The sequence below is a fragment of the Panthera leo genome, chromosome C2, assembly GCF_018350215.1.
Source record: "Panthera leo isolate Ple1 chromosome C2, P.leo_Ple1_pat1.1, whole genome shotgun sequence".
Taxonomy (NCBI): domain Eukaryota; kingdom Metazoa; phylum Chordata; class Mammalia; order Carnivora; family Felidae; genus Panthera; species Panthera leo.
The window spans coordinates 151,520,835-151,642,354 of NC_056687.1; the positions used below are offsets into that span (position 1 = coordinate 151,520,835).

Consider the following 121,520-nt stretch of genomic DNA (forward strand, 5'->3'; position numbering starts at 1 on the left):
ATCTAAATGTGAGATTTGAGAGAGAGGAAGTGAAGTGATACATAATTCCAAAGTATCAAGACTCGGGGTTTGAGCCACTGGTAGGATGAAGTTTCAATTTACTGAAATAAACTTGACAAAGAGAAGAGCACATTTGGAGTAAGGTTATCAATAATTAGGCTTTATACATCTATCAAAAATCCTTGTGAGGGGCTACGAGTGGATAACTAAATATAACAATTTAGAATGTAGGTGAAAAGCTGGAGATATAAATTTAGGTTTATGTTTCAAATGTGACTCCAGACTTCCCATGATGTCATTGTAACTTCAGTCTTTTCCGTAAAGTCTCTCTCTAGGAAGCTGGCCTAAGTTGGCTGAGACCCAGAGCTATATTTAAGCCCCCAAAGGTCTATAGTTTTTTCATTGCTGTATCCCTGGAGTTGAAAACAATGTCTGGCATAAGGGAGGAAGACTTGCAGGAGAAAAACATGTAAAGAAGAAACCCTAAGCTTCCATTTTGGAAAAATGGTTACACAATTTATTGAGATAGGGCACACAGGAAGAGGAAAAGTGGGGGTGGAGAGAAGATTGAGAGATCATGGGGGAAAATGACTTTGAGGTGTCTCTGGAGCATTCAAAGGGATATGTCAAAGGCATTGAATTAGTAGGTCCAGAGTTCAGAAGGTCCAGATTTAGGACTCACATACATGAAAATGATAATTTTGGTTGTATATAGATAAATGAGAGGAACCATAAGCAGTGTGAGATGCAATCAGAAGATGCAATCCTACATTGATACTTTCACCTGGAAAAAGTATAATTATCTGTATGCTATACATCATATCTGCCATACAGAGGCAAAAGCTACATTAATGGGGAAAATCCTCCATTGTATTTTAAGAGCATCAGTGAGCTATATAACACAAAGGGGCTGCTCTAAGGCCCCTTGAAAACTTCATCAAATCTGAATGCATTCAGATCAACCTATACCTCTATTAAGTCCAGAGCCCTCCAATGATTCCCCAATCAGTAGGATTCCAGAACTGCTCCAGCCAGTGGGACCCATCCCAGAAACAGAAGAGCACTGGGTATGGAATCAAAAGACTCAGAGACAAGCTTGTTTAGTCCAATAATATCTTTATAACCTATAGTATTCACTGGTTATTAATTGTCTTGTATGTAAGAAAATGCTTTCTACTTACTCTTTAGGACTTCTGTGGGGATTACAAGAGATAATTGTGCCCACTTTTGGTGTTGCTGTAGGCTGATAACTCAAGTAGTTCTTCTCATGAGGTTCAGCTATCTTTGTGGGCAACTCAGACTTGCTGCATGACTATAGAAACATCTGTTCTACTAATAACAACAGAAACTGGAAGAAAGAACCCTCTGTCCTGTTAAGATGTTCTAATACCCAATCCCAATGTGTGTGTGTGTGTGTGTGTGTGCACGCACGTGTGTGTGTGTGTGTTTTAGGAGGTCCCCCACTCCACCAAGGTGCAATTCTCCAGACATCAGATGTGTGTTCTATAGTTCAACTCAATTCTGACACTATCTACCTGAAGATAACGCCAGATCTCACAGGTTAAGAGCTCAGTTTTATAAGACTGCCCCTTGCTCACATACACAAAACTTCAGATGCGAATTGCAAGCCCAGGTTGTTTACTATGCTTCTGAACAACTGGCTATAAATCAGAGGTTTCCATGACCTCCTCCTTGAATTTGGTTAATTTGCTAGAACATCTCACAGAACTCAGAGAAACATTATACTTACAGATTACAGGTTTATTATAAATATAAATAAATAAATATAAATAAATAAATATATATATATATATATATATATATATATATATATATATATATATATATATATATATAAAACTCAGGGACAGCCAGACGGAGGAGATGCATAGGGCAGTGTATAGGAAAATAATGCAGAGTTTTCATGTCCTCTCTGAGGTCATCTCTTTCCCCAAATCTCCATGTGTTCACAAACCCAGAAGCTCTCCAAATTCTGTTTTGTTCTTTCATGTTCTTATAAAGGCTTTATTATATAGGCATGATTGATTAAACCATTGGCCATTGGTTATTGAACTCAACCTCCCTGGGAGTCAGAGGTGAGGTGGGGAGCTGAAAGCTTCAATCCTTTAATGGTTGGTCCCACTGGCAATCAGCCCCCATCCTTAGGTGAGTTTCAAAAGGCACCTCATTAACATACACAAGACATCAACTAGGAAATTCTAAAGGTTTTAAGAGCTCTGTGCCAGAAATGGGACAACGACCAAATACATATTTCTTATTATAAACCACATCACACCTGCCCTATCCACTATCATCTCAAGGAGACCCTCATTTGTACCCTTATTTATATCCACCTCCATTTAGCAGCCCTGAGTCTGCTCGCCCGCCTAGACCATAGGTCTTGGCTAAAGACCAACCAGGTATTTCGATCACCAGTGAAATGACAAATGTGAAACACCCATTATCTATTCAATCACCTTTGGTTGACTTTGTTTCTTCTTAGAAACTGCTTACTCACCACAGCTCAGAAATCTGAGTTAAGATGCCTTTATGGCCCATCCAGAAGAGATCCGGTGGGTCCTTTTGTAGCCTAGAAATCCCAGATACAAGGCAAATACCTACAGAAGCTTAACCCTCGGAAACAACCAAATTCCACTCTTGTTCCTGTCCCTTGAGTATGAGCTCCCTGAAATTTCTGGCCAGTGGTTGCCCTAATTCTGATAACAGAAGGGTGGAGGTCCCAAGGACTCAACAAAACCTGTGAGGAGTCAGTTTCTTAGGATGGTTACTCAACAATAACACCCAGCCACTTGATGCCAGGTCACTTCTTGCCTAATACACTCAACACTGGCTTCTGACTTGCCTCCAGAATCCAGGAAGACTTTCCTCTAGACTGTAGAGCTGTTGGAGCAGGTCATCAAATCCTACCCTGATCTTGTAGCCCTGACCTTCGCTCCATCTCATGTCCACAGTTGCACTGGCTTCCATTGCCTCTCAAAGATAGAACACCTTCAACAGCTTCAGCTATGAGCTTATCAAATGCAGCTCCTAGATCTCACCTTAGACCTATTGAATGAGAATCTTTGCATGTAGGGTCCAACAATCTGTATCTTAACTCACGCTCCCTATGACAATGATGCAGCTGGTACAGCACCATACTGTGCCCTGGCATTTGAAGATCACTGCACTAGAGCAGGTGGCAAAGCGAGATTATCCACAGAGCCGATGGTGACTGCAGAGGACTAAGAGGGTGGATGACTCTTGCAGGACTTTCAGATCTAACTTCCCTAGAGTAAGTAGAAAGAATGCCACATACACTGCTCTACCCATCTGTGATGGCAAACATTTTGTTTGCTTCCAGACTAGTGCTAGTGGTGGCAAGCTTCCTGAGAACATCGCAGCCCATAGAAAACCTAGTCATTGGAGTACCTTTCAGGCTTTGTATGGACCGTGGTGGACCAGAGTCCCAAAGATCCTGTCTGGCAGCATTAGAGATCGTGTATTAGATCAGGATTTTACCAACTTATGGGGCCATAGGACAGTTTTAAAATCATCATGACCTATTAAGTCATCGATAGGCTATCAGGAGATGTGGGTGCACTTAGATTAAAACAAACGGCAAAAAATGGGCCCATGAATCAATCATTTGAAGAAATAAGCAAACTCTTATTCATATGATTTTTTCAAAGAAGAAAAAAGTGTTTAGGAAAATTAAATCTTGTGATTTATTAAGAACAGAAAAAAATACAAATATGCTGCCAAGCTTAGAGCATTCAGCTGAGAACACACTCTCAGCTGGCAAATGCAGCCATGTGCCAAGGAGCTGGGCTTTCTTCTCTCCCTTGCTGTCACATCTAGGAATGGTTGTCCCTTCTTAAAAGCACCCAGTGCATAACAAAAGGACAATAAAACATGCTAATGCCTTCCATACTTTTAAACAAATGCTTCTCAAAGGGGGAACTTTTTACTAGCATTATTTTTGCCACAGATCACATGAGCCAGTCTTTAATGAATGCAGGAGAGTGCCTACTGCTCAGTGGTGATAGAAACAAGAAGAGAGGGCAGTATGGCTAAATCATGCAGTGGTGATGGTGGCAGTGGTGGTGGTGTTACAAAAGACGAAGGAGTAATGCTTTATAAGCTCATGGAGGGCATAGGATCCTGAGATGCCTGGAGGAGGATGGAATAAACAGTCTCCCAAGAGTTCCACAGGGCAGTAAGGCTCTGGGGAGAGCTCTGTGTGAGTTACTGAGGAAGGAACTGGGTCAGGAGGCTGTTCTAGCAACAACGTGTCAGTTAGGAAAGAACTGGAGGGAGAGGGCCAGTGAGCAGGCTGTTACCTCTCTGTGGTGATATCCACTCTCATAAGAGTATAAATTCTTCCTGAAAAAGAATGAGAAGATGGCATTCCCCTTTGGGTCCCTGGAAACTACCAACTTCCGTCGATTCACTCCAGAGTCCCTGGTGGAGATTGAAAAGCGAATTACTGCCAAGCAGGCAGCAAAGAAAGCCAAAGATAAGCACAGAGAGCAGAAGGACCAAGAAGAGAAGCCTCGGCCCCAGCTAGACTTGAAAGCTTGCAACCAGCTGCCCAAGTTCTATGGTGATCTCCCTGCAGAGCTGGTTGGGGAGCCCCTGGAGGATCTGGACCCCTTCTACAGCACACACCGGGTAAGGGTGATGGCTTGAAAGGCTGTTCTCAGTTCTGGGAGAGGAAGCCTCTGCCCCACTCAGCCTAGGGAGTTCTCCTGCACCTGGATGATGTGGCTATCAGCTAGACTCAGTTAATGACAAATATACCCAACTCATCTCTTTGACACTCTTTGCATCTTTATAATATTTATGGGAGAGGCTAATTAAACTCAAATCCTCAAAAGCAACAATTGCTGTAAATTTTTCAGAGGAAGCTGGCTATTCTCTTGGATGACCACTGGCCTAGGATCTCCTGTTGGGTCTCTTTGCAAGTGGGGAGCAGAGATCCTGAGGTTGCAGGTGGGGGTAGAGTATGGAAGGGTAACAGAAATTAGGATGGTTTAAACCAGTGGTCCTCAAAGTATTATCTCAGAACGTCTGGGTTTCCCAAAACTGTTTCAGTGGGTTCGGGGGTAACACACACACACACACACACACACACACACACACTCACACATGCAGTATAAGCAAAAGGGTATAAACAGTAACAAAAACTCCTTGGGGTCCTCAATAATTTTTGAGAGTGTTAAAGGGTCCTGAAATCAAAACATTTGAGAACCACTAGTTTAAGTAAGAGCTGGTTCATGACAATTTCCCTGTTTGTATTGTGTCTTAGATGTTCCACACAGCCAAAAAAAAAAAAAAAAAAAATGTGTGCATGTTTGGGAGTTGAGGGACACGAGTTAGCCATCTCAAATATGATCTACAGAGAAAATAAAAAGGCACTGGAATGTCTTTCTCCCTCTTCTCATGGGCCAAGAGCCCTTACCTTCCCAGATGCTCACAGGGAACCAGTGGAGGGTTTCAAAAGCAAGACCTAGTAAATGGAGAGTAGAGGGAGTACCCCAGCACCAGGGATGATCCACTGATCAGAAGAGGAATGTAATGCAGCCAGACCCACCTTCCTGCTGCCAGAATCCTGGCTGTGGGCCTGATGCATCCTACCAGGCCCAGGTCAGCTGCCTGCCCATTGGGCACTATTAATGGGCTCATCCTGATGCACAGTCACCCATGGGGACTGGGGTCTTGCTAGGAAGGTGAGGATATGGCTCTTTATCCCCGATCCCTTCTAACTCTACCCTTCCACTTGGCTCTCCACTGATGGATGCATGGTTCCCAGAACCCTTCTTGCTCACAAGCCCGAGATGACAACATGCATGCTTAAAAACCTGGTTGTGTGAAGACCATGCTTCTCACTGTAGGTCCTTCTGCTTTGTTTTGTTGTAGACGTTTATGGTGCTGAACAAAGGGAGGACCATTTCTCGGTTTAGTGCAACTCGGGCCCTGTGGTTATTCAGTCCTTTCAACCTGATCAGAAGAACAGCCATCAAAGTGTCTGTCCACTCATATCCTTTGCACTGTTGCTTCTTCCACATGATTCCTTTTAGAATCAGGCTTTGCCCAGTGTCCAGTACCTTCTTCAGAGGTTAGCAGTCGAGGTTTTCTCTAATTGAATCCTGAAACAATGAAATCATTAAATTGGAAGGAAAAAGTGTTTGTGGCTTTAATGTGTTCAATAGCAGTCCCAAGACAGAGGAGGTGCTCATGCAAGCCACAGGTGGGTTTGGGTTCACCTAAACTAGTTGGGACACACCTATGCACGCAGGACCCCAAAAATGTCCTGCTTATGAAGGAGCTTTGCTGATGCAAAGCCAGGCACATTTTTGCCATATGAGGCCTGCTCGTCTCACGACATAATAACCAGTCAGAAGGCCCTGAGGGTTCTTTGGGCAGATGAGATAAGCATGGGTTGTTACTCTGTGCCTTAGCCGTGCTGGGAAGTGGCTGTTTATTGGGCAAAAAAACAAGACCTGCCAGAGGACAAAGAGGACAGACCACAGTGGGTGGAGCATAGATTGTCTCAGGGGGACCACATTGGTCATGGGGCACGGCCAACATCCCAAGCTACCCCAAACTGCAAGCAGGTTAAAAAGGTCAGTAGACCAAAAAAATGTCAGTAGTCCAAGGTTCATGTCACTGGGGAATATGGTAATGGTTAGAGACAAATCAGTCAAATGTCTGTGTTTTATTAACTGCTTTTAGGGAGCTCCAGAATCTGCCTTCAGTTTTTGGTTTATTTTGTTTTGTTTCTCAAGGCAAGCCAAACTAGGTCAAAAAAGAGACTTTGGCTCGGTTTCCAAGGATCTTCCCTGGTGACTGTCCAAATTGGAAGTTCCTAATGACAAATTCAGCCCTGGCTTCCAGGAGGTTGATTTGCAAGAACAGCCTTGCCTCAGCTGCCTGACAGATGGTAACCAGCCTCTTCTTGGGAGACTCCAGTAAAAGGAGCTCTCTCCCTGCCATTCTGGGGCAGCTTGCTGGATTGCTGGACAGCGCTCAGCGAGCGGGTAACTGGCAAGGACTCCTCTCAGTGTGAAACTTTGCTGCTCCGTGTACTTGCATTATATTTTCTTTGCCTTTGTGGCCACGTGGTGGGAGTTATATTTTCTTAATTCAGTCTTGGATTTTCTGGTCCTATATAAGGATATGTAATGGTAACAGTAGGCTGCCATTTGCTAAATACCTCCTAAGCATCATCACGGTCACAGGTACAGAAACCTTTGAAGAAGGGACTAGCATCCCCATTTTACAGATGATGCAACTATTATTCAAAGGCATTAAATAAATTGTCCAAGGTCACACAGCCAGTTAAGAGGTCCAGCCTGCATCCTGCCTAGAACAGTATCAGCGATAAGTAAGTAGGCAGTTAATGGAAATGAACTGAGGCAATTTATTCGCTCAGTATGTCGTCTCTACTTGGGTGTTTTTTTTAAATACATATCCAATTACATAAAAACTACAAATAAAGAAAAACGGCAAATATACAAACTCCTCTCCACGCATCCTGGTTGAGTTACATCTTAATCAGCTGTAAGAAACAGCAGATTAGAAATAAAATCCCTTTAAAGAGCCGAGTGACCAGTGCATATTCTTTTCATCTTGAGGTTTGATGAATCAAAATTGCTGGATGGAGTCATAGCTGGACAGAAAAGCCATTGAGAGTCTCCTTCTCGCAAAAGCCTGCATTTATATATTTAAATCTTATGAACTTGGTAGCTGCACTCCCAAAAGATATTCTTCAAGCTATGGAATTCTCCATGTCTTATTATTAATATCTCACCAAAACTGTAATTCTAATCAAATTTTCTATGCATGTTTCCACAAGTAACGTTATACCTAATACATTACTTTTAAAGGTTTGTGGAGTTGGAGATACAATTTTAATTTAATCCTTGGGTTAACATTTTCCCCCCATGTGAACACATTTCTTAATTTAATTGCAAGTCAACAGGAAAATATGGTTTAATTAGCAGAATTTCCCTTTTCAGAATAGATGTGTTCCTAAGTAACTGTAAAACAGGGCACATTAAAGACATTTACAGAAAACTAAAATAGCTTTAAATACTTCTGCTCAAACTGAAATGATGAAAGATGAGTCGTTCACTCTCTCTGTAGGTCAAGCTTATCTTTGGGCTTTGTTTTTCTTTAGGAAGTAATTGTTAGGAACCCACGCTAGTCCTGAGAAAAATGTCCAACGGGAGAAATTGATCTCTGGGTTTTCTCTACCAACCTTTCTTTCCATCTATTTACCCCTTTCCACTCGCCTTCCTCACTATCTCCTTCCCTTTGTGGTAGTCCCTTGGTGCAACCTCGAAAATTCTTCTCTCTGTTTATAGAGAGTTGTCTACCACAGCTTGATTCCATCTGGAATTTTCTCCTGGAAATTTCCTCTCTGGAATTTTCTCCTGGATCCAGCATTTTCCTTCCTGTGCCTGCCCCCACCATTCCTAGCCAGAGGTCTGTTTCCTCAGTGTGACTGATCTCAGCTAAGTCAGGAAAACAATCTGACTGAATTAATTCCCATGAAAGCTGGTAACCCTCCCTTTACCTCTACCTTCTTAGGAGTATTTTCTTTATCTTTTGGGAAAAAAGAGGCATAGGCTGGATGTAATTCCAGAATATATTGTATAGTGAAATGAAGGTGTCTGGGCAGCAGGCCATTTTGGAGAAAGGATTCTTGTTTCCTTCCTTCTTGCTCAGGGTTCTGTTATCAAACAATCTGAGGTCACATCTCAGCACCATGGTTGACTGGCTGTATGACCTAGGAAAAATTATTTAAGCTTTTTCAGCCCATTTTCTTAGTTCCAACATGTAGATAGAATAGCTCCCTATAGGTTCAGTTGTATTAGAAATAATGTGGATGAAGTAGCCAGCCCAGGATAGGCACTCAGTAAATGCCAGCACTTGCTATGTGACAAGGCCATAAAGCTGATCCTAGCTAAAAGCTATGAATTTAGTAGTTCAGTGTCAAGGTGATCATGGATGATGTCAGAGAAACATGGTGACTCTCAGCTTTTCCTTAACGCAGCCCTCTCAGGTGGTTCAGTTTATTTATTACGGTCACTATTTTGGTCAATTGTGTGGGCATGACCCAAACCGAGCTTCCAGAGAGAATTGAGTAAGTAGATTTGCTGTCACTGTCCTTCCTGTGCCTCCTCTTTCTGTCCTCTTCATCTCTTCCTTCACTTGGTGGCTTTTTTTCTTGTCTTTTTCCTGCTGGTCTCGTTTGAATATTGCAGACTTTATGATGGTTAGATACTTCCTTCTTCTGTGGACTTTGGTTCATAAACACACATGTGATTGTCAGCTTTGAAGAACTGCAGATTAGTGGTTCTCAACCTTGGAATCCCCTGGGGGAGATTTTTAAAATATTAATGCCTGGGTCTCAGTCCCAGAGGGTCTGATTTCATTAGTCTAGGGTGGCCTGGGCAGATGAGCCTTGCCACCACCCACTCCCCACATTCACCTGCTAGGTACACACATCAACCAAGTTTAGGGAAGGCTTACTCTGAGAGGCAGGAGCAAAATTGAGATGGAATGAAGAAAAAATGGTTCTGGAACATATTCAGAAAATTACCCGTGAATGAAGCTATTTATGTTATCATGGCTCATACACTTCAAAGTGCCCTTAATATTCCTGAGAATATTCTATTTCCCTGGGTTAGCAGATGGAACCTCTGTAGTTTCAGAACATAGCGGGGCCTTTCCAGAAACATCCTGCACCAACAAATCCGAGAGAGGTGCCCCTAGCTCAGTGCAAGACTGACGTACCTTTGGTATAATAATAGGAACTCTGTAGAGCTTTGTCTTTTTCCACCTTTTAAATTTAAAAAAATTATTTTTTCTGATTATAACATTAATGCATGCCACAATAGAAAATACAGTTAACCCTTAAACAATATAGGTTTGGTGCGTGTTCACTTTTTACATGGATTTTTTCAATAAATATAGTATAGTACTGTAAATGTATTTTCTCTTCCTTTTCTTAATAACATTTTCTTTTTGCTAGCTTACTTTACTGTAAGAAGATGGTCTCTAATACATATCACATGCAAAATATGTGCTAATTGACTATTGATGTTCTCGGTAAGGCTTTCTGTCAACAGTAGGCTATTAGTAGTTAAGCTTCTGGGAGTCAAAACTTATATGTAGATTTTTACTGTGCAGGGGGTCAGTGCCTTTAACTCCTGTGTTGTTCAAGGGTCCAATATATGCTTTATTTCTTTCTTTTAATTTTCAAAAAATCTTTATTTCCGAGAGAGAGAGAGAGAGTGGGAGTGGGGGAGGAACAGAGAGAAAGGGAGACACAGAATCCTAAGCAGGCTTCAGGCTCTGAACTGTCAGCACAGAACGTGATGTGGAGCTCGAACTCGTCAACCGTGAGATCATGACCTGAGCCGAAGTCAGATGCTCAACCGACTGAGCCACCCAGGTGCCCCTGTGTTTTATTTTATGAATAGATTAGAGAGAATAATCATGTAGTCATCTTAATTGATGCTGAAAAATCATTTGATAAAGTTTGATATGTTTGTGATTAGAAATATCTAGAAAGGAAGGAATATAGGGAATGGCTGTGCTCTGGTGAGGGGTAATGACACTGAAGGAGGTAGAAAATATCATACTTAATTGTGAAACATGGCCAGCTCTCCATTTGAGATCAGAAACAAAAAGAAAAAAAAGAAAGATGTCTGTTTCATCAGTTCTATTTAACTTTGTAAAGGAGAGCCTAGCCAGCATAGGAAGGCAAGGAAAAGAAAGAATAAGAAAAGAAGTAGCAAAGATACCATGATTTGCAGATAATACAATTGTGTGCATAAAACAACCAACATAATCTAGAGATAAACTATTAAAGTTATCAAGACAGCATAGCAAGGTAACTGGGTACACATTAATATACGTAAATGAATTGCATGTCTATATCTAGCAAGAAACAATGGTTTTTTAAAATACCATTTACAAAAATAAATAAAAAATAAATTTAAAAAATACCATTTACAGTGGCATTTTACAATAAAAGTATCTAGAAACAAGATTATCAAAGTATGAGTAAGATCTCTACAAAGAAAATTATGAAAAATACTGAGTGATATGACAGAAAACCCAATACATGGAGAGATGTATTATATTCCCGGATTCAAAGTCACAATATTGTAAGACTCCTCAAAATGACTAATGAATTTAATGCGAGCCCAATCAAAATCCCAACAAGTTTTTTTTTTTATTACTCAATGAATTGACCTTAAGATTTATCTAAAAATGTAAAGAGCAAATGATAGCCAAGACGCTTTTGAGGAAGAAAATCAAGGTGGGAGAAGAAAACTGGCCCTACTGGGTGTACGAATGTACCCTAAAGCTCCAATAATTGAAACCAGGTGCAGTGGAGGGTAAGATTAGTCAGACTAGTGGGACGGAATAGTTGGCTCGCATACAGGCATCGAATTTGCGTTAAAGGCAGCACCGCGGAACAGTGGAGACAGGGCAGTCCTCAACATGAGATGCTGGAGAATTCAGTATCTCGATAGAAAAATTACTTTGAACATCCAACTTTATGCCGCATACAAGAATCAACTCTAGGTGGGTGAATAAAGTTTTTTGCGAAAGACAAAAACAGAAGGCTTTTAGGCAAAAACAAAAGGAGAATTTCTTCATGACCTCAGGTTAGGGGAAGATTTATTACATTCCCACAAGAAGCACTAACCACAGAGGGGAAAACTGATACAGCGTAGCTTACTAAAATTAAGAATGTCTGTTCATGAGAAGGCAACTTTGTAAGAGTGAAAAAGCAAGCCTACTGAGTAAGAGATATTTGCAACGCATAAACCTAAAAAGTGTTTATATCCAGAAGACTAATCCTGCAAGTCAATTAGAAATACATCAGAGCAACCAATTTTGAAGTGAGCAGAATATTTGTATAGATATTTCACAAAAGCAGAAACCCAAATGGTCAATACACATATGAAAATATCCTTAACCTTTTTCTTAACCAAGGAAATGCGAGTTAAAATTACACGGAGAGAGATTGGGACACCTGGGTGGCTCAGTTAAGTACCTGACTCTTGATTTCAGCTCATGGTTCATGGGTTTGAGCCCCGCATGAGATTTTCTCTTTCTCCCTCTCTCTCTGCCCTCCCACATTCTCTGTCTCTCAAAATAAATAAATAAACTTTAAAAAAAAAACACTTAAAAATTGCACTGAGAGATTATTATCTACTCATCAGATGAGGAAAATTTTAAATTGTGACAATACCAAGTATTAAGGGTATGGAACAACAAAAACTCATATACCGCTGGTGGAAATGTAAATTTGTACATCTTTGGAAATCAGTGGATATCCTCAAATAAAGGTGAAGACACACATATACTGTGATTCTTAATTATACTCTTAGGTACATAAACTCAACAGAAATATGTATGGGCACCAGGATATAGCTACGAGAAAGTTTATGAACACTGTCCATAAAAGCCCCAAACTGGAAACAACCCAAATGTCCAAAAATTTTTGGTGCATTAAATATCCTTCTTATATTCTTAAAATGGGATAATGTATAGCAATAAAAATGAGTAAATTACTGTTCCACAAAACAAGGAGGAAAAAAGCCAGACATAAAAGATTACATAAGTATGATTCCGTTTATACAAAATTTAAAAACAAGCAGAACTTAACTATTTTGTTTAGAGGTGCTTACTTGGAGGTAAAAATATAAATAAAATCTCTAGGGCAGGGGAGGGAGGACATAGTTGGGAAGGGGCTTATGGGGTGCTCATAATGTTCCATTTAGTGACATGAGTAGTTGTCACACAGCCACTATGGACTGGATTATGCTACCCCCCCCCCCCCAACCCATATGTTGAAGCCCTAACCCAAGTAACTGTATTGGAGAAGGGACCTTTAAGGAGGTGACAAGGTTAAATTAGGTCAGAAGGGCAGAGCCGTGATCCAATAGAACCAGTGTCCTTGTAAGAAGAGGAATGGATTCCAGGACTCTCTCTCTGTCATGTGAGGACATAGCAAGAAATCAGTCCTTAGCCAACCAAGAAGAGGGTTCTCACCAGAGCCTGGCCAGGAGAGACCCTCGTCTCCAATTTCCAGCCTCTGGAACTGTGAGAAGGCAACTTCTGTTTGACCACTCAGTTTATGGTGTGTTTTTGACCACTCAGTTTATGGTGTGTTTTATGGTAGCCCAAGTTAATGTGCAAGCTTCCATTTTACAGTTAATTTATGGTCCATGTGCATTTTTATCACGCACATTACATATCATACTAAAAAGCTTAAAAACAAAATGATTTTTTAAAAACGGCCATTGCGTAAAATACAGACTACTGAAAAATATAAATCAGAAGAGAGTAATTAGATCGAGAAATGTTGGTATTTTAGCTTATTCTCTTTCTCCTTCTCTCTCTCTCTCTCCTCTCTCTTTCTCTGTCTCTTCCTCTCTCTCTCTCCCTTTCTCTCTCTCTCTTCATATATATAAAGTTGGAGATCTAATTGGCTTTATCAAATGATTGGTGAACCAGGCAGCAGCCTATCTAGCAAGTAGAGAGGAGTTGTACAAAGTAGAAGGTTTTTATAGGTAGGGGAATGAGGGTAAGAAAGTTATTAGCAAAGGAAAAGGATTCTTCCGGAGGAGGCAGCTTGCTAGGGGAAAAAGCAGGTGTCTTCTCATGTAGATCACCTCACCTTTCTTTTGGGGATGGAGAGGACCCCAGTGACAGACTCTTCGGTGCTGATAGAAAGAACAATTTCCCGGCTGACCAGTCAAGGGGAGATGGAAACTCCGTAAAGATTGGGTTTTAAGCCCTGGTTTGGGAACTCTAAGTGGCACCATTTGGGGCCTGCAGTTTTCTTAACTATATATAGGCTGAGATCATATAGCATGTAAAAATCTCTATCCTTATTTTGAACTTTTAAGGCAAAGCATTTTCTTTCAAAAGTAAGAGTTATTTGGGGATTCTGGTTAAATATGGAAGATGGCATACATATGTTTTACCCCAACCCTCTCAGAACGCCAATAAAATGACAGCATGGGAATAAGAATGGTATAAATATACAAGAACAAAGAGAAGGAGAAAGAAAAGCACGGAGGACAAAGATGTCAAAACAATCTCGGAAGGCCAGAAGTGGGCGGAGGCCTGGCAGAATGACTCAGCTCATCAGGACTTGTTAAAGGAGATGCCCGCAGAGAGGGATAAAAATGACGATGGAGGCATTTTACCCCCTAAAACCACAGAGGCCCTGAAAATGTGGACACAATACAAGTAACAATAACTGGGAGTGGAAGGAGGAAAGAACGTGGGAGCGGGGTACGCTCACTTGCTGCTGCTTCTATAATAGCAAGAAGTGAAAGAGTATTCTTTAAAGTAGACAAATCAAGGAAGGGAAAATGATTCTATCTAACAGTATAAAGGTAAGCACCAAAAGCGTACGATTAAACACAATCAGGTGATGCATAAAGTGGGTGGGAAAAGAAAGAGAGTTAACAAATGGAAACAAGAGATATTATATAGATAGTGTACTAAGGAAAATGCACTACACGGTTTTAGTTATAATTATGAATTTGTACTTATAAAGGCAACCAATAGAACTAAAATAAACACTGTTCTAAATTTAGAATCGTCTGGGCACAAGAAGCAAATCAAACATGTCACACAATACCATATTTTTAAAGAACTATTAAATATATAACTTGAAGTTATATAAACAAAGATCAAGCAAATCTGTCGTGTCAATAAATATAAATGGATTTGACTCCTCTGTTCCAAAAACCAATCACACATATTCACAAATATGTGACATAACAAAGCAATATCCAGTATGTTGAATAACCAGTATACTGCTCCAGGCCATATGGAGAAGTCAAAATTCAAGAGTGCACAGGGGCACCTGGGTGGCTCAGTCGGTTAAGTGTCCAACTCTTGATCATGGTTCACGAGATTGAGTCCCGCGTGGGGCTCTGCTCTGTCAGCTTGGGGTCCTCTCTCTCCCTCTCTCTCTGCCCCTCCCCCACATTCTCTCTCTCTCTCTCTCTCTCTCAAAATAAATGAATAAACTTAAAAAAAAAAGATGGACAAAGATATAAGCAAAGGCATACAGGAAGGGAGGGACATGAGGTGTGAATATCAAAGAAGGTGAAATTTGAGCCAAAACTCATTAAACAGGATGAAAATGACACTTTGTAATGCAAAATAATCCAAAAGAGTAATGTGTGTCTTTGCAACAAATAATGTGGCGCCGGTGTTCATAAATCAAAAATCATAACAGTATAAAGGTAAATAGACAAAAACATTACAAGGACCAGAGAGTATAATTAATTTCTGCCTATGACAGACCAAGTGTTTAAAAAGTATGTAAAGATATAGATGACCTGAATATGTAATTCATAAACACATCTGATTAATATATATCAAACTCCATTTTCCCGGAAAAATGGAGAATATACTGCCGTACATATTGACCAAACGTTAAATCACAACAAAACTTCAACAATAATACAGGCAACATTCTCCCATCACACTGTGATAAAGTAATAATAAAATTAGAAGAAAAAAAAAAGAAAGGCCTTTCCATTTGGTAATGTTGAAAACCTTTAAACTCTTAGATTAAAAAACACTACAAACTCAAATTATAGAATTTCTAGGGAAGAAAAAATTTAAAACTGTACCCAGCACCTATAAGGTTAAAGATGTATTTAGGGGTTAATCCATAGTATTGAAGCAGAGAATATTTATATCAGTATAAAATGAAGAGAATTATTTAAGCACCTGATATAAAGCTAAAAAAAGAAAATAAAATAAATGAAAGGAAAATGAATTAATAATGTAAAAGAAAAAAGAGCAAGTTAAGAAATAGAAAAACAGTAGAAATAATAAATCCAAAAGCTGTTGTAAAATGTATGTGTAAGACATTTATACTGAAAGATGACAACACACTAAGAGAAATTTTAGAAGCATCAAATAACTTTAACAATATCTCAGGGCTCCTGGGTGGCTCAGTCCGGTAAGCATCCAACTCTTGATTTCGCCTCAGGTCATGATCTCATGGTCACCGGGACTAAGCCCCACATCATGCTCTGCACTGACAGCACAGAGCCTTCTTAGTATTCTCTCTCTGCCCCTTCCCTGCTCACACACGTATGCGCTCTCTCTCTCTCAAAATAAATAAATGAATATTTAAAAAATTAACAATATCTCATGTTAAGGAAGGGATTAGAAGACTCACCAGCTGTTAAAATGCCAGTGCTACCCAAATTAATCTACAGAGTCAATGAAATCCCAGCAAAAATCCTACCAGCCTATGTTCCATAGAAATTGAATAGATTTCACTTACATGGATGAGGCCAAGTTTATTTAACTATTATCCTATTAATAGGCATTTATGTTGGCCCTAATCAAGATAATCCTCATATTTTGCCATCACGATTCTTCAGTGAGTATCCTTCCTTACTCATATCTTTGCACAGTAACATGGGTACATGTGAGGGACAAATTCTCAGAAGTGGAATGACTGGGTCAAAGGGACATGCGGTTTTAATTTTTGAGATATCACCAAACTGTTTTTCCAAGGTTGTACCAATTTCCATGCCCACTACTATTAAATGCATTCTTTATCAGATTTTGCATGAACTGAATTGTTGACAAAGCTTCTTTTATAAACACACGTTGAAAAAATATATACATAAGAGATAAAAATCCACCTCTCTGGTTTTATTTCTAGAAACTTATGTGGCAGGTATTGGAGGATGTTCAGCATCCTGGCCTCATGAAAATTATCAGATTCCAGATTTTATTTTTGAAATGCAAACTGATAACAGCCATTGGTTGCTGGGAGCCCAAAGGAAAAGGATAAATGTCCCTGGGATAGACTGGGGCTACAAAGATCATGCTGTGTATTCTTGAGGAGATCATAGCCAGTGAGGAATCAGAAGCTGGTTCCTACCACCCTGTTCTTGACACAATGTTTTGGACACAAGCGTTTCCCATCTCTTATCTCCCTCCCCAGACATTATACATCCCTGAAACATTAGCTTTATACTGCTGCCTGCTGGTAAAGACTGCCTGCCTGCCTATCTATCTGCTTGTTTCATATATATATATATATATATATATATATATATATATATATATATATGTGTGTGTGTGTGTGTGTGTGTGTGTGTGTGTGTGTGTGTGTGCGCACACGCACGCACGCTCAGAAATAAACTGGAGGGACGCCCTGGTGGCTCAGTTGGTTAAGCATCTGACTTCAGCTCAGGTCATGATCTCGCAGTTCGTGAGTTCAAGACCCATGTCAGGCTCTATGCTGACAGCTCAGAGCCTGGAGCCTGCTTTCTAGTCTGTGTCTCCCTCTCTCTCTGCCCCTCCCCACCCCCCCCCCCCCTCTCTCTCTCAAAAATAAATAAACATTTAAAAAGTAAAAAGAAAAAAAAAGAAAGAAACTGGAGATACACTGCAGTCAGAGGGGAAGGATATATCAGATTGGACCCCAGTTGGAGATGAAAAATGCAGGGGGATATTCTATATTCTCTCTATATTCTCTCATAAAGAGTCACTCCAAAGGCCCTTTGAGGCCCTGGGATGCCCGTCACTAACCATACTGAGAATCTGGGGAAACGTTTGACAAAATACAGCAATTTGGTTGCAGGGAAAAGCACAGCGGAAAGATATATATTTTCTTACCTAGAAAGGAACACACGAAATGAAACTAAACCCATGGCAAACAGGGGAATGTTTCCCTGGCACCGCACACATAAAGTACTGTTTCGTGTCTTTTCAAATGAATATGAATGATGCCATGTTGTGTGCACTTCAGCTGATGCTTTTTTAATTTTTTTTTAATTTTTAATTTTTAATTTTTTTAATTTACATCCGAGTTAGTTAGAATATAGTGCTGTAATGATTTCAGGAGCAGATTCCAGTGATTCATCCCTATGTATAACACCCAGTGCTCATCCCAACAAGTGTCCTCCCTAATGCCCCTGGCCCATTTAGCCCATCTCCCCACCCCAAACCCCTCCAGCAACTCTCAGTTTGTTCTCTGTATTTGAGTCTCTTATGTTTTGTCCCCCTCCTTGTTTTTATATTATTTTTGCTTCCCTTCCCCTATGTTCATCTGTTTGTATCGTAAATTCCTCACATGAGCAAAGTCATGATATTTGTCTTTCTCTAATTGGCTAATTTCACTTAGCATAATACCCTCTAGTTCCATCCACGTAGTTGCAAATGGCAAGATTTCATTCTTTTTGACTGCCACGTAATACTCCATTGTATATATATACCACATCTTCTTTATCCATTCATCAATCAATCGACATTTGGGCTCTTTACATACTTTGGCTATTGTCAGTAATGCTGCTATAAACGTTGGGCATACCTTCGAAACAGCATACCTGTATCCCTTGGACAAATACATAGTAGTGCAATTGCTGGGTCGTAGGATAGTTCTATTTTTAATTTTTTGAGGAATCTTCATGTTTTCCAGAGTGGCCACACCAGTATGCATTCCCACCAGCAGTGCAAAAAATATCTTCTTTCTCTGCATGTTTCTCCGTAACATCTGTTGTTACCTAAGTTGTTTATTTTAGCCATTCTGACTGGTGTGAGGTGGTATCATTGTGGTTCTGATTTGTATTTCCCTGATGATGAGTGATGTTGAGCATTTTTTCATGTGTCAGTTGGCCATCTGAATGTCTTCTTTGGAGAAGTGTCCATTCATGTCTTTTGCCCATTTCTTCACTGGATTATTTGTTTTTTGGATGTTGAGCTTGATAAGTTCTTTATAGATTTTGGATACCAACCCTTTATAGAATATGTCATTTGCAAATATCTTCTCCCATTCCGTCGGTTGCCTTTTAGTTTTGCTGATTGTTTCCTTCGCTGTGCAGCAGCTTTTTATTTTGATGAGGTCCCAGTAGTTCATTTTTGCTTTTGTTTCCCTTGCCTCTGGAGATGTGTTGAGTAAGAAGTTGCTGTGGCCAAGGACAAAGAGGTTTTCTCCTGCTTTCTCCTCGGGGATTTTGATGACTTCCTGTCTTACGTTTAGGTCTTTCATCCATGTTGAGTTTATTTTTATGTATGGTGTAAGAAAATGGTCCAGGATTATTCTTCTGTATATCGCTGTCCAGTTTTCCCAGCACCATTTGCTGAAGAGACTGTCTTTCTTCCATTGGATATTCTTTCCTGCTTTGTCAAAGATTAGTTGGTCATACGTTTGTGGATCCATTTCTGGGTTCTCTATTCTGTTCCATTGACCTGAGCATCTGTTTTTCTGCCAGTACCATACTGTCTTGATGATTACAGTTTTGTAATACATTTTGAAGTCTGGGATTGTGATGCCTCCAACTTTGGTTTTCTTTTTCCAGATTGCTTTGGCTATTTGGTTCCATACAAATTTTAGGATTGTCTGTCCTAGCTCTGTGAAGAATGCTGGTGTCATTTTGATAGGGATTGCCTTGAATATATAGATTTTTGGGGGTGGTATTGACATCTTAACAATACTTGTTCTTCCAGTGCAGGAGCATGGAATATTTTTCCATTTTTTTGTCTTCTTCAATTTCTTTCATAAGCTTTCTATAGTTGTCAGTGTATAGATTTTTCACCTTTTTTGTTAGGTTTATTCCTAGGTGTTTTATGACTTTTGGTGTAGTTGTAAGTGAGATCAATTCCTTAATTTCTCTTTCTGTTGCTTCATTATTGGTGTATAGGAATGCAACTGATTTCTGAGCGTTGATTTTATATCCTGCAACTTTGCTGAACTCATGGATCAGTTCTAGCAGTTTTTTGGTAGAATCTTTTGGGTTTTCCATTTGGAGTAGTATCATGTCATCTGTGAAGAGTGAAAGTTTGCCTTCCTCCTTGCCAATTTGGATGCCTTTTATTCCTTGGTGTTGTCTGATTGTTGAGGCTAGAACTTCCAATGCCATGTTGAATAACAGTGTTTAGCTGATGCTTTTTAAAAATCAATACTGTGATTTTGAGACTGGCCTAAGTGGATACGTGTACTTATTTCATTTATTTTTTTTTACTGCTATATAGTATTCCATAAATGTATTCTGTATTTTCTGCTAAGCATCATAATATTTCTTTCTACATTTAGATATTTCACACCACCCCCTAGACTTGAATGCATACACACATGGCTTGAGATAAGCTTCTAATATTTTTCTGTGTGGATTATCCCAACACCATTTTTAATGGATCATTGTTTCAAAGTGATTCCTTCTACTGCCTCCATCTTGCACCAGATTCTCATGCATACTCAGGTCTGTTTCTCCCGATTATTTATTTGTTACTCCGTCAGTCAACACCACACTGATCTGAATGCCACTGATCCGAATGCTTGATAATCTGTTGATCTGGTTGATCTGGTTTGATCTGGTTGATCAAAACACCCATCCTTATTTACCTTCTTGAAAATCATTAGTGCTTGGGGCATCTGGGTGGCTCAGTCAGTTAAGCGTCTGACTCTTGGTTTCAGCTCAGGTCATGACCTCACAGTTCATGAGTTCGAGCCCTGTGTCAGGTTTGGCACTGACACAGCAGAGCCTGCTTGGGATTCTCTCTCTCCCTCTGTCTGTCCCACCCTCCCTCAAAATAAATAAATAAATAAATAAATAAATAAATAAACTTAAAAAAGAAAATCAGTTCTTCCTTCTCTTTACTTTTCTATATCAATTGAAGGGTCATGTTTTCAAGCTTTTTTCTTACCAATCTGTTGAAACTTCGATTGTAGATCCACTGAATTTATTTATTACCATTGGGAGAATCGCCACATTTATGATGTCAAGCCTTTCCTCACATCAGCATGGGATATCTCCCAATTTATACAGGCCTTCTTTTATATTCCTCTATAACATTATGTCTTATGTAAAGGACTTACATTTCTTATCCTTAGGTACATTATCATTGTGGTTGTCCTTTTGAGTGTTTATTTTTATTGCTAAAATATGTCAATGTTATTAATGTCTGCATATTGGTTTTGCACCCAAAAACCTTGCTGAGCTCCTGAACAAGTTCAACATTTTCCTGTAGATTCTCTTGGGTTTTCTATTTAAACAATTATATCATCTGCAAATAATGATGAACTTGTTTCTTTCTTTGTGAGTCTTATTATACCACTTGTTTGTTTTTCCTGCCTTACTGAACTGACCAGACCTTCAGCACAATGTGAATTGAATCTACAGTAATGAGTGTTATTTCCTTTGCTCTTGATTTTTAAAAGTATGCTTCTAATTTTCACTATTATCATGATGATGATGGGATTTTTATAATTAGCCTTTATCAAGTTATGGAAATTTCGTTCCACTTCTGGTTTGTTAAGAGTTTCATTATGGGGCACCTGGGTGGCTCAGTCAGTTAAGCGTCCAACTCTTGGTTTCAGCTCGGGTCATGATCTCATGGTTCTTGGGATTGAGCCCCATGTGGGATTGTGGTGTGAGAACAGAGTCTGCTTGGGATTCTCTCTCTCCCCCTCTCTCTGTCCCTCTTTTGCTCTTGCTCTCTCTCTCTCAAAATAAATAAATATATTTTTTAAAAAAGAGTTTCACAGTATGGAGGTTCCTCAAAAAATCAAAAATAGAACTACCCTACCACCCAGGAATTGCACTAGGTATTTATCCAAAGGGTACAAGAGTGCTGATTCAAAGGGACACATGCACCCCAATGTTTATAGCAGCACTATCAACAATAGCCAATGTATGGAAAGGCCTCAAATGTCCTTTGACTGATGAACAGATGAAGAAGATGGGGTATATACATACACAATGGAATATTAATCAGTCAGGGAAAGACAAATATCATATGATTTCACTCATTTGTGAAATTTAAGAAACAAAACAGATGAACAAAGGGGAAGGGAAGCAAAACTAGTATAAAAACAGAGAGGGAGACAAACCATAAGAGTCTCTTAAATACAGAGAACAAACTGAGGGTTGCTAGAGGGGTTGGGGTGGGGGGATGGGCTAAAGGGGTGAGGGCATTAAGGTGGGCAGTTGTTGGGATGAGCACTGGGTGTTACTTGTAAGAGGTGAATCACTAAATTTTATTCCTGAAATTATTATTATACTATATGTTAACTAACTTTGATTTAAATTTCAAAAAATTGAAAGTGTGTGAAGGATGTAAAAAAAGAGTTTCATTATGAGTGGGTGTTGGTTTTTATCAATATTTCTATTTTATTAAGATTATCATTAGCTCTTTCATCTGTTAATATAGAAGGTTACATTAATAAATTTGCCAATCTAGTTTTAATGGCTCCAGCTTGATCATTGCTGGATTCAACTTGCCAGCATTTCACTTGATCTATCTTGGTAAATGAGGCTGATTTATAATATTCTCTCATAAATTATCCCTTTGGGTTGCTTTTCCATGTCTCTGCCTCACTGTCTTCCTTCGGTATTGTTCCCTGGAACTCCAGATTCCTCTCACTCTGTTTTGCACAGTAATTCAGGTCTCTCCCTCCCCTACAACGTCTCTCAGTAAGTTATCCAGGGAGCTCTGTTGGTCACAAGTCTCTAAATCATTAGCCTCTAAACCGTTTGACAGATTGAGAAGGAAAAGCACAGATAATTTAAAAGCCTGGAATGTAAGACTGACCATAATTTTCATAGAATTTCTGTCTTCTCATGTTCTTAAAAACAGTGTGTGTGTTTCAAGGACTGAGAGTTCCTACTGGTTAACATGGACTTGATCATGGGTAGCTTATTCTACCTAATGTGTTTGATTGTCATCTGACAGTTACTGTTTACATTTGTTAGACTTGCATTGCCTGATATCACAGTTCAAAAAATGGAATCATTTCAAAAGTGGCTTGCAGAAATACAGCAATAGCGATGAAAATAGAAAAAGTAAACCTCACAATATGAAATAAGGTCACAAATGTAAATAATGAATGGACTCTGTCATAAATACAAAGCTGGAATCTGCAGGTCATGAGACAAGTGGACGATGGATGTGGATAATCTCACAAAAGCAGATAAAAAATAAATGAGAAAATAGCATGACAATGAAAGATGATCATTGAATGTTATTGGATCAGCGAACCTGTTGTCCTAGTACCCAGTTTATTATCTGCTAATAACATTTTCATCAAATAATAATAATCAGCTACCCAAACTGCCATAGTATTTTCCAACAAAGCTTATTGACCTCACTTCTAAACCAGTTGACTATTTTTAGTACAAAAACAAAATCAGGCTTTCCAGTACAAATTGCCAAATTTGATGTTAAAGGTTGAAAAGAATCAAAAACTATAGTGTGCCCATTCCTCCTATACCCTTGCTGGTAAGACATGAAACCCGCTTCTAAATCAATGACAAATATTGTAGTTGGAAAGAAAGCAGGAAGAAATTGGTAGAATTCCTTTAACAGAACCACTGGATTTCTTATAAGGTGACTGCCATTTAAACTCAATGACTGTTATAGGGGCGCCTGGGTGGCTCAGTCAGTTGAGCGTCCGACTTCAGCTCGGGTCATGATCTCGCGGTTTGTGGGTTCGAGCCCCGCATCGGGCTCTGTGCTGACAGCTCAGAGCCTGGAGCCTGCTTCAAATTCTGTGTCTCCCTCTCTCTCTGCCGCTCCCCTGCTCCTACTGCCCCCCCCCTTAAAAATAAATATTAAAAAAAATTTTTTTTAAGAAATTAAAAAAAAAATCAATGACTGTTATGTACATATAACTAAGCAGACATTTTACTTTACAGTTTAATAACACTACGGGCATATCAGTTTTCTGTAGACACGCACCATATATGTGAGAGAGAAGTGCTCAATGACTTTTTGTCTTATTCATCGTATGAAGCTCATTTTAAAAGAAGAGACTTCTGGCTTAATTAATTAAAGATCAGCTTGGAAACTTTAGAAAGGTATGTTAGCTTATACACCAATGTTCATAGCGGCATTCTTCACGAGAGCCAAAAGGTAGGAAACCGCCCAAATGTCCATCGACGGATGAATGCATAAACAAAATGTGATATACGCATTGTATGGACAATGGACTATTGTTCAGCATTAAAGATGAATGAGATTCATTCATGCAGCATTCACATGCTACAACATGGATGAACCTTAAAACATCACGCTGAGTAAAATCAGCCAGACACACAAGGACGAATCGTATGATTTGTATAATTCCTCTTAGATGAGGTACCTAGAGTAGGCAAATTTATGGAGACAAAAAGTAGAATTGAGGTTGCCAGGGAGCAGGGGAGGGAGGGATGGGGAGTGGTTGGAGTACAGACCTTCTGTTTGGGATAATAAGTTCTGGAGACGAGAGTGGTAGTGATCACGCAATGTTGTGAATGTACTTAATGCCGCTGAATTGCATACTTAAGATGGTGATGGCTTTTATTTTATGTATATTTCACCACCATTGGAAAAAAAAAATAGATACATTGAATTGGTACCGAAGAAGCTCCAGCCACACGGTCAGCAAGGAAAGGCATCACTGTACAAATGAAAGACGTTCCTTCCAAATGCAGTACACCCTTTACTGGTGGAAAACAGTGGGGGTCCACAAGCATGCCTTCAGACCCTGAACTGCCTTTGAGCAACACAGCGGAAATTGTGAATACAAACTGTGGCCTCACAGTGTGAGTTTCCTCAGCCTCCAGGGCTGAAATCAAAGTGAGGTTCTGTTTTCCCACACTGAATTGCTCTGGCTGGCAAACCAAAAAGGCTTATAGTGTTTTCAGACCATGGGGGAAGGGAAGGGGGAAAAAAAAAATAGTTACCAACAGAGAGGGAGGGAGGCAAACCACAAGAGACTCAATCACAGAGAACAAACCGAGGGTGGAGGGGGGGGCGGGGAGAGGGAATATGGGTGATGGGCATTGAGGAGGGCACTTGTTGGCGTGAGCACTGGGTGTTGTACGGGAGCCGATCTGACAGTAAATTATATTCATAAAAAAATAAAATAAGGGGTAAAACCTTTTTAAATGACCGTTTCTCCAAATACACGCGATGTGTCTTAGTAATACATTCAGGATTTTGAATAGTATGGATCTTCGCCTTTAGGACCTAACCTCGAGATTTTTTAATGAGTAGGCATCAGGATATCTTAAAACTGAGGAAGTGGGGCAAACAGCTCCAGGGCTTAGAGCTTGACTTTTTCTCAATACCCAGTGATTTTCTTCCTTCATCGGGAATATCTTTTGCATTTTAAAAAATCACATCAACATGCCGCAACAGAACACGAAGAAATACCTTCGGGGCCAAGTGCCGCCAGAAAGAGGACGTGACTCCATCGGCTCCTGTCCCCCGGGTTGCGACCTTTAACCCTCCAGCGCTGGGTGGTGTTCAGCCTAGGCTGGCGTTCTCTGGTGAAGCACTGAAAATAGTCTTCAGAATGCTCTCCATAATTTCTGGATCTGCATTTGATCTGAAAAGCCAGAAATATCCATCAAAGCTTCCCAACAACCTATAATTCTGAGTTAAGATTTTCCAATTTAGAAAACATAAAGAGTCGGGGGGGGGGGGAACCCACAAGATATGGAAGCTGACAGCTCAAGCAGCCAGCCAGCCCGATATAGATTTCTTCGTGAATAATTTCAAACACTCTTTCTCTCTCGCAGATACGAACAGGCATTACTGCTATTCTCTTTTTAATGTGATTGTTACTTTTATATAAGATACACAGGCTCGTGATTTAAAAGGTCACAGAGTTCTATAAAGATTCTAACAAAAAGTACAATTTCACGCTCTTCTCTTTGCCCCTAATCCCATATTTCCAGAGGCGAGTCCTCTCAGATTTTTTACCTCTTTATTCTGATACTTCCCTATCTCTAGTCATACACTCATACTGTATTTTTTATTCTTCCATTTTAGATGTTATCTGTTGGCTTTCTGTTACGGAAAAAAAAAGAATTAGGTCCACGTATCCACACTCCTTTCCTCTCACACTTGTCTCCCTGTTGTAGTTATATTATCATTTTGGGTTAGGTAATCAGACAAGATGTACATCGACTGACTACAGACACGGTTATGTAACAGAATTGCTGAGCAAATGACATGACAGCTGTATCGTGCAGTGTCCTTTGATGACATTTTCCTTTAGCACAACATTTTTGCTCTCTCTGGAGTCAATAAGGATTTCATTGCTTCATGTTCTATGTATTTATCACTACTTTGCTCCCAAGCTCTTCTCCGGGGGTTTAATCCTTGCCTCAATTTATTGGATCATGTCAGGTTACCCATCAGTTCCCATTTTTCTTGGGGAAATCACTCCTGGAGCCCTCCAGCTTCCGCCTCAGTCTGGCCTAGGTGTTCTCGAACATGATATGCAGCTCTTGTCTGGAGATTTTTCCTTCTCCATTTTCTTTTGGATTCCGTTTGTCTCTCCCTTGCGTCCCCAGATCTTCCTCTTTATTGGTTGCTTTCTTGTTTGGATGGAGCATCCTATGGTAACTTTCTTAGATGGAAAGCACATTTTCGGAGACTTTGCATATCCATAATTGTCTTTATTTTACCCTCATCCTAACAGTTGAGCTTGGGAAGAAATTCTATATGAGAAATTATTCTCCTCAAAATTTTGAAGGCATTTGTTCCATTGTCTTGTACCCTCTAAGGTTGCCATTGAGAAATCTGATGATATTTTGATTCTTAATCCTTTGGATATGACCTGCGATTTTTCACTCCCTCAAAAGCAGTAGGGGTCTTCTGTCTGTGCACAATGTTCTGAAATTTGTTGACATTCATTCATTTTCTTGACATTTGTGGGTATTTTTAACTGAATACTTAGATCCTTAAGTTTGCAGAGATTTTCTTGAATTATTACTTTGATAATTTTCTCTTGTCTCTTTCTTGGTCTATTTCATTCTAGATCTATTAGTCAGACATTGTACCTACTGGTCTGATCATCTCTAATTTTCATGCTTTTTAATCACCTCTCATCATTTCTTTTTATCCCACTTCCTATGAGATCTCTTTCACCTTTATTTCCAGCTCTCCTATTAATGTTTTACTTTCACCATCATATTTTTATTTCCCAAAGTTCTGTTTTGTTCTTTGAATAGTCTTTATAGCCTTCTGTTCTTATTCTGCATATCCTGGATCTTCTTAACTCTCTAAAAAATATTAATAAGAATTTTTCCCAGCTTTTCTTCTGCTCCCTGCGTTGTCTTTTTAGCTTTTCTTTCTTTCCTGTTTGGTTGCTTTAGTCTGTGGTGTGAAGCATCCTTCCAATTCCTGATGCTCATTGGCTAGCGGTTCACATTAAAAGTACAGCATCTTGGGGCGCCTGGGTGGCTTGGTCGGTTAAGCGCCCAACTTCGGCTCAGGTCATGATCTCACGGTCCATGAGTTCGAGCCCCGTGTCAGGCTCTGTGCTGACAGCTCAGAGCCTGGAGCCTGTTTCAGATTCTGTGTCTCCCTCTCTCTCTGCCCCTCCCCTGTTCATGCTCTGTCTCTCTCTGTCTCAAAAATAAATAAACATTAAAAAAAAAAAAGTACAGCATCTTCTTGGGCTATTAACCTGACTACAGGCTTCTAGAAACTAACTAAAAGCAGAAGTGAGTGGGTGGATGAGCAGGCTGAGTGCCTTTCAGTATATAAAGTTTCCTTTATACTCCTGTTTCAGCATGCAATCTCTCTGTCTCTCTCGTCCAACTCTTGAAAGAATGAACATCCAGTCTATTTCCACAGCAGAAGAGGAAGTTCCTCGTTGAATGGCCGCTTCTTGTAAAGCCTTTCAAACAGTATCCAGCCCCACCTGACACCCTTTCCCCAAATCCCACTTTCAGAGATATTTAGCATCTCTAAGTCCTGAGCAGTCCTGCAGTGTGGGCTGGCTTGCTTCTGGGAACTCCCCACTTCCCGGCTCAGGTTTCAGCTTTCTTGGGTCTGCTTTGTCAGTGACTACCCATCCACATGCTCCCTAGTTTCCAAAATGCTGTTGTTGTGTTCTCCATTATCTTTGTCCTCGTGGATTTATGCTTTAAAAAAAAAAATCCTTCCACCAACATTTAAGAAGGATTTCAAAAAGGATAGAGGTAAATACATATGTTCGATCTGTCATAATGGATCTTTCCATTTTTAACGCTGGTGTTTGTGTTTATGATTTTATAATTTATTTTTTTTTTAATTTTTTTTAACGTTTATTTATTTTTGAGACAGAGAGAGACAGAGCATGAACAGGGGAGGAGCAGAGAGAGAGGGAGACACAGAATCCGAAACAGGCTCCAGGCTCTGAGCTGTCAGCACAGAGCCCGACGCGGGGCTCGAACTCACGGACCGTGAGATCATGACCTGAGCCGAAGTCGGACGCTTAACCGACCGAGCCACCCAGGCGCCCCATATGATTTTATAATTTAAAAAACTTACTGTACCCAAAATTACATGTGCATCTGAATCCCTTTGGTCCTAGAGGGGTAATTCTCTCAGTCTAGCAGCACTAACATCAGCTGGAGATGTGTTAGAAATGCACATTCTTAGGCCCTACGCTTGACTGACTAAATATTCTTATATTTAGAATATTCTGAGGGTGGACCCCAGAATTCTGTTTGAACAAGCCGTCCAGGTGGTTCAGATACTTGCTAGAGATTGAAAACTACTTCCACAGGTAACTGAGAGATTCTAAACATTTGAGAAACACTACCTTACTCTCAACCTCAGCTCCAGATCTGTCTTACCTCCAAACCCACAAAGTGCCCAGCAGACTAAAAGGACTGTTGGATATGACTTCCTCTGGCAAGACCCGTCCTCCAGAGAAAATTTTCATGGATTTAGATGCTTTTCTCTTCCGTGACACCCAGCTGTTTCCTGCCTCATGTGGCTCTTGGACTGGGATTCCTGAGTCCCGAGACATTTGCAGGCCAAGTGCGGTGGGAGAAGAAAACACAGCTGGAAGCAGAGAAGTTTGGAGAGGAGGGATGTAGCAGGACCTTATCCCTGTTCCACATGTCAGTCAACAGCAGGTTGGGAAAGGGGCCTCCAGGTTCCCTCTGGGCATCTCAGAGAACAGGAGCATCCTTGTTCTAGACCTTCTGGTGGTTCTGCACCTGCCGTTGCCCTCTGCCCACCTTCCGAGCTGAAGATGCTGTCCACCGTCTCAGCCACCTCAATCTGTCCCCACCCCACCCATCTGTGTGACTGCTCTGAGTTCCCCAGTCTGTGTCTCCCCTCCTTATCTTATCTAGTTCCCTTTCCCAGCCTCCCTGATGATCTTTGCGTGTTTTCCTTTGGAGCCATTCCAGGAGCTCCCCTTTGAGCTCTCTCCATGGCATGGCTAACACTCCTTTCCACCTCCCCTCCCAGGTATGTCTTCACTGTCATTTATACCTTTGAAGCCTTGATAAAGATTCTGGCAAGAGGATTTTGTCTAAATGAGTTTGCTTACCTGCGAGATCCTTGGAACTGGTTGGATTTTAGCGTCATTACCCTGGCGTGAGTATTTTTCCGTGCTGATGTTTATGTTTGCATGGGGCTTCTGGGTGGCTTGCGCTCTGGGGATGTTTCTTCACCTCTGTCCAGCTTCGTCATTTGGAACTTCACGGCCTGGGGTTTCCTTGCCACTAAATGTTGCTTTGGGAGTCGCTTTCCAGGGTTAGTCCCATACCTTCCGGGAGAAGTCAGAGTCCTCAACTCTGAGCCGATAAATGGCCTATCAAAGTGAGTAGACACGGTTCAGCCTTGCACCTACCTGGCCTGAAGATGTTTGCCTGAGTGGGTGGAGAAGATGCGTGTCTGAGGAGACCGGCTGGCCAAGCCCACACGCTTCACTACTCATCCATGCATGTAGTACCCAGAATGTTCTAGATCATAATGCATCTTCTCACAGGGGCCATTCTAAATGATATTGCAATAATTAAATCTGTGTGTCAGTCTATAGGTGGACGTGCCATTAGATTTTGTGTCTATTCCGGGTCCCACTGAGGCTCTCATTACCCCCAAATTGTCCTTATTCATGCTGCATGCATTCCCAGGACCCTGTCCTTGAAGGTACTGACCGACTTCTGGTCCCACAGCTACATTGGCGAAGCGATAGATCTCCGAGGGATCTCAGGCCTGCGGACATTCAGAGTTCTTAGAGCCTTAAAGACAGTTTCTGTGATCCCGGGTGAGCAGCTTTGAGCACCACATGTATTCATAGAGCATATGCTGGTTTCCACAGCCTGACGTCCGTCTTTGATTTTTGCAAGAGCCCTACAAAGTGCCGGGGCATGAACTGTTGTCCCCCTGTAAAAGACAAAGGAACTGAGGCCCAGAGGGTAGAAAACACACTCCCAAGTCCTCATCACTATTTAGAGGCAAAGTGCGACCTGGAGACCTGATGTCCCGATTCCTGGGCCAATGCTCTGTGCACAGTACCTCACGGACTCACCATCGACAAATGACAAGGTCACGTCCTCATTTTGTGTTCCTGTCGGGGGCTTCAGACAAGCCTCCAGCTGGAGGTCCTCATTCACATCCTAGACCAAAGGTGTAAACTTGCAAATAGGGAGGAAGGGAGCAGGCAGTCCCAGGCTCTAGTGGGTGTGTTTGCCATTTCCATATACCTGAAAGCTTGAGCGACAGGCCCGTCTTTGGGCCCACAGAGAGAAAAGGATTGGGCAATTCTTGATCACAGAGAATTCAGAAACAAAAGTAGTTCACAACGCTCGTCTCATTTGGCCTCCAAACCTCTGTTGTCACCAGTATCTCAGGGATGTGCCTCATCGTCCGCTGAGTTGGTAGAAAGGATAGTGAGTCCAGAGACCAGGCAAAGCTTAAGACAGCTTCCACCTTGTGGCCTGTTGGATTATCTCCCTTCCCTCACCCCTGAGAATCCATGCTCTTATCTGGAAAACAGAAACGCTCAAACTATGGGTGAAGTCCTTTCTACCATTCTCTGTCCGACTCTGCAGGGAAGGATCGGAAAGTCTTTGCCAACTTCTGCTGGATAAGCTTCCTCACTTAGTGCTGCCACTTAGTGTCTCTCTCACCTAGTCTTAGCCAGGAAAACCCTGAGTGTTGTTTACAAGACCTTTCCTGTCCACACCCCGTCTCCTGTCTCACCTCTCTCCTGTATCCACCTTGCATCATGTTCTAGAATCCACCTGTGGTTCCATAAATGCTCCCTGCCTTTGCTCATCTCCCAGCTCTTGGCCATGCTGCTCCTCTACCAAGAGAGCCCTTCCCGTCTTCACTCAACTGATATTCCTTCCTCAGGGCTCTGCCAAGATTTGACTTTCTCAAGGAGACTCTCTAGTCTCCCTCAACTTCCCCACACTCCACACCATCCCATCCCATCCCCACCCCAGGCTTCAGTTAGGGGTTGCCTCTGTGTGTGCCCACCTGCTCGATAATGCTATGGCACTTCCCCTCCGTTGTCAGACAACCCCACCACATGCCAGTGCCTTAGCCCCTGCTCAGCTCCTACCCCAGGGGCCAACACAGGTAGTGCTCAATGGGTTATTTGTTAACCAAAATGACAAGACAAGGATCAGTCCCAGACTTCGTCCCTCCTCAGAGTTCTTTCTGCTACCTGTGAAGCTACTCTCTCAAAGAAGCTGATTTCATTTGCCATGGCCACAAATCCTCCCTCCTTAAACTTTACTGCCAGCTGTGCTTGTCCCTGAGGCAGCTCCTTCTGATTAGGTTTCTCCCTCTCTCTCTCTTTCTCTCTCTGTCTCTGCCATCTCTCTCTCTCAACACACACACAAAGGTCCGTGTGTCCCCAGCCTCAAGCTGCCTCCCAGAATTGAAGTGAGTATAGAAAAACAGATGTCAAATTATTAGAGTCAAATTAGAAGCCTCATGTCTAGTTTAGTGCATGAAACATAGCAGGTATTCAACAATTATTTTTAAAATTGAATTTCTACTGTCAGAAGTGTATTATATTAGCCTTATGATGATAAGAAATATATCACTTGGGTCTCAGTTGTCTCATCTTTACAATGGGACAATAATCTCTGCCTCTGTCTCAGGGCTATTGCGAGGCTTAGATGAGGAGCCGGGCTTGGAACTGCCCCAGGGTCTGTAAAGTACCTCACACTTATACATGGTGAAAGGACAGGATGGTTAAAACGCAGACATGCCAGTGTTCTGTGTGTGTGGTACGTCATCCACGTGGAAGTGTTGCTATCATCTTCCCACAGGGCTGAAGGTCATTGTGGGAGCCCTGATCCACTCGGTGAAGAAACTGGCGGATGTGACCATCCTCACCGTCTTCTGCTTGAGTGTCTTTGCCTTGGTGGGCCTGCAGCTCTTCAAGGGCAACCTCAAGAACAAATGTGTCAAGAATTGTACCGCTCTCAATGAGACAGGCAATTACTCCTCTTATGGAAAACACGAGTGGAACTTCTGCCAAGAGGATGAAGGTCTGGTTGGCAAGGGGGACTGAAGCCCCTGCATACCTACATAGAAATATATTTTTGACTCCTCTTTCCTGCTTAAATGGTTCTCTTGAGCTATATTTTACTTTGGGGTCCCCATTTTCTGTTGCCCCTGTCCTATTTACAAGGAAATGAGCTATGAACCTGGGCACAAGTCATTCTGCTGGGGGAGGCTCAGACTGAAGTCACTGCTCCGCTTTTCTCTTCCAAGATGGGACTTTTCTCCTTCCGAATGTCCCAGTGTGCCCACTGAAAGCACATAGCCAAGGGAATGCATCTTGCTCAGGCAGAAGATTTGAGAAGTGTTGCCTTTACCACACAAGGCTTGAGCTAGAGGGTTCAGAAGCATATGCAAGGCTTTCATTTCTTCCTTTCTTCTGCAGATTTCTACTACAATAAGCCAGGCACTTCAGATCCCTTACTGTGTGGCAATGGATCTGATGCAGGGTGAGTGCCCAACCCATGACAAAGCACCAATGCCCAGCAGTCCTTTCTCCTTATCATCATCATTTTCTAGATAGGGACTGGTCTTCAGATCCCAAGGAAGGTGTAGAAATGAATAAGTCATGGCTTTTGTCATCCCAGGCTCAGGGGGAGGGAGTGTATGAGTTAGCTTTTGCCATGTAACAAATAGCCCCAAGATTTCTGTGGCTTAAAACACCAGCTCAGGATTCTGCACATCAGCATGTTGAGCTGAGATCAGCCTGGTGTTTTGGCATTGACTGAGTTTTATCATACATCCGCAAACAATGGACAGATTAGCAGGGGGCCAGCAAATCTAGCTGGTCTCAGCTGGGGTGGCTTCTCTGTTCCATGTGGTCTTATACCCCAGCATGGTCTCATTCTCATGGCAGAGGCAGAGTGCCAAGAGAAAGAGGGGAAGTATGCAAGGTTTCTTGGGACCTAGGTTTAGAAGAGGCACAGTGTCACTTCTACTGCATTCTGTTGGCCAAAGCAAGTCACTGCCCAGTGCAAATCCAAGCGCTGGGGAGATAAACTGTACCTCTTGATCAGAGGAGCTGCAGCATCCTATTGCAAAGAGATACAGATACGGGCAGGGAAATCGTCGTGGCCATTTTGGTAATCTACCCCAGGAAGAAACTAATACTCATTAAATATGTTTTGTGTCAAATGTTTTACGTTTAATCATCACAACTCCATCACATGGGTTTCATTATCCACACATGACAGAGGAAGAAACCTGTGTATGACACTGAGCCATTTCAAATTCTTACAGAGGCCAGATACATGACAACAAATGAGAGGATCAGGCTGGGTAGGAACCGAGCGATGACAGTTTGTGCCCCATCCAAAAGGGCCAGCCACCACCCAGTCCGGCTTTGGGTTGCCACGTGGAAATGTTGGTCCATTGCTTCCAGCTCTTCTCACTTTTAAAAGAGAGATAAGGAATTTAGATTTTTATGTGAAATCTCCCAACTACAAACATTGGCTACCAATTCCAAAAAATGTCTACATATTGTGGGCCAAACAAAATATTTCTGCAAGCCAAATTCAGCCTGCAAGCTGCCAGTTTGTGAGCTCTGATGCATATACATAAGGATGCTACCCTGTGAAGAAGCAGTACTGTGCTAGAGACTCCATGGGCCGGGGAAACACAGTGAGGTGATGGCGGGAGGCAGGGCAGGAGGCCAGGGAAGATTTCCTAGAGGTGGTGGTCGAGGTGAGCATTGAAGGGCAGGCAGGGTGTCTCCAGTTTGGTTGAACAAGAGATGGTTTGGATGGAGGCCATTCCAGGTGGCAGAACAGAATGTGAGACAAAGCAAGGGGCTCGGGGTCCCCTCAAGCTTGCCTGATGCTTTGACCACTCAGGGGCGGGCATGAGCAGAAAGAGTTCAGGCCACAGATCAGCAAGGCTCATCTTTCCCATCTCCACAGCTGGGGATCCGAAGCCCTGAGCCCAAATGACCCCACTCCCTGAAGGGCTAACAACTCCATATTGCCCATGTGGAGCTGAGGGAGACCTATATAGAGCTTTGCCTTGATCTACTCACTAGAAAAACAATCTCAGAGCTGAAGGATGGAGGTGGAGAATTTGATCAACATCAGCTCCTTGGCCTCTTTCTTCACAAATGCACTTGGCATTTGGTTCTTTGGCTCAGGGATGGGGTTGTTCTGGTATCATTTGCCTTTGGCTTAAATCTAAACTGAAGGCCCCCTCAATTCCTTTTCTTGTCTGGATAATGGCATCTCTCATGGCGATGGCTCCAGAGTAGCCCAACCTACTGTGGTAAAGTTATGGGGTTCATCCGTAGCCCCCCAACACAGCTCCAAAAAAGGCCAGACATCCTGCTGGGCAGGTCATGGCCAGGAGATAAAGGGGTGGATAGGGTTGGAAAGGCAAGAGAGGCCGGTTCAGGATGATGGGTGGAGTGAGACTTGAACAGCATCCTGTGAAGACAGAACCTATGTCCTGTGCTGGGCCACAGAGAAGCCAGAGCCCCGAGCAAAGGCCCGCACTGACCAGTGGCACTGTTCTCAAAATGGAGACCAAGTACTAGGAAACACTTCATGATTTCCAGGATTCTTTCAAATATGTTCTTCCAGTCCATTCTTTTGGTCAGTGCAGGTTAAAAATACCAGGAATTTTCATCTTCATTTTACATACAATACTTACGATGCTGAAGGCACCATGAGAGAACCTTTGTACTGTGGGCTCACTTAATTCTCAGAGCAATTCGTTGTTGATGTGTAACAGCTGTAGTGGGGTTTAATGGAAGACGTAGACATACGGCTACCCTCGGAGTTAACAAGCAGACCTACAGGTAACAGGTTGATTAGCTCCTCAGAGGGCAAAACAAAAGACTATCTGTCTTTAAACGTGGGCCTATAGAGTGCAGGAACTCGCAAATCTCCAACCGAGATTGAAGATAGAGTTGGGATTAATCATAGTCAAGTTGCTGGGACCCTAATCAACTGTATGGGTCCCAGGATTATGTGTTTGCATGGATGTCTGGGATAAGGACAGCCCCTGAGACTGGTGTTGGTGGAGGCATGCTGGAGCCATAGAATCCCAAACTCCAAACAAGGAATTACTGTTTTCTCAGCAGAGTCATCCCACTGGGGCGGGTGAGAGCACGTCACATGCCTTGAGCTTAGACAGACTTCTTTACATCAACTTACTCCCTTATCGTGAGAGAGTAAAGAGTCAGTCCATCACTGCCCCCCTCAGTACTCACGTGGTTATCTTCAAGTTGGCCTTTCTTCATCAGTCAGTCTTCATAGGCTACTTGACAGATATACTCCTCCTCTTAAATAAATATACTGGCATCTGTATGGTTTCAGGCAGCTGACTTCCTTTTTCTGAACCTCAGCTTCCACATCTGTAAGAAAGGATTGTTAAGGTAATTAAATTATAGCATTTGTAATGCACTTAGGAGAGAGAGGGGCACATAGTAAGTGCTCAGTAAGTGGAAAGTATCGTTTTCATTATTACGTATAATTGGGGAGTGAGCTTGACTCCCCAGTGTGAGTCCTTTGACGGACAGGTTGGCAGGTGATGCCAGACGCTCAGGTCTTAAGTCTGCATTATTGTACTGACTCTCCCTCCCCTGGTATGAACTTGCAGGGAGTTAGCCACCTTATGGGATCATGTCGAGGCAGTCAGCTGGCCTTCCCTGGCCGTACCCCTCTGCATGAAACTCTGAAGTGAAAGTATTACCATCCCCATTTAAATATGCAAGAGAAACTGAGCCTTAAGGAGATCAAGGTCATCCGACTAATCAGAGGGAGGCCAGGTCTTGAGTTCCAATCTTTGACCTCAACGCCTATGGTCTTCCTACAGCCCAGGGCTGCCTTGCCCCCAGTAAACAGAGGGGCTGTGCAATTGATGACCTTCTCTATTCTTGCTGCAGCCATTGCCCTGAAGGTTATTTCTGTCTTAAAACATCTGACAACCCAGATTTTAACTACACCAGCTTCGACTCCTTTGCTTGGGCTTTCCTGTCACTCTTCCGCCTCATGACACAGGATTCCTGGGAACGCCTCTACCAGCAGGTATTGAGCTGCATGCCCCCCTACGGACTTGGTTGGAGGCCGGGGAGTCAGATGCATGCCTACATTTTTCTTGGAAGAGTCTGGCAATGTCAGGGGCCCACGTACTCTGGATACAGATCTCTCTTCTTTCTCTTGAATCTGCAGACGCTGAGGGCTTCTGGGAAAATGTATATGGTCTTTTTCGTGCTGGTCATCTTTCTGGGGTCTTTCTACCTGGTCAACTTGATCTTGGCTGTGGTCACCATGGCATATGAGGAGCAGAACCAGGCCACCATTGATGAAATTGAAGCCAAGGAGAAAAAGTTCCAGGAGGCCCTCGAGATGCTCCGGAAGGAGCAGGAGGTCTGTGAGGGGTGCACGCTTTGTGAAATCTGCTGCAGGCTGAACGTTCTTGGGGAGGGGTCTGGAGAAGCCACTTACATTAAGGCTGTCATGCTATGGAACTGTAAGAATGATTTATTGTACCTCAAGCACCAACTTAGGTCAGGTTTTCTCAAAAAGGGAACCTGAATCAAGATCTTGTGCCAGTGATTTATTGAGGGGTGCCGTCAGGAAAAGGAGAAAGAAGGAAGCAGGACAGGAGATGAATTAAACTAGAAAGTGGCCTCAGCTAGAGACTACCTTCAGCCTGATCCCATGCAGAGTTCTGGGGCATGACTAGTACCACAACGTTAGCCTTTCTTGAGACAAGGGGGTGGCATTTTACACCCTTATGCCCGCCCCCAGCCAAATGTACAATGAAAGGAAATATTCTGCAGGATGCTGTAGCTGTGATCCATTAACAGCTAACACTCAAGCTGCTGAAGATGAGTGGACTGACCTGGTAAAAGGGATTTGGGCAGGGAATCAGCAGGACACATTACTCGGTGCAAATGAAAGAGATGACCCAGAGGTGGCCCTTCCTGCCATGCCTCAATCCCACCACCACCCAGGTCCTAATCCTGACCCTCTCTGTTCTAGATGCCCTCACCTCTGTGACATCCCACGTCTGAGGGGCACATTTATGCAAAGCTCAAGCACATATTGTTGGCTGCAGCTGCTGTTCTCTCTCTTCAGGTGCTGGCAGCCCTGGGGATTGACACAGCTTCTCTCCATTCCCACAATGGATCACCTTTAGCCTCCAAAACTGCCAGTGAGAGAATGCCCAGGATGAAGCCGAGGGTGTCAGAGGGCTCCACAGATGACAGCAAATCACCCCAATCTGATCCTTACAACCAACGCAGGATGGTAAGGAGCTCAAGTTCGTGTTCTAAAGATTACCCGCCTTTGCAGCCGCCACGGACAATAGGTTGGATTGGGAAGAGGTTTGTGGCAGGCAGACAGCAGGAGGCTCAAGATTGGGAGGATGTTTTAGTAATCCAGACAGCACATCGACCCCCCCACCACATGGTGGCCTAAACTAAGAGAGGGGCATCGTGGATACGGAAAAGGGGTGGATTCTGACTTTTCCTGGGGGTAGGGGACAAGGAGACTGGGACTGTGGAATGTGGAAAAAGGAGAGAGGAGTCCAAAATGACTCCCAGTTTTCAGAATTGGGCAATCAGATGGGTGGTGATTCTAAGGGAGGAGCACCGGAGGAAGAAACCAGGTTTGTAGGGAAAGTGGTGAGCCCATATTGGACATGCTGACCTTGAGGTGTCCATGGACCTGTGGACAGGAAGCGTTAGCTTCCTTCTAACACTCTGATCTGCAATTCTGTTTGTGGTGCTGAAATCATTTACAAGCTTCTTTCTGACTTTTTGCCTCAGCCCCCACAACCCAGACTCTCACCTGTTGCTGGCAAAGAAGATTACAGCCCCCATCTCTGTGATACAGTCCAGCCTCGGAATAACTTCAGAACCTCACTAGACCCTGTAACAATTCTGTCCACCACCCAAATCTTCTGCATCCCACTCCAAGATTCCCTAGCCTCACCAAGTTTCCTCCCATCACCTCTCTCTCCCTTGGAAGGCCTGTGTATGGCAAACACGTCCTTTCCAGAGGCCTAAGAGATCATAATCCCTTTGTGAAAGAGCAGTTCCCACACTAATAGTATGGAAGAGGGGATCAACTGGCTATTTGTCAGGCCTCCTGTCCCTCAGTTCTCTCTCAGTCTCTTTTCATATGCTCATCTGAAGGACATTCTACTTTTTATAATACTGTCTCTATAATCTCCAGACTTATGTGTGCATATATGTACACAGATATACTCACATGCACACTGGCCTCAGTGATATCCACACTTCCTCATTCATCAGATTCTGTGCCCTTCCCTTCCTTGTTCTGCCTGTTTTAAGCAGCACCTGGCATGCACGAGGTACAATTCAGAAGACATTTCAAAGGGGATTTCACTAGGGCTCTGACAATCACAGGACAGACTGAACCATAGCCTCCATGGAAATGTCGATGATACTGCGAATCGGGCTTTAACTCCCCTCATACAGTCAGCCTCACATAAATTAGCACCCGGCTGTCCAATAATTGGACACAAACACACCAGATGGACATGTGTGCTCATCTCTCCAGCTATGTTTACCTTGAAATGGGCAAAAGAGGAACTGTGTCTTGTTAATTCAACAATACTAGGTGCATGATGTGCACCTAGAGATGACTGATGGTCCATTTCCCAAGGACTTCCATTTGGAGGAGGCAGATATGTAAACAACTGTGTGCTATATACTACATTAGGGAAACATACATGGTGTTTTGGGAATAGAAGAGGAAGCATCCACGCTTATGGGAGTGGAGGTGTATCAAGAAAGACTTCACGGAGGAGGAGATCATTGAGAGGAATAGTAAATAGTGAGTAGGGGTTCCTCTAATAACTGAGGACTGCAGGGGAGGGGGGGAGGAGTATTTTCCAGGCCTAAAATAGAACGTATATGTGCCAAAGCAGGGAAGCACCCTTTGGGTACCTCTTTAATGCTAACTAAAGGATTGAAATTCATTCAAGAGGGCATCCCCTTCCTCCTTTCCCAGGTGCGTTCCTGTGGTAAACAGACCATCAGCAGTGTTTATATAAAGTCATTTTCCAAACAGCAGCAGTGGGTGAGAGGTTAGGGGTAGCAAACAACAAGAGACACAGCAGAGGTTTCAGGGAACCCCCAGGACACAAGTTGGCCTGCTTGGATGATGCGTTTTAAGACAAGTCTAGTACTTAGATTCAGAAGTCATTGGCCACCATTGGTCAAACAGGTTAATTCTGGAATATTAATTGGTGGCCAGGGAAGCACCACCTGTCAAACATGGGACCAAAATTTTCTTCTTAGTTTGTTTCATTTGTTTGCTTACTGCCCACCTGCAAATAACTCAGCCATCCCATTTTTAATAAGAATTTGCTAATTCTACTCCTTTACTTCAAAAGTGGGAAGGATTCATGGGGTTTTATGAGTTTCGTGATCCTTGGACATATATTCTAGGCAAAGAATGCTCTGTTTATGATACCAGGATTGCAATGATAGTTGCTGAACAGTGTCGGGCTCCAAATAATCCAAAAAGGAAACTTCAGTTCTGTGGGATAGGGGGATAAGTAAGGAGGACTCTAATTGACAAAATGTCCCAACTTTAGTAGTTTAGTAAATACGAGGAATTAAGGAAGGGGGGACATTCAGCAGTATGACAAAGTTTGGTAGCAACTCAGCGTGTAGATGTCTAGAAATAGTTCATATGGCTTAGAATAGAACTGATAACTTGTTATGGTCAGGTTCCCACAGTGGTCGTGGGCACTGGCCAACCCAGCATACTCACCCTCCAGGGTCTCTAGGCCTGTGAATTAGCTCCTTTTCTCTGGCAACTGTAAGCCTCGCCATTCCCTCAGTGGAAGATTTTGATGGGAAATGTTTATTGATCTGGAGGCATGGCATTATTCTTCCAGGAAATTAGGCTGCAACTCTCCCTTCAATCTCCCCATTGTTGACTATTCAAAGTTTGCCTCAAGGGATCCTGGAAGCTCATTACATTACAAAGCTCTCATCTCCTCCTGCACCACACAAACTCTCACATTTGTATAGGCTGGATCTAATGAATTGCAGAACCTAATTTTCAGACAATAAAGTGCACTTGTTCATTCAACAAACCATTTACCGAGCTTGTTCCAATACTGGTGTGCATAATAGTCTCCTTAGGTCACAGCTTTACTTGTGGAGTGGGGAATTTAAGACAGTTTTGTCCAGTCCTATGGGCTAAGGCTGTAAATAGCTGACTCGTCTGGGTGACAAGATTGTCTTCTGACATCCTTGGCCATCGTGACCTACTTGCTGATCTTAAGCACTCTGTAATCACTCTTGGCCTTTTCCCAGGCCATGTCAAAAATATTCTTTTCCCCTGTTCTCTTCCCATGTTTACCTAGAATACCCCTTGGATCTATGTCTTAAATTTTTTTCTGGAATAAAGGCATGAGAATAAGGGCAGGGAAATAGGAATGGGTGGAGGAAGTGTTGAGCCCCAGATATGCCTGCAGGATGAGCTTCCAGTCTGCCTTTTTTCCTGGTCCTTTGGGGCAATGCCCAGTCTTTCCTAGGTCTCACCTCTGGGAGGCGCCGGGCTAGCCACGGCAGTGTGTTCCATTTCCGGGCCCCTTGCCTGGACGCCTCATTCCCCGATGGGGCCACAGATGATGGAGTCTTTCCTGGAGACCGTGACAGCCGTCGGGGCTCCCTGCTGCTGGGTGGGGGTGCCGGCCAGCAAGGCCCCCTCCCTAAGAGTCCGCTGCCTCAGCCCTCCAACCCTGGCTCAGGACTTGGAGAAGACAGACACTCCACATTGCCCACTGGTGAGCTTGCTCCTGGAGGCATGGAAGTCTCGGTAAGTTCGTCAATGCTCCAGATCTCTTGAGCCGCCCTCCAGGTGAGGGCCAACAAACACTGAGTGCCACCCATGGAAGGCTCCTTTAGACAACATTGTGTCCAACATTTCCCCTCTATCCCCATTTTACAGACAGGGCAGGTGAGAGTCAGAGATATTGGATTTACCTGAGGTCAAACCGGTTTTCTGGTTTCCTCTGCAGTACAATAATACAAATTATTTTCCAGCTGATCCTTTTATTTTTTTCTGTGTTCCTCTGTCTCCACTCACTATTACTGCTTTAGAGACAGGCCTGCCTGGTTCCTGGATGAGTATGGGAAAAAGGGAAGGTTCTTCTCTTTCTGCTTGTAGCTCTGTGCAAACTATGCTGGGTTTGGCCCATGGGACCCAGAGAAATCCTGGGAGGTGCCCTGGATAGATATTAGCAGAAGCAAAGTATCCCTTGCTTTACTCAGAGAAGCAATAACTTGCCAAAATGTACAAATTAGGCAACAGTGACTAACTGGTGAGCACTCTTCATAGAATAATCACAGAGTGTAATGGAAAACCAGGGACTCCTCATTGGATTGCGAGCTGTGATTTAATTTGAGCTCTCCCTTTAGTTTCAGTAATGATGCTTCCAGTGTTTTTCATTTGCCCTCTCTGGCTAGCCAGGGACCCAGAGCAGTTCTCAAACAGACTTGTAGACTAACCAGGATATGGCTCTCCTGACTTGGATAAGTCCTACAGGGTTACCTTAGCTCCATCTCTGATTGGATGCCATGTGATCCCAGCAAGAAACAGATACCACTCCAGCGGGCAACTGGGGGAGAGGTATGCACTGGGCTTTGAACTGAGAAGGGACAGTGAGGCACTTAGAGATGAGCAATGGTGGGAAGCTGTTATATGCGTAGGCTGAAGTGGTGAGGGGAAGGACCAGAACCAGAACCCAGCAAGAGCTGGGTGGTCCCACAGAACTTGTGATCCAGGGGGGGAGGTCAGTCACAGCGCTGCAGGGAAGAAGCCAGGTGATAGTCCCTCTCCTTCCAGACTCTGATCTTCTGTCTGTGCCTCCCATCGGCCAAGCCTGACCAGAACGAGAGAGTACAGACCACCTTCCCCAGGCACAGGGCGGGGTAGAGAAGGCGGAGAGTGGGTCTCCAAGAGCCAACAAAGAGTCATCAACAGAGTCCAAAAGTCAAAGCCAACCTGCAGACCTCTCTTGGAGTTGCTTTAACACTCCAGAAAATACCTCATTCAGGAATTTCTCCCTAGATTATCACCTCCCTAGATATTCTGACTTTGATTCATTTTAGTTAAGTTATTCAGCTAGTGTAAGATTAACTCTTTAAGCCCTCTGTGTCACACGGCCGTGGGTTTCAATCACAGGTTTGCCATTTACCAACTGAGTCACCTGTAACAAGCCCCTTAAATTCTTCAGGCCTCCAAGTCCCCCATTAAAAAGGTTTCTAAATGGCTGAAGGGTTAAATGGAACCATAAAGTGCCTGCACTGATACACATTTGCCTGAAAATAACAATAGCTATGCTAGCATCTCTTGTTGAGTCCTCATGGTTGAAAACTTTCGGAACATTCTTTATATGTATTAAAATACTTACTATCTACCTATGAACTTCACCTATGGCATGTGCTCATGCCAGCTGAATTTGGATTCTGAATGTTTGTGCAGTGCCAGAATCAGCTTCTCTGGGCCCCAGACTCCCCACATCTGGGGTAGTGTAGGACTAGAGTTAGAGCACAGAACCCAGGTGGAACTTCCCCGGGAGGGCCCAAAGAGGGAAGGTTCAAAAGGGCTGTGTCAAACAACTAACACTGGAGAATCAAGACACATGAATATTCCCTCAGAAAGAAAAGGACCGGAGCTGGGACTGAGTTATATGCTGGGGAGAGAAAGGGGCCTATCAGAAGGGAGGTCAAAAAACACCTGTCCTGGAAGAGGAATTCTGTCTGAACACCATATGCACAGCGCAGACGAAGCCTTGGAATGACTTCCTGGCCCACCGCTCCTGCAGCTGTCACTTCCCTTTAGTAGAAACCTCAGAGACCCTTGAGGCAGCCCCATGCCCACGCTGCTGCCCAAGGACTCTGTCCTCAGGCAGGAATTAGCAGACCCTCAGGTGAGCCCAGGTTACAATGTCAGCTACAAAGCTAGACTCTGCTTGCACCCCCAACTCTATGTCCTGGTCCTCATGCCTAAGCTCTTACCCCAAGTTCAAGAAGCAGCCCCATTTCCCAAATGGGAAAGCACAGCTACAGAGGAACATAGCTTCACCAGGCAACTCACAACCTCATGAGATGGGCCAATAAGAGGCTGAGTGACCCGTTTTTGCCACTGATGACTTCAGGTTGGGGGAATATCCTGATTGTTTGTGTCCCAGCAGGCATTTGATGCAGGACAGAAGAAGACTTTCTTATCAGCAGAATACCTGAATGAACCTTTCCGAGCCCAAAGGGTAATGAGTGTTGTCAGCATCATGACCTCTGTCCTTGAGGGTAAGTACTGCTCATTGGAATTTCCATCAACTGTGCTGTGATGAGTCTGCATTTGAGCAGCACAGGGGATGCCCCAAATCTGTGTCAAATATATCGCCCATCTGTGTCCTGGGATCCTAAATACTCCTCTTTCTTATGCCCTTGGTCCCATCACCCTTTATCAATGTGTTTTTTTAAATGTGGATAATTTTTCAAAAACAATAGAATCCAATGAGTTTGAAACACCCTATTCATCTCTTGTTTAAATTAACATCAGCCTCATATGTATTCATAAAACTAAATTTTAGAAAGTCATCTGGCAGAAACCAGAGAATGTCAAGCTACCTCAGGTATGCAAGAAATTTTACAGTCCTTAATTTTCAAATATGGTGAAATTATCCTGTCATTTTTCATGGTTGTAACTCGTATGGTTATAACTTAATTTCTGTCTCAAGCCCACATTATGCTGGGCATTGGAAGATAATTTAAGTAAATTAATCAGTCAATTTAACTAAATTCTTGTTAATTTAGGGCTCTATCAATCAAATGGGAGCCCATTCACCCTCCTCAGGGATGTGTCTAAGTTCCAGTTGCTTCTACCTGGAAGAAGGCAACAGCACTGGGTCATGGTCACCTGACACACAGGTTCCCAAAGAGCATGATTGTATCCTGTATAAGGCCTGTCTTCTTATTCGGCCTTTATTTTGCCTCAGGGCATGGAAAATATGGCCTTAGTCTTGTCCAGCCATGTATCTCCCCTAGACAAATTTAACGTGTACTGGGCTGAAGGAGGGAGGGGGAACTTAGATGCTGGTGTGTTCCTGAGAAAGGGCTCTGTGTGCTCCCCTCCCAGCCCTGTACTGAATCCTAACTGTGGGGGAGGGCATGGCGAAACAAACAAACAAAAAAAGATGTTTGAGGGATTTGAAAACAGAGCCAATCTATGTCTTACTTTCTAGGGGAAGTGAGAGGTGGCAAGTCTTAGAAAAAGACTCACATGCCCAGCATGGTACAGAAACTATACAGTAGAGAAGCAGGTGACCTACCTGGGTAGAGAAAGCCTTAGGCAGCCTCTGAGAGTGCCCCGTGGCCTGCATAGCAGGAAAGTAGCTAGGTGATGACCTTGGCCCACTTGAGGGTTAGGGAAGGTGAGTGAGAGGCAAAGAGAGAACAGCCATCTCGGTGGCTCTCCCACCAGAGACCACGTGGGAACTACAATGACTCCAGTAAAATATACTTGGCAATGACCAAGGACCAGCCCAGCACTCTTCCGACCCTGAGCTCTTCAGAACTCAGATGCAACCTCAGATAGTGATGTAATAGCAGACACTGAATTAACCAAAACAAGATCCCCAGGTTGAGGACTTGTGGTGTATAGTGAATTCAATTATGAATTCAAGATACTTTTCTTGCATGCATGAATTTGTGCTTTGTGAAATGTATACGTATTTCAGTAACAACAGTGTGTACATTTTTCTCATATTATTTATCAAAAATCATTTGCCATTGTAATAATGTCTGTATGCCTAACATTTTTTATGGCTGCATAGAATCTAACCATGCTATCTATGCCCATGACTTTTTGTTGACCAGGTGGGTTGCTTGGATTCTTTTTCCTTTTTGCTCTTAGCCATCAGACAGTTAATGTTAAAAACAAACAGCTTGCTTTTTCATTTATTCCCCAGAATTATCAAGCTGCCTCCTCCTCTTTTTTTTTTCTTTCATTTATTTACTCTTCAACAAGCATTTGACAAACACCTGCTATGTGTCTGGCATTACTCCGGTGCTGGGAATTCAGTGGTGAACAAGATAGAAGCCTGCACACATGGAATCTACATTCTGGGGGGGGGGGGGGCGGGGTATACAGATAAACCGAAACAGAGATTCAGGTGGGGATAATAGTAGGAGAAAAAAGAAAGTAAGGTAGGAGATGGAGAATAAGGGACTGCAGAGGGGCTGCTTCAGATAAGGGGGGATGTCGAAGGCCGTTCTCTCTAGGGAGACCAGAAATCTCAATGAAGTAAGAGAAGCGGTCTTATGAGAACCTACAGGACAGAGTTCCATGACAGGTGAAGGGCAAATGCAGTGTAGTTGTTGGGAATGAGACAGGAACGAACAAAATGAATGTTCTAAACACATCCCGATTCAGGTAAGAACAAAAGAGATCTCTGAATCAATGAGAAGCAACAGAGGATAATAGCTAAGAACACAGACCCTGGAGCCTGACTGCCTGGGTTTGCATCTTGGGCCTGCCACGTTGGGTAAGCTGTGCAACTTTGGAGCTCCGTTAACTTCTCTGTGCTTCCGGTGCCTAACCTGTAAAAGAGTGAATATGTGTTTATCTTCTAGGGTTTTGTGAGGATTAAGTGGGTTAGCATAAGTAAAGTGCTTAGATCCATGACTGGCCCTTGGTAAACATTCAGCAGATGTTGGCTATTCTTTTTCTTTTCTAATATTTATTTATTTATGGGGCGGGGGTGGGGGGGTGGCAGAGAGAGAGAGGAAGAGAAAGAATCGCAAGCAGGCCCCGCGCTTTCAGCTCAGTCTCACAAATCATAAGATCATGACCTGAGCTGAAATCAAGGGTCAGACGCTTAACTGACTCAACCACCCAGGTGCCCCAGACGTTGGCCATTCTTATTTGCTCGGTTGTAAATAAGGGCAGAGATGTGTCTGTTTTGCTCACAGCTGGATTTCCAGTACCTGAAAGGACAGTGTGTGGCATATAGTAGGCATTCAACAGTTGTTGGTGGATGAGAGTGACGTTTGGGTGTGGTGCTCATTGCAATGACCTGAACTGATAAACAGGAAGAGGATAAGGAATGGTCAGATATCCTGAGGTAGGACGCACTTCCCCTCAAGAAAGGTGCTGTGAGAATAGACTAGGAAAAGCAGGAGACACACGGACATCTTTAAGAGAATCTGGGTACAGACAACCTTAGATTAGGGCAAAGAGGTCAAGGTTGTTTGGGCATAGGGCAGATGACCTGTGATCTTCTCTGGTCTGACATTATAACCACTACACTCACGGAATACAGGAGGGATGCATGGGACTGTCAAGGGTTGTGACGAGGGACACAGAAGCCACCTCTTTGGGAATGATCGTGCCCGGGGAAGTTTGACCCAAGCCAATAAGAACTTGGCAGTTCCCTGAGCTCAGGGCACGTGAACCATCTTTGTCTGACACACCAGCAAGCACTTGACAGTTGTCCAGACCAGAAGACCAGAAGCAGGAGCACAGTGTGAGCACAACACAGTCTCTGCCCTCGTGCTGAGTGGGAGAGAGGGACGTGGAACAAATTCTTACCAGGCTGCTGAGTGTCTTGAAGGGGAAGTGTAGGATGCTAAAGGAAATACAGTAAGTTTAGCCTGGGGTTAGGGGAGTATTCCAAGTAGAAAGGACGGCAAAATCTCCGAAGCAGAAGACAGCATAATATCTGAAGAAATGAAAAGGCCTGATGTGGCAGGAACACAGAGAGCGAGGAAGAGAGGGGCTCAAAATAAGGCTAGCAAGATGGACTGGGGCCAGACCCGCAGAATTTCCTACACCAAATTAAGGATTTTGGACTTCATCCTAAAAGCAGTGAGGTGCCATTAAAGGATTGGAGGCAAGGGAGCTACATTTGCATTTTATAAAGGTTACTCTGAATACGTGTAGAGAATGGAATTAAGAGGGGAAGAGTGTTGGCAAGGAAACCAGTGGGGAGGAAACCAGCTGAGAGATGGCAGGGCCTGGACTCTGGGGTGGTGGCAGTGGGGGTGAGAGGAAAAGGGAGGATTTAAGAGCTAAGAGATGTAGGATCCAGGACTTGGTGGTTTGCATGGTTCTGGCATAAGCGACTGAAGGGATACTCATAAAGGAACGTGTTAGAGGGGTTCACTGGGGAAAGATGAGAGGAAAGATCATCAGTTGAGTCTGGGATATAGTGGGTTTCAGATGCCCTTGGGATATCCAGGTGGGAATGTCCAGTAGGAAGTCAGAATTATAATAAATGGGTCTAGAACTTAGAAGATGAGGGTGGCCTAGAGATACAGATTTTAAAGCTGTTTGAATGTAGATGGTAATTTTGGAATGGTGCGAATGGATTAGATGACACAGGGAATTGAGTAAGAGGAGAAGGTCTGGGGCAGAGCTCTAAAGACCCTGTAATGGTTGGTCATTGAGCAGAAGAGACAGAGCCAGCAGAGGAGGCTGAGAAGGAATGCCCAGAAATAGGAAAAGACCCAGAAGAACCCAACACAGACCCAAGGGTCTGAATTCCTTCAGGAAGAATACAAAGGTCAAGAGGGACCATTCTATAGAAAGATCAAGTAAGATCAAGCCCAGAAGGAATCCAGGACTTTAGTCACATGGATCTCTTTGGTGATCTGAGCAAAAGAGGATTGGCAGGGTAGGGGAGGAGGCTGAAGAACGGGGGTGCAGTGGTGGAGAAGGACATATTGTATACAGACACATTTTTCAAAAGTTTGCCTGTGAAGGGGAAGAGATAGAAAATGACACCAGCGTGTAGGTAGCTTTGAAGGAAGATTTTTTTTGCTTCTTGTGTGGAGTTTTTAAAAAGCATATTTGCAGCAACGTGGATGGAACTGGAAGGCACTATGCTGAGTGAAATAAGTCAGAGAAGGACAGATCATGTTTTCACTCATAAGTGGATCTTGAGGAACTTAACAGAAGACCATGGGGGGGGGGAAGGGAAGGGGAAAAATAGTTACAAACAGAGAGGGAGGGAGGCAAACCATAAGAGACTCTTAAATACAGAGAACAAACTGAGGGTGGATGGGGGTGGGGGAGGGGGGAGAGTGGGTGATGGGCACTTGTTGGGATGAGTGCTGGCTGTTGTATGTAAGCCAATTTGGCAATAAGTTATATTTAAAAAGACAAAAAAATAATAATAATAAAGTTCATCTTGACCTGAATGAATAAATGAATGAATGAATGGATGGATGGATGAATGAATGAATGAATAAATAAATGCAAGTAAGCATATTTACATGCTAATGGGGAGGATCCATAAGAATGGGAAAGAATGAAGATAAAGGAAAGAGAACATTCCATCAATTCCTGACGTGGCAGGAGAGGATGCACAAGTGGAGACTTAACGGGAGGAGGGACATCTCTTTAACTGTAACAGAAGGAAAGGAAGAGGTTCTTTCTGGATTAGGTTTCTGCAGGAGGTTCTTTTAGGGCAAAGAGCCGTCTGTGATCATGTCCCAAGCTGGCAAGTGCATGATTCTCTGAGACTCTGTATCCCCCCAGATAATCAAGGTCAGCAATGTTCAGGCTATTTACAAGGCTGAGGGTTTTCCTGTGCCACTTCACAGACAGGGGCTTCCTGCCATAATGGCGCATCCTCAGGATTCCTCCTGCAACACTGCTTCCCGCGCTTTTTAGTGCCAAAATAGGTCCGGGGAAGCGCCTGCTTTTGTTTCAACTAGAAATGATTGATTTTGCGCCGCCCCCCCCCCCCCCCCCCCACCGCCCAGGGTATGCCAACTGCGTTAGAAAACCATGCTGTGCCAGTTTACATATCTGTCATTTAAAGTGCCCTTTCGGAGCACTCTCCTGTACCCTGACTGACCTGTGCAGTATTTGAAAGCCTTTGCACATAACTTATGATTTGAGTTTACAGATGTTTTTGACTTTCATCAAAAATAGAGTTTGCATGTCTGTTTCTGAGTTTCCTTGATGCCTTTAGTGGTTTCTGGAAGTCGAAGGACGGCACATTCTTTTTTTTTTTTTTAATCTGTGAAGATGTTTCTCAGTTTTTTAGATATAATTGACAAAATTGTAAGATATTTAAAGTGCACATTGTGAAGATTTGATACATGTATACATTGTGAAAGGATTTCTCTAACTAGTTAATGACCACACCCCTCACAACTCACACATTCATCTTTTTTTGGAAGATTCCACATAGGTACATGATACTATATAGTATCAGTTATTTATCTTTCTCTGTCTGACTTAATTTCACTTGGCATAATGCCCTCAAGATTGAGGGCAGACACCAAGATTTCCTTCTTTCTCATGACTGAATAATATTTTAATACATGGATAGGGGTGTGGGGGTGTGGGTGTGTTTCACATCTTTATCCATTCATCTACTGGTGGACACAGATTGTTTCTGTATCTTGGCTATTGTGAATAGTGCAGCAATAAACATCAGGGTGCAGATGTCTCTTTGAGATAGTAATTTTATTTCCTTTGGATATATACCCAGATGCGGAATTGCTGGGTCACATGGTAGTCCTATTTTAAATGTTTTGAGGAATCTCCATACTGTTTCCCAGAGTGCCTGCACCAATTTACATCCCCACCAGCAGTGCACAGGATTCCCTTTTCTCCATATCCTTGCCAGCACATATTATCTCTTGTCTTTGATGATAGCCATTCTAACAGGTGTGAGAATACTTCACTGTATTTTGAATTGCATTTCCCTGATGATTCGTGACGTGAGCATCTTTTCATGTACCTGTAAGCCATTTCCACATCTTCTTCAGAAAAATGTCTCCTCCGTTCCTCTGCCCATTTTAAAATCAGGTTATTTGGTTTTTTGCTACCAATTTGTAGGCGTTATTTACACATTTTGGCTATTAACTCCTTATCAGATATGTGATTTGCAAATATTCTCTCATTCAATAAGTTGCCCTTTCCTTTTGTTGGTTGTTTCCTTTGCTGTGCAGAAGCTTTTTAGGTTGATGTATTCCATGTGTTTATTTTTGCTTTTGTTGACTTTGCTTTTGGTATCAAATCCAAAAAATCATTGCTAAGAATTTGCATTTCTATTTCTCAGTCTCCTTGATGCTTTTGTTGATTTCGGGAAGTAGAAGGGGAGCATATTCCTTACTCCGTTGCTCTAAATAAAATCTTTTTATCAAATTTTTATTTAGAATGCTTTTGTTTGAATAAGCAATATGTTATATAGGATTTAAAAGATACTAAAGGGCACATTAAAAAAAGGGGAATATTCTTCTGTCCACCCAACTCTCTTCTCCAGAAACAATCTCCAAACCAATTGTTTTGTGTTTCCTCCCCAAAATAATTTAGTATGTTCAATCAAAAATATATAGTCTTTTTTTTTCTCCCTTGCAAATGGTAGCATATCACATATGCTATTCTGTGCCATAATTTTTTCAGTGACTATATTTTGAAAATCATCCTACATAGTACCCTTACACTTTCTGGTAACTGTTAGTATTACATTGCATAGATGGTACCGTAATTTGGTTAATCATTCCCTTCTTGATGGGAAGTAAATTCTGCAGTCACCACATCACTTTCTACACGTACTATATAGGTTAAATGCCTTGAAGTGAAATCGCTTTGTCACAGGGGATAGGCATTTTCAGTTTTGACGGACAATGGATACTCTGCATAAATGTATCAACCCTCACCCACCCAAGCAATGGATGATAACTGCCTTTCAACCCACATCCTCCCGAACGCAATTATCAAACTGTCTTTATCTTTGCAAATCTGATCCATGAAATAATGTCTTAGTATAGCTTCGTCTTGCATTTCTCTCATTTTGAGTATTACTGGACATCTTTTTGAATATTTATAAACCATTTGAATTTTCTCTTTAGAAACTGCCTAATCATTTTTCTGCTATGTTGATCTTTTCCTCATTGATTTTTAAGAGTTCTTACATATTAATGAAATGAGCATTTTGTCTGCGACATGAGCCACAATTATTTTTCTCAGTTATTTTTTTTACTTTATTTGACAAAATGTTTTGAAGATTTTAAAGGCTTACAAGATGATAAGTCATTACAACAGTGTGATATTGAAAATAAATAGCCTGATCTATGGAAGAGAAATGGACATGTGCATATGAAAATATATGGATATGCGGAAATAACTTATCAAAATGAAATTTCAAGTCCTTTGGAAAATGAGGTATTTTGCAATAAACAGTGTTGATACAAATAACAAGAGGTTGGGAAAAATAAACTGGCTCAATATCTTACTCCTTATTCAAAATAAACTCCAAATGCACCAAAATTTTAAGGGAGAGGTGAAACTACAAAAGAACCAGAAGGAAATGTGAATAGGCATTTTTCACATCTTGCGATGAGACTGGCTTCTGTGCAAGGCACGAGAGCAAGGAAACATAAAGAACAACGTGGATAAATGTGACTACATATGAATTTCTTATCCACCTACGTGAAAATAAAACAGCAAAATTTGGGAGGATACATTTATTTCTATGAATTCATTTCTTTTGAAAAAATGTATCTAGCAAAAAAATTCAAGTACTCCAAATACATATACAATGAAAACTTCTTTCCCACTAAAGATCCTTCCTGCTCCCCAGTATTCCAGGATTTCAGTGTACTCCCCCACTTTCTCTTACATCCTTCACGCCATATTCTATGCATTTATACTCATGCACACGTCACATATACGTAAGGTTTTTTTACATCATCATAAATAAATCTGCCTCATCATTTTTCATAATGGACTTTATCAATTGTTGCTGTTCTTACTATTACTATTATTATTATTATTATTATCGTTATTACTATTATAAATAATGGACATCATCTTTCCTTGCCATGTGGGCTGGTGTATCTGTAGAATGCATAACTTACAGGTACATTTATAGATAGATCTAAAGCTATGCAGTTGCCTTCTGTAGAGGTGGCCCCAGTTGCACATCTACATGGAGATTTAATGGAAGCAGCTAGAGATGAGCCGGGTGCTTAGGGGAAAAAAAATCAGTAACTCAACATATAATCTGGGGGGAGATAGCATGATGATGGTTTTTTAGGGCCATGGGGCTCAATGAGATTACCTAGAGAGGGAAAAAAAGAAATATCAAGGAGAGAATGCTTGAGATCTCCAACATTCAGAGGGAAGAAGAGGAAAGAGAGCACCTGAAATTGAGAAGAAGCAGTCACTGATATGGGAGAAAAACCAAGAGATAATGATGTCCTGGAAGCTAGACAAGGGATTTCAAGGACCGTGTTATAACTTCTGTCAGATGCTATGAGAGGCAGAGGAAGGGGATAATTGGGAAATGATCATTTAAATGGGGAAGAGGTAGAAGCCTGATTCCAGGGGTCAAGGAGGGAACAGGAAGTGAGAAAACAGAGAAAATTAAGTGTAGAAAACTCTTACAAGGAACTTTGCTGTTGAGGGGACAGTAAATGAAGGATAATATGTGGTCCAGGGAGATGTTTTGAAAAGTGGACCTACACTTAAAGCATGCTCATGTGCTGATGGGAACAGTCCAGAGAGGGGAGAGAGGGGATGACACAAGCCTTGGTCAGGTGCCCAGGTAGGAGTAGAGTGAGCTCATGTGCTGGGGGCGGGACGGGGTGCAGAACATGGCGGGGGCAGGGGGACTTATAGATTCCTTGGAGGAAGAAGAGGAAGTTCTTTTGTGAGTGATTCTTTATTCTGAGGTAAGTCAAAGGGAGCTGGTCAGCAGAAAGTGAGGACTAGATGTGGGGGAGGTTGGAGGAGAGAGGGGAAAGTGAGAAATGCTGGTCTGGAAGACTGAAGGAGTGGACTGAAATGAGAAACATGGCAGAACTTCTGACAGTGGGACCAGTCAGCACGGCTGTGTAGTTTTTCTAACCAGGTTCACCTGGTTGGGTGCAGGTGGCGAGAAGTCTGCCTGTTGAGGGGAAGCGAGGAGGGGAGAAGGGCAAAGGAACTGAGGGTGTCTGCAAAGGAGTATATAGAGGAGTGGACATGAAATCTAAGCCAGGTGAATTAAGAACTAAGAGCATGACATAGGTGATGGGCAGTTAAAAAGTCCATGCTTTGGGACACTGAATGGGGACAGATATTAGATTTGCTGGACTGAAGGAGCTCAGAAAGTAGGAAATGGCCATCTGCGCAAGGTGCTGGGTTGGAGATCGCAAGTGGCAGTTATTGGTAATGACAAAATCTAGGGGATGGCCAGGGGATGGGAGTCTGAGGAGACACATGGCTGACAACTGTCATTGACCACTCCTGTGATACAGAATTCGAGGAGTCTGAACGGAGGTGCCCACCCTGCTTGACCAGCTTGGCTAAGAAGTATCTGATCTGGGAATGCTGCCCCACATGGGTGAAGCTCAAGACACTTCTCTTTGGGATAGTGACAGACCCCTTTGCGGAGCTCACCATCACCTTGTGCATCGTGGTGAACACAGTCTTCATGGCCATGGAGCATCACCGCATGAGCCCCGCCTTCGAAGCCATGCTCCAGATAGGCAACATTGTGAGTGACTGGCAGCCTTCGCCCAGCTGTCATGGCAGGAGACTTTGGGTGGGGTGGCCGCATACCCTCATTCATTGGAGTGTTGATCCAGCTAGCAGAGGGGCAGTGCTGGAGATGTGCGCACACTGAGGGCAGGAAATCAAGCCTGGAGGGCCAGGCTGAGCTGGTGGGAATTGCCCTGGGACAAACCAGCACAGGGAAATGGACCTAGAGAGTCCTGCCCAAGGGGCAGCTGGCTCCCTCTTTTCAGATCCTAGGTCAGGCTCTCGAATTCTCTGGATCTCAGCTGCCTCTACCTTGAAACTAGGATAAACGTCACTTGCCCATCTTAAGACAGTCTATGGACTTGCAAGGTTTCCTCCTAGTTTTATTGCTTTTATGACTGTAAATCACAGTGGTGGTAGTTTTTCAGTGATGTCATTTAAGGGCAGACAGTCGGAGAGGAGTCGGGAAGGCAGCGAAAGGGAGGGAACAGGGAAATGTTGTTGCTGTTGTAACAAAAGCACCAGGGAGTCAGAACTTTTCTTTTGTATATGGTTTAGATAGGACACTACTTTAAATTGTCCTCTATTTTTTTTTTTTTAGTATTACTTGCTTGTAACAAGATAAAATCCGTGCTAGACTTTGTTACATGATAAGCAGAAGCTTATCATGTAAGGATATCATGTAAGGGAAGGTCAGGGTCCTGCCTCCAAGCCCACTGCAGTGTCCACCCCACTAGAGATGGCCTTCTGGGTCTACCAGGACCATCCAGCTCTTCTGACTCCTTGGAGGCTGCAGACAAGTGGAAGGAGGGGTCTCAGGGGCAATGGGACTACTCTTCCCTAGAAACCCGCCCTTCCCCCCGAATCTGGGGAAGTGATAAGGACTCCAGCAGGTTCTGGGACACTGTGGCCCCAGCATGCCTTATGTTTTGGCAGCACTTGGGCTGAGAGCCCACATTCTATTCCAAGTTGATATGAAGAGGGGAAGTGGAAAGAGAAGGAAGGCCGTATTTCCAAGAAGTCAGCACAGACCACAGAGGGTCTTACAGAAGAGACCTCTGAGCCCCCACCCTCATTTTATAGCTAGAGAAGTTGAGACAAGAAAGAAAAAAGGCCTTTACTGCTGGGCCAGAGCAGAGTGCCATGTTTTAAAGAGAAAGCAAGACAGGCAGGCAGAGTTCGGTACCTTGTAAGAGTTATCTCTAAGACACAACAATGTTATGAGGCTCTCACCACCCTCACAGCCCCAAAGAGGGCACTGAGACTAGGAGAGGTTAAGTGTCCTGCCCCATATGGCACAGGCAGTAACAGTGGGGCCAATTAACCCAGGACCCAGGTCTCTGTAGGACACAGGACCTCAGCCTCACCCCTACCGCGCCTCACTTGCCTGCAAAGGGCACTCAGTGCATGCTCTTTGAATTTGTACGGTTGCAATCTGTGGCATTAGGCAGGTCACTTAAACTCCCAGCCTTTCCTCGTATGTAGAGGGGATGACAGCACCTGTTTCCCAGGCTGGTGAAAGGCTTTGCTGAGAGCAAATGAGAGAACCGCACCTGACCCATCTACCTTACTTTTCTCCCTTCCCTGTTGCTTGTCCTGTGACATGAGCCTGGGCCTGACCTCTTTCAATGTCAGAATCCTCTCCTGTTTATGACAACTAAAGACACTCAGAGCTGAAATTAGAGATAATTTCTTCTCCTCCTCCTCCTCTTCCTCCTCCTCCTCCTCCTTCTTCTTCTTCTTCTTCTTCCCTTCTTCTTCTTCTTCTTCTTCCCTTCTTCTTCTTCTTCTTCTTCTTCTTCTTCTTCTTCTTCTTCTTCTTCTTGTTTAATAGCTATTATTTATTAATGAGCTATATTGGCCAGGACCTTTGCTAAGAATTGTGTATGCATTATCTCATTTTATGCCCATTATACAGATGAGTAAATTGAGGTAGAGAGAGGATGCATTACTTGTGCAAGCTTTTATAAACTAGGACATGGCCGAATTGAACTTTTTTTTAATGTTTATTTACTTTTGAGAGAGACAGACAGACAGACAGACAGACAGACAGAGTATGAGCCAGGGAGGGGCAGAGAGAAAGGGAGACACACAATCTGAAGCAGGCTCCAGGCTCTGAGCTGTCAGCCCAGAGCCTAAAGCGGGGCTCGAACCCATGAACCGTGAGATCATGACCTGAGCTGAAGTTGGATGCTTAACCGACTGAGCCACCCAGGCATCCTTGAGTTGAACTTTTATCCAGGTCTATGTTGGCCCACAATCCAAGCTTTTAAACAACTGAACCGGATTGACTTCCCATTTAGATAATCATATAATAATTATTATCCCAACGATTATCCACCCCTACGACCATACGTATGGAAACACTGAAGCGTGGGTTCTAATGCATATCCTGAGCACTGGTCCAGAGGTTACTCTGTGCTACTACCACACTGAGTGTTCCCATCCCCAGTCCTTCAAGAACCCGCAGACTACAGAGAAACTGAATAAAAACAAAGTCAAAGGATTGGCTATTTTATTTTTAAACTAGACATTTCCCTGTCACCCTATTTGTCCTTACCCCCTGACCCCACAGACCCTGATAAGATGGATCCTTGTTTCCAACCACAGGTCTTTACCGTGTTTTTTACTGCTGAAATGGTCTTCAAAATCATTGCCTTCGACCCCTACTATTACTTCCAGAAGAGATGGAACATCTTTGACTGCATCATCGTCACCGTGAGCCTGATAGAGCTGGGTGCAGCCAAGAAGGGAAGCCTGTCAGTGCTGCGGACCTTCCGCTTGGTAATGTTCTCTCTTAGCGCCTTGGGGAGGCTCCCCCCGCACTGAGGGAGCCACACCCCTGGGAACAGACCCTGTCCTTTGGGGACCCCACCAGCCAGAAAACTTTTCCGTTTCTGTGCCTGGGTAGGGGAGGCAGGACATGGCTCCAAGGGGCTGGAGACTTGGTCCTTCCTACTTATTCAAAGTGGGGGTGTGCCTTCTCCTCTCCAGGCCTGGGCTCCCTCATCTGTGCCCTCCTGTTCTCTTATCAAATAGCAGTCACAATGGTAATCGTAGCAGCTACTCTTTCTTGAGCATGGACAATGTGTCAGGCACAGTGCTAACCCCTTGACATAACATGGCATGGCTCGTTAGCATGGGCTCACTGCCGTCCTCAGCATTGTCTCAGTGCCTCCGGGGGCCCAGTGTCCAGGTCTGGAGAGAGAGGACAGAGTGAAGGAGACAGGGCCTAGCAATCTCACTTCTAGGCCAGAAAGTCTGCTTGGGGCCCCAGTGTGGGAGCCAGCTCACCAGCACGGAGCTCCCAGACTTAGTGGGGTGGCAAACCCAAAGGCCTGCAGGAACCAAGAAGGCGACAACAGAAAGCCGGCCAAGGAAAAGATCCTGGCACTGGACATCTGTCTCAAGTAAACAGGTAGGCAGACCCCGCACCAGAGCACGACTCCAGGGAGGGGCATTTACATGAGACTCAGGATGATGTAAGCCAAGGAGGCGGCCCTATCCATTGTTGTCAGAGTTTGCGATTTTTCACGAGAAACCAGAAATCCAGATTTTAATACTGACTACTCATCTGATTTTTAAAAAAGCAGTCTAAAGGCCAAAGGAAGCATGTCCTGGGAAACACAAGCTTGTGTTGTGTCCCGCCAGTTTGGGACATCTGCTTGATGTGATGTCTCTTGCTGTACTAAAGGAGAGAAGGGCACAGTGGGCCTATGGGCCCTTTACCCATAACCTGAAAACTTGAGAAGGTAGGAATTAAAACACGTTTTTAGAAGGACAGATTTCTCTATGTATCTAGAAAATGATATCAAGGGTCAGGCACCTAAGTTAATGGCCAATGTGGGACACCCGTGTACAAACATTGAGGGAGCAAGATTCCATACTCCCTATGCCCTGAGAGGGCCTGAAGTCAGTTTCCTAATAAAATACGGACATTTTTGATAGCCTTGGGGAAACACAAGCTTAACGTCTACATGCTTCTTCTGCTCTGGTTCCACGAAGCCTGTATTCTCAGACAACTACAAATAGGCAGGTTTACTCTCAGCGGGGGCCTACAGAATTCGCCAGGCACCTGCCCCCCTGCCCCCACCTTCCTGCCCCTGACATGCTGTTCAACCCACCATTCCCTAACCACGGCCACCACCCCCATCCCTTTCTGGGGGTTCCTCCTCCGCCATCTCCCTATTCCTCATTACCCGGCTTAGATACCGTGGTCCTTTAGTATTAACACACCTTGGAAACAAACTCAACCACCTTTTGCCTCTGGCCCTTCACATTTTTGTTTTTGGCAAAATCCTACCAAATATTGAAGTTAAAGCCAAATACTCCCTCTGCCGTGCCTGTACCTGATCTAGAGACGTTACCACAAGAAACTCACACAGCCCAGATCACCAGTTTCGTAGCTTTTATACAGGCTGTGTTTCTTAGAACTGTTGTAGATTTTTTCAGAAACATTGAGCGGACGGAACACACAGTTGCCATATACTCCCCCCCACCCCACCCCCGGCCAGCCACACACACACGTGCACACGGTTTCTCCTAGCATTATCGTCTTACGTTCGCGAAGCACATTGCTTACAAGTAACTCCTCAGTGGTCTCCCATTGCTCTGAGAATAAAACCCAGAGTCCTTGTGATGATCTCCAAAGTTTGGCGTAATCGGGGCCTTGCCTACCTCTGCAAACAGTCTCATCTTTGCTCCAGCCACAGAGACCTCTTCCTTCACCACATGTGACAGAGCTATTCCTGCTTCTGGGCCTTTACCCATCCATTCCCCGGACCCGGAATGCCTTTCCCCAGTCTTTACTTAGATCATTCATTCTCGTTTTTCCTGGCTCAACCCACAGGTCACCTCCTCAGAGAGGCCCTCCCCGGCCACATTATCTAAAGTTGGATTCTGCCATCAGATGAACCTGTTGTACCCCAGTTTACCATCATCCTGATATCCCATGAGACAACACCCAGGGTTTCCTCGTCCACCATTCTATCCCAAGGCCCAGCACATAGTAGGGACTCAGTAAACACTTGTTGATTGAAGGAAGGAAGGAAAGAAAGGAGGGGAAAAAAGGAAAGAAGGAAGAAATGAAAATGCTGTGTGTCTTCTTTCTTGCTTTTTGCTCCCTCTCAAAGTAGCATTGCCTCCCTTCCCATCATTTAAATTCTTGCTCCGTTAATCCACTGGTCCATCTTTGTAGCAAAACCACATGTCCTAATTACTGCAATTGCCTTGATCATGTCTGTGTCTTTTAGGCAAGTCGCCCACCTTGTTTCATTTCTTTAAGAATATCTAGGTCCCTGTACCTCCATATTCATTTTAGAATCAATCTGCCAAGTTACATCCCCACGTGCACACAAAACTGTTGTTCTTTCCTACTGGGACTGTAAGAATTTATATATCAATTTGGGAAGGAATGCAACCTTTACCTTATGAAGTCTTCTGACCTATGAAAACAACACACTCTCCATTTTTTTAAGCTTTCAATAGTTGTATAATTTCTCCATAAAGTTTTATAATTTTTTCCGTAAGGAATTTTCCCCATCTTTTGTTAGATTTATTCCTGATATACTCTAGTTCATTATGCTATTCTAAATTAAATCTCTTTTTAAATGTCCTTTTCTAGAGTTGTTGTTGTAGGTTTTTTTTTCCTATTTAGCATTTTTACATCCAGACGATTCTTATTAATTCTGATTTATCTATATAACCCCTTAAATTTTTTAACACAATCATGTCATATGCAAATAAGGAGTTTTGTTTCTTTTTTTTTGTAATCATTACACCATTTGATTCTTTTTACCACACTATTGTGCTGATCAGGACATCCAGTAAGCTGTTGAAAGGAAGTATTAATAGCAGACATCCTGGCTGGTTTCTTGATTTCAAAGAGAGTGCTTTCAATATTTCCCCAAGTCTAATATTTGTTTTTCGAGAGATAAGAAGAAAATTTTATCAGTTTAGGAAGTTTCCTTTGTCAAGAATACCCATCATGAAGGCATGTTTAATTTTATCAGACAATTGTTCTGCATGTATTAAGATAATCAAATGATTTTTGTCCTTTAACGTGTTAAGGTGGCGAATTATATTAATTGATTTTCTACTGTTAAATCAACTTTGTCTTCCTGGGATAAACCCGATTTGATTGTGATACATTTTTTTTTATATACATTGGAAGATTCAGTTTGCTAATAATTTGCTTAAAATGTCTGCATCTGTATTGATGAGTAGTATTTGGTCTCTAATTTTCTTTCCTATACTCCCTTGCCGGGTTTTAGCATCTAGGTATCAAGGCTGGGCGAATTCCCATAAAAAGAGGTGAAAAATGGTCCTCTTCCTCCACACCCAATCTTTGGGTGAGATTGGAGTGATTTGTTCCTTCTAGGGTTGGTAGGATGCACCAATGAGGCCATCTGAGGTCAAGGTTTTTCATTACTGACTTAATTTTCTTATTGGCTGCGGGACTAGTCAGGTTTTCTGTTTCTCAAATTGGATTTGGTAAGTTATATTTTTCTAAAATTTCCCTTATCTAAATTTTCAAGTTTTTTTGGCATAAAGTCATGAATGCTATGCCATTATATTTTAAGGATCTATATCACCTGTACTTATGTTACCTTTTTCTTTCTTTAAAAATAGTAAAATACCACCAAGTGGGCTTTCTCTCATCTTATTAGCCTTGCCAAAGGTCATCAATTCAGTCTTTTCAAAGAACCAACTCTTAGTTTGTTGATCTCCTCTCCTTCATTGATGTTTTCTATTTCAAGTAATCCTGCTTCTTCTTAATTGCATCCTCTGTCCTACATATTTTATGCTTTTCTAACTTCTTAAGATGGAATTTCCAACCTATTTTCCTTTCCAATATATTCATTGAAGACTTGACTTCCTTCTAAGAACTGCCTTCATATGTAGAACTTTCCTTATTGTTTGGTTCTAAATATTTTCTAATTTCAAATCTGACTTATTCTTTGACTCAAAGGTTAATTAGAAGCTCAGTTCTTAATTTCTGGGTATCTCTATGCCACCGAGTTCTAGCTTCATTTTATTATAGTCAGAGAACATACACTGCATGTTTAATGCTTTGAAATTTATTGTAATTTTCTTTTGGCCCAGCATGTTGAAAATGTTCCTTATTCACCTGCAAAGGTGGCTTCTGCAGTTACAGGGTACAATACTCTGCGTATGTCCATGGGGTAGAGAAAGTTCATTGTGTGGTCCAAATATTCTAAATCCCTGTGTATTTTTATCTGCCTGTTCTAGCAATTACTGAGATGGTAGTGTGTAAAAATATCTCCCACTATGATTATGGCATGGTCTGTTTCTCCTTATGGTACTATCTTGAGGCTGTGTTATTAAATGCATACATATTTTAAGTTGTTATATCTTCCCTGTAAAGTGAAACTTTTATCGGTAAGAATTGACCTTCTTTCTCCCTCAAAATGCTTTTTGCCTTAAAAGTCCCTTCTGACTCATGTTAATTAAATAACCCTGTTTTCTTTTGGTTCAGAATTTGAAAGATGTATCTATACCCACCCTCTACTTACAACTTTTGTATATCTTCAGGGTTTTTATATGTGTCTTATAAATAGCATACAGTCAGATTTTGGATACTTATTTAGTTCTGACAATCCAATCTTTATCTTTTAACCAAAACATTTAGCCCACTTGCTTTATTGTGAATACTGATATGTTTGGATTTGTGTCTATCTTTATATTTTGGGTTTTCTACTTGCTTCATCTGTCCTAGTATTTTTGTTCTCTCTCTCTCTCAATTCTTGATTTATTTTGAACTGTTTTTTTCCTGTTCCATTTTCTTCCTTTATTGGTTTGAAAACTACTCTGTTTTTATTCTTTGAGTGGTTACCTTAGAAATTACTCAATTAAAGTTAAAAGTGAGCTGAAACCTTTACTTTCCAAGACCACTTTTCACTCCAGTTACCCCTTCCCAACTTACCACTGTGTTAATATTAAGCATTTTCATTTCATCTTGTGTTTAAAAAGCCATATGACTTAATTAGTAATAAGGAATTCCCATCTTGCTGTTGTGCTAAGTATTTTATTTTTACCTTGTTTAAAACAAGCTATGTGATGTAATCAACGATAAAAACCAATGACTGTGCAAGCAATCCCCAAAACTCTATAGCTTAACCCAGTAAAGGTTTATTCCTCACTCACATCATCGTGTGATGCAAGCCAGTCGGCTCTAAGTAGAACTCCTTTAAGAAATGATGTTCCTGGGGCTCCTGGGTGCCTCAGTCCATTAAGCATCTGACTCTTGCTTTTCGTTCAGGTCATGATCTCATGGTTCCTGAGTTCAAGTTCCTGAGTTCAAGTTCAAGCTCTGACAGCGCAGAACCTGCTTGGGATTCTCTGTCTCCCTCTCTCTCTGACCCTCCCCTGCTCACTTGCATGGTCTCTCTCTCTCTCTCAAAAAATAAGTAAACTAAAATAAAAAAATTTAAGAAGTGATATTGCCACATTCGAGGAAAGTCCTACAATCTTCAAAGCTTGCCTCCTGCTTGTGGAAAGATGGCCTTGTTTTCAGGTTTACATAGTCAAGGGCTTTTTCAGTCAGGGCTCATGGTTTCTTTTGCAACGCAAATCCTTCAAGATGGCTTCAGATCTCTCTGTGGCCTGCACTCCCACAGTGCTGTCTTTGACAAAGTTCGCGATTGCCCTTTATGTTTTTGCTTTCTCATCCCCATGTCTCAGCTTGTGGCTCTCAAATGGTGGCTACAACATCAATATAATCTTTGCTAAGATTTGCTTTATTTCATTGAAAAATTTAGTTGGTCCTCAATACTTAAAGGCTTGATCCTATTGCTTAACTGATTGGGATCTAAAGCAGTATACTTTCCTAAAGTTTCCAGGCTCTAAACATCTGGATTCTATTTCCATTTATTTCTTATTAATCAGCCAATATTCTCCAAGTTCATCCCTTTCTTGTAACCTCTTGACAAATGTAACCAATTGCAACTGACCCGCAAGACTAAGGTTCTGTTTTATAAAACCTTCCCTTGGGGCTACTGGTCCCTGAGGCTCATGACCTGCCCCAGAATTATTGCAGGCAACAGTTCTGCCATTGCAACATGGATCAGTGCTTTCTAAGCCTCCAGTTTCCTTTTTGTCCATGACAAGACCACTAAGCTAGTGCCACACATTTGATGTCTTGAAATGGCAACAGCTCTTTTCAATGTACCAATTTCTACATTGCCTAAGGTAAGTACAACGAGGGGGCACCCGGGTGGCTCGGTCGGTTAAGTGTCCGACTTTGGCTCAGGTCATGATCTCGCGGTTCGGTTCGTGAGTTTGGGCCCCGCATTGGGATGTATGCTGACAGCTCAAAGCCGGCAGCCTGCTTCAGATTCTGTGTCTCCTTCCATCTCTGCCCCTTTCCCACTCGCACTCTTTGTTTCTCTCAAAAAATAAACACACATTTAAAAAAATTTTTCTAAAAGATACGTTCAACTAGTTACGGTGACAATCTCTACATCTGTGAGCTAACATGAGAGAGGTTTCTGTTTCACAACATATTTAGTGCTAGTTGAGAAGCTCTCCTGGAGTGGCTGCTCCAAGGAGTGACTCGGGGATCCAGGATGGTGTGACGTCACCATCTTCGACAGGTGGCCTCTACGGAGGCCATGAGAGGGGATGCAAAAGTGCATAGTGTTTCCTGGTATGCCTGAAAGTCATGTATACTACTTCTGTCTCCGTCTGCATTGCCTCAGCCAGAATCCAATCACGACCTCAACTGTTTGCAAGTAAAACTGGGAAACTGTCCTCCTTTGTGTCTGAGATGAGCAGAAGCGAAGTGTGACCATACAGCCAGTCTCTGCCATGCCCTGTGAGACATTATTGCCGTATCCAGATTCACACTCATGCTGGCTCTTTTTACATTCGTGCAAATAATACTTTCCTTCTGGGATCACTTTCCTTCTGGGATCACTTTCCTTCTGCCAGAAGCAGATTTTTTAGAACCTCTCAATTTTGTTTATCTGAAATCTACCAATCAGTTTGTCCTTATCTTTAAGAAAAATTTCTAATGGATGTAAAATTCTAGTTGATGGCTACTTTCACTTCATTGAAGATGTTATTCCACAGTGTTCTGGCCTCTATGGTTGCTGATGAGCAATCAGCTTTCAATTTAACTGTTGTTCCCTTCTGTCTGGATGCTTTTAAAACCTTCTCTTTGTCTTTGCTGTTCTGTAATCTCATTAGGATGTCTAGGTATGGGTTTATCTTTTCATTTATAATGCTTAGGATTCTTTGACTTCTTGAATCTATAGATTTGTGCTTTTCTTCAGTTTTGCAAAGTTCAAAGACATTATATGGGCAAGTCTAGCCTTCACTCCATTCTTTTTCTTCTCTTGGACTTTGACTAGATGTATATTAAACTCTCCCACTCTATTCTCAGTGTTCTTACACCTCTTTGGTGTTTTCCATCTATGTCTTTCTGGGCTCCCTTCTGAATATAGGTGTGATACATTAATTCTTTCCTAAACTAGATCACATCTGATGTGAAACTCGTCCATACAGTTTTTTAAGGTTGTGTTATATTCTTCATTTCTAGAAGTTCCACTTAGTTATTCTTCAAAACTTATTATTATTTATAGTTTCTTGTTCTCTGCACATACCTTCCAGTTTGTGGTTTATTCCTTTACGCATATTATAACCAATTATACTGTCATCTCTGGCTAATAATTTTATTACCTAAAGAAATTGAATGACAGTTTCCACATGCACATCCCAAATCTCATTTATTCATGATGCCTCATTATTTAGGTATTTGTTTTACTGCAACTCTTAGACACTTTTGATGGGGTGCTTTAAGACCTGGGATGCAGGCTGGTTTCTTCAAAGAGTATTTGCATTTATTTCTGTAAGACACCTTGTAGGACTGCTCTAAATTAAATTCTCAGCTGGAAATAACTAAGTAGTGTGAATTCTAGCTAAAATTCTGTGTGAGCCCCACTTCGGGGGTCCAAATTCTCAGCATCAGTTTCCCCTCCTCTGCCTGGTATCTGACACCAGACATTTAATTTTCATGGCATTTTCCTGCATTTATTTCTGGTTTGTCCTTACGTGAAAGTTATGGCTCTTTAGGATCTAGTCTTAAAAGGGGGAGAGATTCCTCTTAGATCTTCTACCTTAGACGGCCCTGAGATATGTTTCCTGTTCTCCATACCTCATGAGACCATTAAAATCTATGCCAGATTCTTTCAGTTTTGCAAAGGTCTTCGGTGGAAAAGCTAGCTTCAACAATCTGCTTATATATCTGAATTCCCATATTTATCTAGTTTTTGGCTGAAGAACCTACTTACTTTATTGATAGATCATCAGTGCGCCTTAGAGGTTATTATCCAGCATTTTTAGTAACTTTTTAATGGAAAGGTGAACCCAAGGGGGACCCAGTATACTCTGCCATATTACCCTGTCTGCCGATATTTGCCACAAGGCCTATTTCATCACCAGGGGTTAACCTCCCTTGTAGAAGACAGACTTTCCTTTAGACTTACTTTTCATTCTGTTCTAAAAGTAAAGCATCCTCATTAAAGTAAGTTGGAAATATATAGACAAGTTTAACCCTGAGACTCAAAATACTGGGATGTATTTCCATACAAATATGCCCATGTTACCAACTTGGTTTGTTTCCGTCCAGTTTTTCCCTCCAATTAGAAGTTTTTATATTAATTATGAGATTAACTAGAGAAATGGCTAATTAAATGTGAAGTAATATTTAGCAGCACATCAAAGAAACAGTTTATAAATATTATGTGATATTATAAAGAAATTATTTTTGATATATTGCTAATCTGGCCAAAGTGTGCAGAAAGCAACTACATGGGGGTAGAGGTGAGGGTCACGGGAATCATGGATGCAAGTTGGGCTGCTCTCCTGGACCACTTGTTCTAAGAACCAGCAAGAGCCAGCCAACACGTTCTGGGGCTCTACAGCAGACACTCTGTAAATGTGTTTTGACTGATAGCTAACGCTAGGGGCCCCCAAGCCCAAATATCTCTGGAAAAGCAAGTAAAAATATCTTGTTTTCTTGCCCTCTATAAAGACTACAAAAGCATTCATAGAGGACCACTCGATTTGTGCCCTGTAATGACAATTACACACAATTTGCTTACAGTTTAATATAAGCTTAATGGTGGACAAAAACTGCTACATAACTGGACTCTAATATTAATTTCTAAACTCTCCACCCCCACGCCAACTAACTAAGGAACCAGTGGAAACTTAGTCAGATTCAATTAATGCAAGAGTCAACACCTGGTCCTTTTGCTTATGTGCCAGTGAGCACACCCATATGTCCCTCGCTGTCCCCATTCGTGCCCCATAAGGCTCTGTGGTATGGTGAGTGGTGTTAGGGCCCCACTGCAGTCTTTGCCTTATCCTTTACACTTATCCAGAGTTTACTGTGAGAGTGGAAACCTGTAGCAATCGTGTTGCCAGGGAAACTTGGCGTTCTCCCAATACCCTCCGCAAAAGGGCTCCATCTAGTTTCCAATGCTCAGTGTTTATTTGCACTTACTTCCTGCCTCTATGTTTAGTCAAGAGAACTGGTGTTTTAAGCTCTGCTTCCAGTATGAGGAGAATAACTACCAGGTTAGGCCTAAGGTGAACATAGGCCATCACAACACCCCCCCCACCCCCTGCCCCTCATCACTTAGGGAAGTGGGTATGGAACTTCCTGTATAAGAAGATCAAACCTTCCTTGGGGCTTACTGCTGTGTGGCTGATAAAATTATTGCACTGTTCTGTTCAGCATTGCATTTTAACCCCTAAGTCAGAGCCAGGCTCGTAATAGATGCTTCATAAGTACCCATGACAGCTAAACCCAGATATTTCTTTCCAACATGATTAGAGAACCACACAAATGTATTTTTTAAATGTTTAGACATCTTTTTTTTTAATGTTTATTTATTTTTGAGAGAGAGAACAGGGGAGGAGCAGAGAAAGAAAGGAATCAAGGATCTGAAGCAGGGTCCACACTGACAGCAGAGACCCCAATGCAGGGCTCAAATTCACAAACCATGAGATCATGAGATCATGAGATCATGACCTGAGCTGAAGTCCAACACTAAACTGACTAAGCCACCCAGGCACCCCTAAATGTTTAGATATCTTTATGCATAGTGTTAATGCTCTCTTCTAGGACTTAGCATGTTTGGGCTTACAATGAAGGCTTTTTGCATCTTTGCTTAGTCTTTGTAACTAAGCCATTAGTTTCATGAGGGAAGGAGGCCGCATATCTCTGTCCATACACCCAGAGGTTCACACAGTGCCATGCACATGTGTGGCTGGCATTCAACGGCCTGAGAGGTTTGGTTGGTCAACTAAATAAATATATGAATGCTGGGTCTGTGAAATCATATATTTGAGTTGCAGACTAGTAGGGGCAACTGTCTGTGGCCAGTTGTCCATGGCCCCAGGATGAGAAAGGACCTAAGATACGGTTCACCAATACCTCTCGGATGCAGTGGGTCCTGACCTACCTGCGGAAGGCTAACATTTCTTCAGGTCAAAAGTGGGCCATCCTCACTTATTTGTGAGCTCCATCATACCCCGCCACACCCCCCAAAGAATAAGCCAACATCCAGGAAGCCCATGGCTACAGAATAGAGTATGTATGGCAAGACCACCACCCCAAGTATAAAACTTGCTGAAGCATGTTGACTATATATATAAAGATCGTAGAAGGGTATTCATATTTTTGAGTGATGACAGAAAGAAAAGTCTCTAAAAGCAGCATCCTGGAAACATCCCATACCAATGAAATAAGCTGCCTTGTGGTTTTCCCATATCAAGACTTGAGATGGCAGGTGATGAGAACAGCAGCCGGGACCCGACACAGTCTCTGTCTCTCTGCAGCTGCGGGTCTTCAAGCTTGCCAAGTCCTGGCCAACCTTAAACACGCTCATCAAGATCATTGGGAACTCAGTGGGGGCGCTGGGGAACCTCACCATCATCCTGGCCATCATTGTCTTTGTCTTCGCTCTGGTTGGCAAGCAGCTCCTGGGGGATAACTACCGTGACAACCGGCACAATATCTCTGCGCCCAACGAAGAATGGCCACGCTGGCACATGCACGACTTCTTCCACTCCTTCCTCATCGTCTTCCGGATCCTGTGTGGAGAGTGGATTGAGAATATGTGGGCCTGCATGGAAGTTGGCCAGAAATCCATATGCCTCATCCTTTTCTTAACAGTGATGGTGCTCGGGAACCTGGTGGTGAGTGCTGAGCCCCTCTGGGGGCGCTGTTTCCGGGGCGATGGAGGAGACTTCCGGGTTACCCTAAAAAGCTTTGACATGGCACATTTTATTCCGCCATCACACCTCCCTGACCGTAAAGCCTTCAAACTTTGCAAAGTCACGTGGGGCACGTTTTCAGAACTGTCCCTTGGCCGGCTGCCTGACTTGTTTGAGTGAGCACATAGGATAGGGATGGAAGAACCTGTTTAGAACTCCCCAGCTCCACCACTAGTAAGGCTGGACGACCCAGCACAAGCTTGAGACAGTCTCCTCAAGCTTCAATTTCCTTAAAATCAAGAAAATAGTGCTTACTCATAGGCTTACCAGGGGAATTAAACTACAGGAGATGACATATGAAAATTGCCTAGTGCAGTGTCTGGGCCACAACAGGAACTCAGCAAATGTTAGCTGTTAGTTATTGAAGAAAAATTTCCTTCTCCACTCTAGGGTGTCTCAGAAGATAATTTTCTCCAAGGGAGGAAGAGCTGACTGATTTCTCTAAGCTACACAGGTCCCAGCTAGGAGCAGGGGGGCCGGCGTGGTGAGGCAAGATGAAAGAGAGAAGCTGGGTCCTGGACAATATCCAATGCCACAGTGTCAATAACAAAATCCACTCCCACATTTGGGGGAGCCCCCCTGGCGGCTTTCCTGCCAATTGGCCCCAGCACCCCTTCTCTGTCCCAGCCTGGCTCCTCGCTCCCAGCCTTCCCCCACCCACTGTGGTCCTGGGCACTCTTGTTGCCCAGTGCTGGCTGTAGGGGAGGATGTGGACTCCCAGAAGCCTTTCTTACAGCCCTGGAAGTCAACCAGTTTGGATGCTTTTCCCGTAAGAGTTTTACAGACACAAGAAAGCTAAACCAAGAGAGACAAAACAACAAATCCAGGCTCTTCAAAGTCTTTCCCACTCGGGTTGTGGAGGCAGAGATGCCTTTCCCCTCCATTCCCAAGTTGGAGGCTGGCTGAAGATCCTTTCTTCCAGGCTGAGCTCACCATCCCTGCAGAGCCACAGGGGCCCCTAACCTTCAGGCAGGAAGTTTGCCTCCCTGAGCACTTTTACAGCCCTCAGATCATTTCCTCTTCACATCCACTCCCTGCTCACACTCACACTTACAGGTGAAGAACATGAAGTTGGAAGCAGTGAGGAGATGACCCAGGATCCCCGAGTGAGGATCCCAAAACCCAGTGGTCCCAGGGCAGACCCGTACATGCTCCTCTCCGTTGTCCCTGAATGTCCCTTGGGTCGGTAGGGGTGATCCTCCTCTGTGGTGGAGAATGTGCTTCTACGCCTTGTCCACGTGAGGCAAGTCACTTGGGACACCCCAAAGGCTCCCATTGGTGGCTCTCAAAATGTCCATTCCCCTAAGAGGGGAAGCATGAGGTAGGGAGAGGCCCAGTTGTGGCCACCCTGCCGTCCGGCTGCCGAGCTGGTGGGCCATGTAGGTGCTCAGTTCTTTGGTTGGACCATCTCTGCTTCCGCTCCTTCCCTCCAGGTGCTCAATCTGTTCATTGCCCTGCTGTTGAACTCCTTCAGCGCTGACAACCTCACAGCTCCAGATGAAGACGGGGAAGTGAACAACCTGCAGATGGCCCTGGCACGGATCCAGGCATTTGGCCATCGTACCCGGAAAGCCCTTTGCAGCTTCTTCAGCAGGCCCCGCCTGCTACCCTGGCCCAAGGCAGAGCCCCAGCTGGCGGTGAAACTCCCACTGTCTAGTGCCAAAGCTGAGAACCACATTGCTCCCGATGTAGCCACGGGGAGCCCCGAAGGGCTCCCAGAGCCCCGAGGCCCCAGGGTCAACCACAGCGACTTCATCACCAATCCCAGCATATGGGTCTCTGTGCCCATTGCTGAGGCTGAATCTGACCTTGATGACTTGGAGGAAGATGGTGAGGAGGATGGTGAAGAGGATGGTGAGGAGGATGGTGCTCAGGGCTCCCAGCAGGAAATGACCCCTCAAGAGCAGGTGAGAGTTCTCCCCTAGGAAAGCCACAGGAAGTAAAGAGGGGCCTCAGGGATGGAGGGACAGGGGCAGGAGGGAAAGTATAATATGGAGGTTTTCCAACATCGTGAATGGCACAGCCTTGATAAGCGCCGGGCAAGCCAAGCATAGAAGCACTTGACGTCAGGAAGCAAAAGTCATGCCAAGCTTTCTGGGGAAGGTGGTATTTGAGCAGGGCCTGGAAAAAAGGATCGGAGTTCCCCAGGCAAGCATCAGGCAGCACTTTAGTCCCAGGCCACTTCGTGGTGCTTGGGATTGTCTTTCACACGATTGCCCCATTCGCTTTGCCCAACCCAGGCTCTGTGCCTAAGGCACTAATGAGACTCCTCTAAGAACAGATGTCGTCCAAGAGCAATACTCCTCTGATCTTCGGTAGAAGCCTAGGGATCATTGTGTGACTCATGTATCCAGCTTTTCCCAACAAAAGATGTCACGGGGAAATGACACTTGTTCCTTTTGGCACCAAAGAATTTAAAGCACATTTAAGCCTTTTGGCAATATATATATATATTTTTAAATACTTTGCACAATTCTCTACTACCTTTAGCTGACATATCAACTCTGTTAGCCTCTTAGTGAGTCAGGGCATGCACTTCTGACAATGTGGGAAGCCAGGGATCCATATGGGGCCTGGGGACATGCAGGGCTGCCAGCCAGGCCACTGAGTGGCCTCAGACAGCTGTGCTTTGAGTCCGTAGCTCTTCCATTGCCTTCTTCCCCTGCAGCTGTCACTTCTCTTGTGTTCCAGCAGCTGCTATTATCAGCTGCCATATTTTACATGCCTTTGTGTGGGTGACAGCCGAGGGCAGGGTGTCACCATCCCCAGAATAAAGGCCATGAACTCTGACGGTTGTCTCCACTCAGAGACATTTTCAGTTACTTTGGGTCCTTGGGAGACTTCAGATGGCCACGTTCACTACCACTCTGACCTCTGGACCAGAAAGAATGGTTATGGCTAACATCTATCGAGCCAAGCACTTCATGCAAAGTGTTTTACAAGCATTCGCGTATTTAGTCATCAGAATCACGGAATAAAGTCGATCTTGCCTTCTCAGTTTTGCAGGTGGGAAAAATGAAGATCAGACAGGTTAAATTCACTTGCCTAAGGTCACATAGCTTGTAAGTAATGGAGCCAAGAGTTAAACAGATCTGGATATAGAGACTCCACGCCCGCTTCACGCAAGTGTGTATGTATGCATGTTGTGCATATCAGGTCCTTAGCGCTGGCAGGCTACGACGAGGCCCAAGATGTCTTCAAATTGAGAAGTGTTCAGCTGAGGGCGGGAACAGGTACCCAGATGGGGCTGTCTCTCGCCAGCAGGAGCAGCCACAGCAAGTTGGGAGATATGAGGACCACATGGCACCCAGGAGCCCAGGCTCTGGAATGTCCTCTGAGGACCTGGCTCCACACGTGGGTGAGAAGTGGAAAGATGAGTCTCCCGCCCGGGGCCCCGCAGAGGTAGGTATGTGAGCTTCCGGGAGACGCTGAACAGCCTGCCGGACACCGACCGGTGGGATGATAGGGGATGGGGCGGCGGGGGAGGTGGTATTCCAGACTGCACTCAACCACGGAAGCTCACGTCTCAACCTGAGAATTGTTACGGTTTGTCCTAGCCTCCGGGCTGGTCAGCACTATTTTCAGAGTGAGGTTCCACAAGTTGGGGGGTGGGGGGGGTGACAAGGACCAGATCCCCAACTTCCCTGCGTCTCCTCGTCTTCATCTATGAAACTGAATCCTAATGCCTCCCCGCTAGGATTCGTCTGAAGCTTAAATGAGATGCTGCTTGTCAAGTGTCTAGCTCCTGCCTGAAATGGAGTAAGTGCCCAGAAAATGACAGCCAGGAAAAAAGGGAACAAAAGACAAGACACAGAGAAAGTGCCTTTCTGAGCCAGCAGACAGAAAGTCAGAGTTGCTCGTGGGTGAGGAAGTCTTCCCTGTGACTCCCCCCACCCCCACTTTCTTTTGTCCACATCATGTTTTCCAGCCAAAAACAATTCTGGTGCTCTGGAGAGGCTGTCTGTATGAGTAGGGTACTGACAGCCTTATGTAGACTGAGCAGGAAGCAAAAGTGGGGTTTGGGAATGTATTATAAGAGGCAAAAAGAAACTTGGTGGTTTCATCACAAATCTTTGACGGAATCAAGCTACAGGGCAGAGGTATCTAGAAAGATTTAGCATCTTTAATACCGCCGCATTGAGTTTAGGAATTTAACTTGACATCCAGCCACCGAGAGCTGAGGTCATGACAGGCACCGGGCTGGGCAAAGATAAGGAAGGCATCATTCATGCCCAAAGTTGCCAAGCCCTTCAGCTTGAGGAATGTCAAGCCACTGGCTGTGTGCCCCTGGGCAAGGCTGAGCACGGCAGGGAAAGCTAAGAGGGTGGGCTGAGTTGGGGTTGGGGGGTCCTGGGTGAACATAAGCCACTTGGTTCCTTGCCGGGTGAGGGCTGCTGCCTTCCACGCGTGGACATCCTGCTTCCTCCAGAGCATTCTAAGAATCCCCCTGGCTAGTTTTCTCTACTCAGTGTTTTCACTACACAGCTGCTGGGTATCGGTTTTGGTTTCGGTTTTGGTGTTTTTGTCCATGACCCTGGCCAGGCAGAGAAGGGCCTGACGGTGACAGATGGGGACCCGCCCCACCATTTGGGCCCATTAGCCAAGCTATCGGGTTTACTAATATGAGAGCAGCTTCCACTCCTAATTGAATTCATCTGGAGACATTATAAGGCAGGAGCTGCTGGGAGGGCAGCAGGGCCCCTGCAGGATCACTCCGTGATTAAATATTCAAGCCCAGTGAATGCCGAGAGTCTGTATGGGTGTAATCACCATGTCTCGGGCCCTCGCCAGCACTCCATCAGCGGCCTGGAGGTTTAAAGCCTCACAGAGCTGACCTCTGGGGCTCCACAGACAGCACCCCTGTTCTGGGCCTCAGCCGGCAAGGCACCAAACACACAAGGGCCGCTGTGGTGGGTCCAGCCCTGAGGGGCTCTCCCTGCATCTGGGAGCCCGGGCCGGGCAGACCTGCAACGACCATGTGCAGACTCACCGGGCCCCTCAGAGGGCCGAGTTCACTGCCCCCAGGCTTCTGCCCTGCAGGGGGTGGACGACACGAGCTCCTCAGAGGGCAGCACAGTGGACTGCCTGGATCCGGAGGAGATCCTGAAGAAGATCCCCGAGCTGGCGGATGACCTCGAAGAGCCGGATGACTGCTTCACGGAAGGTAAAGCGGCCGCTGCCCGCTTCCTCGCGTTGCCATTAATTCGGGCCAGAATCCAGTGCAGCACACTCTCATCCGGGCACCTGCGTGCCCAACGCCCCGGCCCGGGGTCCGCAGGAGACAGACAGACAGACAGGACCCCTCGCTGCCTCATCCCCCAGTTTGAGGGGCCAGCGCCAGACACGAACGCCACAGCTCACAGCAGCCCAGCGGTGCCACGTCAGATATGGCCACTGACGCCAGGCCTCCCTCCTCACCTTTGAAACACCTCACCGAGTTATAAACCAGCGCTCTCGAGGTGGAAAGGGAAAAAGGCAAACACTCTTGTTTGGGGACATAAACGACCCAGAGGAGGGCCATGCCACATCTGTGTCCCTCTACCTTTCGTGTGACTCTTAAAGGGAGAAAAAATGTCTACAGCTGTAGCACCCTGAACACGCCCCGTGTTGTCCGGAAGGCAGAAAATGCATCTTACTCTCCTTTTCCCTCAGTGTTGAGAACAGGGAAGGCACGCTGTGTTCTCGATAGATACACGTGCAGTAAGTGAACATATATGCATAGCTCATACTGTGAGAGTAATTGTGGCTTCAATAATAAAAACTCTGTAAATTCAGAAACGACAACACTTGGTTGAGTTTCCAGTTCCACAGGACGCTGGGCTGGACTGGACCCCGGCCCATGTGCTGGCCCCTCGGGTGAGCACAGGCTCAGGGCATAGCCCCTCAGCACCAGGCCCGGGCCCCGTGGCTCATCAGCCTTCCAGAAGTGGGTGGGTGTAGGACAGGGGTCACCAGTATCCTCTCCAAGAAGGACAACAGTTGGGGAGGGGTTGAGAGTGGGTGAGGCCAATGGCGGGGAAGAACCCCCAAAGGGCAGGATCGGGAGGCCGCCCGAGAGGGCCGCCGCATCTCTCTTATTCCAGAGAAGAATTCCTTCCTAAGGAGTGGCAGACGGGTTCCCCTGCAGAGCGGTGTCTCAGCGGGGCTAGAGCAAAAATGCTCCTCCCGCCCCAGGTGGACACCATTCGTCATCAGTCACCTCTCCCCACAGGCTGCATTCGCCACTGTCCCTGCTGCAAAGTGGACGCCAGCAAGTTTCCATGGGCCGTGGGCTGGCAGGTGCGCAAGGCCTGCTATCGCATCGTGGAGCACAGCTGGTTCGAGAGCTTCATCATCTTCATGATCCTGCTGAGCAGCGGGTCTCTGGTAAGGGGAGGCAGGGTCCCTGCCCCCGAGCCCTCCAGATGGCGTCTCCCACAATCCCAAGGTCCTAGAGCCGCAGTAGTGAGCTCCCCCGGTTCCTAGCCTGGAAGCCCCCAAGCTTGGCTGGCGGGAGAGCTGCAGCCCAGCATGCGGCTCCTCTAGCAACAGGGCAGGGTGGGTACTCGCGGTGCCCACGTCACGGCCTGCTGAACCCGGCGGCTGGTATTTCAAGCAGCAAGGGCACGCGTCCCACTTTATAGACGGGGCAACTGACGCTCAAAGGGCTTGAGGCACTTGTCCCGGGTCCCCCAGCTTGTCAGTAGCAAAACCTACCTTTGCCCTCATTGGACCCCCAAGCCCCTGGCTTTCTACCCCCCGAGCCTCCCAAACACTGGCCTTCTCTGAAGGCCCGGGACCAAGACGGCCATCCTTCTTCATCTTGCAAGTTGAAGCCCCTTGCAAATACTATTACCTGTTCAAAGCTCACAGCAAATGATCACATCGGCCCTTGTCAAGATGTAATTGCCTGGGGAGCTGGTCTGAAGGCGGATTCCGAATCGGAGCTCGGGTGAGGCCTGAGAATTTGCATTTCCAGCAAGTTCCAGGAGATGCTGATGCTGCACACCGCACTTTGAATAACAAGGCCTGACAGGCACAGAGCTTCTGAGGAATTCCTAAGTCAGGGATTTTGAGTTAGGCCTCTGAAGCCCCTTGCTGAAAGCCCAGCTTTGAGGGACGAGGAAGGATGCTTCTGACAGTGCCTTGGTCTCACGCTCCCTGCACAACCTCAGCTAATCTTCCTGATGGACCAACGTAGATGTAGACACAGGAAGGGACTCATCGTCCCCAGGTGTCTGCACCTTATGGATGAGGAAGTCACAGCCCAAAGACACAAAGGGGCCTAGCTAATTAGTTAAAGGTAGGACGAGAGGCCCTCTCTCTTGACTCGTGGCTCTAAGCGTTTTCACTTGTTTTGCCCTTTGGGTGTCACTTACTCCCTAAAAAGAATCTACTGGATATCTGGGCACCTACTTAAATGCCAGATTTCCCGGGAAGGGTGCCAAAACCGCTGAGTGTGTGTCCTCAGCCTTAGGGGGGGGAGCAAAGGCAGGTGAGAAGACACGATGACTAGAAGACAGGTGACTAGGCAGGCAATGGCACCAGTCCCCCAGAACAGGACTGCTCTGCCACCGCGGGGGAGGGAGTGGCAGCATCGGAAGGTGCCACTGGTGGTGAGGGTCCACTGCTGTCGCCGGCTCTGCAGAGCATTGGGGCACAGGCCACGTTGCAGGGCCAGAGGGGGCTGAGCAGTGATTTCCCCTACCCTTCCCTCTTTCCTGTCCTCCCTGAAGAGGACAACAGTCACATTTGCTGTTGACAAGGTACTTTCCTTATTACCTCATTGGCTCCTGTCTTTCCCCATGGGCCTTCTCTCCTCATTTCTCTTCTCCACGCTCCTCTGCTCCTTCCCTTCTTTCTGTTCTCCTCCACTCACCCCAGCTGCTCCCCTCTCCCCCAGCAGGGAGCGCGGATCCTGCACCAGCTGCTGGGCCCTCACCTCCCCATCTTCTTCCCCCAACGGACTGAACAGGCTGGCACCAAATTTAGTCTTCCTTATGCTTTTACTTTGAGTACTTAAAAAAAAAAAAAAATAACACAAGTTTTCATCTGACAAAGTAAAGTGCAAAAAAAAAAAAAACTTGGAAATTATGGCAAAATGTAAAGAAAAAATATCACCCATTTTCCTATCACTCAAAGAGAATCTCACTTTGAAAACATTTTGGTATACTTCCTTCCCATCTTTCTTATGCATATAATACATAAATATTACAAAACTGAAACCACATTTATGCATTCTGTAATTTCTCAGTAAATTCTCACAGTAAATACACTCCTACTATCTGATTTAGTGGCTACAGTGCATTCCATTACGGACGGTGCCACCGTTTATTTAAATAATCCCTGGGTTCACTTCTAATAAGCATTGAATAGTCTATGTAGCCTCCTTTGAAGACACTGGCTTCTTTGCTGTCTTAGGTCCGGTCAGAAGCAGAACCAGAAGCAGGGCTTCTTGTACAAGCAGTTTGTGGAGGGCACACTCCGGGATGGAGCCCAGGAGGGAGGCAGGACGGGGAGAGGAGCTGCAAGGCTCCCATGAGGTCCAGCCTCTGTCTGATCCCACGGGAGCGACGAAGCATTAAGGGTGTCACGGAGCTGTCCCACCTTGATGCAAAGGGGACAGTCACTGGCTGCGGCTGTCTGCAGATGTCCCAGGCATTTCTGCAGGTGCAGGCAGTTCCCCTCAGGCCAAGGAGGTCCTCAGGAAAGGGGGCATCCACCAGCCGTTAGTAGCCGACCTCACAGCAGCTGGGGGACGGGTGCACTGGCCCCTTGGACCAATAACGTCTAGTGTCCTTCGGCTAAATTCTTGAAGGCAGCATTGCTGGGTCTCTTTGATTCCCTTTGCCAAATTGGCCTCCCAAAAGGCGGAACCAGATTTCAGCCCCCAGGCAGGTATGAGAGGAGCCACTTCCCCACAGCCACGGCAACACTGGCCTCACCCTCGTCCTTTTTTTATCTTCACCAGTCTGATAAGAGAAAAACGACATCTCTTCCTTTGAAAATCCTTAATTACCAGTGAGATAGAACATTCTTTTTCAGAGGTTCATCGGCGATTCTTACTTTCATTTTTTGTGAACTGCCTGTGAACATCCTTTGATGCTTTTATTTTTAAACCGAGTTGCTGTTAGGTTCCCTTTGGTTCACTTCCAAGCCCCAATTTGAGAAGGTTTCCTTTCTCCTTTGCTCTCAGCATCCCTGCAAAGACTAAGCCAGGCTGCGTGCCCCGTCGGTTCTAGGGGGTCCTGGTTTATCTGTCACAGTGCCTCCTCCCCTATGGCACCAAACCCCCCGCACCCACGCCAAGCAGAGAAAACAAAACGATATGGGCAAGCCGGTTCCCAAAGCCCTCCTAGGGGCTGAGGGCAGGGCTGGCTGGGTCCTTCCCTGTCACTGGGCTCCAGTGCTGTGGGTCCAGGAAGCCTGCCATTCTGCCCCCTTTCATTCTTCCTTCCAGGCCTTTGAAGACTATTACCTTGACCAGAAGCCCACGGTGAAGGCCTTGCTGGAATATACTGACAGGGTGTTCACATTTATCTTTGTGTTCGAAATGCTGCTCAAGTGGGTGGCCTACGGCTTCAAGAAGTACTTCACCAACGCCTGGTGCTGGCTGGACTTCCTCATTGTGAACGTGAGTGGCTCATTGGCACATGTGGGGACCGGGGCCCCGACTTGTGACGATGGATGGCTGCAGCTAACGCAAAGAAAGCTTGAGGCCTCGCTTCACGGGCCACTCCAAAGAAAAGTCTCGAGCACTTAGCAAGGCATCTGAGAATAACCCTGCACACCTGTGAATGGTTAGATCAGGCAGTAGATGATTCTGGCACAGTGGTGGTGCTCAGGTGAGTCGTCAGTTCCTAGGTCTCCATCCAGAAAGACCACTTGCTGCCCTCTGTCTTCTATGTCTAAAGCAAGAGGACACATGTGGCTCTCAAGGGTCTTATGCCCTTGCATCCCTTGACAGGACTTTTGGACCTAGGGGAGCCGAGGACTGCACAGCACAGGGAATCTTCCCACCTGCTGACTCAGTGGTCCTCAGCCCTGGCTATACTTTAGAATCGCCCGGGGAACTCTTAAAAATACAATGAACAAATGCCACTACTCCCAGAGATTCCGATCTCTCTGGTCCTGGGTGGAGTCCAGGCATCGGTGTCTTATCAAAGCTCCCGGACGTGTCCAATGTGTGCACAGCCAGACCGAGAATCACCGTGCTTGCCCCACCGGCTTCTCCCCATTGGCGCTAAAAGAGACAAAGAGTCCCTTTGGAGAGGCGCTGAGCAGGAAGCTCATGTGTTCAGATTCATACTAACCTTTGGCCACCAATCCCTGCATCAGAGGGCTTACCAAGTGCCTCCCATCTGATAGACTTATGTCTCCTCACAGCTGTGAAGAGACCGTCTTCAGTGAAATCCCCTAAGAGCCTTCTTAGCCCCCAAGAGCAGGAGTGGTCTGTCCCTCGTCCTAACCACCACAGTCCTCCATCTCTGTCCAGGCCCTTGCCCTCTCGGCTTTGCAGGATGGCTGCCTGAGTTGCCTGCTCACTGCAGCACAGCTACAGGTCCCCGCAGGCGGGGGGAGGCACGTGCTGTGTATGTCTCTGCCTCCCACACTCCAGCAGCCACCAGCACCAAGGGCTGCACATCAGAGGTGTCAGGAACTGTGTCTGTATTTGGTGCTTGCCTCCTGAAGCTGGATGGGGTCCAGTACAGAACATTCCGTCCAGCCTCCTGTGCTGGCAGGTCCCCCACAGCAGGTCTGTGCACTCAATTCTCATCTTTTCCTGATACCAACGTACTGGAAGCAGCAAGACACAGCACTGCAGGGATTAGCTAGGAGGCCTGAAATCCGAGTCATGGGTGATAGCTTTGTGCATATAAAATTATTATTCGTAAGTGAAGGAAACGTGTTTTATTCTGGCTTCCCACCTCTGTTAGGGACACAGTCGCTCTGATCTACACTAGTTTAAGCCCCCACCACCTTCAATGGTCACCCACTCATTCCATCCATCCTCTTCCTAATTCTTCCTTATGACCATCCATCCTTCCTTCCATACATCCCTCCTTCCATCTATCCAGCCATTTGCTCTTCCTTTTTCCATTCTTCCAAACACCCATTCACCTTTATTTCTTCCATTTATCTTCTCTGTCAGTCCTCTCCCTCTTTCCATCTATTCTCATACTTCTTTCTTTCTTCTCTTCTGCCCATGCATTCATCCTAACCTTTCTTTCATTTATCAACTGGCCCTTAATCCTTCTATCTTTCTACCTTTTGATTCACTTTTCTATCTGACTGTTCAACCATCTAGCCATTCTCCAATCTCTTTCGTTGATTTATTCTATCCAACTCTCTCTTCCCATTCATCCATCAATTTACCTAGCCATCCACTCTTCTCCCTTTCATCTATCTCATCCACCCACTATTCTATACTTCCATATTTTATCCTTTCTTCTTTCTTCCATCCTTCCCTTCAACTATCTATTCTATCCATCTTTGATCCTTTTTTTTTTAATTTTTTTTTAATGTTTATTTATTTTTGAGACAGAGAGAGACAGAGCATGAATGGGGGAGGGTCAGAGAGAGAGGGAGACACAGAATCCAAAGCAGGCTCCAGGCTCTGAGCCATCAGCACAGAGCCCGATGCGGGGCTCGAACTCACGGACTGTGAGATCATGACCTGAGCCGAAGTTGGACTCTTAACCGACTGAGCCACCCAGGCGCCCCCAATCTTTGATCCTTTAATTCATTCGTCATATCCAAACATCCTTCCATCTTCCATCCATCTTCCTTCTTTCTCTCCTTCCTCTCATCCATCCCAACATGTTTCTATCTCTTCTTCAATTTATCAAATGTTTGTTTATGACTACTGAATATAGTATTGTCTTATGAAGTGCTCTGGGAGAGACAGAGGCCAAGAAATAAGAACTCCCTATCTCCAGGAGTTTAGGCTATAATCTTCCAGCAGATAAGACACACAGAGAGAAATAAACCTATTATGGGGCAGGGGGGAGAGGTGAGGAGGTGAGCACTGCTGGAAATAATTAGTGTCTTTGGGACAGAGAGACATGAGCCTGTGGGGGTGGGGTAGTTGGGAAGGCTTCATGTAGGAAGTGACATTAGACGTAGGGCTTAAAATGAACAGGAGCATTGAGGTGCAAAGAGGACTGGGGGGGTGCAATCTTAATTAAAGGGTGACTGAGCAAAGGCACAGACACAGGCACATTTAAGGAACAATCTTATTTGGGTAGAATATATAGGTGAAACATGACTGAAAAAGGAGTCTGCAGCTATGGAGTCTGGAACCTAACCCGAGGGTGATAAAGTACCAGTAAATGTTGGGAGTAAGAGACACACACGATTATAATAAAATTTGCAGTGGAGAATGGATGGAATGGACACAATCCTAGAGACCAGTTGGGAGGCTAGTGGCCTGAGCAGTGGGAGTGGTGGTGGGCTTGGATAGAGTGACCCCAGATCTTGAATCTCCAACTATAGATTTTGCACGTGAGGCAGCCCTCCCAGGGGGCTGAGAAAAAAAACTGAATAGGGCCCAGCATGAAACTCCCTACCCTTTGTCAGCCAGACAGCTGGGTGCCATCTGCTGGTGTTTGGAGCCTTGCATGGAAGAAGAAAGGGGGTTCTTTCCATTCCAGCTTTCTGTGCTGGTGGAATAAGCTACTTATTTCGAGAATAGACATTGCTTGAGGCTCTATGTAATTCATATGTAAACCCCTTCCTTTCTGAAGGTCTGGTGTACATCCCCACCTAGCTTCCAGGATAAGCCAAGCCTGAATTCAGCCCACCAATCATAGTGCAGTTGGGGTCTTCCAAGATTGGGTCACAGTCTCTGGCAAGCTCAAGCCTATGCATATGGTACCACCCTGGCAACTTCAAAGTTTCTACAAGGTGTGACCATTTGTCCACATCAATTTGTGTCCTTTGTAGCCCTTGGTCAACACTTAAAAAAAAGTGAAAAGCTGGCAGACCAATAGGGAGTCACAACCCAGTCATTATATCTCAGCCCTCTGTCAAACCTGGATTTCATGGACCATGCCACACTCTTACTCGGACTCTAATTTTACACAGGGTGAAGGTATGACCTGGACTGGCAAGGCACTGACCCAAGGCCACAAAAAGAATCAGGGGATGAGAGGGAATTAGACCCCACCCAGAGCAGGACTCTTTCCACTCTACTTTTCTGAGAAAATACAGCCGGGGCTCACTTTGTATTCTTCAAAACAGACTTTCAGCATAGCCCCCATGAAGGGATGTCATCTCTCCAAGTCTCTGAAAGTTGAGTTTCAAGGCTATTGGAGCCTGGCTGGTGCCTCAAGGGAAAGGGAAGGTAATATACAGGGAGCTTGACCACCTACACACCATAGGGTCATGGTGTGCAAGACTGTTTTTCTTTCTCAGAAGTTCAGAGAAGTGATGAATGAAATCTTTAATAAAGGGGAAGAGATTGAATTCTCTCTAGACCTTTCACTGGAGTTCGGAATAAGATGGAAGTCAGGATGATGACTTGGACAGAGACAGGGATTTCCTGTCTCCTTTTACCAGGACCTTCTAGAACCTAGAGTAATACTTTTGCTCTCTGCCTGCACTCAGATCTCCCTGACAAGTCTTATAGCGAAGATCCTGCAGTATTCTGATGTGGCATCCATCAAAGCCCTTCGAACCCTCCGTGCCCTGCGGCCCCTGCGGGCTCTGTCTCGATTTGAAGGCATGCGGGTAAGATCTACCTCCAAAGTGCTCTGGTCTGCAGCGTTTAGTACCCCCTTGTCCCCACCATGCCCTCCATGCCCCTGACCCAACTCTGGGCCCACCCCCACAGGTGGACTCTGGGTCCTCACCTCCTGCCGGGACTTTGGTGGCACTGCCATGTCCTAATGCTCTGGTTCTCCTTCACATCCCTTTATGAGCTCTCTTTCCTTCCCACCTCAAATATCACATCGAGCAGCACTCAGACTGACCCCTTCCTGCTCTTAGTGAAGTGATCCTGCCTCAACATCGTTTGCCTCCCATCTCTCCATCCTGCCTCTTGTCCTTATTGCCAAAATTTTGGAGCACTCCAAACTCTTCATCTTTCCAAGGCAAATGAGCCTTCCCTCTGACACTCCATTTAAATGTGGTGGCACCATCAGTTCAGCACCATGGCCACCACCCGCCAGAAGGCATCCTGTCCCACCCAGGGCAGCCATGGGGTCCTATGGATTCTTCCCTTTCATCCATTCCTTTCTTCACCTATTGCTGTCACCTCCACCTTGCCCTGTCTTCCTCACAATGGAATACTCATAAGCCAGACCCTTGAATTACGGGGAGGTACAAGGGACCTTAATTTGTCCTCCTCCTCTTCCTCATAATTACAAAAGTCTCCAGGTACTGAAAGTGAGGTTTTGCTTTCTTCCAACACTGACTCAAAGAAGACATTCTGTCTTCAAAAACAAAAGTAGACTTTATTTTTTTAAAATCATTTCTTCTACATTTTTTAGCATGGAATCTTCTGTTTAAAAAAAAAGTAGACTTTAAAAATTCATTTGCACCTTCAGAAACACTAGCTTATGATTGAAATAGTTTGAAATTTATTTTATTTTATTTTATTTTATTTTATTTTATTTTATTTTATTCTATTCTATTCTATTTTATGTTTATGTATTTTTGAGAGAGTGAGCACAAGTGGGGGAGGGGCAGAGAGAGAGGGAGACACAGAATCCAAAGAAGGCTCCAAGCTCTGAGCTGTCAGCACAGAGCCCGACGTGGGGCTCAAACCCATGAACCAGGAGATCATGGCCTGAGCTGCAGTCGGACGCTTTACCAACTGAGCCACCCAGGTGTCCCTGAAGTTTATGTTACCTCTAGGTTGCTGCTTTACAAATAAGCAAGTTCGTGAATATGGTTTTCAATGATTCTTGACCGAAGCACACCTTAAACTGTATTTGTTAAAGCTCCTTTAAAATTGCATTTAAGAATACAGCAAGGTCCTAGAAGTCTGTATGTGTAAGTACAACACACACACTCACACTCTTACATGAACATGTGTGTATTTCTAAGTTCACCTGTCTTCTCAGTCCTGGAGAAAGATCCTAAAACCTGCTTGGAATGAAGTTTAGGGAGAAGATCTAAGTCCATCTTCAGCTACCAAGAGTCTCTCAGTCTTCTGAGTCTGAATTATTGCCCTAATTAACCCACTTCTCTTTCTGCTCCCAAAAGCCACTGGTCTTGAAGCAGGCTGAGTGAGTGTAACAGAAGTAGGATCCAGCAAGAAGGGTTCCATATCCTTTTACATTTCCCCCCAGGTGGTGGTAGATGCCCTGGTGGGCGCCATCCCCTCCATCATGAACGTCCTCCTCGTCTGCCTCATCTTCTGGCTCATCTTCAGCATCATGGGCGTGAACTTCTTTGCTGGGAAGTTTGGGCGGTGCGTCAACAAAACCAATGAGAACCTTTCTCTTGTGCCTTTATCTATCGTGAATAACATGTCTGACTGTAAAGATCAGAACCACACTGGCAGCTTCTTCTGGGTCAACATGAAGGTCAACTTCGATAATGTTGCAATGGGTTACCTCGCCCTTCTGCAGGTGGTGAGTCCTGAGATCAACCATGTTTCTTCCTTTGGCTGCTTGATAATGTGGAAGGTCTGGGGTCTTCCACAAAATGCTATGTAGAGACTTTGCAAGGGGTAGCACTCAGTGTGAGCTGAAGTCACTCTCCATTCCTATGGACTAGCATGAGGCCAAAGAGCCTCACCAATTGATTCAATGTCACAGTGGTGCACAGTGGTGCAATTAGACAAGTGTGGGATGGTAGAATAGAATGGAGGGATGAACCTTCAATGGGATTGTATCAGGTGATGACTTAGAATTCACTACTTATACAAAATAGACATGATACAGCCCCCTGTTCAGTCTTCTACTGCATATCCTCTCCTAGATGGTAATACTCCAGTCTATTGTAAGGATAGAAAGTGCTGGTGGTGATGACAGGCAAACACATTTACACTTCCATTCACTCATGCATTCATACCTTGCCTACATCTTGTTCACTCAGTCCTCCATTCAGTCAGGGGTTGATGCAATTGCTTATATATTTGTCACGCAGTTACCCACACCTTCATGCATCCCACTATTTGTTCATGCATTTGTTCAACAAATAATCCCTGGGTAGCTGTGGTGTGCCGGGCACTGTGCTTAGCCCTGGCACACATGGAGGATTGGTTCCAGGGGTCCCATGCTTTATGAGAAAAACAGACAAATCAGTGAATCAAAACAGAGTTCAGTGTAGACGATAGGCAGACACTGAGTGGCCTCTGCTCCTTGTTTCCAGGCAACCTTTAAAGGCTGGATGGACATCATGTATGCAGCTGTTGATTCCCGAGATGTGAGTCTCAGCCTGCTATGACGACTGCCTGCCCCTCCGTGCATCCCACTCACATCAGTCTATTTGAAATGGACTGAGGGTGGCCTTGGTACCAGAAGAGGCAGTCCCCCAACAGCCTGGCCCTGTCCCTCCCTGGAGCAGTGTCCAGCTGGCCCTCTACTGAGTGTTTAAGCCAACCGCACCTGTTCCCCTACCAGGCACACTACCCAGGCTTTCGAAGCTTTTCTGCTCACCATTGAGGAAAGTATCAGATAACCACTCCAGAACTGTGTACGAGGGCACTCTTGGGCAGAGGCAGGAACAGCGTGGTGGCTAGGACAAGGGTACTGTCACATCAGCCAGGTGGAGGAGATGGGTGCTGCTGGGGCAAGACCCTTTGCTGCTGTGGCAGACAGTGCCGATGCCCTGCCCCAGATCCCCTCAGCCTGCCTCTTGAGTCCACCAACGTGCTACATTTCTGATTCTCATCTGAGACTTGACTTTCTTCAGTGCCTTACGGCTCGCTCGGCAACCCCTCCCCCAAGGGTGGGGTTTGAATGTCCAAAGGGGCTGCCTCACAGATAAGTTTTGGGAGTCTGTAGAGAAGTGTTCCAGCTTCCCTGTGTCTTAGAGGTACAATTCTGAGGTGTGTTCCACACAGTTTATTGGAGAACCCCAACAGGATAAAGTGCCTGTTGTCCCCCAGTGCTGGCCTGCTTAACAACACCCCCTTCATCAACTTTTCTCCTGCTTAACCTCCCCCTCCCTCATTCCTGCTTCCTGGGATCACCTCCCAAATAAACCACCCACATCCGTGTCCTTGTCTCAGGGATGAGCACAAACATACACCCACTTGCTCTCCATGCCTCACTTTGTCTGTTCGCAGGTGAACTTGCAGCCCAAGTGGGAGGACAATGTGTACATGTACTTGTACTTCGTCATCTTCATCATTTTCGGTGGCTTCTTCACACTCAATCTCTTCGTTGGGGTCATAATTGACAACTTCAATCAACAGAAAAAAAAGATAAGTGGGGCTCAGGTGTTTTTGCGGTGGTGGTGAATCTTCCACTCCTTGTCCCCTGGCCTCATGACCAAAATCAACACTACTCGCAGCCCTCATGCCTGACCGGGAGCCCAATTTTGACCTTTAATACCAACTCCCACCTTTGCACCCTGAGCACAGCCCTCACCCCTGCTGATGTCCTGGGGCTGCTGCTAGAAGAGTGACATTTCTCTGTGTCAGCAACGACCCTGTTCCTGCCTGAGTCCCCACCCTGTCTCCCAGAATGCCAAGGTCTTCCCAGCTAAAACCAGGTGCATTGGATATGTCCCAGGTGACCCTAGGGAAATATCAACAGGGAAAGAAATGGCCCCAGCACTTGCGGCCTCTGTCTGGGGCTATGACCCCCCAGAGCACTGAATCCAGGAGGCCTCAGGAAGGGCCAGAGCTCCAATGTTGGCAGAATCCCAACCTCCTTGGGAAGGGTAGGAAGACCCTCACCTCCATGGATGCTGACTCTGATGAATAGGAATCCAATCCCAGATAACCTTTCATGTTTCCATTACAATATGAGGGCATTAAAGGTATAAAATGCTTTCTTGTTACCCTCCATTAATCCTTTCATTTAATCCCTTCCATTCCTTTGAGGTGTATAGAGCAGAACTTTAGACTTATGTAAGCCAAGATCCAGAGAAAAAAAGGGTCATGGATAAATCACATAGCACAGCATTGAGAGCCCAGAATTGGTTGTGACATGACACAAACCTAGGCTTGCATTCCCTGCTCAACTATCACTATATGGCTGACCCTGGCAATATTAAAAACTTCTCTGAGCCTCAGGTTCTTCATCCATTCAATGGAGTTAATATTACCTACACAAGGATTCTGGTAAGAGGTAAATAAAACTCTGTACAAGAAGCACCTAGTTTAGGGCTGAGCTACTGTATTATTATTGTAATTTAGAATAAATGTCTAATGGTGCAGGCATCCCACCTGCAGAAAATCCTCAACCAGAGTTCTGGGGATAAGAAGTGGGGCCCTTCTCTGTCCCAGAGGGGCTCAGCAAGGTAGCTGTGAAGGCTGACCAGTGTCATCAGCACCCTAGAGGGTTTTGAGACCATTCAAGCAATCCCTTCTCTCATTTTACAGATGAGGAAACTGAGGCCTTGACAGGGAGCTGGCCACGTTAGGTGATAGAATGAGAAAAGCCAGTGATCAAATTGGGGGAGAAACTGTGTTTGCTGACTCCTTGCTCCAAATTTTCAGTGTGTCCCCACTAAGTGCTCCCAACCTCCTGCCCCTGCCTCCAGCCCCACCAAGATGTTTCTCCCCAGAAGCCCTCTGTGCCCACAAATTTTCTGAAATCCCATAGATCTCCACAGATCTCAGCCCGCATCCCCACATTTGCAGTGACTAATTTACACGAACATGCTATGGAGATGGGAAGATTTCAAATTATGTCAGGAAGTGAAAGGTGAGGGGTTGAATGAAGGAGGTCTAGAGGGTCCTTAAAGAAAACCCAAAACTAAGGGAGGAAGGCATTTCCAACAGTGGAATTTAACTGTAACCACAGAGGGCAACACACGTGGCGGGGCCTTAAGAGAACCAACCAAGAATTCTCCAAGGAATTCTTGGATAAGTCAGTAATAGTCCTCAGCTCCTCTTCAGAAAGGGGTTAAGCGGCTGGGTCTCAGGGTCTTTGTTCCAGAAGGCCCTGAAGGAAGCTCTTGCCCCTGGCAGGAACTGTGATTCTAGAAGCCTAGTGGATTTGACTGTAATGAGCAGGCTAGATTTAAGGCTCAGATTTAAAATGATATTTACCTTCTCCTGGGGTTCTACTCTCAAATGCCCCCTACTCTGTTGAGGCAACACCTCTGGGTTCTTGAAGAAGAGAAACAGGCTTTGTTCCAGAGGCCCAGGCAGGGAGTCAGAGCTGGGGCTCAGTCCTATCCACTCTGTCACTGTTTGTGGCACCCAGACAGGACGCTGCTTGACTCTGGCCTTGACATGTCTTTCTACAGAGAAGGGAGTAGGAGGAGATGTACTTCTTCTCCAGCCTGCTCTGATTTTGGTATCCCTGGAAATTTCCATTGCTTTAATAATAGTGGTGTGTGCTATCCCCTCTCATACTTAGGGGGCCAGGACATCTTCATGACAGAGGAGCAAAAGAAGTACTATAATGCCATGAAGAAGCTGGGCTCCAAGAAGCCCCAGAAGCCCATCCCTCGGCCCCTGGTAAGCCCCAGAGCTTCCATCCAGAAGAGTATGTCTGGAAATCCAGGTGACAGCCTGTGCCTGTACCTGTGCCTGTGCCTGTGCTGCGTAGGGGTTGACCAGTGCTCTCTGTGAAGCAGTAAATCTGGGTTGTGTTTGGGGACAAGGTAACAAGAGTTCCAAGACCCAAGGAATGAGGAGACTAAAAGAAGCAACTGTGGTATTCTGGAGTGAATATATCTCCTACAGTTACTCCAAATTGACCTGTTTAAGGAAGTACTGAGTTCCTCAACCAGTTTAGGGTTCAATCACAAGACTGGGAACAGGTTAGGCTAAACGATAGTAGAGGTGGTTAGAGCCCTGAGATGAAGGGTTTGTGTGGCTGTGCATCATGATCTAGCCTCCATACATAAATCTCCAGCCTCACCCTACATTCCACCCCACCCCTATAGTAGACAGAGAGGAAATGGCCAAAACCCAACCCCCCGGGATCCTGGCCCCAGTGATGGTCATGGTCAAGTGGCACAATAGGAATAAAAAGTTGTGTTTAGACTAACCAAAACTTAGAGCCATACTCCACTTTTATTCTTTATTCACAAAGACCCTAAGAGACATGCCATTTTATTTCTCCATTAAATGCAACACCCAAACCATACGTGTTATCACCTAAGTTCTTCTCAGTCCTCCACCAGAAGATGGAAAATGTCAAACCTCTAGTTGGCCTCTGTTGAGACTGGATGAACAGGTTTGGGAGTGGGAGTATTGCTATGCTGGAAATGTACAACTGAACTTCTTCCAAGAATTTCTGAGCCATCCACTCCAGTGAATGGAATTGGCATCTTGTCCCTTTACATAACCTTTCTGTGGTTAAGATGTGGTATTTGTGAAGAAAACTACAGGTGCTGCATAGGGCACAATGCCATTAGCCTTTCCCCCCACCAGGGCAAAACCTAAGAACCTGCAACAAAGGAGTGGACCTTTCCCTAGAATTAGAAAGACATACATTCTGTTGGCCATGGCATTAGGATTTCTAAATCAAGGCATGGGGTTTGCATAAGTGACTAAAAACTTCATGAGCACACAGCCTTGAAAACAGTTACAGGAGGAAAAAAAATGCTATGGTTTTTGGATGTATTTTACTTGGAAACAGTGGTCACAAATGTATCACTATGCTCAATTCTAACAAGAAGTGTTATAATGGAGGTGTCTGGGTGGCTGAGTTGGTTGAACATCTGACTTTTGATTTTGGCTCAGGTCATGATCCCAGGGTTGTGGAATTGAGCCCCCATGTCAGGCTCGACACTGAGCATAGAGCCTGCTTGAGATTCTCTCTCTCCTGCCCCTCTCCCCCACTCATGCTCTCTCTCAAATAAAATAAATAATAAAAAGAAGTGTTACAATGAGGGGTGATAGGATGTTCAGACCTCTGTAGAGGCAGAGATTTCCTTCCAAATCCCCATAAGGATCAAGATAACTGGGGTGGAATGAACCTAAGGGAAAGTCCTTAAGGCTCAGGGAGTATCCCTCTGTCGGCCAGGTTAATGGGCAGGAAGGGGCTCAGAATTAAAAGATGTAGGTAAATGACTGAGCCCAGCCAATCAGCATCAAGTCAGGGGAGAAGGATCCTGAGACTTACAGATAATAAAGCAGCTGAGTCCCTGCTGGCCATCACTGGTGGCTAGACCAATGCTGAGTCCACAATTGAACTAGACACTAAGGAGTCTGTGCTAGGGACATCCCTTGGCGAATCATGTTGGTACCTTGCCCTATACACTGCTCAATCTCTCCATAACATCTCAGCTTCTCCCCTTTTATCAACCAACCCCACAGGCCACCATACCTTCCTCCTGTCAAGGAGGACAATTTCCCTGAGATAGGATTAACTGAATTTCAGAAAAGGGCCCTGGAGAGGACACTATCTTAATACAAAAGCAGGAACCTAATGTTGAAATTCCAGGCACTACAATAAGAGTGGAAGACAATGGTTGGGCAGGAAGACTTACAATGAAATCACCATTTCTCCCGCTTAAGCCATAACCAAGACCCTCCAAGGTTGGCACTCAGGGAAGCCCTCACATGGATAAGGAAAGTGAGACATCACAGCCCAGCTGTATTTCTGAGATTCATCATCCCTTTGGATGGGAAGGGGGTGTATTACTAATTAACTATCAACACTGTCCTAGCTTTAGTGGAAGAACACGGCTCTCTCCTTAATACTCTGTTCCAAGCACAGCCAACATAATTTTCCCTTTGTTCCCCTTATCGTAGCTGAGGCAAGACCTGAACATTTAATTAAGACTTTGAAGTCTTAGAGGTCCCAAAGGGGAAACTAACAGAGCAGGGGCCCAAGCAACAACTGCATATGGCTGCTCTCCAGGGCCCAAAGCCTTCCCCTGCCCTCCCTCCTGGCTGGCATCCATATGGCAGGCAACATCTTGGTATTCACCACTCAGTGGGACAAGCCTGATCATCTGCCCTCCTCAAAGGCCAGACCCAAGCCAAAAGAGAAATTCCCACTCCCACCTAAGACTCACCTTCCCAGATCCAGCTCTCTTTTCACTAGACTATTAGCACTGGAATGCTCACCTTCTTCCCTTAGTAGTCCCAATATGTTGACTGGTCAGATAAAAGCTGAGCATTGACACAGTAGTTCTGCCCCATAGGTGCATGGGTGCCATTTCACAGCAGGGTCAACCTGGGACACGCACGCGTGTGCATGTGCACGCACACACACACACACACACACACACACACACACACACACCCCTCCACACTACTGGCAAAGCTCAAGTTCTAAATTTTATGCTTCATCCATAGCAAAGACTAAGACTTCCACAAGACTGGGAAATCTCATTCTGTAACATCCCCTGCTATAGAAATTACTAAAAGCAGGTTTCACATACTCCCCTTTATAGGAAAATAATAGGCTCTAGAATATCACATCATCAGTCACCCACTTCATCATCTCTGAGAGCACTGAGGGTTGCAGAGAAGTGATCCCTGCCCACAGGCTAAGCCAAGAGCAGCAAGCCACTCCATTCTCCAGCATACAAATATCTGGGGCAAACTCAATGCCCACATCTCAGTAATGCTGTCACCTGCTCTGTTCAATTACAAGTTGTGTGGTCATAATTAGGCCTTTATTTTTCTTGCCATTTTCAGTGATGAAATGGAAGTTATTCGTGGCTCTGCAATCCCCCTCCCACTCCAGAAGAGACACGGACCAGCAGTTATGCCAAGATCCAGGCCCATTTGGGTCTGATCCTTTACTCCAACCCCACAGAGTAGCAACCCCTCCCCACCAGGAAGCAGAAAACAAGATCCAGCCTCTGTCACAGCCCTTCTCCTCTCTGTCTGCTTTGCAGCTTCTGTGAGCTCCCTGGTGAGACTCATGACAGGGTCCTCTCTGCCTCCACTCATGCAGAGCCCCAAACATAGTACACATTCAGTAAGTGCCTATTATACACAATAGATTGGCCTTCTAATTTTATTTGAGGTATGGGTAATTCAGAGCTGTCCGTTCTGTCATCCATTCATTCATCTATTTATTGAGGATCTATTTCATGTCAGGTACTTACTAATTCACAAGCTGGAGAGATTGCTAAGAGAGAAAGAATAGGGTGAAGAGTCCTGCCTAGACTGAGCCTTGAGGTGCTCTAACATCTATGGGTTGCATAAAGAAGACTCAAAACAGAGCAGCCAGAAAGGCAAGAAAAGAACCAGGAAAGTAAGGCATGATGGAAACCAAGAAAGGATAGTTTCAACGTGGCATGTGTGGCAAGCAATGCTGAACAGGTGTCCATGGACTTACATTATGGAGGTCATCGGTGATCTGAATGAGAACCATCTCAGTGGCGGGATGGGGACAAAAGTTATGTTGGAGTGAGTGGGAAACAGTGATTGCACAACATGCCTTTAAGAATTTACTGTAAGAGTGGAGGGGAGGAGTAGGGTGGTAGGTTGTAAGGTTCAGGAAGATTTTTCTTTAAGCTAGGAACAGCTGGGTTATTAGAGATTTAGCTAAGGAACAAAGAGGTAGTAGCCAAGAGAGGCCATATCTGGCCAAAAGCCTCACTCCTCAGTAATGAAGCCAAAGGACCAGGAGGTTGGCAAGTGTCAGCAGTGAAGAAGAGGTAAAGGTGGGCTACATAAATGACACAAGCTTCAGAGGAGGAAGGGTTTTGCAAGCTGCAGGAGGAGCAAAGTTCCGAAAGATACAATGGGAAAAGAGAAGGACCCCAAGCCTGTCCCTTTGACCTGGGGTACCTGGGGTGGGGGAGAATAGCAGCCACTGAGTTTGCAGTTCTTTGTTTGTTTTTGTGAGAGAGAGAGAGTGAGAGAGAGAGTGCCGCATGAGCAAGGGAGGGGCAGAGAGAGAGGGAGGGAGAGAGAATCCCAAGCAAGCTCTGCACTAATAGTGTGGAACACAATGTAGTGCTTGACCCCACAAACCCTGAGATCATGACCTGAGCTGAAATCAAGAGTTGGACGCTCGATTGATTGTGCCACCTAGGGGCTCTGAGTTTGCAGTTCTTGAACTCATGCTATGCAGGCACTGTGGGAACACAATGTTAAATGAGACATGGCCCCTTCCTCAAAGAGTTCACTGTTTAGCAGAGAAGAGAAGCACACATGAAATGCTAGAACTCAAGACTGACTACAAAGGCTGTGGGAGGAAAGAGGAAATGAGCAATGTGGTATGATGTGATTAGGGAGATCTCCCTGGAGGAAGTGGGGCTTAAGACAAATGGATCACTCCAGACTATTTGGATTTAGACAGCCAAGAGAAGGGATGGGAAAGACTTTGCAAATGGAGCACCAGCAAGGACAAAGTGCCTGATGACTTCAAAGGGGTGAGAAAGATAACAAGGACTTGAATCGAGGCATTGAGGTAGAATCAACTAAGGATAAGATTCTGGAAGGAGTAAGGACAGGACTTGGCTTCTCTCTGGATGTGGAGTGTGAGCAAGACAAGAGAGACAGGCTTTAGAAAGCCATCTGTGGAGAGCACAGCCTCTCTAGATGCGTTGTGTTTATCGGCCAGTAAGGCCCTGATATACCATCTCTTGTTTTCTCAGAACAAGTACCAGGGCTTTGTCTTTGACGTTGTGACCAGACAAGCTTTTGACATCATCATCATGGTCCTCATCTGCCTCAATATGATCACCATGATGGTGGAGACTGATGACCAGAGTGAAGAAAAGACAAAAATCCTCAACAAAGTCAACCAGTTCTTTGTGGCTGTCTTCACGGGAGAGTGTGTCATGAAGGTGTTCGCCTTACGGCATTACTACTTCACCAATGGCTGGAATGTGTTTGACTTCATTGTCGTGGTCCTCTCCATTGGGAGTAAGTGGGCTCACAGCTGGCGGGGAAGCCCAGCCTCTGCTTGGGGTTGTTTGGGTTGTTGTTTTCAAAACCAAGAGGGCAACCAACAAATTTGTCCAATACCTATTACGTATTAGAGGAGCCCAGTATTTGCTGCTTTCCAAGAGCAGCAGGTTTAAAATGCCTCTGGGCCTCTCGGTGAAATGGAGAGTTTCCATTGGCCTTCTCCATGCAGTCATGAAGGGTTTTTAGGCACCTACTGTGTGCATAGCCCATTGGCTGAGCTTTGGGGGCTGTTAGGGATAATCACTTCTCCAGAGAAAATAAGATGATGGAGTTTCCTTTATCTTGATGGCCTTCAAAGTGAAGAATGGGTGGTGTGATGTGAGGTGAGTCATAAAATACTTTCTGGAAAAGGAGGTGGTTGCCAGAAGAGTGGGAAATACTAAGAGTGTTCAAAGGAGATTTTTTTTTTTTTAAGTTATATGAGACCTTTATTTCAAAATGAAATTTCTTGTAAAACAGTGATTGTCCAGGGACGTCTGGTGGCTCAGTCGGTTGAGCGTCTGACTTTGGCTCAGGTCATGATCTCACAGTTCGTGAGTTCGAGCCCTGCATCGGGCTCTGTGCTGATGGCTCAGAGCCTGGAGCCTGCTTCGGATTCTGTGTCTCCCTCTCTCTCAGCCCTTCCCCCACTTGTGCTCTGTCTCTCTCTGTCTCTCAAAAATAAATAAATGTAAAAAAAAAAATTTCAAACAATGATTGTCCAACCCTAATAATTTAAAAATCAGGAAACATTTATTCAGTGCTACTCTATAGTGTAGAAACTGCCTGTACAAAGGAGATTCTTAAGTCAAGGATCTAGAATTAAATATCTATAAAACTGTCCACTTAGGGAATGTGAGTGATAGAAAAATCAAAGGGTCAATGCCAAGAGATCAATGCTCTTAGGGCCTAGTGTGGGTGTTGAATGATAGGCCCAGTTTTGGAGGACCAATGAGTGTTCAGAGAAAATTAATAAAGTCAGAAGCTAAAGTGGGGAATGGAGCCACCATAGCTGGGTACTTGCTGACATCTGAGGACTGGGATGCATTCCTTGGATCTTCACAATAGCTCTCTGGAGTGTTCTTATCCTCATCTTGGAATTTAAAATTGAGCCTCACAGATTAAGAAAGTGATACAAGGTCACAGTTTGTAAAGGGCAGAGCTGAATTTAGTCCAGGCTAATGTTCTTCTTCTTCTTTTTTTTTTTTTTAATGTTTACTTATTTTTGAGAGACAGAGCACAAGTGGGGGAGGGGCAGAGAGAGAAGGAGACACAGAATCTGAAGCAGGATCCAGGCTCTGAGCTGTCAGCACAGAGCCAAAGGAACCTACGAACTGCGAGATCATGACCTGAGTCAAAGTCAGTCACTTAACCGACTGAGCCACCCAAGCGCCCCAGACCAGGCTAATGTTCTTCTAATGAACTAGATGCTTTCCAACAATAACCGAGAGAGTGTTCCTGGCCTTCTTGTGGTTTAGGCAAAGTTTGGCTCTACAAAGGCCAAATCCCACGCGCCAGCTTTACTTTGCATTATAAATATATCCTGACCTGTTATATCATAACTTGCTTACTTTTCATGTCAGGGCATAGCTGTGGATTTCATTTTCCATTGATTTACCATCAAAAGCTAACAGCATCTAAATACAACTTGGCAGCATTTAATCAATCTCCCCACCCAGGTGCTGAAACACAGCCCTGGGTTGTGTTTATTTGTTGGTGAGTTTACGTTTATTTTTGTGTTTCACTTTGTTTTCCTGCTGCTGGTGGTTTTTGTGGGAGGTTTGTTTTGTTTGTTTGCTTTCCCAAAGTGGGAGATTTTAAAGGCCATTTTGATTTTATAATAGAGAAAAGAGCTTGCTTATGTGGGCTCCCATATCAATTCTATAGAAATAAATATACTCAAAGTACTCCAATCTATGATGGGGACACCTTAACTGCTAGTTCCTATGACCCACACAGCAACACCATCCACTGGTTAGAAATAAGTCATAGAGGCAGCTAGAAAACTAGTGAAAGAACCCACCTCTTCACCCCCCTGCCCTCCCTCTCTCCCTTTCTTCCTTCCCACCAGCAAGACATGTATTGAGTACCTAATTGCTATAAGTATGAAGACTCATTATCCCTTGAAGTACATGTAAACTGGTTGGCTGGCAGAATCTTAGTAGATTATATAGAAACATAATGTACCCCACACTGTAGAAAAATATCCCAGTTAAATTGACTTCAAGAGAGGGGCTTTCATAAAGATTTTACAATATAATATTATAATTGCTTCTTGAATCTCTTCCCATTTCCTTCCTCCTTCCAACACAATACTGTGACCACCCATATTCATATGAAAAAAGGCAAGTAGGAGACGAAGGTCAAGGGAACCCTGGCAAAGTGAGAGAGAGCTGGCCACCACACTCCTCACCATTTGTCCTAAGAGGTTTCAAATCCTGTCTGACCTAAAGACCTCGCCTAATCTTTGGTGGGCCCTGTGTCCCACAAATCTTCAAATTAGATATCATATAGGGAGACATATACATTCTTCATCTTTCCAACTTTGTTCATAGTTGGGGATGGGAGGGCTGTAACTGACCCTAAACAAGCCTATCTGTAGGCCCTAACATACAGTTCAAACGCAGCTGGAAATGAAAGAAACAAATACAAGCCATTATGTAGACAGCTGGCCATTCAAAGCCATTCTGCTTTAGCTGTCAGCAAGTTGCCCGACTCCTCAGGCCCCCCTTGTAATTAACACCAGGCTCTGTACAATTATCCACAGGACCATGTGCCAGGAACTAAGTCAATCTTCCCAGTAGGAGATGGGGAAATGAATCACAAGGGACCCTGACCTTCACAGAGCACAGGACAAGGGTGGAGGAAAAGGCATGTCCCAAGGCTGAATTCTCAAGGAAGAGTAGGACCTGTGTCATAGACAGAAATGGACAAGGACTGTGTGTATGTGGAATATGGTGCCATCACTTCCAGCTAGGCTGCAGAAGGTAGGGCTTTGACCATGGAGGTTGACTAAGAGGAAGACATTCCAGATGGAAGGAAAGAAAGATAAGAACATGGTGGGAAGGATGGGACTTACTTCAGAGACAAACGATTTATGCAGTGAGCATGTACGGAGCCCCTACATTATGCCAATCACCATGCAATGCTCAGAGGGCCCAGAGTACTTGATTACAGATCCTCACATGGAGGTCCACACAGAGCAGAGACGGGAGAGCGTGACCGCGGCCAGCTTTGTCAAGGCTCATGCTTGTAAGTACTAATTAGATCATTTTCCTCTCTTCTAAAGGCCTGGTGTTTTCTGCGATTCTGACGTCACTCGAAAATTACTTCTCCCCAACGCTATTCCGAGTCATCCGCCTGGCCCGAATCGGCCGCATCCTCAGGCTGATCCGAGCGGCCAAGGGGATCCGCACGCTGCTCTTTGCCCTCATGATGTCCCTGCCTGCCCTCTTCAACATAGGGCTGCTGCTCTTCCTCGTCATGTTCATCTACTCCATCTTCGGCATGGCCAGCTTCCCCCATGTAAGGTGGGAGGCCGGCATCGACGACATGTTCAACTTCCAGACCTTCGCCAACAGCATGCTGTGCCTCTTCCAGATCACCACGTCGGCCGGCTGGGACGGCCTCCTCAGCCCCATCCTCAACACGGGGCCCCCCTACTGCGACCCCAATCTGCCCAACAGCAACGGCTCCCGGGGGAACTGTGGGAGCCCGGCCGTGGGCATCCTCTTCTTCACCACCTACATCATCATCTCCTTTCTCATCGTGGTCAACATGTACATCGCAGTGATTCTGGAGAACTTCAATGTGGCCACACAGGAGAGCAGTGAACCTCTGAGTGAGGATGACTTTGACATGTTTTATGAGACCTGGGAGAAGTTTGACCCGGAAGCCACTCAGTTTATTACCTTTTCTGCCCTCTCGGACTTTGCAGACACCCTCTCTGGCCCCCTGCGAATCCCAAAACCCAATCAGAATATATTAATCCAGATGGACCTGCCCTTGGTCCCTGGAGATAAGATCCACTGTTTGGACATTCTTTTTGCCTTCACTAAGAATGTTCTGGGAGAATCTGGGGAGTTGGATTCTCTGAAGGCAAACATTGAAGAGAAGTTTATGGCAACTAATGTTTCAAAAGCATCTTATGAACCAATAGCAACCACCCTCCGGTGGAAGCAAGAAGACATTTCGGCTACTGTCATTCAAAAGGCCTATCGGAGCTATGTGCTGCACCGCTCCAAGACAATCTCCAGCCCTCCAGGTGTGCCCAGGGCTGAGGAGGAGGCTGTGTCACCCCCAGATGAAGATGAAGCCTTTGCTGGATTCATGGCAAATGAAAACTGTGCCCTCCCAGACAAATCTGAAAGTGTGTCTGCTGTATCTTTCCCACCATCCTATGACAGTGTCACTAGAGGCCTTAGTGATCAAGTCAACCTGAGCACATCCAGCTCAATGCAGAATGAAGATGAAGCTACCAGTAAGAAAGCAACTGCCCCTGGGCCCTAGTGAGGACACTCTAGCATGGACATAACCAGTTCTGATGTGACCTTCTGCTCTGTGATAACTCTTTCCCACTACAGGTGGCACCCAGCTACCCCCTCATAGATGCATGCCACCGGTCAGTGTCAGAACCGGGAAGAGAACGCAATTGGCACCCACCTTTGCAGAAACCGTCATATGCCCACAGGAGTCAGAGCCTAGAGCATCTCCACTGTGACTACCCTTTTGAATTTCAATGTCAGATGATGTATTCTCTTACTTTCCAGAAAATGTCCCTGGTCCTCTTATTTTCATTGTGACCAGAGCTTACATCTACTGTGACAAACTTCTCAGGACCAGAACTTCCAAAGATCTATGGCAAGGATGTTGCTGAAGGTCCAAGGTAGTCCTCTGTGAAACACCACATAGGGATTGGCAATCTTATTTAGGATTCTGCATGACTGCATGTTGAGAGTTGCCAGACAATTGTTCCTGCCCAGGGTAACATCTGTGGTCTATGTCACGAAAGGCCTTTGAGATATCCATTAAAATTAATATTTTTAAAGGTATAGCAAGGCCAATGTTACATCTTAAAGCATCATTTTAAAAAATTGTATGATACTGACATTTGTCATAAATCACTTCTTCACTTTCGGTTTCCTGATATTATTTTGCAGTTTGAGCTTGAGTCTGGATGGGGCAGGAAGTAGCACTGTCCTGAAAGTTTGTTCTAATCCTAAGTACTCCACCAACTGCCATGCCACCTGCACCACACCCTTTCCCCTCTGAACCTCAGTTTCCCCTCTTGTAATATTGGTGGGAGGCAGGAGACAAAATGGACACTCTCTATAGCCCTTGCATTTCCTGTTATAGAACTCAGTCGCGCTCTGTTCCAATTTAGGTGAGGAAAACACTCTCTCCTGAAGCTGCCAATGGTCAGACTTTCCTGCTGTGTGGCTAAAGAGGCAGCTTTTGGATACATTCCAGAACCAGTTTCACATCTCATAAGCAGACCTTAAGAAGGAAAGTTTTCACATTTCCCTTGGGCCAAGTTTCCATTATTAGTATAATCAAAAGAAAAGGGACATTTTGAAAAAGATGAACTGAGAGATAAAAGGTATGGTCAATATTTTCTTAAATTCATCCTACAAATGTGATTAAGTAACTATTCTATGACAGGCATGCTCTAAATACAAGCGATAATGGGAACTAAGCCCCAAACAATTCATTGGACTTAAGCAGTGGGTGAAGAAAGGGTTGTCAGAAGATAATATTCAGCCCAAAGAATGTGGCGGGTCTTAAGATGAAGGAGAGCAAAGAGTTCATGTGACAACATAGGGTATAAAGGATCTCAATGACAGCCATGATCTTCTATTAGCCCTTGGGACATTTCCTGCCACAATAACAAGGAACAGGTAAATTTGCTGGTATATATATTTAATCACGTCTTAAGACTTCCCATTTATACAATTACAAAGCCTAGAGACTAGTCCGCCATACATGCCTCATGGATACAGATTTTCTGAAACCTTGATCTCCTTTCTCTGTCACTGTTGGCCCATCAGAGGCCAAAGTGGCTTTCAAGATGCTTGTTGGGGGTTTGTCAGCACCCACAGATGGAGGTTAATATGGTGATGATGGAATAACTGAGGGCATGGGCTATCCCAGGACAAATCAGATGTTCTCTGGATGCGTGATTTGTATCTTAAGGATGAGTTCAACAAAATGGCTCTTCCTCCCTGGTTTCTCTGAACCAGGGAGCACAGATGTTGATGGTGCCACTTCTTCAACCTCTAAATCCCATGAATTTAATTAAATGCCATCTAAGACAGCTGGATGGACAGAGAACTTGGGGAATGGCTTGTTTTTATATGTTCTGTGGAAGAATGAAATGTACCCAATCATCAGACTAGTTTTATTAAGTAGATGATATTATTCTCAAAGATATTCCTGATCCATTTTTGCCCCAGGTTGTGACTTGAGTTGTTCCCCCCCACCCCTGAAAAAGATATGTTGAAGTTCTAAGCCATGGTACCTGCAAATGTGACCTTATTTGGAAATAGAGTCTTTGTAGATGCAGTAATAGTGGATTTAAGTGGGCCCTAATCCAGTGATGAATATCTCTAAAACATGAGGGAAATTTGAACATAGACACACAGAGAAGAGAATGCCATGTGAAAACACACACACACACACACACACACACACACACACAGAAGCTTTGTGAAGACAGAGGCAGAAATTAGAGTGATGTGGCTGCAAGCCAAGGAATGCCAAGTATTGCTGGAAACCACCAAAAACTAGAAAAGGACAAAGAAGGATTCTTCTCTAGAACCTTCAGAGACAGCATAGACCCGTCAATATTCTGGCCTCCAGAACTGGGAGAGAATACGTGCCTGTTATTTTAAGCCACCTAGTTTGTGGTACTTTGTTACAGCAGCCCTAGCAAACTAACACACCCCACCTTTTTTCTATACAGATGCATTTCCCAAATTATTATGGGAACCACTGGAAAAGTAATTCAATAGACACAGCTTGCATTGCACAGAGTTTTCAGAAATCTATTCACTAAACAGAAGCTTACTGATTAGAACCATATCTTGCCAGGAATGGCCGCACAGCTCCCCAGGTTCCCGGGCCGATGGCTATTTAAGCGCGGCCCACCGTGTCAGCTGCGTGGCAGCCTGGAGGCTCGGCACCCGGGAGTCATGCTCGCTTCGCGGAGGTGCTAGCTGGCCGGGGACCTGAGTCTAGAAGCAAGACTTCTTCCATCTACTGCTTGTCAAATGGTAGACTGGACATTCGGAAAGCCTGTAATGGGGGGTTTGCTTTTTAGACCTTGGGAGAAAGAAATAATACCTTGTAGAAAAGTACAATATTAGGCTCCAAAGATGGCCAACAAACCCTTTTACCCAGATTATTTTAAGCTGAACTGGAGGGGACGTGGGGAGGCTTCAGGAAGAGGTCTTACCTACTGTCTTCAGGGACAGATAAGGATCTGTAGCAGGTTATGTTCATCTGAGACTTCGGGGATTGCCTGGTGTCACTAAGCATCTGCTGGTGCTGGAGGTGGCTGTCTGCCTTCTTGCCGTGTCTAACGAAGTAGAAACGAGCACAACTAATGGTCAGCCTGACCAACAGGCTGCACCAAAAGCACCATCGAAGAAGGAAAAAAAAGGCTCTGAAAAGACAGATGAGTATCCTTCGGCCAGATTCAAAGGTGATGGTGTAAAATACAAGGCCAGGCTGATTGGCATTGATGATGTGCCCGATGCAAGAGGGGATAAAATGAGCTAAGATTCCATGATGAAACTAAAGGGAATGGCGGCAGCTGGTTGGTCTCAAGGACAACACAAACAAAGGATCTGGGTCAACATTTTCCTTTCTGGGATAAAAATAATTGATGAGAACAACTGGCGTGATAGAGCATGAACGCCCAGTAAATAAAATTTCTTTCGTTGCCCGTGATGTGACAGACAACGAGGCGTTTGGTTATGTGTGTGGAGGAGAAGGCCAGCATCAGTTTTTTTGTCATAAAAACAGGACAACAGGCTGAGCCATTAGTTGTTGATCTTAAAGACCTCTTTCAAGTTATCTACAATGTAAAGAAAAAGGAAGAAGAAAAGAAAAAGATGGAAGAAGCCAACAAGGCACTAGAGAACAGGAGTGAGACCCTACTGACCCTTGATGACCAAGCTAACAAACTAAAATTGGGTGTTGACCAGATGGATTTGTTTGGGGACATGTCTACACCTCCTGACCTAAATAGTCCAGCAGAAAACAAAAATACCCTGTTAGTGGATCTAAACTCTGAAATCGACACCAAGCAGAATTCTTTAAGAGAAAATCCATTCTTAACAAATGGCATTACCTCCTGCTCTCTTCCTCGACCAAAGCCTCAGGCAGCTTTCTTGCCTGAAAATGCCTTTTCTGCCAATCTCAACTTCTTTCCCACTCCTAATCCTGATCCTTTCCATGACGATCCTTTTGCACAGCCAGACCAATCCTTTTGCACAGCCAGACCAATCGACACCCTCTTCGTTTGATTCTCTCAAATCTTCAGATCAGAAGAAAGAGAATTTGAGTAGTTTGTCTACTCCACTGAGTAACAGGCCCCTGAATGGGGATGTTAACTACTTTGGTCAGCAGTTTGACCAAATCTCTAACCTGACTGGCAAACAGGAAGCTCAGGCAGGCCTGTGGCCCTTTTCAAGTACACAAACACAGCCAGCAGTGAGAACTCAAAATGGGGTATCTGAAAGAGAACAGAACGGCTTCCATGGCAAATCCTCCCCGAAGCCTTTTGTGGGAAGCCCTCCCAAAGGACTGTCCATACCGAATGGCGAAAAGCAGGACTTGGAAAGCTCTGTCCAGTCCTCACCACATGACCCTATAGCCATTATCCCACTTCCACAAAGTACCAAACCAGGACGAGGCAGAAGGACTGCTAGGTCTCCAGCAAAAGACTTGCCTGCATCAGACATCTTTACCCCTCCCATCTCAGAACTTCCCAGCCAGACATCACCTACAGGACAATCTGCAACCCTACAGACCAACCCTCTGGATCTCTTTAAAACAAATGCTTCTACCCCAGTGGGACCCCTTGCGGGTTTAGGTGGTATACCAGGTAGCCCCCCCCCCCCGCCCCGCCCCAGGCAGGACCATGGAATCCAACATCTTTAGTCTTCAATCAGTCCGTGTCAGTGGTACCAGGAGCCACGATGAGGGGTCAGCCTTCAGGATTCAGTCAGCCAGTTGTTTTTTACCAAAAGCCCAGGTGTTCCAAGTTGGAAGTAGCCTTCATCTTAGCAGCTTTAACTCCAACTCCAGGCCCTGTTGTTTGGGGCCAATCAGCCTCTGTGGCACCCAATACTTGGTCATCAACAAGCCCTTTGGGGAACCCTTTCCAGAGCAATATTTTTCTGACTTCTACTATGTCTGCCCAGTCCCCTCCTATGCTCTCCTCTGTCCTGGTCACTCCTCCTCAACCACCTCCCAGAACTGGCCCTCCAAAGGACACCTCCAGTGATGCCCTCACTGCCTTGGACCCACTTGGGGATAAAGAAGTCAAAGAAGCGAAAGAAATGTTTAAGGACTTTCAACTTCGGCAGCCACCTGCTGTGCCTGCAAGGAAGGGAGAGCAGACTTCCTCCGGGACCTCAAGTGCCTTCTCCAGTTATTTTAAGAGCAAAGTTGGCATTCTGCAGGAGAATGCAGACCATGATGACTTTGATGCTAATCAACTGTTGAAAAAGACCAATGAACCACCAAAGCCAGTTCCCAGACGGGATTCCCTGCCAGTTACCAAATCTGCTGACAATGCATTTGAGAACCCTTTCTCTAAAGATTCCTTCAGTTCATCGCAAACCTCTATGGCTTCTCAACCCACATCTCCTGATGTATATAGGGATCCTTTTGGAAATCCTTTTGCCTAACTTCTGAACTTGATATGCTGACTCTCCAGAGGAACAAAAATTTTGGCCTTTTTGCTAATATCCAAACACCTTGACCTCTGTTCTTGTTCCAGCTTTGACATATTAACTGTTGCTTTATTTCTTGCTATCTCTTCCACTTGTAAAATATCTTTCACTTTCTGTTTAGATTAAAGCTAAACTGAATCTATGGCTTTAAATAAATAAAGACTCTAAATTCTCTTTGAAAAAAAACCCACAAGCTTAGTCCTTGAAAATTTCACTAGATCTACTTGAAAGTTCAGCCGGTGGTCCAATTACAAGGTTAAGCGAATCTTAGAGGTCCAGGGCAGATGGAAAATCAGAGCTGAAGGGAAACAAGAAACAGAACAGCAGTGTTGACTGTATAAATATCTGAAACCTTAAAATATGCCTCCACTATAAACACTACCTTGACTTTTTAATCCATTAAACTGTGTAACACAGAGACATACGTAGCCAAGAACATTCAAGAACATCCAGCCAACACAGATGAGAAGATGTAAGCAGAGCCTCGGTGTGCTAGAGCGTTTGCCTTAAGACAAAGGTGAAGTCACTTTCCCAAGCACTGGGGATGTAAAATTAGTAAGACACATCCTCAGCCTGGAGCTGAACACAGGCTGAGGTTTAATAAAAAATAAAAAATAAAAAATAAAAAATAAAAAATAAAAAATAAAGCAGTCCCAAGATTTCCAACAGTGACAGGCTAGTAAAAGTTTGTATTATTATTAAACTTTGCTAAGTTAAGAATTCATGAATTAATTACTAGGATTGCCACTAGCAGAATAGAAACAAAGTATATTCCAAACGAGGATGGGGGATATAAGCTAATAAATAATTAGACAATCAAAAAAGTAAGATAGGGAGGAAGATATGAGAAATATAGAATAAGAGGAACAAATAGAAAAGACAGAGTAATGTAGTATATTTGAAAACAAATATATCAACAGTTATATTAAATGTAAATGGACTATGTGCTCCAAAAAATCAGCAAAGATTGTAACACAGAATTTTTAAATGCCAATACACAATGTTTATAGAAAGACAAAACTAAAGCCTAAGGTTATCAAAAAGATAAAAATAAAAAGAGGGAAAAGATATACCATGTAACTATTAATCAAGTAGCTGCAAAGTTCATGGTTTTTTCCAAGTATTTAGGGAACATTTACAGAAATAGTCATTATAACTAGACATAGGGGTACCTGGGTGGCTCAGTCAGTTAAGCACCCGACTTCAGCTCAGGTCATGATCTCACAGTTCGTGAGTTAGAGCCCCGCATAAGGCTCTGTGCTGACAGCTCAGAGCCTGGAGCCTGCTTTGGATTCTGTCTCTCTCTCTCTCTCTCTGCCTCTCCCCCACTCACGCTCTGTCTCTCTCTCCCTCAAAAATAAATAAACATTTTTTAAAAATTAAAAAAATAACTACACATAGAATAATATTTTGAAAGTTTTCAAGACACTAGAAGTATATAATGTGTTTTCTGACCACACTTTGATTTAGCTGAGAATCAAAAACAAAAGGAAACAGACCAAAGCATATATGGATATTTAATATATGACAAAAATGGCATAACATAGCAGTGAGAAAAAGATGACCTTCCTACAAATGGCATTAGGACAATTGTATTTTCATGAGAAATGAAACAAAATTGGACCCCAACCTAAGACGGTATTTTTTTAATGTTTTTTTTTTTTTTAATTTATTTTTGAGAGAGAGAGACAGAGTGCGAGCCAGGGAGGAGCAGAAAGAGGGAGACACAGAATCCAAAGCAGGCTCCAGGCTCTGAGCTGTCAGCACAAAGCCCGAAGGGGGCTTGAACTCACAAACAGCAAGATCATGACCTGAACCAAAGTCAGACATTCAACTGACTGAGCCACTCAGGTGCCCCTAAGACTGTATTTAAAAATCAATTTCAGGTATACCCAAATGTGAAAGGCAAATCTATAAAACTTTGAGAAGATAATGAAAATATCTACATGACCATGGAATAAAGAAAAGACTGATATGTTTGACTACATTAAAATTTAGGACATCAGGTCAATAGATATTAACAAAGTGAGAAGGCTGGGGCACCTGACTGGCTTAGTGGGAAGAACATACAACTCTTAATCTTAGGGTCAAGAGTTCAAGCCCCACATTGGGTGTAGAGATTACTTAAATAAATAAAAAACTTTTTAAAAAAGAGCAAAAAAGCAAAGTATAGAGTGGAAAAAATATTTAAAACACTTAGATCCAATAAAAATCTAATATTCAGAGGAGGCTTTCATTAATTTCTAAAAATCAATACAAAATAGACAACAACCATAGAAAACTGGCAAGAGACTTAAAAAGGTACTTCACGAAAAAAGAAATCTGAATAACTGAGAAACATTAAGGTGCACAACCTAATTAGTAATCAGGGAAATGCAAATTAAAACCATAGCAAAATACCATTTATCAGACCTGCCAAGATTTTAGAGTCTAACAAATATCAAGTGTTGGCAAAGATGTCAAGAAATAAGAACTGCGTCTCTAGAAAGTAATTAAATTGACACAGCCATTCTGAAAAAGTTTAACTTTGTCAGAAGAGTTGAAGATATACCTATGACTCGGGTTTTCCACCCTAAAGTCTGAAACCTAGAGAAATCTATGCACACATACTCTAGGAGACAGGTACAAGCATTTGCAACTGGGTCTTTGGCAATGTTCTAATTCATCACCTAGGTGGCTGTCTTTTGAGTGTCGCCCTTATAACTGAGTGTTAAGATAAACATACGTATCTAATGTTCTTTTCTGTGTGTATGTTATATCTCATAACTTAAAAAAAATTAATGACTTAGCTTAGATTCTCCTCCCTCTTCACAGAAGTAATTACTATCTGCTGCTCTGAATCGTGGTGTTTCTATCTTGGACTTGGGTTATCTGAGCTGAGTTATAAAAGAAGGAGTAGGAGTTCAATACAGACATACCTTGTTTTATTGTGTATTACTTTATGGCCCTGCACAAATACTGTTTTTTGCAAATTGAAGATCTGTGGCAATCCTGCATCAAGCAAATCTATTGGTGCCATTTTTCCAACAGCATTGTTACCATGTGTGTTATGGTGATCTGTGATCAGTGATCATCAATGCTACTATTGTAATTGTTTTGGGGTGCCACAAACTGTGCCCATATAAGACAGCAAACTTGATAAATGTGTTTTCTGACCACACCAACTGGCTACTCCCTCATCTCTCTCCCTCTCCCTGAGACACAACAATATTGAAATGAAGCCAATTAATAACACTTCAGTGGCATCTGAGTGTCCACGTGAAAGGAGGAGTCACACGTCTCTCACCTTAAATCAAAAGCATGATTAAGCTTAGTGAGGAAGGCATGTTGAAAGTCCAGATGGGCTAAAAGCTAGGCCTCTTGCGCCGAACAGTTAGCCAAGTTGTGACTGCAAAGGAAAAATTCTTGAAGGAAATTAAAAGTGCTATTTTGGTGAACACAGGAATGATAAGAGAGCAAAATAGCTTTGTTGCTGATACGGAGAAAGTTTCAGTGGTCTGGACAAAATATCAAAGCAGCCACAACATTCCCTCCGGCCAAAGCCTCATCCAGAGCAAGGTCCTAACTCTCTTCAATTCTAGGAAGGCTGAGAGAGGTGAGGAAGTCGCAGAAAGAAAGTTTGAAGCCAGCAAGGGTTGGTTCATGAGGTTTAAGGACTGAAGCTACCTGCATAACATCAAAGTACAAAGTGAAGTGGCAAGTGCTGCCATAGAAGCCGCAACAAGGAATCCAGAAGACCGGGCTAAGATACTTAATGAAGGTGGCTACACTAAGTAACAGATTTTCAATGTAGGCAAAACAGCCTTCTCCCCGAAGAAGACGCCTTTTAGTACTTTCATGGCAAGAGAAGAGAAGTCAGTGCCTGGCTTCAAAGGACAGAGTGACTCTTATTAGAGGCTAATGCAGCTGGTGATATTAAGTTGAAACCAATGCTTATTTACCATCCAAAAATGCTAGGGCCCTTAAGAATGATGCTCGATCTACTCTGCCTGTGCTCTGTAAATGGAACGGGGTAGCTTGGGTGACAGCACATGTACTTACAACACGGTTTACTGAATATCTGAAGCCCACTGTTGAGACATACTGCCAAGAAAAAAAGATTCCTTTCAAAATATTACTGCTCCAATGACAATGCACCTAGTCACCCAAGAGCTCTGATGGACATGTACAAGGAGATTAATGTTGTCTTCATGCCTCCTAACACAATATCCATTCTTCAGCCCATGGGCCAAAGAGTGATTTCATCTTTCAAGGCTTATTATTTAAGAAATATATTTCAGTGCGCCTGGGTGGCTCAACTGGTTGAGCGTCCAACTTCGGCTCAGGTCATGATCTCACGGTTCACGAGTTCAAGCCCCACATCGGGTTTGCTGCTGTCAGCACAGAGACTGTTTCAGATCCTCTGTCCCCCTCCCTCAACGCCTCCCCCCACTCACTTAAAAAAGAAGAAAAAGGGGGCACCTGGGTGGCTCAGTCGGTTAAGCGGCCGACTTCGGCTCAGGTCATGATCTCGTGGTCCATGAGTTCGAGCCCCACGTCGGGCTCTGTGCTGGCAGCTCAGAGCCTAGAGCCTGTTTCAGATTCTGTGTCTCCCTCTCTCTGACCCTCCCCCGTTCATGCTCTGTCTCTCTCTGTCTCAAAAATAAGTAAACGTTAAAAAAATTAAAAAAAAAAAGAAAAAAAAGAAATACATTTTGTAAGGCTATATAGCTGCCATAGACAGTGATTCCTGTGATGGATCTGGGCAAAGTAAATTTAAAAACTTCTGGAAAGGATTTACCACTCTAGATGTCATTAAGAACATTTGTGATTCATGGGAGGAGGTCAAAACATCAACATTAACAGGAATGTTGATTCCTGGAAGAAGTTGATTCCAACCCTCATGATTGACTTTGAGGAGGATGTACCAGCAGATGTGGTAGACATAGCAAGAGAACTAGATTTAGAAGTTGAGCCTGAAGACAGAGCGAAATTGCTGCAATTTCATGGTACAACTTGAATGAGTGAAGAGTTGCTTGTTATGGATGAGCAACGAAAGTGGTTTCTTAATGGAATCTACTCCTGGTGAAGATGCTGTGAAGATTGTTGAAATGACAGCAAAGGATTTAGAATATTGCATTAACTTAGTTGACAAAGCAGCAGTAAGGTTCAAGAACACTGACTCCAATTTTGAAAGAAATTCCACTGTGGATAAAATGCTATCAAACATATCGCACGCTGGGAATGCAAGCTGGTGCAGCCGCTCTGGAAAACAGTATGGAAGTTCCACAGAAAAACTAAAAATAGAACTACCCTGCGACCCAGCAATTGCACTACTAGGTATTTATCCACAGGATCCAGGTGTGCTGTTTTGAAGGGACACATGCACCCCCATGTTTCTAGCAGCACTACCAACAATAGCCAAAGTATGGAAAGAGCCCCAATGTCCACTGATGGATGAATGGATAAAGAAGATGTGGTATATATATACAATGGAGTATTACTCGGCAGTCAGAAAGAATGAAATCTTGCCATTTGCAACTACGTGGATGGAACTGGAGGGTATTATGCTAAGTGAAATTAGTCAGTCAGAGAAAGACAAAAATCATATGACTTCACTCATATGAGGACTTTCAGAGACAAAACAGATGAACACAAGGGAAGGGAAACAAAAATAATATAAAAACAGGAAGGGGACAAAACAGAAGAGACTCATAAATATGCAGAAGTGAGGGTTGCTGAAGGGTTTATGGGAGGGGGTATGGGCTAAATGGGTAAGGGATCTACTCCTGAAATCATTGTTGCACTATATGCTAACTAATTTGGATGTAAATTTTAAAAAAATAAAAAATAAAACAAGTTATAAAAAAAAGTAAAGTAAAAAAGATTCTCAAAAAAAAGTTAAAATGCTTCAATGAGCAGCTGCAAATAGATTTTATTAAAATAAATGAATAAAAAGCACAACACTCAGTAAAAACCAGAAGATATAAAGAAGTAAATGGAATTTTTAGAATTGAGAAATTTAATCTTCAAAATAAAAATCTCAGCCCATGGACTTGACAGCAAGATGGAGAACCAAGGGAGGAAAATCAGTAAACTTGAATAATAGTACAATAGAAATAGCCAATATGAACAATGAAGAAAAAGCAAACAAAAAAGTTAAAAGAGACTCAAAAAAGACCACATATTCACAGACATAAAAATGAAGGGGTAGCACAAGAGATATTTTTGCGGTGTCAGTATAATTTTGTATTTCAACTACACCTATGAATATGAATATGTATCTATAGTTATTCCAAAATAAAAGTTTTAGAAAGAGGAAAAAAAAAAGTATCGCATGCTACGGACCATTCATGAAAGAAAGTCAGTCCATGCAGCTAACTTCACTGTTGTCTTCTTTTAAGAAATCACTGGGGCGCTTGGGTGGCTCAGTTGGTTAAGCATCTGACTCTTGATTTCAGGTCAAGTCATGATCCCAGGATGGTGGGATTGAGCTCCACTCAGTGTGGAGCCTGCTTGGGATTCTCTCTCTTTCCCTCCATCCTCCATCCCTCTCCCCAACTCGTGCTCTCTCTCTCTCTCTCTCTCTCTCTCTCTCACTCCCTTTCTTTGAAAGAAAGAAAGAAAGAAAGAAAGAAAGAAAAGGAAGGAAAGGAAGAAAGGAAAGAAAAGAAAGGAAGAAAAGAAAGAAAGAAAGAAAGAAAGAAAGAAAGAAAGAAAGAAAGAAAGAGAAAGAAAGAAAGAAAGAAAGAAAGAAAGAAAAAATAAATCACCACAGTCACCCTGGCCTTCAGCAACCACTACCCTGATCAGTCAGTGGCCATCAACATTGTGGCAAGGACCTCCATCAGCAAAAAGATGACTCACTGAAAGCTGGAATGATGGTAGGCACTTTTTAGCAATAAAGTATTTTTAATTAAGTTATGTACATTTTTAGACATAATCTTATTGCACACTTAATAGAGTACAATATAGTGTGAACATAAGTTTTATATGCACTGGGAAACCAAAAAATTAATTTGACTCACTTTATTACAATATTCACTTTATCATGATGTTCTAAAACCAAACCTGTAATGTCTCTGAGGTATGCCTGTAATGGGCAATAAAAAAGGAAATTCTAGAGAAAACGAATAGCAAATGCAAAAGACAAAGAAGATGTGCAAGAGTCTGAGCAAATGTAACCAAACTATTGTGAACCAAGCACAGCAGGAAGTGGGGGAGTGATATGATCACAATGGGGACAAAATTTTGTAACTCTCTGAATTCTTTTGGATGGCACCATGGGTGATATTAAAACACTTAACATCCTGTCTGGCACGGGGCACCAACCAGGACTGACCATATTGCTAAAGCAGCCGGCCTTCTGGAGGCCCCCTGTTGTGCCAGGTCCTAAGGCTTCAGTTGTTGCATCAAGAGGTCTAGAGAGGGGTCCCAAAGGAAGGACCAGGGCAGCTGGGGAAGGGGTGGGGAGCACTTGAGGCAGCAGCTATTTACCAATCAGTACAGAAGTGTTTTGTTATACTCATGCATACTGGTAGAATATTATTAACCCTGGTTGCAAGTGATAGAAATCCAACCCAAATTAGTTTATGGGGATAAGAAAACTTATTTTCATCTACCAAACAGGAAGCCAAGAAATGCAGTTGGATCCAGAACTACCTGGATCCGGGAGCTCAAATGATGCATCAGGATATTATCTCTCGCCTTCCAGGTTCTGCTTTCTTCTGTATTGGCTCCATTCTCAAGCGGTCTCTCTCCGTGTAGTGGCAAAAGAATACTCTGCGAGTGCTTTACATCTGTGATCTCAGATGGGAAATGACTCTTTTCCAATAATTCCAGCAAAATTCCCAGGGAGGCATGTCCTTGGCCAATATCATATGAAATCCCTTTCCCTAAGCAAATACTGTGTCCAGACATGCAACTCATTGACCAATCCTGGATCATGTGCCCACCCTGGGAGCCACAAGCTGAGCTGGAAGCAGTACCCAAATAGAAAAGTTAGGTGGCCATAAGAAGAGACAATGTCTGATGAACAAACAGGGTTAAACAATAGCTCCCACTCCATCCACCCCTGAACTACCCAACGTCAACACGCATTCTTCTTTCCAGGCATGCAGTGTCAAAAATACCTTCCTAACATAACGTAGCTATCCCACATACAGCCGCACTCCCCCTCTTCCCGACGAAAGGCAGCCCAGAACCAGCCAGCCTCCACTGAAGACTCTTTGAATAATAGATCAGCAAATCCTGACAACTTGACTTTCAAAACATATCCAGGATTTGACCACGTCTTACCACCTTAACTACCGTCAGCTTTATCCAAATGGTCATCATCTCTCACAAGTGTTATTTCAATAGCCTCCCCCCATTTGGTCCCCATTTCTACTGTTGTCCCGGACAGTCTATTCTCCTCAAACAGCAGCCAGAGTCAAATCCATCCATGGTACCTACGTTGGTTCTCTGAGTAGATGTCATTACAATGGTTTTACATAATCTGGTTCTCTCTCCTCTCTGACTTCATCTCCCCCCACCCACCGCCCCATTCTCTGTGTTTCAGCCACACTGTCCTTCCTGCTGTTCCTTAAACACACCAGGCGTGCTCTTGCAGGTGAAAAGGCCCTGGGAACTTGCTTTTTCCTCAGCCAGTGTATCCCCATGGCTCATTCTTACACTTCCTTCACTTCTTCCCTGACCACCCTGTCAAATTACCAGCTATATCCATGCACTTATCACCCTCCCAGATATCATATATGTACTTGCTCATTGTCTGTCTTCCCCACTGGAATGTGAGTTCTGTGGGACAAGGACTCTACCTACTTTGCTCACTGATAGATCCCCTAGAATGGTGTCAAAGTAGATTCACAATATTTGTAACATGAGTGAAATGCTTTCTTCTTGATCAGTCCATAGCTAGCTTCTCATGGCCCACTACCCAAAGGTTAGTCATCTGACATACAATAATGTAAGATAAACATGTTAGCTTCAATGAAAAAAAAATCCTATTCAGAAAAGAATAAACCATATTCAAAAGTACAAGTTCACAGTATACCTTGACGCAGGTACTCCTTGTTCTGACAGTGGAGGGATTTGTTGGTTCTGTTTCTAGGAGAATTCCTCACCCACTGTCCTACTCTGTCATAAGAAGGAGCATTGGAAAGAGACTCCTACTAAGGAACGGGCAGCATACCGAACTTTCCATGACATCAGTGGACCATGGAAATCGTCTTCAGGTTTGAACACTCATGAGCCACCATTTGTCTGGAATGAAGTTCCTCTGACAATACAATTCCCTTAAAATGCTGCTATGATTTCCACCTCTTGCATTTTACCAACTCGGTAGTTTTTGTTGGGCTGTGGTCCTTCAGTCTAGGCTTGGGACCGGATATTACTGCCTTTTAGCAATAGATATCTTGCCTCCCCCCATCACTGCCACCAGCAGTCCTCAGCTGAATGACCTTCAGCCTAGGCTCAACCAGTCACTGCATACAGATGTTGTTGAAAAACAATGGCTCGGGTGTGGAGGCACATCTCATCTGCCCCCTCCCGGTTGGTATCCCACTGGGCAGCTCTATAAATTGTGGAGTCATGCCTCCTTTGCGCTACAGGGAGTGCAGGGACAGAACCATTCAGGGGAGGCGATGGGGGGAAGGGTGCCAGGCTTCTCCCAGCTCCCAGTCTTTCCCTCATCTCTATGCTCCCAATCACTGGCATGCTGGTAAATATTTAACAATGAGCTCTTCACAAGGAAAAATCTCTGATTTGTAGCACTTTCTGATTTGTCTGGTATAAATACTCTCACTGTGGCCCATATCAAGATACTAACATGACATCCCTAAAGGCAGAATCGGGAAGAGATGTGCACAGTCAACTTGAGCAGTATGAACTGGCTCCAGCACACCCCAGTTTCCAACCCCCCTGCCCTTTCTCTAGCAATATTAGCCTAGGACAGAAATTTGTTTTTCCACTCTCCAAGGCCTAAGACTCTAAGACCTTAGGTTACTAGTCATAGCCAGAAACGGCCTCCCTTTCTGCTTTCACAAGGACCAGTTGAGGCAAAGTTTGTCTTTCTTTACTACAAAGTTTACTTTTCTTTATGAAGCCTTCAGGAAGGATCCCAGGTTTTTCCAAGTCCTAGAGTTTTTCTATGAAGTCCCTTAAACTCCTGCTGCAATGGGCAGCTGATCTGAGTCTCCACATACAACATGGTATAGCTTAAAATCATAACAGAAACTTCCAGATTCAGATCTGGTCATAGGAGAGTCTCAGTATCTCACCATATCTCAACCTGGCCAATGCCACACGTTTAGGTCTGTTAATAGTAACACCCATCTCCAGGTGTCAATTTCCATGTCAGAGTTATTTGGTTACAAGCAACAGACATCAATTCCAACATCAAACAAATTTCCTGGAAGGCCATAGGGAAGCTCAGAATGGAAAGTTCAATGCTGAACAATTGGCCAGGATAAGAGCCAGGTCTGAATAGGTTTCTGGGCAATAGGCACCTATAGACAATCTCTTCAGGGGGCCAATCAGTTCCAGCCTTTTTCCTGTGGATGTCCAGCCAGGGATTTGATTGGCCCAGCACCAGTAAGGGAAGGCAAGAGCATTTTGACTGACAGCTCCAACAAGATGGCAGTCAATTACCTCCTCCCACCATCATGCCCCACCCCTGAAACACACACCAAAAACAAGTTAAGGCACCCTTACCAAATAGGAAGAAGGTAGCTAGGCAGGCAAAAATGTCCGATGAAGGTTACAAGTTAGGAGGTGGATTCGTGTTTTGTAGAAATCCCTCTGGCCACGGTCATGGACCATGGGGAAGCTGAAATTGGGGACAGAGAGATTGGGAGGAGGTTGTGCCAAATGGGAACCTGAACTGTGGATTTTTGAGTCTCTCAAACAAATTAACTAAAGTCGCTAAGTATGCTCAGATAAAACCACCCACAAATGGACCAGGATGTCAGCTCCCATCTTCATCTGTGGTGACATGTGCAAGTCCTTCACCTCCAGACAAATAGTTCCCAGAACCCCAATATCAACAGTGTACTCTGTCTCCAGAAAAATCACTCATACCTTCCCTGAAGTGGAAATATGAAGTGTGTTCTCTTCAGGGGCCCCAAATGAATCATCTTCCGAGAGAGTTCAGGCAGAGAAAGGCAGGGTTTCTATACCAAGAAAGTTCACGTCTACCGTTCACCCTTTGAAACACCAATTATGACAACAGGACCAACACCAACAACAAAACTCGGTCTATATGATTCATTGTACAAAGATCACAAATTCTAAAGGGGTGTGTAGGAAAAGGACCCTTTCTTTTTCCTGACCAGAACTAAGTTATTAGTCATGTGGCTGCTCCTGCTTACAGATTTAATTATATCATAAAGCAATATAAAGGCATGTGTGTGTGCCTGTTGAATAATGAGGCTTCCTGTAGCCAGAACAGGAAGCCCCAGAACCACTTGGAAGCTGAAAATGTCTGCAAATGATCCACACAAAAACACCTAAATCACTAGGTAAGCAATACGGGGCTCTGGACTGAGTTCTGGAAGTGAGGGCGGTGGGCTCCAATTTGCTTCCAGGCCTTCCCTTGCTCATACGGCACAACCTCTCTGAACAACTTTCCTTGTCTGTACAATGGGAATAAAGATTCCTGCCCTGAAGAATCGACCAAGGAAGTTTGAAAGAGATAAAAATGCCCTCTCTGCCCACTGAAAGAAACAGGAAAGCAACACAGGAGAAAATCAGAGAACCCATCCTGCCACAATGTGCCCTAGGGTGGTTCACAGAGAGGGCAATGCTGCGACCCCTCCCCCATTGAGTCTAGATATGTTGGGCGGGTAACCCTGTACTTCACATGCCAAAGGACATCTGACCACATGCGGGTTCCTCCCGTGATACACTCAGCACTCTGCCTGGTACACGGACTGGAGGGTAGCTCCTCCAAAACCCATTTGGGCAGGCCATGCTTGGATCCTACTCTTTTGGGCCTAGAGCAGATACTTCCTACACGCTACACCACATTCCTTGCGTCATCTGACTTTGAATACAACCAGGCAGCTTTCTTGTCTCAAGGTTTTCTCCAAAGTCACTGAGATTTTCTGTGCATAGGCACAGCAGCCCAGATGTGCAGGGAGAAGGGAGACGTTGACAGCCTCGAGCGCAACTCTTAACGCCATGCGGGACAATGGTTGGAAGACAAGTAAATTCCCAGCCTCCCAGGCCTCAGAGGGACTGTTCCAAGTCAGGCTGAGCAGAGAAGCCCTAGAAAGTCTGAGCTCTGGTTGTAGGGCCAGCTTTTCACAAACCTGAGAGTAAGTGCTCCCTTAATCTTTGTGCCTTAGGTGACTCTCTCAGCTCATCCAACCCCCTGCCCTGCCCAGCTGCCCACAGCACTATCCAGCTTTTTTTTGAGTTTCTCCCTTCCTTATCTCTCTCTGCTTCTTCACTTTGGCCTCCTGGAATCACCTCCCAAATACTACCTGCCCCCAAATCTTTGTCTCAGCTCCTGATTTGAGGGATCCCAAATTAAGATAAACTCCCAGATATCCCATTGCTCAGAATTAAGAAACTGATTTCTCACGCTGTCCACATACCCATTATCCCATATGCAGGCTTGCTACGTATGGGTCCTGGATAAAGGACTGCAGGGAGGGAATCAATTCCCCTAGGCTATGTGAGGCATATGCAGCATCCTACCCAGAAGTGATAATGTCATCTCCCCATCCTAGCTTTCTACCCATCATCCCCCTGCTTCTGATTGATGATGCAGGTAAGGCTCCTCTCCCCATCCTCTCAAAGTGCTACTGAAGATTTGGTTTTGGTGGTAACTGCCCTAGGACCAAGCAGATCCTTGCCTCCCCTTCCAAACTGTTCTGCGATGAAAAGAACGTTCATCACAAGCTCACGTTTTGGTTTCTCAGTGCATCTTGTAAACTGACAAGATTCTTGACAAATCCACGACCACCTATGTCCCCCTTTTCCCTCATTATGTTGTATTGGGCTACTTGGAATTTCACAGTTTGCAACAAGACCCTCCAGACTGAGACTTTACCCAGAAACGGCCATGTGCCTTTTCTCGGGCACGTGGCATTATGGCACCTGGTACATGCTAAGTGGCCATCAGCTAACAAGTGGCTTGGTTTGTGCCACTCAAAGCAGCAGAGAAACTCAAGAGAGAAACTTCCTGTTTTCCCCCTTTGTCGCCCACTCCATAAGAGAAGTCAATGAGCATCCGAAGCTCTCTCCTGAACACCAAAAAAATAAAAAGCCAAACGGGTCCCTTCATTCCAGTGGCATCATATGTGTAGACTGTGATGCCCAACTAACCCAGCCACTATCCTGCCTCTGAACAGAGCCTGCGCTGTGTTTTACAAAGTTCTGAACCTCAGAATAGAGATCTCCTTGAGGATAATAGTACTTCCAGACGTCTTTCTCCTGCCAGTTGAAGCATTCCCTATAGCAACAAGTTCTCAAAATCCCTCCCTGGATCTCTCCCAGAAAAAACCAGGAAGAGCCAAGATGGCGGAACAGCAGGGACTTTTTTGTGTGTCTCTCATCCCTGAAATGCAGCCAGATCACCACTAAACCATCCTGCACACCTAGGAAACTGATTTGAGGATTAACACAACCACCTGCACAACCTGAACCCCAGAACTCAGCAGGTACGTGGCGCGGAGAAGTGAACTGGGGGAGAAAGCAGCTGCGGAGGGCAGGGAGCCGTTTTTGCTTATGGAGAGAGGACCGAGACAAGGGGGGTAAGGGTACAGGAAAACCACCCCCGCCAAAAGCAGCTGGAGAGAAAAGTGGAAAAGTGGAGAGAGCCGCAAGGACAGAACTAAAAAGGGAGAAAGGAGAGGCTTTAAATTCCACTAAGACTCAATAAACAGGGGGAGTGCAGATGAAACTCCGCAGCTCGATACCTGGTGGTGCTCTGGTGGGAAGGGCGAGTCCCTGGGAGCAGAGTGGAGTCCGGGGGTCTTCGGGCCACTCGGGAGAGGCGGTTCCCTTGGGAGAGGCGGTTCCCCTGCTGGAAGGACACTGGTAGAGGCGGTTGCAGCCCCTCCCACAGGCAAAGGTGTCAGCGGACCCCGGAGAACAACCACATTCACTGGTGCTGGAACAAGGCCGCTGAGGGTGAAGCCTGGCGCCAGATGTGTGTTGTGATTTTCCGGAATCCCTGAGGCGCTGCTGCCGCACGATCGCGTCAACTTTTTCCGGGGCGGGCTGGCACCCGGCTGCAGTCTCTGGGCGGCGGTGGCAGCCCGGTCGCGCTGACGTTTCTGGGTGTGGCTGGCTCGGGGCCACCGTTCCGTGAGACCCTCCCGCAGAGGGGCGGAGCGGGTCAAAGCCGCAGTCCCTCAGAAGTAAGCGCTGGGGGAAAAACAGCCACATCTGACATAAAACTCAAGATGGAAACGCCCCCTGGCAACCCGAGGGCTTGCTCACTGACGGTGTAAAAGCGGGGAGAGGGCGGAAGCCGAAGACAAAGGACGGGTGCGCGATTGCTGATCGGGAAGAACAGAGTTCTGACACTAGAGACCAGGAAGCTGGATGACGCCATTTTTAACGCTTCCGCGCATGCGCATACACACCTACAAGCGCCCAACGATCCACCCTAGTAAGCTGAGCAGCGCCATCTAGCGGAGAATGGAGCTGTTACACTAAACCCCGCCCAACTGGGCCAACCTCGCTCTTCAGGAACACAAATCTCTCCGCCTGCTTAGTTTATGGACTATAAAGCGCTTCCTAGTTTGAGTTCTAGGGGAAAATGAAGTAAATTCAATCGTATTTCAGTCCGTTCGCTGGTCCATCTATTCAATTTTCTTTTATTTTCCTTTTTTTCTCTTTTTCATTTTCTTTCTTTTTCTTGAATACAGAAAGAGAAAAAATTTATTTTTATTTTCAATTTTTATTACAAATATTTTTCTATAATTTTTTCTCTACCATATTTTTTACTTTTGTGTCCATTTTTTTCATTCTATTTTACTTCCATCATTTCATTTTCTTCTACTTCAGTGTATCCATTCTTTCAAATTTTCAAATAAATTTTTTCTTTCCCCTTTTTTCTCTAATCAAACAAGCCCTTTTCAACACCCAGACCAAAACACACCTAGGATCTAGCATCATTTATTTGATTTTGTGTGTGTGTGTTTTTTTAATTTTTTAATTTTAATATTTTTAATTTTGATTTTTAATTTTATTTTTTGACCTCATTAATTCCTATTCTCCCTTCAAAATGACAAAACGAAGGAATTCACCCCAAAAGAAAGAGCAGGAAGAAACGACAGCCAGGGACGTAACCAACACAGATAAAAGCAAGGTGTCCAAACCAGAATTTAGAATCACGATAATAAGAATACTAGCTGGAGTCAAAAATAGATTAGAATCCCTTTCTGTGGAGATAAAAGAAGTAAAGCCTAGTCAGGATGAAATAAAAAATGTTATAACTGAGCTGCAATCTTGAATGGATGCCATGGTGACAAGGATGGATGAGGCAGAACAGAGAATGAGCTATATAGAGGACAAACTTATGGAGAATAATGAAGCAGAAGAATAGAGGGAAACTAAGGCAAAAGAGCACATTTAAGAATTAGAGAAAATGGTGACTCATTAAAAAGGAACAACATCAGAATCACAAGGGTCCCAGAAGATGGGTCCCACTCCCATCATAGTGGAAAACTTTCCTAACCTGGGGAAAGACACAGACATCAAAATCCAGGAAGCACAGAGGACTTCCATTAAATTCAACAAAAACCTACCATCAACAAGGCATATCATAGTCAAATTCACAAAATACTCAGGCAAGGAAAGAATCATGAAAGCAGTAAGGGAAGATAGGTCAGGTTTGCAACAGACCTATCCACAGAAGCTTGGCAGGCCAGAAAGCAGTGGCAGGATATATTCAATGTACTGAATCAGAAAAATATGCAGCCAAGAATTCTTTATCCAGCAAGGCTGTCATTCAGAATAAAAGGAGAGATTAAAATTTTCCCAGACAAACAAAAATTAAAGGAGTTTGTGACCACTAAACCAGCGCTGCAAGAAATTTTAAGGGGGACTCTCTGAGGGGAAAAAAAGATGAAAAAAAATAATAGATACATACATACATACATACATACCAAAAGCAACAAAGACTAGAAAAGACCAGAGAACACCACCAGACACTCCAACCCTACAAGCAATATAATGGCAATAAATTCATATCTTTCAGTACTCACTCTTAACATTAATGGACTAAATGTTCCAATCAAAAGACATATGATAACAAAATGGATAAGAAAACAAGATCCATCTATATGCTGTTTACAAGAGACCTATTTTAGACCTAAAGTCACCTTCAGATTCAAAGTAAGGGGATGGAGAACCATCTATCATGCTAATGGTTGACAAAAGAAAGCCAGAGTAGCCATACTCATATCAGACAATCTAGACTTTAAAATAAAGACTGTAACAAGAGATGAAGAAGCTCATTATACCATAATTAAGGGGTCCATCCACCAAGAAGACCTAACAATTGTAAACATTTATGCTCCAAATGTGTGAGCACCCAAATATATAAATCAATTAATCACAAACATAAAGAAACTCATTGATAATAATACCATAATAGTAGGAGACTTCAACACCCCAGTTACAACAATGGACAGATCGTCTAATCAGAAAATCAACAAGGAAACAATGGCTTTGAATGACACACTGGACCAGATGGACTTAACAGATATATTCAGAACATTTCATCCTAAAGCAGTGGAATATACATTCTTTTCCAGTGCACATGGAACGTTCTCCAGAATAGACCACATACTGGGACACAATTCAGCCCTCAACAAGTACAAAAAGATCAAGATCATACCGTGCATATTTTCAGACCACAACGCTATGAAACTCAAAATCAATCACAAGAAAAAATTTGGAAAAGCAACAAATACTTGGAAACTAAAGACCATCCTACTAAAGAATGAATGGGCTAACCAAGAAGTTAAAGAGGAAATCAAAAAGTACATAGAAACCTATGAAAATGATAACACCACAGCCCAAAACTTCTGGGATGCAGCAAAGGCAGTCATAAGAGGAAAGTATAAAGCAATCCAGGCCTTCCCAAAGAAGGAAGAAAGGTCTCAGATACACAACCTAACCTTACACTTTAAAGAGCTGGAAAAGTAACAGCAAATAAAACCCGAAACCAGCAGAAGACAGGAAATAATAAATATTAGACCAGAAATTAATGCTATCAAAACCAAAAAAAGACCCTAGAACAGATCAATGAAACCAAAAGCTCGTTCTTTGAGAGAATTAACAAAATTGATAAACCACTAGCCAGTTTGATCAAAAAGAAAAAGGAAAGGACCCAAATAAATAAAATCAAGAATGAAAGAGGAGAGATCACAACCAACATAGCAGAAATAAAAACAATAATACGAGAATATTATGAGCAATTATACGCCAATAAAATGGGCAATCTGGAAGAAATGGCCAAATTCCTAGAAACATATACACTACCAAAACTGAAGCAGGAAGAAATAGGAAATTTGAACAGACCATAACCAGTAAAGAAATCAAATTAGTAATCAAAAACCTCCCAAAAAACAAGAGTCCAAGGCCAGATGGCTTTCCAGGGAAATTCTACCAAACATTTAAGGAATGTTGTTGCCATTTGCAACTACGTGGATGGAACTGGAGGGTATTATGCTAAGTGAAATTAGTCAGTCAGAGAAAGACAAAAATCATATGACTTCACTCATATGAGGACTTAAAGAGACAAAACAGATGAACATAAGAGAAGGGAAACAAAAATAATATAAAAACAGGGAGGGGGACAAAACAGAAGAGACTCTTCAATATGGAGAACAAACAGAGGGTTACTGGAGGGGTTGTGGGTGGGGGGGATGGGCTAAATGGGTAAGGGGCGTTAAGGAATCTACTCCTGAAATCATTGTTGCACTATATGCTGAACTAACTTGGGTGTAAATTTTAAAAATTAAAAAAAAAAAAAAAAAGAATCTATAACCAAGACAAACTTCTCTTACAATGTGGTGGGGAGAGGACTCCTGTGTCACTTTCGTTCTTCCAAGAGCTGAGATCAAGTCATAACTAGACATGCAAGAGATTTATTGGGGGGTAACTTTACGAAGAATAAAAGGGAGCAGGCAGGAGTCTGCAGGAAGAGCCTCAGACTATGATACAAGGCTGATGTTGTGGAAGGAGAAAGGGAAGAAAGTAAGATTGGACAGGAAGAACCACAGACGGCAGTGTGGCTGTGAGGGTTGGAGGGGAGTCCCAGAATAAAGACTGCCCAGGGGAGGACTACTTGTTGGGCAAGAATGTCCTAACTCTAGTTCGCCCACCATCTTCGGTCGCTGGTGGGAGCGGCACAGAAAAAGCAGAGCTTCTGCATAAACATTGCAGTAGATCCTGAAGGTGCCACGGCTGGAGCTCTTCAGAGTAGATATCGGGCAATGCATTGTCTGGGAACCTTTATCCATGTTGGGCCAGAAAAGTTGTTTTCTAGTTAGACCAGCAACACCTCCCACCAAGTGCCCACAGTCCCCA

The 121,520-nt window shown here is 44.2% G+C and overlaps 1 protein-coding gene and 1 pseudogene across 3 annotated transcripts; both read left to right on the forward strand.

Annotated features, from left to right (window-relative positions):
- The first annotated feature begins 4,401 nt into the window (after nucleotides 1-4,401).
- SCN10A (sodium voltage-gated channel alpha subunit 10) lies at nucleotides 4,402-98,031 on the forward strand. Of its 3 annotated transcripts, none has more exons than XM_042902999.1 (27): nucleotides 4,402-4,671; nucleotides 5,920-6,047; nucleotides 9,071-9,151; nucleotides 29,272-29,400; nucleotides 29,982-30,073; nucleotides 32,094-32,285; nucleotides 32,711-32,777; nucleotides 36,203-36,344; nucleotides 36,489-36,686; nucleotides 37,401-37,571; nucleotides 40,833-41,126; nucleotides 43,507-43,618; nucleotides 53,576-53,814; nucleotides 56,409-56,582; nucleotides 67,668-68,027; nucleotides 69,539-70,012; nucleotides 71,367-71,507; nucleotides 73,146-73,269; nucleotides 74,317-74,471; nucleotides 77,545-77,718; nucleotides 81,693-81,815; nucleotides 83,381-83,665; nucleotides 84,408-84,461; nucleotides 85,327-85,464; nucleotides 87,571-87,675; nucleotides 92,733-93,003; nucleotides 96,317-98,031. In XM_042902999.1, exons 1-27 carry the CDS (start codon nucleotides 4,402-4,404, stop codon nucleotides 97,534-97,536), a joined length of 5,913 nt encoding a protein of 1,970 aa, XP_042758933.1. In that variant the 3' UTR covers nucleotides 97,537-98,031. The 3 variants fall into 3 exon arrangements, with proteins under 3 accessions (XP_042758933.1, XP_042758934.1, XP_042758935.1); XM_042903000.1 differs by having other exon boundaries at nucleotides 71,370-71,507; XM_042903001.1 differs by lacking the exon at nucleotides 40,833-41,126.
- A 1,728-nt stretch (nucleotides 98,032-99,759) lies between these two features.
- Nucleotides 99,760-102,956, forward strand: LOC122229367 (annotated as a pseudogene).
- The last annotated feature ends 18,564 nt before the right edge of the window (nucleotides 102,957-121,520 follow it).

Bases quoted from the DNA above. Each gene is read 5' to 3' on its own strand.
- SCN10A (XM_042902999.1), top strand. From the start codon at position 4,402: ATGGCATTCCCCTTTGGGTCCCTGGAAACTACCAACTTCCGTCGATTC. The intron at 73,270-74,316 runs GTAAAGCGGCCG...CTCTCCCCACAG, and splicing joins GGATGACTGCTTCACGGAAG to GCTGCATTCGCCACTGTCCC. The intron at 84,462-85,326 runs GTGAGTCTCAGC...GTCTGTTCGCAG, and splicing joins CAGCTGTTGATTCCCGAGAT to GTGAACTTGCAGCCCAAGTG.